The sequence below is a fragment of the Delphinus delphis genome, chromosome 15, assembly GCF_949987515.2.
Source record: "Delphinus delphis chromosome 15, mDelDel1.2, whole genome shotgun sequence".
NCBI classification, from domain to species: Eukaryota; Metazoa; Chordata; class Mammalia; order Artiodactyla; family Delphinidae; genus Delphinus; species Delphinus delphis.
In genome coordinates this window covers 43,900,565-44,041,479 of record NC_082697.1, presented here as the reverse complement: position 1 = coordinate 44,041,479, position 140,915 = coordinate 43,900,565, and the positions used below count along the sequence as shown (strand labels likewise).

General features: G+C 51.5%; 6 protein-coding genes across 11 annotated transcripts; 4 read left to right on the top strand and 2 right to left on the bottom strand.

The window, feature by feature from the left end:
* The first annotated feature begins 29,574 nt into the window (after positions 1-29,574).
* On the top strand, positions 29,575-32,571 carry NXT1 (nuclear transport factor 2 like export factor 1). 3 transcript variants are annotated; one of them, XM_060031285.1, is made up of 3 exons: positions 29,575-29,883; positions 30,258-30,538; positions 31,910-32,571. In XM_060031285.1, exon 3 carries the CDS (start codon positions 31,969-31,971, stop codon positions 32,389-32,391), a length of 423 nt encoding a protein of 140 aa, XP_059887268.1. In that variant the 5' UTR covers positions 29,575-29,883; positions 30,258-30,538; positions 31,910-31,968; the 3' UTR covers positions 32,392-32,571. The 3 variants fall into 3 exon arrangements, with proteins under 3 accessions (XP_059887268.1, XP_059887266.1, XP_059887267.1); XM_060031283.1 differs by lacking the exon at positions 30,258-30,538 and having other exon boundaries at positions 29,576-29,883; XM_060031284.1 differs by lacking the exon at positions 29,575-29,883 and having other exon boundaries at positions 29,897-30,538.
* An 8,867-nt stretch (positions 32,572-41,438) lies between these two features.
* GZF1 (GDNF inducible zinc finger protein 1) lies at positions 41,439-49,659 on the top strand. Of its 2 annotated transcripts, none has more exons than XM_060031280.1 (6): positions 41,439-41,648; positions 42,551-43,970; positions 45,119-45,213; positions 46,629-46,796; positions 47,231-47,388; positions 47,710-49,659. In XM_060031280.1, exons 2-6 carry the CDS (start codon positions 42,574-42,576, stop codon positions 48,043-48,045), a joined length of 2,154 nt encoding a protein of 717 aa, XP_059887263.1. In that variant the 5' UTR covers positions 41,439-41,648; positions 42,551-42,573; the 3' UTR covers positions 48,046-49,659. The 2 variants fall into 2 exon arrangements, with proteins under 2 accessions (XP_059887263.1, XP_059887264.1); XM_060031281.1 differs by lacking the exon at positions 41,439-41,648 and adding an exon at positions 41,929-42,049.
* Positions 49,660-51,015: 1,356 nt separating this feature from the next.
* NAPB (NSF attachment protein beta) lies at positions 51,016-91,919 on the bottom strand. Of its 3 annotated transcripts, XM_060031278.1 has the most exons (12): positions 90,869-91,919; positions 74,488-74,567; positions 69,607-69,723; positions 68,020-68,066; positions 67,851-67,928; positions 63,277-63,332; positions 63,021-63,105; positions 56,053-56,157; positions 55,286-55,354; positions 54,901-54,951; positions 53,875-53,981; positions 51,016-53,333 (listed from the first exon to the last, which is right to left on the bottom strand). In XM_060031278.1, exons 1-12 carry the CDS (start codon positions 90,964-90,966, stop codon positions 53,330-53,332), a joined length of 897 nt encoding a protein of 298 aa, XP_059887261.1. In that variant the 5' UTR covers positions 90,967-91,919; the 3' UTR covers positions 51,016-53,329. The 3 variants fall into 3 exon arrangements, with proteins under 3 accessions (XP_059887261.1, XP_059887260.1, XP_059887262.1); XM_060031277.1 differs by having other exon boundaries at positions 51,016-53,981; XM_060031279.1 differs by lacking the exon at positions 68,020-68,066 and having other exon boundaries at positions 51,016-53,981; positions 90,869-90,924.
* Positions 91,920-105,724: 13,805 nt separating this feature from the next.
* On the top strand, positions 105,725-108,976 carry CSTL1 (cystatin like 1). The gene is given in 3 exon segments (XM_060032931.1): positions 105,725-105,950; positions 108,133-108,238; positions 108,895-108,976. Coding segments are annotated over 3 exon segments (414 nt in total).
* Positions 108,977-113,631: 4,655 nt separating this feature from the next.
* Positions 113,632-116,213, bottom strand: CST11 (cystatin 11). Its single transcript, XM_060032930.1, has 3 exons — positions 115,986-116,213; positions 115,308-115,412; positions 113,632-113,715 (listed from the first exon to the last, which is right to left on the bottom strand). Exons 1-3 carry the CDS (start codon positions 116,211-116,213, stop codon positions 113,632-113,634), a joined length of 417 nt encoding a protein of 138 aa, XP_059888913.1.
* A 12,432-nt stretch (positions 116,214-128,645) lies between these two features.
* LOC132438666 (probable cystatin-15) lies at positions 128,646-132,603 on the top strand. Its single transcript, XM_060032929.1, has 3 exons — positions 128,646-128,871; positions 131,375-131,485; positions 132,425-132,603. Exons 1-3 carry the CDS (start codon positions 128,665-128,667, stop codon positions 132,569-132,571), a joined length of 465 nt encoding a protein of 154 aa, XP_059888912.1. The 5' UTR covers positions 128,646-128,664; the 3' UTR covers positions 132,572-132,603.
* The last annotated feature ends 8,312 nt before the right edge of the window (positions 132,604-140,915 follow it).

Here is a 140,915-nt window from a genome sequence, read left to right as displayed (position 1 = left end):
CGAAAAGCTGGCCCTGAGACGTGCCTGAGCTGAGGTCGTGCCGTCCAGGGCAAGGGACGACCCAGCACAGAGTGGACACTGGGAAGCCGAAGGGAAAAGCGCAAGGTCCTTGCCTCCCCAGAACTTATATTTCTGGAGGTGGGGGGACCATCTACAAGCAGACAGACAATAAACCACGAAAGCATCAGGGAGAGATGAGTAAGACACTGAACATGTACGTGGGGTTGGTGATGGGGCAGTGCCATGTGGGAGTAGGAGGTGTCTTCCCCACCGGAAGGTCCTTCTGAATCATAGCAACTGCACGGCCCCAGAACAGCCCCATCTCAGAGAGAGAACAGTGCTGCCCCGAGGGCCCGTCCCGCCTCACTCACACCCGTCACAGAGCCTGCCTGTGACTGCTCCCCCCAGGCCTGCTATAAAGGTACAAGACACAAAGAGGCCAGACTTGATGGCCTGGAGGGCAGGGTCCCCTGCTCAGGGGGACGGGTGAGGTGACCGGTGCTCACTAAGCACTGCTAACCCTGAGCGCTCTGGAAGCACTCAGGCGCTCCCGGCCCAGCCCCCGGTAGCATATGTGCAGGCACTGGGGCGGGGGGGACTCCTGATCTGGCCCCCACGGGGTCCCCAAGCACCGGTCAGCAGCCCGCACGCCTGACACCGTGAACAAGGGTCAGAACACCCATGAAGGGGCCACAGTGCGGTTACATTCCAAATCGATTTTACTTAAAATCTATTCTTAAATGTTTGTAAGAGAAAGAGGCCTGCTAAGAAAATGGTGTGTGTGAAAATAAAGTCAGGGGAAAGTGATTAGGAAAGTAATCCTCCAAGAGGGGCTGGGACGGAGCCCAGGGTCAGGGGCAGAGGTGCCTGAAGCTCTGGGGATGGGGGAGGGGTCGAGGGACCAGCGGGGAGGAGACCAGGTGATGGGCCTTGGGCAGGGGGAGGGCAGGCCTTGTGTGGCGCTAACTGGCCTGCCTTGGGGCCCCTCAGAGGCCGTGTTTGGAGTAAGAAAGCCATGTGTGTTTTCCGCCCTTGCTTTTCTCTTCCTCCTGAGGCAGATTGAGACAACATGTCCCCACTCTCCAGCTGAGGGGTAACTGTGGGGTTGAGAGAGGGTGGGAAGGAGGGCCACCGTGTATTCTGTGCCATTTCCAGGCTGCAGACCTTCTGCCAATACTGTCAAGAGATTTAGGAAAACAAAACACACCAACCGGGAAGCCTGGGATACAGAGCAGGGGTCCCGGGGCTCTGTCCTGAAGCCTGGCCCTGTTCCCGGATGTGTCCCACGCAGTGTGACACCGCTAGGAGAAGGGGCCCCGGAGAGAGTGGGCACCCAGGGGTTCATTCTCGGGTTTGCTTTGATATGACATGCTTCCCTGATATCAGGACTGAGCACCTTTATCAGCAGGAAAACATTTCTGCAACAACAGCAGGGTCGGGTGACATCATGTCTTCATTCCAGAGGCGTGAGGTGCTGGGCGACCTCCGCCCCCGCCCCCGGTGCCCTGGGACGTTCTTCCAGGCAGAGCAGCCAATCGAAGTCACTGATGGTGGTGCCCAGCTGTCAGCTCTGCCCGGACGTGGCGTCATCACCACGGGAGCATGAGGAAGGGTGCGGAGCAGGCCACCAAGAGGAGACACAACTGTCTCACTGGACCAACCTATCCCGGACGGAGAGATGGATTCAACAAGATACGGGGCTACACACTGGGAGTCAGGCTTTCTGCTTCTTCTGACCTGTTTCCTCCCTTCACAGATGTCTCATCTCTTAATCCCTAACACGAATCTCTCTCCCCAGCTACCAACTCAGTTTTTAATACATGAAGTGTCAGCAGTAAACCGAATGCGGCAGAGCTTTTCTTTGTGGAAGATTTGATTACAGACTCGATCATCTTACTATTTATACGTCTATTCAAATGTTCTGTGTCTTGGGTTCATGCCTGGTAGGTTTGTGTTTCCAGAGTTTGTCCATCTCATCTAGATTATCCAATTTGTTGATGTACAAATGTTCATAAAACTCTCTTATAATCCTTTCCATGCCTGTAGAATCAGTAGTAATGTCCCCACATTAACTTCGATTTTAGTAATTTGAGTCTTGTCTTTTTCTTAATCAATCCAGGTAAATGTTTGTCAATTTTGTTGACCTTTTCAAAGAACCATCTCTTGGTTTTGTTGATTTTCTCCATTGTTTTTCTTTTCTTTGCTTCATTTCTCTCTACTCTAATTTTTATCAGAACTGAGAGACAATACCTTTCTGTTGTTTGAGTCCCAGTCTGCGGTCTTTTGTTTCCACAGCCTCAGCAGACACACACTGATACATTTACTTCCAAGGAGAGTTACCCGGGCAGGGTAATGGGGAGTCGGGGTGTCGGCAAGGGCAGGGAGCAGCTGGCGGGTACCTGGTCTCATGAACCCAACAGCGGGGTGTGGATAATGAGCCTCCCGGACCCCACATGAGGGACCCAAGGCTTACAGAGGTTGGAAAGTCCCCAAGGTCGCAGATGGTCCAAGGTCACAGGGTGATGAGCAGAGTAATGTCTCAAACCTGCAGGGCAATTGCAGGGCTCGTGCTGAGCTGTGATAGGAACTTCTAAACATCCTCATCCCATCCAAACGTGCTTGCACGTTTCCAGCCGAAATGAAGAAAAAAAAAAAAGATGAGACGTTTCATTGAAGCTGGAGGAGGATCTGGAAATCTCCACTGCCCGTCCTCACCACTAGCAGAGATCCGGCGCTCACACATGCGGTCCCCTCTGAGGGCCTGTTGGGATTTTCGACGGACTCTTCTGGCATGACTGATCCAGGGTCCAATGCCTTAGGGAGTCTGAGTAAGATGCCCAAACTCCTATGGAGGTGAGCCCTCCAGAGGGGAGTAGTATGAGCACCTTAGGGAGGGCGGACAGGACAGAATGGGGAGGAGCCCCGCACACTGGGCGTGGTCCCGCTTCAGCTTACCCGCAGGGACTGCTCTCAGAGTTCCGAGCACTCAGCAACAGCACCGGCAACGGCACCGGATGCAGGGCAGGGCTGGGAACCAGGGAACAAAGTGAACCTGCAGACGGAGGTTCTGAGCAACAGGGCAGTGGGAGCCCAGGTTGAGGGAGGGGAGGGGGAGCCCTGGCTGGGGGAGGGGAGGGGGAACCCGGGCTGGGGGAGGGGAGGCCTCCAGGGGTCCCAGTGCTGCTCAGTCTCTTAGTTTGCACCCTTGTTCCAAAGGAGGAGTTTCTACTCCATCAAAAGACGGTGAATGGGGCCGGCTCCCCACCACTGCACCCAAGCCCCAGGTCAATAGGAGACAGCGACCCCCCAGCCAGGCTCAGCCCCAAAGCCCCAGCCAGAGAAGCCAGGACCGACAAGAGTCCCACCTGGTGTCCCAGAGCTGAGACCCCTGGCGGGACACCTCCGACTCACCCACGAACCCATCTTGCTGCCGACATGCCTCCACCCCTCCCAGTCTGGGGGTCCGTCCCTGGAAAGGCAGCTTGGCATAGAAGAAAGGGACCCACATTAATTATTCACCCCGCCAAGCGGCCTTTCTCTTACGAGCAAAATAGATAATTTCCCTACTTCACAGGGATGTGTGACTAAAGGAGATGGCACAGGTAAAGCACCTAGCCCACAGGAAACATCATGAATTCTAGGCCTTACCATCAATCCCCTGTCCTGGGAGAGAAAGCCCGGCAGGCCAGGCCTGGTACCAGTCACTGATGGACGGAGCCCCACCTGCCTTCCTCCATTCTTCTCCGGATCCCAGCACAACCTGCTGCAAACTGGTCCCCAGGCCCAGACCCCCTGCCGCTGCCTCCCTGCCAGACCCAGACCTCTGCCCTCTCCCCGCTCCCAGGCCCTCTGGCCTCTTCACACCCGACCCTCCTCAGCGAGAACTGATTCAGGTTATCCACCAGGCCTTGACAGCCCTCTGCTTTCTTGGTTCTGCTGCCTCTGATCAGGACCATTTTGTTGCCTTCACAGCCCTGGGCTGTCTCTCAACTTGCAACCAAAGAACAACCATGCTATCTGTGGAAAAGGAAGCTGAATGTCAGGGGCCTGTGGAACTGGGAGGGACGCTGGCCCCAGTAGGGTGGTTTCCATCAGTGTTAGGGGAGGACTAGGTTAAGGCACGAGGCAGAGACAAATGCCCCAGACCCCAGGGCCTCACACAGAGGACACTTACCTCCTGCTTCTCCTCCCACAGCCTTTCGGGTGGCGGTCCAGTGGTTAAGACTCCATGCTTCCACTGCAGGGGGTGCGGGTTCGATCCCTGGTCAGGGAACTAAGATCCTACATGCCACGTGGCACTGTCAACAAATAAAAATAAAATTAAAAAAAAAAGATGGGAGGGTGGAGCAGGCTTCAACAACCTGGGATGACTTGCCTCTACATCCACATGCTGTTACCAGAAGAAAAGGAGAATTGGCTGTCACACGATGAAACATTGCTTTCCCCCAAATTAACCTTTACATAGAACCCCAAACTGGGTGCTTCTCTGTTTTAAGGGGGAAGGGGGAGAGGCCTCTTGAAAGCCCACCCCTCCACGAAGGACCAGCCTCAGCCTCCTGTCCATGGAGCAGAGGGGGCAACCCGGTGACAGGGTCTACGTCCCACCCCCATTTGGCACATTCAGAAAAGACCAGCAAAGCCAGGGGTTCCTGGCCAACACACAGCTTGCCACTGGCGGGGAACCATCCCAGAGACTTCTTGCTTTCGGACTGACCAGACTGACCGACAGCACTTCTTAAAGGACAACACAGTGGATGAAGTCACCCCCAGCATGGACTTCAGACAAAATCCTACCCAGTGTAATTGCATAATCCTATTAAACCGTGATGCAGGCGAGGAAAGGGAATATTGCAACACACCCACATCCGGAGAAGACTTTGCAGTATCTGAGAAAGTTCAGAAATTCATCTGACCTTAGAAAATGTCAGAGGAAGGTGCCTGATAACAAAGGCCAGGGTGTTAAGTAAAGAGACAGGAATTAATCTCCATTCATTAATAGGAATCTAACGTGACCTTTAAATTAAATCGAAGTCGCATCATTGAGGAGCAGAAGTTCAGGCGAAGTTCCCTCCCACCCATGGCGCCAGCCCTCTCCTTTGCCGATGGAGCCTAACTGATGTCTTCCCTCTGCCTCCGTCCCTCCTCCAGCTAAGGACATGGTGCGTGTCCAGAGGAAGCCACGCATCTGTGCCAACTGGGTCACCCTCCACGGAGCCAGATCGAGACCCGCCCCCATCCTCTCAATGGTCTGCTTCCAGGAAAAGCACCGCGGCCCCCATGCACCTGTCTCTCCAACCCTGCCCTGCCCCTCCCGGCCCACCTGCTCTGCGCCTGCCCCTTGATCACACCTGTCCTGCCCCCTCCTCCCTGAGGTCTCGAGACCTGGACTGGCTGGGTTGCCCAGGAGCCTCCAACGTGGTCTCCCAGCCCCGGCCTCAACTTGCACACACAGCTGCTGCCGGGTCCGGTGCCCCCTCTCACTTCTGCAGCCCCGCGGCCCTGCCCACCCTTCCCGTTAGGCACCGCGCCTCAGGTTGTATTTTATGAGCATTCCTTCCACCCCGTTTTGTATCCTGGTAACTCCCTGGGCTCAGGGATTTGTCCTCATAATCCTGCCTCCTGCGGAGACGGTTGCTAAATACACACTCACACACATGCACGTATTATATATACGTACACGCAATACATACACAGGTGCGTGCACACACCCGCACACACAGGCATGTACCCACATATACGCGCACGCACAGAACCCCACCCCAGCACACCCCCTTGGCCCTCCATGTGGAGAAGCCCCTAGCAATGTGTTTCCAACCAGGAAAGAAGCTGAAAGCTGATGGGAGACTCGGCCAGCAGAGATGAGCCTCACATCATTGTGAAGTGTCCTCTCCAAGGCTGGGCTGTGCTGTCCAGCATGGTCCCCTGGACACACATTCTACCCGTAGTCGCTACTCCAGCATGAGATGTGCCTTCCTGTAGAGCACACGCCAGGTTTTGGGGACTGTGCTGGAGAAGGGTGTGAAATATCTCATTTTCAGTGACTACGTGTTGAAATGATAATACTCGAGATGTACTGGGTTAAGTAAACTACACTATTAGAATTAATTCCACTTCTTTCTTTTTGCTTTTAAAGTGCCTACTGAAAAGGGTACCATTACATGGGTGGCTCGTATTATCTTCCTACTGAATAGCACCTCCCTAGGAGCTGGAGACAGCAATGCAGCCACGACCGGAAGCCCCTTGCTGGACCACAGCCCTGGCCTCGCACTTGCTGCAGGTCTGAAGATGCATCACCCAGAGCGGAGCTGAGTCCTCGTGATGAGACCAGCAGCCTGCAAAGCCGAAAATACTGACTTCCAGCTTTGACTGACCAACCAGCTGAGGCTGGTCCGTCGTGGAGGGCGTGGGCTTTCAAGAGGCCTCTCCCCCTTCCCCCTTAAAACAGAGAAGCAAGAAACAGCTGACCTGCTCTACAGTTAGACAGTGGATGAGTGGGCTGTGCTGCTTGGGGGAACATAGCAAAACTTCATCTATCCGCCATCCACAAGGCTGCGACAAATTCAATCTAGTTAACCGAAAACTCTAGAAAATCTGGGTAAAATTTGTTAGAACTGCCCCAGTAATTCAAAAGTACATTTCTCAGAATTTGAAAAATAACGTGCGTGTGTGTACAACTGAATCACTGTGCTCCACACCAGAAACTAACACAACACTGTAAATCAACTATACTTCAATAAAAAACATACATAAAATAAAATAACTTTTTAAAGTACATTTCCCTGAGAAGTCAATTATTAAATACGATAATAATTCAATTATGGACTATCGTTGTTAGAAAGTGTGAGATCCCGGGTGGACTCCGCTTCTAACTTCGGGAGAATTTTGTTTCTGGCAGCGTTTTGGTGACTGACAAAGAGCGGGCACTGGCATTTCGTGGCACCTGCTGCAGGCTGGACCCTGAGCCAGGGGCTGGACAGATATTCTTTCTCTTCTTCGAATTCCTGGTTTTTGAAATCAAGTGGCTTCCACTTAGTCTCGGTTTCTGCTAATAGGGAGCGTAACTCCTTTGGGTCCTGTTATAGGCTCAGTGAGACCCCAGGACGGGCTGCACCTTGCGTAAGGAAGGCAGCGTGGGTCCTCCTCTCAGGAGAGACCCTGAAACCAGCCACAGGGTCCCCCCATCAAGGAGACCTAGTCACCCCCCGGCCAGAAGGTTCTTTGCTGAGTAGCTCCACGGACTGAGACCTGTCAGGTCTGTGCCCCCCTCAGGCTCCTCCCGGGCCGAAGGAGCACTGCAGGAACTTAGGGAAGGTGGGGACGGACCGTGGCGAGAGGGAGTGCCACCTGGCCGGCAGGGAGACCAGGGACCCTTGGCCTTACAGGTCACTCGCTTCCAGAAAGTCCTGGGCGAGAGACGGTGCCGCGTGCTGAACACTGCTGCAGGCTAGTGTTGAGCTGAGGAAACTCTCTCTTCCTGACTCTGGCCAACAAGTGCTGACATGAAAGTGAGACACAGCCGCCCCCAGTGTCAGGATGGCTGCAAACACCCACCTACCCAACCCCAGGTCCAGCCAGCCACTCGACCTCCTGTCTCCCAACTGTGGGAGGGGAAGCCTTGTCATGAAGCCACATCGCGTCTTCTGCACGTTTCTCCCCACCCTGCTCCCTGCCCCACAGAACACTTCCCAACCCACAGGGTTAGCTGTGACCCGCAAAAAAAAGAAAAGAAAAGAAAAAAGGAGAAGAAGTCTGTTCTTTGGCAAATGTCTAGGGAGCGTGGGGTGGGAGGGACACTCGTGTGTCCCAGAGGGACGCAGCCTGGGCAGTGTGCCCCAGCGTCCCCTCCGCCCCGTGGACACCTAATGCTGTGTTGGAAGCAAACAAGCTCCTTCTGCCCTGGCCTTCCCGGCCTCATCCCAGCCGCCACCACCGTCCCCGTTCCCCTTCAAAGCTGCTCCCACCCGGAGATGGCATCCTTGCTCCCATGAGATTTCTAATGTCCGATGGTCTCCAGGACCTCAGCCAGAAGGCTGCGGCCTCCAGGGCTGAGCGGATGGAAGGCAGCAGGATGTTCTCCAAACCACCAACAAATGACTTGACTTTCCCAAGAAGAGGAAGCTGACAAGTCCTGGAAAGGCCTCATCCTGGGCAGACTCCCAGCCTTTCCTAGGAAATGGTGAGGAGGGGCCATTCTGGCCGCAGCCAGACAGCTCACGTGGCCCAGCAGCCCTCGTGGAGTTGTTCTACTTCCCTTCAGTTCTGAACAGCCCAAAGGTGGACAAGCTGAGCGGGCACGCGGGCCTCCTCCTGCAGCCCATGGCCATCCTGCCCCTCCCAGAGCCCTTGCCGTGGCTGTGTGCCCACCGCCCTCTCACCCTCCCTGCATCACGGCCCAGGCTCAGGCTCCAGGCCTCTGTGTCCGCCCTCCCACCCCGGACAGCTCCCCCATGCCCCCTCTGCCCAGTGAGCTCTGCACGGCTTCCACCTGCCCCTCCGTGTCTGTGTCCCTGAGTGGCTCACACACGCCACGCCTACGTCCGTCTTTGTTGTCTGTCCCTCCTCCCTGCCTGCACTCAGATGTTAGCACCCAGCTCCACACCGGCAGACGGGGGCCAGGGACCAGTGTGGAGAGTCATTCCACAAGGCGTTTCCTCCCGGGTTCCTGCAGGAGCCCCCCTGCTAAGGGGTTCTGCCCCCGAGGAGCTGAGAGACACTAGGATTTTATGTACACCCCATAACTATGATTGAATGCCGCCCATTTTGTGTGTAAGGCACAGTGTCATGTGCTGCAAACACAAAAAAGGAAAGGAAAGGACTTCCTAAAGGTGCTCTGGTAGCCGCTTCCAGCAGGCATTTGAAAGGCCCAGCCTTCGTGTGGTTGGTTCACATCTTACGCCCAGAAAGGTGCATGTGAAAAAAAGTCATGTTTTTTTATTTTCATTTTAACTTTAATTGCATTGATCTTTTCATAGGTGATGCATTTATATGACAGAACATTCAAAAAGCTACACAGTGAAAATTCCCCCTCCAGCTCCCCAACACCCAGTTCCCTTCCTTGGAGACCACCCGTTTCCTGTCTGTCCTCCGAGGTATTTCTACTCATCTACAAACTAATACAGAGGCTTTATTTTCTCAAATATTTATAAATTTGACTCCAGCCCCCACGTCACTTAACCAGGCACAAAGTCCACTTCGATGGTACTAGGCTCACCGGCCACTCCAGAGTCACAGGAAAACCAGGTGGCTCGGGCTTCCCTGATGGCGCAGTGGTTAAGAATCTGCCTGCCAATGCAGGGGACACGGGTTCGAGCCCCTGTCTGGGAAGATCCCACATGCCGCGGAGCAACTAAGCCCGTGCGCCACAACTACTGAGCCTGCGCTCTACAACCTGGAAGCCACAACTACTAAACCCATTAGCCACAACAAGAGAAGCCACCGCAATGAGAAGCCTGCTCACCACAACAAAGAGTAGCCCCCGTTCGCCACAACTAAAGAAAACCCGTGCAGCAAGGAAGACCCAACACAGCCAAAAATAAATAAATAAATAAAAATAAAGTTCCCCTTAGAAAAACAAAACAAAACAGGTGGCTCACGCTAGGCCCAGAACACGAACCCGGGGGACCCTCATCTGCACCGTAGCCACGTCTCCCGGTCCTGGGACACCACGGCCACCGTTCTTCTCTGAGGCGCTCTTCCCAGCTGGGGAAGTGTGGAGAGTGGGGTGCTACTGACCAGTGCTGTCAGAGTCAGGCTGGGCCGAGGGTGCAACGTGGGAGGAGGCCCCTCTGTGGCGGTGCCGTTGCCCGGCCTGTGAGCTGTAGCTGTCCCAGCGGGCATGTGGAGGAACTTCATTGCGATTTAACTGCATTTCCCCAATGTCTGAGGAAAGCGAGTACCCCTTCACGTGCTTGTGGACCATTCCTGTAGTCTTTGGACAAAATTTTAAAGGACTCTGAAAAGGTTTGGGGCCTAAGCGCTCGCACCCAGGGGTTGTCTCCCAGGCCCTCCCACCTGGCCCTCCCTTTACCCCCTCATCCCACCCTCCCAGACTCCTTTCCCTTGCTGAGAAGTCTTAGAACCAGCAGACCCCCGGGCCTTGGGGAAGGGGACTAATATCTTGCACCCAATTCCAACGTGCGGGTTTCTTCCCAACACATCCCAGCGATTCTGTGATGTCAGCTGGCTGCCCTACAATTCAACTCCATTCTGACGCCATCTACCTGGAGACGGCATCAGATCCCACAGAGTAGGTCAGTCCCTCAAGGCACTGCCCACTCCCCACCGTCCGCCCCTGCTTCTACTTCAGGTCCTCACCTGTGCTTCTCACCAACCAGCTATAGATCAGAGGTTCCCACAACCGCCTCCAGTGTTTGAGTAATTTGTTGGAGTCGCTCACAGAGGTCAGGGAAGCATTTCACCTACCAGGTGACCAGTTTATTATAAGAGGGTGTAACTCAGGAACAGCCGGTGGACAAGATGCACAGGGCCGGGTGTTGGGAGGGGGTGCCGGGCCTCCGTGCCCCCTCCAGGCTCACCACCCTCCCCAAATCTCCACGTGTTCACCAACCCGGAAACTCTCTGAGCCCGTCCTTCTGGGTTTTTTGTGGAGGATTCAGTATGTAGTCATGATTGGTTAAGTCACTGGGCATCGGTGATGGATTCAACCTCCAGCCTGTCTTCCCTCCCTGAGGTCAGAGGTCAGGACCCAATCACGTGGTCGGGTCCCCATCCTTAGGTGTTTCCAAAAGTCGCCTCATTAACATGGCGAGACGCCTGTATCTTTCTCATCTCTTAGGAAATTCCAAGAGTTTAGGAGCTCTGGGCCAGGAGGGGGATGGAGAGCAAACGTGTATTTCTTATGATAAATCACAGTATCACAGGGACAGAGGTGGTTTCAGCCTTGATTCAAGCATTTCCTCAACAAAGAACATTCTCCCCTACAGGGACTCTGCTGCCAACCACGAGGACCCATTATGGCCACCGTGTCACGTGTGTCACATGAGAACTGCCTATGGCCTTCAGCAGGTACCTTCACTCCTCAGAGGAACCTGGTGAAACAGGATCTGAGAGCCCAAGTGCCCTTCCCAGGGGACCCCGGAGGACAAGGCAAGGTTCCCTGTTTCCAGGACAGGTTAGGGCTGGGCCTGCTCTCAGCCAGCTTCCCTTCCTGACTGTACATCCATCCAGCCCCGAATCCCACCAGCCCCCTGCTCCCTCCTGGGTGCTGCCTTCCGCCTTGGACCCTAAGCCAGCCTGGCCCAGCCCTAGCAGCGAGAGCAGTAGAACAGCTTCCCCACTGGGCTCTGCACCCAGGACAGCACCCCAGAAGCCACTCTACAAAACAAGAACTCTGTCACTTTCAATCCTTCTCCCAGAGCCTCCCTGCCAGCAAACTGGCAGACTTGGGGTGTTGCCTCCATCGCTGGAGCTGGACCTTTGGGCAACGATTCACCCACACAATGAAAGGAGCTGGACCAGGTGAGGAGAGGCCAGGCCTGGTCTCCGTGTGCCGCTAAGGGGCCACCCTGGGCAGGAAGGGCCCCACCGGGATGGGGAGGCCCCCTCGATCAGGGCCCAACTGGAGGAGTCAGGGCAGCCACAGGGGGTTGTCAGAGCCCCAGAGGAGGACCAGCAAGGAGGGGCCTGGAGGGGTCAGGTTTCCGGCCCCTGCACATCTTTTCGGATGGGTCATGTAGCCAGGAGACGGGCCCCAACCTGGGTGCCCATCCCTGAGGCTGTCCTGGGACGCTTGGCTTGAATCCTCCAGCAGCTATGCCCCTGAGTCTGATTGCCTCCATGAGGGGTCACCAAGGTTCTACCCGCTCCCTTCCCACCACCCCTCAGAGAAACTCCCCAGCAAAGAATCAGAGGGGCCAAGCCTGGGGCAGCTGTTGGCCTGGTGGACGAGGAAGCTGGGAGTGATGGCAGCCAGAGGAAAGGCTCTTTGTTCTGGGAGAGCTGGAGCTGGGCTGCGCCTGGGTGGGTGCCCACACACAGGCCTCAGCCCAGCCCTTCCACCCTGGGCTGCAGGGCACTAGAGACAGAAGGAAGGGGGGCCCCTGAGCCGTGCAGAGAGGATCCAAGTGTTGGGGCGCCAGTGCAGAGGGAGCTCTCTTGGGGGAGAGGGACATGGTGGTGACGGGGCTCAGAGGCCAGCCAGGCTCCGAGGAAATAATGATTTCTTCCTTCAGAAGCAGGTAGCTCTTGGAAGCATATACTGGGAAAAAAAAAGAAAATCTGTGATGAAACCCACTTTTTAAGTCCCTGAGAGATAAGGTGTGTTTGTTTGTTTGTTTGTTGCGGTACGTGGGCCTCTCACTGCTGTGGCCTCTCCCGTTGCGGAGCACAGGCTCCGGACGCGCAGGTTCAGCGGCCATGGCTCACGGGCCCAGCCGCTCCGCGGCATGTGGGATCCTCCCGGACCGGGGCACGAACCCGTGTCCCCTGCATCGGCAGGCGGACTCTCAACCACTGAGCCACCAGGGAAGCCCAAATATGAGGTGTGTTTAAGCTAACGCAGACCTGCAATGAGCCCCCAGTCAGATGTGGAGGGCGTGACCTCTGGACCACTTGTGCCCCGGGAGTCATGGAGGGCTGGGGATCGGAGCTTCCCCTGGCAGGTAGCATCTGAACAGGAACTTTCCAGAGTTCCACTCTCTTCCGTGGAAAAGGACCCCAGTGTCTGTCCAATGCGCCCCTCCGAATGATGCCTGAGTCCCTGGGGACCACTGGGAGGGTGGGGGAAGGAGCCCTCCGTTGTGCTTTACTCTGAGGGAAGCTGTGTAACCTGATTTCTCTGAATCAAAAATACCTGTCCGATTATGATTTCAAGTGGTTTCTGTCACTTTCTCTGACACATTTCCATAGCAAGAAGCCCGTCTTGGATGCCAGCTGCCTCTCATTCTAATCATGCAAAATGTGCATAACGTACCAAAGCATGCCTAAAACGTATTGAAATACGTGCTGCCGTCTGTAGGTCCAGCAGCCCAGCGTCCAGGGAGGGGAACCAGACCCCACCTCTCAGCGGAAAGAGCAGCAGAGCGTCCAGCCGTCCCTAATCAGCCACACGAGCTTTGCATGTTCTGTGCGTCTGTGCTGTGTCGTAAGTGTTGCTGTTGGCAGAAAACGACAGAAAGACAGCGAGGTCAGAGGAGACGGGAGGAATCCACTCCCACCACGAGGACAGGCTCTGCACACTTGGGACCTAAAAGGGGCCGGCCCCCAGGGGCACAGAGGGACAGCTATTTTAAGGGAAAGGTCCGGGGACATGAACTACGCTTGAAACTTGATGAGCTAAGATGCAGCCTCATGGAAACACTGTGAAACAGGAATGGGCCACGGAAGTGGTGGAAGAGCCAGAAACCCCTACAGTCTGGCCGCGTCCAGGGACCCTCACTAACAAGAGCTGCACCACCTCCAGGCGTGTCCAGGGATTCCGGTGTCTTGCTCAGTCCGTGTGTTTTGCACACCCTTCCCTTCATGAAAGACAACAGCGAGGTGGGCGCTCACCCACCTGCTCTGCCTGAACCGGCCCACCCTCATGGGGGCAGGGCTGCCACACTGGATCCTGCCTGTCTCAGAGCCAAGGTGCTGGTGTGACAATCAGCTGGCCAGAGCCTTCCCGGTGAGCTAAGACCACCATGACCCTGGGGCTCATCTTCCAACAGATGTTAAGGCCCTTCCTCCCAAGATTAGGGCTGGGGAGTCAGCACGCTCCAGGGAGCTGACCCACCCGGGCAGCAGAACCATGTTTGGACAAAATGCCTGGAGGACCTCTGATTCTTTACCCTACAGATGTTACCTTAAAAGAACAAAATAGCACAAATCATGTGGCGGATGACGGAGAGCTTGAAGGGAGAAGGAAGGAGGAGAGTTTTCCCCACAGGAAGTGGCAGCTAAGACCTCAGGGTCCCTGCAAAGACCATCTCCCAGGGGCCACGTCTGCAGTCCAACAGGGTGAGGAGAAGCCGTGTTTACGGCTCTGCTGAGAAGTAGGTTTGCAGAACTGCGGGGACCTCAAGGCGAGGCAGGGAAAGGGGTCCATGTCCCCAAGCCTCCCGCCTTTCACGGGTATCAGAGCCACGTTGCACAGGCCCCCTCAGTCCCATCTCCTCTACGGACAAGTTGCTCCCCAATCTTGGCATCTGCTTCCTGAGCTGACGCACGACCCATGTTCACCTTGAGCATCTCTAACTGCGGAAGCTCACAAGGAAGCCTGCTCTGCTCTGACGTGATGAAAAGAGCTCGCTTATCATCTGATTGCCGCGCTTGCAGAAAGCAGACGTCCTCACGGACGGTTCAGATGGAACCTTTAGTGGAGGGAGACGCATGTAGGGATAGGAAACAAACTAGGGCTGATGAGGCACCTGAGGCTCCCCCAACAAACCTGAAGCTCTTTACACCCTAAGCCTGAAGGGGGGACTGTGTTCCTGCAGCCCCATGGGACTGGAGCCACAAGGGTGCAGCCACTATGCAGCGTGGTACCAGGCAGGGAGGGGGCATGGGCTGCAGTCCTCTGGGCACTGGGCAGGACGGGGATGGACAGGAGGGGCGAGCAGAGAGAAGCATCCTCGCACCAAACTGCCGCGTCCCTTCCTTAGTGCCCACTTGTGGGTTCCCGGGCGTCTCCCTTGCTGCTGTTCTCATTCTGTATCCGACCCATGATTCCCCCAGTAGCTCCTCTCACGTTTCAGCCTAATACTCACTTTCACACTTTCCCCGCCGGCTCTGGGTTCACGCTCCAGGCCTCGTGATGACGCACAGGGGTCTCCACCTAACACACCCCACTCCTCGCCGGGGCCCCTCGTGCCATCAGCTGAAGCCAGACGGAGGGTGTGGCACCGACGGGGACCCTGAACTCATCTCCCTACACACACACTGTATCTTGAGTGGAAACCCCTGGCCGCCTGAAAACGTTTACCAAACCACAGAACCCTGTGGACTCTTGTTGACAGCCACTGATTTCAGAAGTCAGGGACCACCCGAGCCCGCCTCCTTCTACCGACTGTTTGTGGTTAAAACTAGTTTTCCAGCTGACCGTGGCCCTCCCCACGCCAAGCCTGCAGATCCCTGGCGACCACTGCACATCCACTCAATGCCTTGAAACCAGAGCCAGAGTCCAAGGAACTTTCACCATCACTGCGAAATATATTAAAAATATGAAAAATATCTGAAACATACAAAAGTCCCAATTTACTCAACAAATCCCGAGGGAGTCGGTTGCCTCGCTGTTGTATTTTATGCGGGGCAGCCATGTGACCCCTCAGGCCTGGGTTTTTATCGTCAGTAGCAGCTTCACTGATGGACTGATCCAAACGCGGTGCCCTATTTCTGTCACATAAAAGCCAAGGAGCTGTGATACAGGATAGAAAAAGGGACCTCCTTTATCAGCACGATGTCCCGGACTGTGTGACTCTTCCACGGGAGAATCTGGACTTAAAAGTACGGCAAGCTTTTTATTCTGAAAACTGTACAACCACTGCATTACAGAAAGTGTTGAAAAAGGACAAAAGGCTTTGCTTTTTAGTGGCATCCTCCGACAGGGCTTTTCCAGACATGCATTTGCTACAGAAGGAAAGAACACCCCAAATCAGCCATCTAACCCCACCCTGAGAGTGACATGGGTTTTCCAGGAGCCGAGGACCAGTGAGTGAAAACCCAAGTGTCTCCACCCCAGGCAACACATACCCCAACCTCCCATGGACCCTGCAGAGATGCATGCCCTCTCTCTCTCTCTCTCTCTCTCTCTCTCGGTCTCGCTCTCACTCTTTCTGTGTCTCTGTCTCTCTACCTCTTTCTGTCTCTCTTTCTCTCCCTCTCAATCTCTCTCCCCACCCCCAGGCTCACCCGTGGGAACGGCTGGCCATGCGGTGAGGCAGCCCAGGCCACACGGAGGCACCATGGGGCCCCTGCTGAGACCCAACAGCCCCTGGGGGCTTGTGGATGGGAGACTTCAGGTGACTCCAGTCTCTGGCCCTCACATCTCCCAGCTGAGGTCTCGTTCTGTAGCAAATATAAGCCGTCCTGCTGTGTCGAGTCTGAATTCCTGACTCGGGGATACCGTGGCAGACGGTAAAGCGTCGTTGCTGTTTCAAAGCCCAGGTTTGGGGGGATGTGTTATGTGGTAATGGACAACTTCCTGGGCAGAGGGCAGTCGGTCAGCAAGCATCTCAGAGCTCCAGCCCCACCCACCGCCCCTCCAGCCTCCTCCCCATGTCCCCTCACTGCCCCGCCCTACCCTGCCCCCTCTGCCAGAAGGCCACGCTTCCCAGGCCCAGCGCTGTCCCCCTCAGTCTGCAGGTCCGTGTGCAGCTGGTTATGTTGTTTCCAGACTCGGTGTCCCTGCAGCCGTGGTCCCACAGCCGGATGTGGTCCAGCATCCCAATTAGAGACAACATCTCGGATGGGAGGCCTGAGGGGGCCTCTGCCTCTGCACCCATCTCCCCGGGGGTAATTATGATGACAAGGAAGTGACTTCTAGAAAGAAGTCTCCCCCTGGGATGCTTTCCATGCCACAACTTCAGCTGCATCTGAGTCCAGTTCGGGGGCCCCAGCCTGGACGGCCACCCCCTCCTCCAGCTTAGTTGCTCCATCAGTTGGAGCTTCAGCCAGACGCCAGGTGCCCTTCAGCCTCCTCGCCTGGAACACTCTTTCTTACCCCTTGAAATTCCCACTATGGCCAATCTAGTCTACTTCTGTGAATGGGAATAACCCTGTTAACCATGAGAACTCAGGGCCGATTTCTCCCCCGACCTCCAGTTTTCACTGTCTGACTGCCTCGGGACCACCCACGTGGGTGCCCCGTGGACCTCACGCCCCAACCGGGCTCAGATGGGGCTCCCGCTTCCTCCAAAGCAGAGACTCTGAGACCTCCTTATCCTGGCCCATCAGGAAGTCCTGTCCGTATGATCCCCAAATGCACCTCACCCGTGGCCCCTTGTCCCCGTTTTCACTGCCACGGCCTCCCCCAGACACTGTGACCTCTTTCCTCAGCTACTTCAAACGTCTCCAAGTTGGGTCACCTGCCTTGGGTCAAGCTCTGAGCTCCAGCCTGAGAAACAGGAGTGACCAAGACACCCCCCTGCTCTCCAGGAACTTGCCTGTACATGGAGTTGGCATTGCCCGCAGGGTTGGCGAGGGCAACGAGGGTGGAGGCGGAGGGGAGGGCTTCAGAAAACTCCATCTGGGGTGGAGGTTCGTGACGTCAGGGTTGGGCGGATGGGGAATAGGGTTAAGTGGACCACCCGAGTCCTCTCGGCTCCAGGACTGGCATCTGCAGGAACCCTCGCCTCTGTCAGGGTCTCTCATCTTCTCTCTGCAGAGCACTCAGCAGAGACTCAGTCTTATTTGTTATGTCCCCTCTTCACAAGAACTTGGGGGGCACTTTCCTTCAGCACGGTCCCCCAAGCATCTGTGAGGAGGAACCCAGCCGGGACCCAGGGCAGGTGTGAGGGCACGAAGGTGAGGATGCCATCACCTCGCGGGTCCAAGAACCGAGCAGCCCTGGAGGCTAAGGCCTCCTTCACACAGAGTTTAGCGGGAACGCCAGGTGGTTGTTGGGTGAGTTTCTTTTCCACCTTTGTCCTTCCTCCTAAACTCCAGCCTACGGTACCTTCACAGGGAACACACTCCCAGGAGATGGAGAGGACATTCGGGGAGCGTGGCCCCCAAATCACAATAACCTTCGCATCATCATCACGTTTAGCAGATGTTCATAACCTCTTGAAAAACGATTTTAATGAGTGTGATAACTGTAGAATACGCAGTGGAGTCTTTTCTTAAAAAATTACTAAATATATAAAGCAGCGCCCAGATGTCATGATAGGTCACCCTTAAATACTTGGCATGAAGACATGTCAACAACTGATTCCGGTAAGAAATAAATTCTTCGTTGTCATCCTTGATTCAGAAAGAACATGTGAAAGGAACTGGATTTTTGGTCCAAAACTTTTAAGTTTAAAAAAACTAAAAACTATCGAGTGTTGCTATGGAGGGTGAATTTCACGAGTTGGATAATTTTGTGTAAAGGTGGACTGTGGCTTATTCACCTGTGATCGATATACAGCAGTTGATGCCACATTCAAAGTACAAAAAATGACCACATGGAACCCTCCAGCCTCTCTCCAGAAAGACAGTCAAGTGTGTATCTTTTTCTGCTGTGTAACAAACCAAGCCAGTACTTTGTGGCTTAAAATAACAGTGCTTTGGGCTTCCCTGGTGGCGCAGTGGTTGAGAGTCCGCCTGCCGATGCAGGGGACACGGGTTCGTGCTCCGATCCAGGAGGATCCCACATGCCACGGAGCAGCTGTGTCCGTGAGCCATGGCCTCTGAGCCTGCGCATCCGGAGCCTGTGCTCCGCAACGGGAGAGGCCACAACAGTGAGAGGCCCGCATACCGCAAAAAGAAAAAAAAAAAAATAACAGTGCTTTGCTATTTCTCCCAACGCGTGGGCTTACCTGCGAGGCTCCATCCAGCTGACACTGGACTGGTCGGCACGTGGTGTTGGCCGTCGGCCGGGGCAACTCAGCCTCCTCGACATGACCTCTCTGGACCAGGCGTCCTCCCACCCTGGAGGCCTCAGGGCTCCAGGAGAGCAACAGCCAGAGCTGTCAGGGTCCTTGAGGCTCCAGAACTTACCCAGTGTCCCGTCCTCCACGTTCTACTGGTCCAAGCAGATCAGAGCGACCCAGATTGAGGGGACAGAGAAACAGGCCCCTACCTTGGGGCAGGGGGAGCAGGGCCACATCCCAAAGGCGCGTGGACGCAAGGCGGCAACTCACCGAGATTCACTGGGCCCTCATCGTAACCACCTCTCTCGTGTCAAGCAGAACACAGAGCATGTGTGGCGCTCTGCTGGAGGTTTATAGGAAGGCAGATGTGCCCAGAGAGGGTTCCAGTGCCCAGGGGATGGGCCGCTACACCTTGGAGGAGAGCCTGGCCCAATGTCAAAGCCACCCCTTTGCCCCGCGTCTCGCAGGCGTGTTAGCGGCTCCTTCAAACTCCTGAGCAAAGGGCCAGAGGGGCACCTCCCGTGGCTTCGCCCAAGACTCCATAGCTCAGAAGTGCGCTTGCAAACGCATTGGTCCAGGAGACTCGGCGCAGCCAGGGGGTGTCAGCCCCCTGCCCAGTGAACGGGTCTATGAGAAAGCGTGCTTTCCTGGCCTGGCTCTGGGGTGAAGGTCAGGTCATTCCCTGCTATTCGGGGGGAGAATGGGGCCGCCCCAGGCGCCTGCGGACCCAGACTGATCCACTCAAACACGCTGTTCTTGGCGCACCAAAAACTCCTACCTCTGCAGATTGTTCTCTGGAGTGAGCGTTTTCACGCCCTGGTTCCAGGCTCGGTCCACGGGGGAGATTGCTCAAGACTCTTGAGCAGACTTGCAGAAGAGCCAGAGGTCTGACCAGCACAGACTCGCGCCTCCTGACAACTTGTGCCACCTGGCAAGGACGTGAGACGCAGCACCCATCGCCGCCTCTGAGCCCCAACCAGACAGTTCTACAGGATCGGGGACCTCGCCCCGCTTCCCAGGCAGGCTCGCCAAAGCCCACAGCACCCTGCGAGTCACAGACGGACTCCTCATTCACCGCGGTTCCCCGGCCGGACCTCTGCGCCGCCAGCCCCAGGTCCCACACCAGCCGAGCCCGCTGCTGCGTGTCCGCACATCCAACCCCGCGCACCCCCGCCCCCTGCAGGGCCCTCCCTGCCACTGGAAACAGTCAGGGGTCTGGTTTGCAAGCAACAGAATCTGAAGCCAGACAAATTAGGCAAAAGGGGAAATTTTGTGGAAGGCTACCAGAGCTCAAGGAACAGATGGGAAGGGAGAACGGTGGTCTCACGTGTTACTCTCAGTACCACCTGGTGGCTGAGAGGCTCAGGGAAGCTTCCCAGTTAACGATCCCAGAACCGAGACCTGAGGATGAACCCGAGTGGCCTGCCCACTAGCCCTGCCCACTAGTGCCCGCAAACTGGACTTTGTAACAAGAGAAAACTGGTATGCAGGCCTAAAATTGACTTCGGTGGCCTAGTTTGCTCTCATTGGGGGGTAGGGTGGACGGGGGTGCAGGGAAGAGCTCTCTTTGGGGTCAGGAGGTGGGGATTTTTGTCCGGATGCCCGGGAATGACACTGGGCCCCAGTTCCCTCCATGTAAGGGAGCAGCTCTTCCTGACGACTCTGAAGGTCCTGTCTTACGTCCTATTTGGCTGCAGAGAATCCAGGCTCTCCGAGCTCTGATGTCACCTTTGTAGGATCACGGCCAGGTTTTGCAGAGCAGTCGTCATGGCAGCTCCTTTTTCTTGAGCATTTACAAAGCCCGACTCCTGCCTAATGATCTCGACACTGAGGCTCTGAGTCCCCCAGCGATCACGAGCCAGCAGGCCCAGACTCCCTTAACCTGTCCCCAAAGTCTCTGGGCTTCAAAGCTCTCAGGGTACCAAAGTACCAATGGGCCAGCAGACAGCCCCACGTGGCCCACAGGCCGTGGGGCACAGGATCTGCCCACTATGCCCCTCGTCCCCTCTGGGGCTATTCCTGGTCTCCTTCTGCTGTTCACAAACCACGTGCCACTCGGGAAGAGCCCTGGCCAGCACCCACAGTCCACCCCAGGCCTCCCACACTATTTGGATGCCAGAGCAGCCCTGGGCGCCCGTGCTGTGAGGGGCCCCTCTCTCCAATCATATCCCACATGTGGTCACTTGGGCCCCGAAGCAGCTGGGCCTTTGCCCACGGTCCGTACAGGTTCCTCTCTTGAGGAGCATCCCTGGCCTCTGGCTTTGCTCAAGCCCGTCCACGGCACTGAGTTCAGATGCCACGCCCTTCTCTCTCAGGGCCCCAGGCCCAATCCAATCCCCTCTTCCTCCACTGGTAGAAAAACCAAAGCCCCAGGCAGAAGGGTTACGTGATCTGCTGGGTCCAGTGCAGGCTGAAAACCCGGGGTCCCCTGCTCAGAAGTTGTTAAGATTCCAAGACACAACCGCAAAGCATGGAACCAAGCTCGGGGCCCTTCTGAGCACAGGGCCCTATGTGACGGCCCAGGTCACACACCAGGAAGCTGACTGTAGCCCCAGCACCTGGATGGGCGTCCACTGGCGGTGAAGAGGCCACCCGGGCAGCGTCGGGTGCCACCCAGATGGGGAAACCAAGGCCCTACCTGTCTGTGCACCTGCCTGCTTTCTTCCACTCACCCCTCAAAAGTGCTCAGGAAGTAGACTTGACAGTTGAAGGAGGGAGGAGTCAACAGACAAAGAATCAGAACTGGGGCTGGGCTTCTCCAGCTCCTTCTGCATTTCCACTCTTCCCAAGGCAAAGCCGCATTGTGGGCGTTGTTTTCCCCAAGGAAAATGTTCCATGCTTATCATATAACGAGGTTGGAGGCACGCTCCTCTCCTAGCCTTACCAGGAGCTCGGGCCCCACCCTCTTGACTGACCTTCCCCAAATACTTTGCAAGTGTCCTCGGGTCCCCAGACCTCGCTGTGCTCGCTGGATGCCGGACAGGCCTGGGGCAGGTCTGGAGCAGAGCAGGCTGTCGGGGGCCAGGCCCTGCCTGCAAATGATGACCTAGAGCAAACCTGCATGTCTGTCCCTGCACCCCACCTGAACGGTGTCTCTGGACGGCCCGTGACGTCCCTACAGTGTTTCTGCTTGTGTTCCGAGCCCAGCGTGAAAACCCGCTCACATCACCTGCCCGAGCCTCCCTGGGAAGCCGCGAAAGCCCATCGCACAGGCTCCTGGCAGGGGCCACTCACAGTGGGCTTGTTCTGCAAACTGCTTGTATCTGAACTCACTCCACTCCCATCCTCTCCTCTCCTTCGACTACCCCATTCCTCTAAACGCACGACTCGTAAGCTAACAACGAGGGGGAGGATGGAACCAAAGGAGGTGCTTTATATTTTATATAAATTATAAATTTATTTAAATGTAAATAATATTCATATATTATTCAACCATAAAAAAAGAAGGATATCCTGCCGTTTTCCACAACATGGCTGAACCCTGAGAGCATTACGCTGTCGGGCAAAGACCAATACCGTATAATGCCACTTATATATGGGATTTCAAAAAGCCAAACTCACCTCTGTGGGAATAGAATCTAAAAAAGAGTGGATGTGTGTACATGGATAACTGATTCACTTTGCTGTACAGCAGAAACTAACACAACATTGTAAAGCAACTCTACTCCAATAAACATGAATTAAAAAATAAAGAAAATAAAAGAATTCAAAGACTTTTTAAAGAAAAATAAATAAATAAAAAGCCAAACTCACTGAAACAGAGTGAATGATGATGAACCAGAGGTTGGAGGTGGGGCAGGGATGGGGAGATGCTGGTCTAGGGCACCAGTTTCCAGTTATAAGTTGGATAAGTTCTGGGGATCTAATGTACAGCGTGGCGACTGTGGTTAATACTGTGCTGTGCCCTTGAAAGTTGCTAAGAGAGTAGCTCTTAAGTGGTGTCAGCCATCCCTCCACAAGTGGGAGAAATAGATTTCTGTTGTTTAAGTCCATCCAGTCCACGGTACTTTGTTACAGCGGCCAAGCTGACTGGTACCTCACCCTCCCAGCCTGCGTTTCCTCCTCTATGACATGGAAATAATCGTGAAACCTCCCTCATAGAATTGTTGTGGAGCTTTCTGGATAAAGCCGTACACAGATGGAAGTAGTTATTCTTTGGGACAGTAAAAACAGCTTCTTACTCAGAACCTTGAAAAACAGTTTTCGGTAAGGAGCATCGGTTTGCCTCCCCGCTCTACCCCTCCCACCTCCCCCGCACAAAATCTCTGCAATTTGGGAGCTGCTGCCAGTCATGACCCTGACAGTGAGTGATGATAAGTTTGCAATCCTTCTGCACAGCTCTTTAAAGTAAAGCATCATCTGATCTGACTTCCAAATTGCAAGGTTCGTTCCTAAGCAACGAGCACAGGTTTCAAGAAAAACTGACGAGAACAGAGAGAATCCCGGGCTGTGGGAAGATCTCTGGCACAGGGCTTGTGCCGGTGACAATAAGCTGTGGCCCAGTGTGCCGGCCACTGTCTACCATCAGGCCCTCTCCCTTGGGGACACCTTTTCCTCCTTCTCCCGGAGGCAGCGGACCCCAGCCCTGGTGGACCATTTGCTTGATCTCACCTCATGGGACCGGCTCTGCAGCTCCAGGAGCGCACAGGGCATCCTCTTTCCCAAAGGCTCCCAACACTTCTTCCCCGTAAAGAAAAACCCAAAGCCCCTCAGCACACCCACTGCCAAGCCACAAGAGATAGTCTTGGGCTTTGCCACATTTTCCCGGGTTTGATCTGGGAAAAACAGAGCTGCTTTGTCCTCGCAGCCCTGGAGCAGCTGAGCTGAGCAGACGTGCGTGCAGAAGCTCTTTCCAAAGTCTGGACCACACTCTCGTGGCCATTGCTTGAATAGCAGCTCAGAATCCAAGGGCAGGAAAGTTCAGACAGCGTCAAAGGTGGGGAAACCACGCACGTAGTCAGGTCTGAGCTAACTGCCAGAGGAATGGAAAGTAATGCCCGATTTAAGATGCTAAAATCACGAGGACCCCAGGGCTGGGCTGCGGGGTTACTTCCATCAGCAGAATCTAGGAAGCCTCTGCTTCAAGGGGCTTTTCTCCCAGCCTTCACCCTGCAGCACCTCGGAGCTCCATCCCTGGGCACTGTCCTCTGGTTCTCCCTGTGGTCCTGGACCAGCACTGGCGGCTCCAGCGAGCCCTGGGACTTAGTTAGAAATGCAACCCCAGGCCTCACTCGTCCTCCTGAGGCAGAAACCGAGGCAAAGGCTCCAGCCTCTGTGAGTTAACAAGCCCTCCAGAGGGTCCTGATGCTTGTGGTCTGTTAGGTATGTTTGGGTTTATTTCTGTTTATTGCCGTTGCTGCAACATACCTGGTAGCCAAGGTACTGACCCGGCAAGGTGCCTGGAGGACCCCCTGGAGACTCCCCAGGACATCTTACGTTGAGACAGTCTTGTCTTCTCTCTCACTGCTGAGCCTGGGTTCCCCCAGCAGTGACCCCAACAATCATTCCCGTGTGAGTGGGGCAATGGGGAGGTGGCCACAGGACGCACGTGCTGGGCGTGGGAATGCTGAGGGCAGCCCGGCTCCAAGGGCAACTGGGGACGGTGTGGGCATCCTCAGAGATGTCCCTGCTGGGGCTCAGGAGCTGGGCTATCTATCCTCCAGCCTCCATCTGTCACTGTTGAGGGCAGCTCTGGGGTGTTGACCCCCGGGGTGTCCTGCTCCGCCCTGGGTGAGGCCGGAGTCTGTGGCCAGAGGACCCTCATCCAGGAAGGAGAGCATGGAGACCCCTACTGTCGGCCCTACGCAGCTTCCCCAGGCTGCCGGGGGGAGGAAAGTTCTAAGACTCTGGTTCCTTATTCATTTCCTCGGCATTGGTCCCGTCTTCCCTGGACACCTCGGCCTCTCCAGGTGGAGCGCTGCCTCTCTAGACACACGTCTCCACGGACTCTGGGCCATGCTGTGGGTGTGGGTGTGAAGTGGGGCCCCAGGGGACAGGCAGTTTTATGAGGCCACCTCTCCCTGAGGACCTCACGCTGACGGTCAGCTCACTGAATGCAGGGACCAGGAAACACTCTGCTCTTCCCAGGGTGGTCAGCTCGGAGCAGCCATGGCTTAAGGAGGGACACAGCGCACTCGGCTGGGTGTCTGGGGGCGGTAACACTGGCACCAGTCACCTCACAGGTCCACCCCGTGCCCACAAGGGGTGGCCTGTGAAGGACACTGGGCATGGGGTCCCCACCCCTTACAACGCCTGCCTTAGGCCATGGTACCAGGAAATGACGCCCTCCCCTCAGCCCTTGACCCTCAGGAGTTGGGTGCCGACACCTCAGCTCTATCCCCCTCTCTGGCCTCCAGGTGGGATTGTTACCTGAAAAACTGGGTCCACCTCTTGGTGGGTATCAGGCCAAAAGACACAACCAAGCCAAAGAGCGGGAGATAGGGGGATGTATTACTTGCAGGAAGTAAAGAGAACATGAAGATCTTTCCCAAAGGAGTGTCTTCCCAGCAGCAAGACTGGGGAAGTGTTAAGCTAAGGGTATATGCATGTTCATGAAGGGGCTTGGGCAGGAGACCTTAGCATAGAATTAGGGCAAAGGTGGAAAGACTCCAAGCTTTAGTTGATTGAGGTCACAAGGGTCAGAAAAGGTCAACATTATCATCCCTGAGGTTCACTGAAGTGGGGGTCTTCACAACTGTCGTCCGACAGTTCAACACAATTCTATCTACCTGGAGATGGTGTCGGATCCCCCAGGATGAGGGCTCAGTCCCACAAGATCCCCCCACTTCAGATGCCAGGTCCAGGTCACAAGTCCAGGTCGTCACCTGGGCTTCTAGCCAACTGGCTGGAGATCAGATGTTCCCATGACCCCCTCCTCAGGTTAGATTCACTGGAGCGGCTCACAGAATTCAGGGAAGCACTTTACTTACTAGATCACGGGTTTGTTATAAAAGGTTGTAACTCAGGAACAGTGAGATGGAAGAGATGCACAGGGCAGGGTGTGGAGAAAGGGCGTGGAGCTTCTATGCCCCCTCCAGGATCATCACCCTCCCAGCCTCCTCCTTCTGGGTGTTCTGCAACCCAGAAGCTCTCAGAACCCCGTCCTTTTGGGTTGTTTTTCTTTTTAAAAATTAATTTATTTTTACACAGTAGGTTCTTGTTAGTTATCTATTTTATACATATTAGTGTATATATGTCAATCCCAATCTCCCAATTCATCCCACCACCACCACGCTGCCTTTCCCCCCTTGGTGTCCATACGTTTGTTCTCTACATCTGTGTCTCTATTTCTGCCTTGCAAACCGGTTCATCTGTACCATTTATCTAGGTTCCACGTACATGCGTTACCTTTTGGGTTTTTAGGGAGGCTTCATTACACAGGTACAATTGGTTAATCTTTGGTCATTGGTGATTGAACTCAACCTCCAAGCCCCTCACCTCCTCAGAGATCCAGGCATGGGTCTGAAAGTTCTACCCTTTAATCCTCTCATCACCAGGTGGGTTCTTCTGCAAACAAGCCCCACCCTTAGGTGAGGGCCCCAAAGTCACCTCATTAACACAACAAAAGACAACTTTATTGCTCTTATCACTGAGGAAATTCCAAGGGTTTTCAGAGTTCTATGCCAGGAAGGGGATGAAGACCAAATCTGTACCTTTTATTGTAAATCACAGTATCACACCCGCCCTGTCTCAACGGCCCGCTTCCCCAGCGGTGCTCCCACACCTCCCAAATCTACAATCCGCACTGAATCCCTGCTCTGGATCTGCCACGCCAGCAATTCATACGCAACATTCAGGGATGCTGCCGAGAAGCAGAGAAATCAGATGGCCCTGAGAGTTCAGTCAGCGAGGCACCGACTGGAGCAGACAGGGGCCACGTCACCCTTAAGAGAAACGAGGCTCGGGCCAGCCCGGCTATGATCTATCAGCCAAGTGGGAAACACTGAAGCAGGGTGGGAAAGCTCACAGGGCAAATGTGGGTGGTGCTGCTGGAAGGAGCTGTGCTCACGGGACTCTGTCTGGTCCCCCTGGTGACACTTTCCCTGCTGGGAACGCAGACCCTTGGGATCATATCGTCCACTGCCTCTCCTTGTTCTGGTCACTGCTCCAGAGCCGGCGCACCCCACCCACACCGTCCGCATTGCTGTGGCTCCCACCTCCCCTGCTCCCACAAGAACGTTCTAGTCTCAAAGCGGGGAGGGGTGTTCCAGCCCCCGGGACCCTGGCTCTGGCTGCAGATGAACAAACCTCCCTCTCAGGGCTTGATTTTAGAGATGAGGAGGGAGCCGTGCGAGCAGTTCCTCGAGGCCGTGTCCCAGTGGAAGACCTGGTGGGGTCTTCAGGGTCCCTTTAACAGCAAGTGGCCCACCCAGGTCATACAGGTGTAAGTTAAAAAGGGAGATCCTGGGCTGGAGGCTCTCCTGGGGCCTCAGGACAGGGCCTCAGCGGGGCTCCGAGGGTGCTGCACAACTGACCACGGGAGCCTCGGTGCATAACCAGGCGACGCCCAGTTATTTGCTCTGGAATCTGAGATCCATCGGGGCAGGGCTTGGCAGGGAGGCCCATTTCTGCCCTGAGCCACACCAGCACTGGCAGCCCGACCAGGACTGGAGGGTCTATTTCCAAGGCAGCCCCCTGCCCCACTGCTGGCTACCGGGGAAGCTCAGCTGCTTCCTCTCTGGGGTGTGTGTACGTGCGTGTGTGAGTGTGTGTGTGTGTGAGTGTGTAGGTGTGTGCACACGTACCTCACTCCAGCTGCCCTTCTCCGTCCCTCCCTCTCTCTTGCTCACATCTCCCCTCTGGGCTCCGGCCACAGCTCAGCTTCTAAGCTAACGAGCCTCCATTCTCCCTGCCTTCCCAGAATCTCCCTAAAAGTCTCGTCCCAAGTGACCTTCCAGACATGCAGCCCCAGCTCACCCTGGTCCAGCAGCAGCTCAGATGATTCCTCTAGGGCAGGGGAAAAACAACACGATTGTTTTGGAGGCAACGTGTTGGAGGGACAACTGCCCAGCCATCACCGTAGACCCCCGGAGATCAGCTCCAAGTCACACAGCCTCTCGCAGCAAACAAACGTCATCAGATGCTGCACCAGAGAACTACGCTGACAACTCGGAAAGCTCGGCCCTGTGTTTACAGACCCAAAGATCCCAGTCTTCAGAGCTGCCAGCAGCTCAGTGTGTCTGATCAGCGGTGTCCTTCCTCCCTGGAGAGACTCCACGAGGCAAATGGGCCATTGGTTCCACAGCTGCTCAAACCAGGCTCATCTTCCAGAAGGCGCCCATGTGGTTTGGTGACAAATCCTACCAATTTGTCAGTACACTTGTCCCAAGTTTAAAAGCCAGGTGTTGGAAGGATTGTTGGCAAATAAGGAAGCTGCTGTCGATGCAAAATGTCAAAATACACCAGCGTTTCCTGGATGCTTGCTTTGTGCTCGGCCCTGGGCTAAGGGCTGACCACAGCCTCCTCCGTTAGCTCCTCACATCAACCGGAGGAAATGACGGCATTACCATCCCTCTTCTACAGGTGAGGCACTGAGCCTCAGGTAGGTTAACTCACTTGCACAATCACTCTGCTAGTACACTAATTAACTTACAAATACGTTTGTTTATGCCCAATTTTTAATAGTATTAAAAAATAAAGGGAATTTACTGGCTCTTGAAATTAGAAAGTCTAAACTTGATTTGGTTGATTTGGTTGATTTGGTTGAGTTGATTTGGTTCCCAACAGTCATCAAACTCTTGATTTCTCCCCATCTCTCCGGTCTGCCTCATGGTACAAGGGCGCCCCGCTCAGCGTGGCAAGATGCCTGCAGCAGCACACATCACATGTCCAGGAGAAAGACAAACATCATCTTTTCCAAAATCCCCTGGCAAACTCCTCTAGGCTCAGTGGCCCTAACCAGGCATCCCACCACTCCAGAATTGTGCCCTTGGAGCCAGCGGTGTCTCTAACCTCCCAAACTCAAGAACCACAGGGGGAGTAAAAAACAGGCTTGCTTCCAAGAGCAATGGATTAAATGTTAGAGAGGAGTCATCACAACTAGAATGTTGTGGAGCAATGAATTGAACCCAGCCCTGTCTGTTCATTCAAACAGTACTTATCGCGCCCTTGCTGTGGGTCAGGCACAATTTAGATGCTGGAGACACAAATCTGAAAGCTTCCTGCCCTCCCATCCTCCCGCTGCTGGCTCTGCTGCCTCTCAGGCTTAAAGCCTTGTGTTTTCACCAGAACTTAGCGCTGGATTAATGTCCTCCTAACCAGCTTTTCTAGGACTGAAGTGGCTCTGTGACTCCAGGCTGTCATCTAATTTCTGTCTCTCGGCCTTCTCGTCTATAAAATCAGGAATAATGATACCTCCCCCGAAGCTATGAGAATGAAATGACAAGGGCTTACATGGGAAACATAAGGAAACTTAAAAGCAGTGCGACATCCAACCCAGTGGACATGCAGGTCAACTCTCATTTTCATTCTAGAGATTCGGAGTTTTGTACATTAAACTCCAATTTCACTGGCTCGGGCTTTGTAAAGTGTGAATACGTCTCCAAAGATGCGAGTTCAATTCACCTTTCTACTTAGCCTGCAACTTATTTGTTTATAATCCACACTTTTCATTGGGGGCGGAGGGGTCGCCTATATGGAAGAGCCCACCCAGTTTCTAAACTTGTCCTGAACACTGAGAGCAAGCTTTCCCTTAGGAAAGCAGACAAAGGTGCGCCCTAGCGTAGCCAAGTTGGGGTGAACGCACACACCCTGAAAACGCGACGGCATCAATAAACTTCTCATGCCCGGCGGCTTTCGCGCAGCCTCGAGACAGCCCCGCCCCGAGAGCCGGGGACGGGACTTGAGAAGCTTCGTCCAATCAGAGGCCCTACCTAACGTCGGGCCGGAGGCTGTGACCCAGATTGACCAATGAAGACTCGAGCGTGGATTTTCCGTGGTCTTCTGGGAAAGCGTCTCTCCCGGAAGCCGCCTCGTCTCTGCCACATATGGGCGGGGCTAGCCTGCGGTCCGCCGTCCCACTGGCTGGCACAGCTGCCCGTCACGGGGCGGGGGCGGAGGCCGGGCATTCGCGTCTGCGCGGACTGGGGGGCCGCGCGCGGGAGCCTGCGGAGGCGCCGACCGGACCAGGCGGTTGCTGGGAGGAAGGGGTTCGTTGGAGGCGGCTCTTCCTGGGCCGCTTCGGGCGAGCAGCGGAGGAGCGCGGAGCTTCGGCGGGCCCGGCCCAAAAGTCCGTTGTGCCGCGGCCCGCGTGACCGGAGCCGCCCACGCCGACCTGCGCCGACCCGGGTCGTTTCGCCCACGCCTACCCGGCTGACTGAGGCCCACGCTGTCCGGTGCTGACTAGGGCCGCCGCCCCGCTGTCACTCCCGCGCAGGTAGGTGCCCCACGCAGGTCGGTGCCCCCCACTCAGGTAGGTGACCCCCCACCCAGCGCAGGTAGGTGCCCTTCGGGCAGGTAGGTAACCCCGTGCAGGTGAGTGCCCCATGCTCAAGTAGGTGACCCCCGCGCATATGGCTGACCCCCGCTTAGGTAGGTGACCCCCGCAGGTAGGTGCCCCCGACTCAGTTAAGTGATCCCCTCCCAGCGCAGGTAGGTGATCTCTGCTCAGGTAGGTGACCCCGTGCAGGTAAGTACCCCCTGCTTAAGTAGGTGACCCCCGCGTAGGTCGGTACCCCCCAGCGCAGGTAGGTGGCCCCTGCGTGGTGGGGATGCCGGCTGGTCCCGCAGCGGGTCTTGGGCCGGTCGCAGCCCCGCAGGAACGACCTCCCTCCCTGCGGACGCCCGGGCGGGCAGCTGGTTGAGCTGCGTTCGGGAGGCGGAGGCCCGAGGTGCTGGGGAATCGCGTGGACGCCGGTTGATGGGGAGTCCAGCGAGGGAGACGGGCCCACAGCGGGAAATGACAAACTGGCTATCCCGGAACCTTGAGCCCCAGACTGGACCCCAGAAGGGCAGGAGCCAGTGAGAGGACCGCGTCGTACCGGCAACAAGTTCTTGTAGTGACAAATCAGGGGTGTGACCTCCATCCACACGTAAGTTTTCTTTTCTCATTAGCGAAGTTGTTATAGTAACACCCTCATCCGTTCTCGGTGACCATTAAAGGACGTGGTGTACGAATGTAAAACACTGGGAAATAGGAGCTTGGAGTGAGTGTTTGGGAGGCTGGACTTGAGGTCCCCGAGGGGGTGACAGGACCCCGCATCAGCGCTCGGCACCCAGCGCTGCTTTCTAGATGGGAGCTCCGGCCCAGCCTGGCTAGTTCTCTCCTGGAGGCTCAGGCCTACACCTTCCTCCGCCCTTAAGAGTGCCTGACTCCTTCCCAACCCTGCCTGGGATCTTTTATCTCTTTCATAAGATGATTTTTTTTTTAAGTTTGTTGAAATTAAAAGAAATATTCAGTATTTAAGTTTGTAAATCTAAACCCATCCACTATATTAGTAATGTCCTCTGTTGGATTTTTGTTTAGTGAAATATTTTAATCGTGCAAAAAGGAATACAGCTATAATAGTTGTACCATACCCTGAAAAAAGGTAATAATAATTTTTCTTTGTGCTTTTGGACCTTTCTTTAAGGAAATGTGACATTGCGCCTACAGTTGAAATTCTAACTTGCTGCCACCACCCCGCACCCTGTAGAATTTCTTCCATCTGGCCTGTCTTTCCTCGGCTCACGGGGCTCCCCTGTGCTCTCAGGAGCTTGGCACCAGCTTAGCTTCTTAGAGCCCGTCATGAGGACTGTAGCCACCATGTTGGTCCCGTCCTGTCCTCATGGCATTTGCTCTCTTACCCTCTTAGGAAACCTACCTCCTCCTTCACAGACCCTGTGGGTGAGCTGAGGGCCACCGTTCCCTTCCCCAGGGTGCAGCGTCTTTACCCGCTTCTCTAATTTTTTTTTGGCTGCACCGCGTGGCATGTGAGATTTTAGTTCCCCGACCAGGGATTGAACCCGTGCCCCCTGCATTGGAAGCTTGGAGCCCTTACCAATGGACCGCCAGGAAAGTCCCTTTACCCGCTTCTCTAGGGCAGTCACAGCTGTTCCATGCTTCCAGAAAAAAGCGGCCTTCCACTGTCAGTTGTACTACAGCTTATAAAACGAAACCGTTAAAATTCATAGTAATAGCTACCACTGCAGACCATGTGGGTCTCAGGCTTTTTAACTAAGCACGTGGTGTACACAGCTTCTTTTCATCCAACACTGCAGTTGTGAACAGCTGGGGATGGTCCCGTTTAAAGTGAGTGAACTGAGGCCTAGTCAGACCAGGTGTCAGCACCAGTGTGCGCCTAGAATCATCTCTCCACCATGTGTAGCTGTTCTGCCGCCACCAGAGGAGGAGGATATTCATTTGTCCGGCAGGATGGGCAATGGCATTCACACAGGGTCTCTTTCACCTTCCTGCCCCACAGCCCGGCTCCCCCAGGTACAGGAAGCACCTGGGTGGAGGCCTTCCTCAGCGGGGCCAGAGATGGCGTCCGTGGACTTCAAGACCTATGTGGACCAAGCCTGCCGTGCCGCTGAGGAGTTCGTGAACGTGTACTACACCACCATGGACAAGAGGCGGCGGCTGCTGTCCCGCCTGTACATGGGCACGGCCACCTTGGTGTGGAACGGCAACGCCGTTTCGGGACAAGAGTCCTTGAGTGAGTTTTTTGAGATGCTGCCTTCCAGTGAGTTCCAAATCAACGTGGTAGACTGCCAGCCCGTTCATGATGAAGCCACCCCAAGCCAGACCACGGTCCTCGTGGTGATCTGTGGGACAGTGAAGTTTGAGGGCAACAAACAGCGGGACTTCAACCAGAACTTCATCCTGACAGCCCAGGCCTCGCCCAGCAACACGGTGTGGAAGATTGCCAGTGACTGCTTCCGGTTCCAGGACTGGGCCTGCTAGTGGCGTGGGGAGACACCCCCAGACTGAACCCTGCGCTCCCTCGAGTCCCAGGGGCGCTTTTCTCGGCGTACACTTGTTTGTCATAGCTGCCTTTTCAAAGTAGTAAAATTCTCTATTTTTCTACTTGCCCAGTAGAGACCCTGTCTCTGGAAATTCTGACGAATAAAATGATAATACGAACGTTGCTTCTTTTCCCCTCGCCTGATGTGTTTGGTAGGTTTTGGGGAGGGGGAGCAAGAGAAGGAGGGTTAAAGGCAACAAGCTCAGCAGAAGGCACAGCAGAAGGCACTGTAGAGGCTGAGGTCCAGGGCCGAGCACCTGCCCCAGGCACAGGTGTGCACACAGGTGTACAGGAGCCGGGCTCCCAGCCTGCACACACAGGAATCCGTTGGGACACTTTGAAAAATCACCAGGCTGCACATCCCGGACCAAATACTTGTGAATATCTGAGGGTGGGGCTGGCGTTGGCATTTTACAAAAACAACCTAGCTGTCCATTAAGACACTTTAGAGCACATTAGAATCCCCTAAAGAGGTGCTGGGCCCTCCCTTAGCACCTGCGCTGGGAGTCACATGGATGAGAACAGGTAAGATACCTGGAGTTAGCTAATAATTGCTTGTAAGTGAAGCAGCTACATTGACTACTCCCTTACAAAGAGAAGGAGGAGAACTGCTTTCAAGAGGAAGAAGTACTGAGGTGGGACTGGGGGGCATCAGAATTGGATGCTGGTTTTATTGACCCTGAGGACCAACCCTAACTGCATTTCTCCAAAGTAAAGAAAGAGAAGAAAACTAGAAGTTTCCATCATCCTTTGATTAATAGATGAGATCTTGTGGACACATGGCTTCCCCGGGTAAATCTGTGACAAAAGGTTGGGCTAGGGGTGTGGGTTAGGATTAAGAATGGGGGAATTTGCACAGATAGCAGGGACCTCTACCCTGGGGCTGTGGCGTCCGCTGGGGATGGTTGGGCAAGGTGGACATTGCTGCTGTGTCGAGAAGGATCTCACTCCCCTCTGATAGAGCAAAGGGCCCTGACCCTGGGGATTGGACTGAGAGCTGGTGGGACAGGAACAGGGCAGGAGGCAGGACAGAGGCTGCTGTACGGGGGGCAGCTTGTACTTCAGGGCAAGCCCTGGTCAGTTTCCCTGGCTGAGATGCGGGCCTGAGCCCGGAGCCCTGCCTGGGGATTGTCTCAGGCGCTGGGTGATTGGGCCCCTGGGAGAGGCTAAGAGGAAGGCGGACATGGTCCTCAGGGTTCATAGAGTTGCTAGGGGAGCAAGAACCCCCCCAGAGCAGGAGGTCCATCCTCCAAGGCCAGATCTCAGCAGTGTTGGGGGCCTCAGAAAACCCACTCAAGTGCCCCAGGAGAGAAAAGATCCCAGGTTCAGTGACAGCCAACTCCTCTTACAGAATGCTCCCTTCCAAAGGCTAATGACTGAGAAACTCAGGGGTGATGGAGGTGGGCACAGGGGGCCAGAGGGGCTCCAGCCCGGCTGTGGGGGTCCAGGTGCAGAGCCTTCTAACACTTGAGGCTTCGGGGGTATTTAGGTTAATGCAGGACTGTCTTATCTACAAGTGAGCACGTGTCATCAGGGTGTCCCCACCGAAGGGCATGAACTGCCCTCTGACCCCATCCCACTGAGAGCTCGGTCAGACATCACTTACTCTGTGGGTGGACCGAGCACCCTGCTTTGCCCAGGACTGGGGCTTCCCAGATGAGGCCGTCAATGCTATGATCAAGAAAGTCCCAGGAAAACCGGAACTAGCTGGTTACCCTACCCTCAGCCCAATTTCTGCCACAGACTAGTAAACTCTAAACAGTATGGTGGCTTCTAGAAATAGGCGAGGAGCGGAGTGGGGTGGGCCCATTAGTGCTGGGAGCAGGAGGGCATCAGGCTGTCCCACTGGGCCTGGTGAGCGGACATGTCCCCCAGCCACTTGAAGTGTGGCTCGTGTGACTGGGGCACTGGGTTTATACTTTATTCTAGTTAATTTCAACTTGAATAGCCATGGTGCTTGGTCCCTACTGTACTGGTGCAGAGATAAAGAGGAATGCTGGTCTGGAGACAGGTGGCTGGGAACCCGGAAATGAGTGTGGCCGGGGCCTAGGCGCAGGCCCAGGCGACAGAGGGGACACATGCCCCTTCTTAGCCGGAATGGGCCTCAGAACTGACCAGGTTGACATGAAGCACAGATCCCCGCTGCCGTCTCCTAAGGAGAGAATTTTGTCCTGCCCATCAGGAGGCGAGGCCAGAAAGACCTTGTTCCTCGATTTCCCAAGCACATCAGTGTTACTGAACTCAGCTCCAGATGCTCAATGCTTGAAAATCAATACTCGAGAGGGAAGTGTTGGTAGAAATGGAATTTTTTTTTTTTTTTGCGGTACGCGGGCCTCTCACTGTTGTGGCCTCGCCTGTTGCGGAGCACAGGCTCTGGACGCGCAGGCTCAGAGGCCATGGCTCATGTGGGATCCTCCCGGACCAGGGCACGAACCCGTGTCCCCTGCATCGGCAGGCGGACTCTCAACCACTGCACCACCAGGGAAGCCCCGGAAAATGTTGTTTTGATCAGAAAGATGGCAATCTGGAGAGAAGGCAGACTCGTGTCCTGGAAATCCACCTCTAAAGATGCTGCTCTGCCATGAAAGGTTTTTTTTTTTAAATTCTTCTTTTTAAATTAATTTATTTTTTATTTACTTATTTTTTTGCTGTGTTGGGTCTTCGTTGCTGTGCGTGGGCTTTCTCTAGTTGCAGCGAGCGGGGGCTACTCTTCGATGCGGTGCACAGGCTTCTCATCACAGTGGCTTCTCTTTTTGTGGAGCACGGGCTCTAGGTGCATGGGCTTCAGTAGTTGTGGCACGTGGGCTCAGTAGTTGTATCACGCCAGCTCTAGAGCGCAGGCTCAGTAGTTGTGGCACATGGGCTTAGTTGCTCTGCGGCATGTGGGATCTTCCTGGACCAGGGATCAAACCCGTGTCCCCTGCATTGGCAGGCGGATTCTTAACCACTGCACCACCAGGGAAGTCCCTGCCATGAAAGTTTTAAAGAGAAAAGGGGACGTAATGTCAGTTAATCATGGAGCTAGGGTATCAGACTCGTAGCCATCTCCCACAGTGTGCAGGCTTGTCAACTCCCATGATCTTTATTTTTTATTTTAAAAAATTTTTTGGCCACACCATGCATCTGGCAGGATCTTAGCTCCTCGATCAGGGATGTAACCCAGGCCCCGGCAGTGAAAGTGCCAAGTCCTAACCACTGGACCACCAGGAGATTCCCAGCGTGATCTTTTCTTTAGATGCTGTCTTGTTCACAGTTTATTTATGCCATTACTGAGGGGAAGTTAGGGAATAGATCTGCACACCTGTTAATTATTCTTCTTTTTTATTTCTTTGATCTACGGAAAGAACCAACAGGTTAGGCAAGGTACTGTGTGATCAGAATTCGATAGGTGTGCTAGGGCAGGAGATGAGTAGAACATGGGGGCGCCTAGTTTAAGGTTAGTGACAATATAGCTTTGCTAAAGTGACAAGACAAAAGGGTCCCCTTCGGAGAGCTCTTTCCTGCCAAAAGCTGCTTACATCAGGATCTCACCTGCTTCCTCCTTGAAATGAGGCATAAGATGGGCTTGAAACTTCTCCGGGAAAACCACCCTAAAGTAAATATAGATGCAACTTGGATCCAGACATGAAGACACTCCCTGCCTGTCCTCTGCCACCGTCCTGCTTGCGGTCTTGCAATTACTGTTGAGTTGTGGCCTCCCGGTTCGGAGAGGCAGGTGTGACAGGGGATGGGTCAGTCGGCTTATCTACCGTGACTTGTATGAAGTGTGAACATTGCCTTCTAACTAAGGCCAGGTGGGAGGGGAAAGGACAAGGCTTTAACCTGAATCTCCTGCTTTAGCCTGAAGATGAGCTATTTCACGGTCTCTCTGAGGAATGGTGTGCACGTATGTGTGTGTGCACGCCTGCTGCAGCTCTTCTTGCGCTCCTCTCCTGCAGACCCAGCCAAGGCAACTGGGCCCTCCCCTCCCACCAGGTGTCCCCTCCCTCAAACACTCCCCCAGCCAACCCCAAACACACAAGCCTGTTGTAGTTTTATTCAGAATTTCAGAACCGGGACCTTCTATAGCGCAAAGAAAGATCGTTAAAAGCTAGCATTCAGGCCTGCACTTCAGCACAGCAGGGGCTCGCAGCCCCTCAGAAGGGGGCTTGAAAAGAAGAGGCAGACCTGTCCGTGATACGAATATGAAACAACCTCTGAGTTTCTTTGGTAGTCAGAAAGCGAAGTTCAAACACTTTGTGGAATATTGACAACAGTTGTCACAGGCAGCGAGAACAACATCCCAAGAACTGCTCAAGGTACTTCGCACCATTTTCAACCTCATTTTACAGATGAGGAAACTGCTTTGTGTTTTTGTTTTTAAAGATTCCATATAGGCTTGCTCTGTTTGCACGGAGCTTCTGGAAGGATTGGCAAAAACGTAAGGACAGCTGCCCTTAGGGATTGGGTTCTAGGGTTTTAACGTGGAGACAAGGCATTTGCTGCCGCATGTCCTTGGACTTCATTTTTTATACAGTGCGCCCATCTTGTTTTTTAAATTAAAAGCTCACTTAAGAATCAGGACTCTGTTTTCGCTGCCAGAAGTAAGGGGTATTCAAGTTGTGGGCACCTCGAGGAGTGGCCTTTCCCCTACAGAGTGGCCAACCTGTGCCTGACCTGACCAGTGAAGTCTCCAAGTAGATGCTGCTTTGAAACATCCTGAGTTCTCGCAAAAATGGATGTTTTTAAACATTTAAAAATCACCACCTAGGCTTGTGAGAAGTTAGTGTAAAGTCCGGATATTTTGCCCAACTTGAAGGCAGGTGAAGACGTGCCCGAACTCAGACTCTTGATGGAGCCCCAGCTGCCCTAATACGCTTGGCCTGACCCACCGGAACCTGACCTCCCAGTGCACCGCACAGCCGAGACCGCGCAAGAAAACCTCGCCCGCCCTGCCGCCGCGACGCCGCCCAGAGGGTTGGAGGGAAGGCCGGGCTGACCCACCCAAATCGTGCGACCATCAGCCCGAGGCCTGGACGTAAGAGCCGCCTCCGTGCATCCGCTGGCCACTAAGGCGCGCTTCCGCGCGCACGCAAGGCGGCTGACATCATCATCAGGCGACGGCCCAGGACCAATCGGAAGATTGACTGTGACAATCTGAGATTATGACAGCCGGTGGGCGTTGAGTGCCTCGGAATCTGAGGCCCCAGCCCCGCCCCTCCGCAGCGTCGGGTGGGCGGGGCACAGCTTCTCCACCCCTCCTTGGGCAGCTTAGAATTTGATGTGGCGAGTTCTTTCCGGTCTGGTTCTATAGATTTGCTTTTAAATCAGATCATTTCCTGGGTAAAATAGCGTACCTTCTTTATTCATTATAATATAGTGAGCATTGCATCAAACAATTCAACATTTTTCCAGCTTTAAGTATAATTGACAAATTGTCCATCTTTAAAGTGTACATGATGATTTGATAAACATATACATTGTGGAATGATTACCACAAGTTCCATTAAACATTTTTTAAAATGTGCATGGATATATTATAAATTATTCAGTTGTCTCCTTTTGGGCGAGTAGATGGTTTCCAAATTTTCACTAACATAATTACCTGAAAGTTGTTCACTCCACTTCCTCAGGATGGCTACAGGGCATTACTTGGAGATAAACATCTATTCCAGCTGCTCCTGAGACTGCATTTCCCATGCAAACTTCTGCAACATCACAGGTTATGTTTAACTTCGGGTCAATTTGTTGTATTCATTGGTTTATCACTGCTTTTTATAGTATTCTCTTGTCTCTGCCATGTGTACACGTATGTGAGTTGTCTTTGTTCTTTGTTAGTTTTGCATTGGGCGGTTGGTGGTTTTTTTTCTTGTTTTCCAAAGCTTCTTTGAATAGCCTGATGTACTTCCTACCTTGGAACCTGATCAGGTAGCATTTCTAAAGGGAACTGAAGATAAAACTTAAAATAATCATATCCAGTTTCTTCACTTGGTCAATCACTAAAGCTATTATGACCCTAAATAAAGAAGTCCTTTCAGCACTGAACGCTAACTAACTTGGGCAGAACACAGAATCCTGGCTGCTCTTTTCCACATATGCTGCTTCTACGTCTACTTGGACTTCTAGCACATTCTAAATACTTCGTGTGCTCTTTTAAACACTTAGGATCCTTGTTAGTGACAAAGTAAGACTGCAGTGGTGTTACGTTTTATATGAAATTGTCCTATAAAAAGCGGTGCATCACCTATTTTGACATTCTGTGTTGAAGCAAAGTTGATTTCAAAGCATTTGTGGCCAGATTAAGTTTATCCAAATGTGATGCTCATGATAAGAGGATATATGGTTTTTTTGTTTTGTTTTTGCGGTACACGGGCCTCTCACTGTTGTGGCCTCTCCCGTTGCGGAGCACAGGCTCCGGACGCGCAGGCTCAGTGGCCATGGCTCACGGGCCCAGCCGCTCCGCGGCATGTGGGATCTTCCCAGACCAGGGCATGAACCCGTGTCCCCTGCATCAGCAGGCGGACTCTCAACCACTGCGCCACCAGGGAACCCATAGATCCCTGGGCTTTTGTGATAAGTCCTCCCATGTCCCCCCAGCATCTTAGAAACCACAACTTCTCGGTGTTCACTTTTGCACTCATGCAAACCAGACATGGAATTTCTAGGATGCTATATAATCACACCCTCTGTAGTTCCCTTTTGACGTTTACTTGATCTGACAGGAGACAGCTCTATTTTGCTGTAGCTGGGGAGGCATGTGGTCTGCGCAGAGCTGAGCTGTGGAGGTTGTACCCTGGCTCTGTCTTGCTCTCTGTGTGATCTTGGGTAAGTTGGCTAACCTCCCTGTGCCTCAGTCTCCTCATCTGTATAATGGGGGTAATAATACTACCCCCCCCCCACACAGAGTTTTGTGAGAAGTGACTAATACTAGTAATTGGGGGTGGGTAGTAGTGACCCACCTTCTGTAACCATCAAGCACATTCTGTTCTTATTATCCTGAGACTTGGGACCAGTTTGGGGGAAGTTGCAGGGAGGAGATCCTTTTGCAGGAGGAAGTCGGGGCCCCAAGTGCGGGAGGGCAGGAGAGTCCTAGGCTGGAGAAAGACTAAATTCAGCGTGTGCACCTGGGGCTGAGCCCAGCGTCCAGGAACTGAGGTGGCTTCTGGAAATCCTCCTGAGATGGGGAGTGACAGCAGGATCCACTTCTGGGTGCACCTAGAGGTAGGAAGAGCCCATAGGTGTGTGAGGAGGGCAGGGCTGTTCTGGAACCAGCAGAGTCCTGCCGTGTTTTTTAGCTGCAGCAGAAAGTAGAGATTGTATGCGTTTGTACAAATCAGAAGCTAGAAAGTAGGGCAGGAAAGATGGTAGAACTGCTTTGTCCTGTTTGGGCTCCACTGTGAATAGCGGCCGACCCACTTCCCCAAGGTCTGGCTTGTGTGCTGACTACACCCAGGGAGGTCAGGTGGGCACAGTGCCAGGTATCACCATAGGTGGCAGGGAGGGCGGGTGGCATGTGCCCTGCATCGAGGAGGAGCCAGGCCCAGGCAAGCTGAGCACCATCTTCTGCCACGCGGCCTCCAGGCTTCCTGGCCCCGGGCTCCTTCTACCAGTGACACTGGGTCCATCAGGGCAAGGCCTCCCACTCTGTGGAAGCGCTTATAGCCCTAAACACAGACGCTGAAGGATGGTAAGTACAGTTATTTTCAAATGCTCCCTTTCCTTCCCCCCTGACAGCATTGAAAAGAGGCTGCTGTCCGAGACCTTCTTGCCTGGACCCTCTCACCCCGGCCCTGCTCCCCGTGTCCACACTGCATTCCAGCCGCTTCAGGCAGATGCTTTACAGGCTATGACTGAGACAGTAAGAGAGGGGTTGTTCTAGATCAGGGGTCCCTAACCCCTGGGCCGTGGACCACTACCGGTCCACGGCCTGTTAGGAACCTGGCCGCACAGCAAGAGGTGAGCGGCGGGCAAAGCTTCATATGCAGCTCCCCATCGCTCACGTTACTGCCTGAACCGTCACCCCACCACCAAAACCTGTCTTCCACGAAACCGGTCCCTGGTGCCAAAAGGGTTGGGGGCCGCTGTTCCAGATGATGGCTGCGCAGAGGATCTGTCTCATTTCTGGACGTTGTCTACACTGCATAACCTGAACCAGATCGGCCCAGGGTCCGCTGGGCGTTTGGGAGAAATGAGGACAAACGGAGGCTCGGAGTAGCGACGTGAAGCCTCTGGGACGCGAGGGCCCGTACCCTGGGGTCGCCGGCGAACGGCCGACGGCTTGCACACACCCGGGAGCGGCGGCCGGAGCCCGAGGCTCGGAGGCTCTCGGAGCACAGACGGCCTCCGGTTCAGTTCCTGACTGCCTGCCTGCCTGCCGCGTGCCCAGAACGAACACAGCCGCCGACTCTGCAAGGCGCCGCTGAGTATCCAACAACCGCTTCTTGCGGCACGTGGAGGCGCCGAGCCCTCTCCCCGAGCCGCGCCCTCTGCTGCAACCCCCTCCCGCAACCTCGTCCCGCCGCCCCGCCCCTCCACCTCCCTGCCCTCTCTCTCCGCCCCGCTCCTCCAGGGGCTCCACCCAATCCGGCGACCCGCCCACCTGCTGTACAGCCCGTGGGCTGGAGCCGGGGCGGGACCCACGTGAGACGGTGTGCGTGCCCCGCAGGTCACGTGATTTTCGGGGTGGGCCGGCCCTGCCCCCTCCGCGTAGCGAGAAGCGCAGAGCCGCCGGCACAGTGCTCTGCGCAGGCGCAGACCGTGGTTCGCGGTGGGTGACGCAATCCTGCGCAGCCGGCCAGGCGTACGGCGGCAGCGTGTGTCGGATCACGTAACTTCCCCGAATGGCCTCCGCAGTGGGACGTGCATGCGCAGGTCCTCCCCTACCCGCGAGGGACGGGGCCAGGCCCACCGCGGCCAATCGGCGTCGCCTTCGCCGGCGCCGCGCCCCGCCTCCCCACCCGTCGGGCAGGCTGTCCGTTCCGGGGCCTAGTCCTCGGAAGCTCGGCGGCGGCGGCGGCGGCGGCCGGGCGGTGTGTGCGCGGCCCGCGAGGAAGAGGGCGCTAGGCCTGGGTTCCGAGTCGGGGTCAGGGGCCACGCGCGGGCCGGGAGGCCGCCGGGGAGTCGGGGCTGGCCTAGCTGTCGGCGGGCGAGGGCAGAAGCAGCCACCTGCGGCCATTGCCCCGCCGACCGGCGGGCGCTGAGGAGCTGGACCGGGCAGGTGAGGCCGGCTTCAGGGACCCGGCCGAGCCTGGAGGCGGGCGGCAGATGCGGGAGCTAAAGGCGGGTGCGCCGGGGGGAGCGTTCGCGCCGGGTCCGGGAGGACGGATTCCCGGGCGGTCCGGGCTTGGCGGCGGGAAGGTGGTGCGCGGGGAGGCCCGAGTCCGGCCCGGCCGCCCTGTGACCTTGTCAGGGCCTCCCCCGTGACGCCTGCTCGAGGGTCGCCGGGACGGCCGGCGCGGCTGCAGCCCTCATGACGGCCTGTCAGCCTCCAGCACGGGAGCCACTGCGGCTCGGAGGTGTTGAGGGCCCTGCTCGGCGTAGCGCAGCTGTGCCCCCGGCGCAGTGCCCCGCATCGCTTCGCTGCAGTGACGGTGACTCCAGTAGGAGGGATTTAACGAGGTTGGAGAATGACTGTGAATTGTGGGCTACTTTCCATGAAATTTTCTTCATATAAAGTAGTTTAATTGGTTGTTTTCAAAGGTAGACAAGGTTTGCTTTCATCCGTGGCCGCCATGTATTATATTTTATTTGGTTTCCTGATCAAAGTAGTAGACGTTATTTATTGTTGCTATAAATTCTGTTAGTTTGGGGGTCTGGGTCTGTATGTAAATTACAAAATGACCTAGAGAAGCCAATTACTGCTTTAATGTATTTCATTAGTCATCACTTTATCTTTAGGGCAGTCTTAGTCTGTTTTCATGCAAATATCTCATGAAGGTGCATCAGGGCTTCAGAAAAATGCTAAGAAGTGATGCGTGACTTGAATCTGTACATGAGAAAAGTTAGGTTTAGGTCGTTAATCAGCTTATATCCTCTAAAGAACTGATATAATCCTCGTAATTTTTAATCCTTCTACTTCAGAGGTTGCTCATGCATGAATAATTCTTGGTTTGTTTTCAGAGCTGTTCCTGGGAAGAAGAAACATGGAGAGTGGTGCAGTTCTGCTGGAATCCAAGTCCTCCCCGCTTAACCTTCTGCATGAAATGCACCAGCTCCGGCTGCTGGGTCACCTGTGCGACGTGACTGTCAGCGTGGAGTACCAGGGCGTCCGGGAGGAATTCATGGCCCACAAGGCGGTGCTGGCAGCCACCAGCAAGTTTTTTAAGGAGGTGTTTCTTAACGAGAAGACTGCGGACGGCTCGAGGACTAACGTCTACTTAGACGAAGTGCAGGTGGCTGACTTCGCTTCTTTTCTTGAGTTTGTCTACACTGCAAAGGTCCAGGTGGAGGAAGATCGGGTGCAGCGAATGCTGGAAATGGCAGAAAAGCTGAAATGTTTGGACTTATCTGAAACTTGTTTCCAGTTGAAGAAACAGATGTTAGAGTCGGTACTCTTGGAGTTGCAGAATTTCTCGGAGTCTCAGGAGGCAGAAGGGAGCAGTGGCTCCCAGGTCTCTGCTGCTGTCTCCCCTGATGCTCAGGCAGGTGTGGCTGTGGACAGCCCTCTGGCCAACGGCGTCGCGGGTTCCTTGGATCCCCCAGCAGCAAGAATCGGCAACAGCCTGTTGCCAGATCTGCCCTCGAGAAAGTCCAGGGAGAAGCCAGACAAGAGAAAAGAGATCGCTAAGTCCCCCTACCCCAAGCTCAGAAGGGCTAGCGGGAGGCTGGCTGGGAGGAAGGTGTTCGTGGAAATCCCTAAAAAGAAGTACACTCGACGACTCCGAGAGCAGCAGAAGAGTGCCGAGCAGGACGCCGGGGACCGCGGGGGCCCCCGTGAGCCCAGCCCAGACGCCGGGGGAACGGTGAAGGAGCTGGTCACAGTCACGAAAGACGAGGAGGACGGCGGGGCTGGGGCTGAGGCGGAAGCAGTGCTGCCGAAGGCGGGGCAGGGGCAGGGGGAGGAGGACGAGGACGAGGATGAGGACGAGGAGGGGGAGGAGGGCGCGGGGAGGCGGAGGAGCAGCTTCCGGTGCACGCGCTGCGAGAAGGCCTTTCTGTACGAGAAGAGCTTCCTGAAGCACGTGCGGCACCACCACGGCGTGGCCACCGAGGTGGTCCACCGCTGCGACACCTGCGGCCAGACCTTTGCCAACCGCTGCAACCTGAAGGGCCACCAGCGCCACGTGCACAGCAGCGAGCGCCACTTCCCGTGCGAGTTGTGCGGCAAGAAGTTCAAGAGGAAGAAGGACGTGAAGCGGCACGTGGTGCAGGTGCACGAGGGCGGCGGCGAGCGGCACCAGTGCCAGCAGTGCGGCAAGGGCCTGAGCTCCAAAACGGCGCTGCGGCTGCACGAGCGCACGCACACGGGCCACAAGCCCTACGGCTGCACCGAGTGCCCGGCCACCTTCTCGCAGCCCTCGGCCCTCAAGACCCACCTGAGGTAGGCACGGACCGCCTCGAACCCCAGAACGCACGTGGAGACGTGGGGGGCGTGCAGGAGGCAGCCGGTGTGGCTGCCTCGCGGGATGGGTCACTTTTCAGTTCGCTCCCTCTCAAAGTCGGGGGCTGTGTTGAGCCTCCGCGTTCTCTCTCGAGGCAGAGATGCGGGCATGGCGCTCCCTGGGCGCGGGCCCGGCTGATGGGGACCCGCGCCTCCCGCTCAGGCGCGGGGGCCTCTCCCGCTCCTGGTGCTGAGGCCTCCTGCCACCCTTGCCGAGTGGGGCCAACGACCCCGTCCCCCTTCCTGACCCTTCATTTGGGACTCAGTCCTGTGACCGGCTGGGTGGCGAGTCCCACTGAAGACCTCAGCAGGGCGACACTTTTTTGGGCTTGGAGAGTGCCTGTCGCCAATCTAAGCTCCAGGATTAGGACGGACAGGGACTCCAGTTACTGATTTTTGAAGTGTAGGTGGGTGACATTCAGTTTTTAAATAAATTCCCTTGCAGTGCTCAGTACTTATGCTTGAAATCCAGACAAAGCAGTTTTCTACTCTCCCCTAGATCTGCCATCATCCTGGGCCAGTCCAGGGGTGGGAGCTGGGTGTTTCTTGTCCTTTTATTGTCATTTATAGCCCGGCTCAGGAAAGGCTCAGTAAACATGGTGACAGCCACTCCATCCTCGCCCTGAAGTGCAGTGCTTACGCACGCACCCCAGGGACCGGCTGGCTTCGTGTGTTGATAACAGTTCTTTCTAGACTGTTACGTCAAACTAGGAAAGGATGGTAAACATTTTGATCACGGGGTACTTTTGTCAGCCATGGTTCCTAAGGTGTCTGTGGGTGACTCTTCTCAACGAGGGAGCTTTATAAATACCACACGGTGCTGTTTGGTGTTGCAAACAGCCTGCAGAGGCACAGCCTGTGCCTGCACCTGGGGGCAGCACGCGGGGGGACTTGGCGTCTGGCGGGGATGTGGCGGTCTTGACTCGGGCAGAGACTGATTTGGGGGTGAGAGTCCTGGGCCTCGCCGCCTTTCAGTCCTTCGCATTCGGGCTCCTGGAGCAAAGCGTCTCCCCAGGTGAGGGAGGAGATGGTAATGCAGAGTGAGCTTTGACACATCCTGAGTTACCCTCTGAATGTTGTGCTTTCAGAATTCACACAGGGGAAAAACCTTTTGTCTGTGATGAATGTGGTGCAAGATTCACTCAGAACCACATGCTGATTTATCATAAAAGGTGTCACACAGGTAAATACTCCATCGTGATTGAATGTCCTTCCTGGCTGTAGGAGGAAAACTGCAGTTTTCTTCATTTAGAAGTTGGCATCTGCCAAGTGGTTTAGGTTAAAACCCTGACACGCTCTTCCGTCTCGTGAGTGAGCATAAGTAAATGAGTAAAATCCGCCCGCTGCCTCCAGGGCTGTGTGCTTGTGGCCATGTCCTGAAAGAAATTGCTCAGAGTATGGGAAAAGCTGTATGCTGTTATCCCGCTTCTTGCCATCTCTAGGAACAGAGCATTAGAAGAAACCTGACTGTCCAACCCCAGGGAAGTGGTTCAGTAAATGGGTAAATCCACCCTGTCCCGTCCCAGGCCTTTCTGACTAAGGTCTCTGAATATTACGAAAAACACCTGTGTTTGGCTGTTGACTTGAAAAATGCACAACTGAGCATACAGTGAATCCCAGCTTTATTGAAAACCTGCAGAAATAAAAGTAGTTACATGCTGTGTTAAGGTGGGGGAATCATGAGGTTTTCAGAACTTCTGTGGTACGATTTCATCAGGTGAGGGAGAACATTTAAGCTCTTTATTCTGATTTTGTGCAGTGCTCCTGGGGTTCAGAGCCCTGGGGCGTGTGGAGTCTAGCTGTCGGGTACTGGGCTTATCACGCTAACCCAGTTCTGCTCCCATTTAAAAATGTTTACTTCTTTGACTGTCCTATGAGCCTCAAGTTCAAATGGTGAGATAGATGAGCCACTTAATGACATGAATTAATAGACTAAAATGAGCAGAATTGGTGTCTGATGGAAGACTGGGGTCGGGGGAGGTCAGGCCACCCCAAAGGATTAAGTTAGAATCGGTCATTTGATGAACATGCTAACATATTTGGATTTTATTAAAGCCAGTAGTTTTGTTTTGATGTTTGAGAAATTGGGGCACGCCTGACAGAGAAGTCTGGTTTGTGGGCCCTCAGGGCCCCAACTGCACAGCGTGAAGGGTGGACGCCCTCCTTGCCCTGACCCCACCCCCGGCGGCTGGGAGCTGCTCCAGGACAGCCCCGTGTGTCCACCGCACACTCCTCTCCCTTCAAGAGGGGCTTCTGTTCTGATAGAGACCCACAGAAGCCCTGTGAAAAAGTCCAGCTGTTCCACCAGACCAGTTGTCGAACTGTTTTTCTTGTTTGGGATGACTGAATTTCCAAAACGTGAGCTGGCTGAATGCGCTCTTTAATTCTCATCTACTGGGATCTTTCCTGAGATTTCCAGGGACATTTTACACCAGCTTTCAGCAGGTAGCAAGCACTGGACACAAAGAGATATTTTATGACAGTTTTAACTAGAAAAGAACGCACTGCCTGCCAGGGCACTTGGGAGGGTGGACCCCATACTCCGCGTGTTCTAGCGCCCGTGTCTCTTCTAACTTCGTGTCTCATGTCTTCATGTAGGTGAGAGGCCTTTCATGTGTGAAACGTGTGGCAAGAGTTTCGCTTCCAAGGAGTATTTAAAACATCACAACAGGATCCACACTGGGTCCAAACCCTTTAAATGTGAAGTTTGTTTCAGGACTTTTGCTCAGCGGAATTCGCTTTACCAGCATATCAAAGTCCACACAGGTATGGCCGGAATGTTGCCAGAGAAGGGAGGTCAGTGTGGCAAGAAAATATCCCGAAGGTTTTAGATTTTCTGGAAAATTATTTGGAATTTGGCTTTAAGTCATGCGTCCTAATAGCATTTAAACATTTTTTGAGTGTCTAGTTTCTGGCTCTGACAAACTGGAAAGGTGTGAATGTGTGAACATGGATGTGGACGTGTGAACCCTTGAACACCTTGAGATTAGAATTAGGGGTGATGATCTGCACGTGCTGGTGAACACTCACACCCGCGCAGGGTCACTTACGACTGGAAAGCTGTGGGTGAGGCCACGGACCCCTGGGGCTCCTGCACGGTCGGCTGCTCGTGCCCGTGTCGCCCTCCCCATGGCAGCTCGGGATGCCGGGCGGCCCAGAGCAGCCGGTAGCTCTCGTGTCCTCCGTCCCTTCCCTCCCAGGGGAGCGGCCCTACTGTTGTGACCAGTGTGGCAAGCAGTTCACGCAGCTCAACGCGCTCCAGCGCCACCATCGGATCCACACGGGGGAGAAGCCATTCATGTGCAATGCGTGCGGGCGGACATTCACCGACAAGTCCACGCTCCGGCGGCACACCTCGGTGAGCGGCCAGGCTGGCCCCCACGGACAGCTGCCGGACAGCAGAGCCACCCGCCCCCCTTCCCTGAGGCCCTCAGTCTGTAAGGGGGTCCCAGGGGAAGGCGGGGCTCTCCCTCCCCTGCAGCGAGGGCGGCCAAGGCGGGGGTGAAGCAGGGCCCGGGGCATGCTGAGTTCTTTCTGGCAGGGACCACGGTGGCAGACACGTGTCTGACGGTTGGAGAAGGCTGTTGTACTTGGTAACGAGTGGCTGTGAATTGGGGGCTCTGCAGATCCTGGTTAGGGACACAGTGGGTGACCTTTCTGTTCTGCGTTTGGTCCGCAGATCCATGATAAGACAACTCCATGGAAGTCTTTCCTCGTCATCGTGGACAGCTCTCCCAAGGATGGCGATGGGCACAAGACTGAGCAGCCCGATGAAGAGTACACGCCATCCAAACTCTCTGATAAATTGCTGTCTTTTGCAGAAAATGGCCATTTTCACAACCTGGCCACTGTGCAGGGCAGCATGCCTGCCGTGCACGATGACAGTCCTGCGGACCCGGCCTGTAAGTCGGACGGCCCTGTGGGGTCCCAGGACACGCTGCTGGCCACCACCATCAACGAGCTTAGCGAGCTGACGCCGCAAACGGACGCGGGCCCACACAGCTCCACTCTCTGACTCACACGGACTAGAGCACGGGGTCACCTGCCCCGCGGTCCCAGCCTTGCACCTGCACGCATAAGGGCTGGACGCGAGCATTCGTCAGGGGTCAAGAAGAACTGTGGGCAAAGAAGTGGGCAAGGATGGCTTCCGCAGTTTCTTGAATTTCTGCTAACTTGCACGTCTCTATCAAACCATTTCTCATGCTTTCCCTTAGAAATCCTGATCTGCATGGTCTCAGCCACACTTTATCAGCAAACAAGGCAGTTAACATAACCTCACCTAATTCTGGTGGAATTATCCTAATGCTTGATGACCTTGACATTCCTGAGGCTGGGGTTACTGCTCAGCTTCTTCGTGGAAGTTTATTTCTGATACTTTAAAGCTATTTTTCTACCAACCTGAAGTAAAACTGGGACCATATATTTATTTTCAGCTGTTTCTTTCCTGTTGAAGCCAGTCAGGTGCTCTGGGACACTGGAATGGGGCTAAAGAGACAGATGACTGCACTTGTCCCCCTCTGCCCCCGTTTGTAGGCACTAAACTGAACACTTGTAAAGCAGCTGCTCACGGCACACATGCAACTAGGAAGTCTGTCTAAAATGACCTGAGAAGTGGCTACAGGTTTCATTTCTAAAAATCCAATTTTAAAAAGCTGTCCTACCAAAGACTAGCAGAAAACAGCATAGTAGTTTTTGCAAAGAGGTGTGAAAAATTAAGCCAGGGGCTTGAGAACACTTGAAACATAGTGTAGTTATTTTATCCACGAGTAGCACTGAGGTGGTGGTAGCCAATCTCAGAACACAGAATACTAGTAGTCTTGCTAGGTTCTTTTGACAATTTCTGTGATTTTCAGAAACCCAGCATTTCTCATTAACATGTCAAGACGCTGACACAGGCAAGTCACTGGTGCACACGTTCCCCCGGGAGCATGAGTGAATTTAGCAAAAGGGACCAAAAGCCTCCGTACACTCCTCTTTGATTAGCCTTAAGAGTGCACCATGGAACCGCCAACCTTGTTTTAAATGCACCTCTGTCTCATGCTGGCCTTTGGTAATTCCGCTGGCCTTACCCAGCCTGGTTCTTGATCCAGTGGTGAGGGCGGGTCGCCGTGCGCACAGTGCTTTGACTCACACGTGACCCAGGTAAAAAGAGAAGGGGAATTGTCACTAGTTGCTCTTTTTCTTACATTTAATTTATTACACTTGCTGTTTCCTCGTTTTCTAAGAGGAAGGGTACTTTATGCAAGTCCGGGAAGAAGACACAGCTGCACGAAATGCCAGAAAAAGACCGAGGACGCTTTCTTCCCCATGAGACGGTGACGTCAACACCGAAGGTGCCGAAGGTGTCGAAGGCGTCCCAGGTGCTGACACGGGCTGCAGGTGGCAGTAGTGATTCCACCTCCAGCTGTGACAGCGTGACCCACTTGTGTTCACAGATCAAAACAGTGACTCTCACACACAATTTACTCTCGAAAGGAGAATGAACCTGCCCGGCTAAGGAACTGTTTCTTGGGGTAAAGTCATCTTAATGAGAAGAAATTTAAATAATAGATTATTTTGTTACCTATCGGAATAATTTTTGTCTTGAATTTGTTTCTTTAGAAATTCTACAGAAAACTTTAATGTGTTAATAAATGTTTTGTAAAAATAGTTTCGCAAGTCTAAGTTTATTTCCATTATTAGAATTTAGGTTCTACAGAAATAAGATTCCTGATTCATACAGGTAGCTTAATTCCCTGGTCCTTGGAGTCTCTCCACCTCCGTGCACTGCACGTGTGTTCCTGACACGGGACGGGACAGGCCTGGCCCCGCACGCGCTCGGCCTCGGTAGCTGGTGCCAGGCGGCGGGGAGGGGCCCAGCCTCATTGCAGCCACGGTGACTCTGTGCCTCAGAGGCTCCTCCATCTACGGTCACTTCTCTGCTTCCCGGGAGGGGACAAGAGGGCTGCCGCCCCAAACCCTGCCGAAGATGCATCTCACCTCAGGGATTTGTGGGGCGTCTCCGTTTCTCCCCATCCAGGTGCTCTGTTGCCACGTGACTGTCAGCCCCAGACGATCAGGTCAGGCCACACCAAGGCGGCGATTTCATGCCTTCCAACCATCGTGTGGGAGACGCTCTCAGCCCAGACTCCAAAGCTCCCCTGCCTCTGCTTTTAACCAAAATTTGTTGTACAGTTTGAAAACAAAATTGGCCAAGTGGTGGGGTAAAGCCTTTATTAAAGGTGATCTTCACAGAAATGTGGTTTTGCCAAAGGTGATCATCTAAACTGACCAATTTGAGTGTAAGTTATCATTTAATTCTAACCTGTTGTGTATCTTGCCAGAGCAGGGACATTTTTTGAGACCAAGCAAGTGCCTGTCCCCTTAACTGAACTTGATGGTGTTCCTGTCACTCTAAGTAACATTATTTCAGGCGAAAGTCCATTTGTCCACAGGCACCAAGACGGGCAGATGGATGCGGGCACAGGGCCGCCTGGCACATCCGTCACCCCCCAGCTGAGCCCCGGGAACTGCCCACTTCCCTCCACCAGTTTGCACGGGCCTCTGGGACCCTCACCGAGGCTGGCAAAACCCACCACGGGAGCTTCTGTTAGGAAACAGAAGAGACATTTGAATGAGAAAGTAACCCTGAATATCAACAACCTGGCAGAATTCCTAGATGGGACAGCGTGTTCGACCATTCATTTTGAATTTGCCTCAAATGATCTTTGAGGGACCTGAACAAGGCCCGCTGACAGCACCAAGTCAGCGTAGCTCCACCAAGGGAGATGGGGCTTCGGGCCCCCGGCCTCCCGCTCTGAGGTCTCCTAGGGGCCACTCCTCCTTCAAGCCTGCCAGTGAGATCCCTGACCAGGCAGCAGGAGGGAAGGGAACGGGGAGCCTGCAGAGCCTGGACGGCTGCTGCCCACTGCCCTGAACCCCGGGGGACACCTTCCAGGACAGGAAGCCACTCCCGACCTGTGCAAACCAACCAGGAAACTCACCATACCGTTCACAACTTCGACTTTATTTACTGTACAGGTTCACATGAAACACACAGGCTCTTTGCGAAGGTGGATTTATCATCACAGGATGAGTTCTCATAATACAACCTCCCCGACAGCGCGGGGGAGGAGAGGCCGCGCCAGGCTGGGGCCCCGGGAGGCAGGCTGCGTGCCACAGGCCCTGAGAAAGCCACGGGGGTTGCCTCTGGGCATCTTAACTGCACAGTATCAGAGGAAACAATAAAGGTTTACAGGGGCATCGTCACACATGGCCGCGACTACAAGAATACTGTTTTCAAATCATTAAATAAAAAAGGAATTCACATAAGCTATAAAAACGTTGCCACAAAAAGCAAAGCTTTCCTGTAAGAAATTTTAACTCATTCTGACAATGCACTAAACACGATCTGCTAAAACACAAGGACTGTAACATAAATAGTCATTATACTTTGTTCATAAATAACGATCTATAAGTCCTGGAAACCTGACCCGGGCACTGAGTCACAGCACTGCCCACTTTGACGGAACACTTCAAGGGAGAAAGTCTGGATACTGTTAATGGGACTTTTTTCTGCTCATTTTCCTGTTACGTTCTGGCAGGTCTGCTCTAGCCATTACAATTATATTTTACTCTTTTTCACATGAAATATTAAAAACAAAAACATCTTAACCCAGGCACTGATCCCAGTGTTCATTTCAACACAAGCAACTCTAACTGATGTGACAAAATGCTGCCAATACTATTTCCCAAAACCACAGGTCTTCTGTCAGGGGTGCAGGATGAAAAGCTAATAAACTGCCTTAAAAGACATCATTTGCTTTTTACTTTACATGGTCAGACCAGGTTCCTTTAACAAGTGGGAACAAAGCTTCCAGACTAACGACAGAGCGCACATGCTGGCGGCGAGGGTTACAGCCCCTCGGGTGGGACAGATCTGCAGCCGGAGGACACAGGCCCCACACCCTTCTCACCCAAGTGCTTCTGGCCGGTTGGCACTGGATTAGGTAGAGCAACAAAACCCCACTTTCTCTCCAAGCGTTTTCCATAGTTCCAACAGGAAGTGGAGAAGTACCAAGCGGCTCCATCCCCAAATGTACCGTAACTGACAGCCAGCTTTCTTTTAAGAGTCCCAGACCTCTGAAGGAAGGAAGGAATCCTCATTGGATGCCAGGGCCCAAGGTCAGAGCGCCTGCGTCTCCTGGTCTGTTCCTGCTGCCCTCAGCCAACACTGTGACATGACTGCCCTGCCTCTCCACCAGCCAGCCCAGCCTGCACAAGTGACCCCGCAACTACGGCCACCGAATCCTCACGGCTGCCCACAGGGCTTGCTCCATGACCGGGTCCCAGCTGGCCCTTCTTAGCCTCCTTTCCTGCCACTTTCTGCTTCATCCCAGACGGACCTGTTCCCCATCCCCAAGCCTTCCTCCCCGCTCAGCCCTCAGCTTAGGCACACCCTCTATTTCTGCCCAACAGCAGCTACCAATCCCAGTCGAGGACCGTCCAAAAATGCAAACACCATTCAAATACCAGCTAACGTTGACAGGGCACAGGAAATTCCAGTTATCTGTCAACACTGTCATTACCTGGCAATTAACACACATCAAACATAAATCATTTATGCCTAAAAATATGGACACAGGAGATTCAGGAAACAAGACCACGTCTAAAGTACGATGTCAGCACATAACATAATGCACAGGGATCAAGTTCATTATGTTCATAACATAATGCACAGGGTCAACAGAGCACATATATAAGCCAAAATAATAGGACAGAACTCAAACACACAAGCTAGAACAACTCCATCAGCTAAGCGCAGGTGCCCTCAGAAGCTAGTTGGGGATCTTTTCCTGACTCAGCACAGCAAACCTCTGTACCGTACTCAACCTACCTAGCCCATCACATCCAGTTAATGGATAAAATGAACATGACACACAATTAAAAATTAAAATTAATGACACACAAGCTCCGACTGAGGTAACCTCCCAGCCCTGGTGAGCACGTATGTGAGAGGGCACACGAGGCGCCCTCTCAGCGTGGAGAAGTGTGTGAACACAGAAGTAAAGGGATGTGCCCGTTCAAACACCTTCCTGTGAAGATGAAGCAAGGGTCCCGCCCCAACTAAAAGTGGACGCCATCTGCAGGAAAGGAAAACGCCCAAGTCTTCTAGATCTTATATGTGTGTGCACTTGTATGTAAGATCAGGCCCACCTCCACACGCGTCCACACACATAACCAGGCAGTGCCAGGAAGCTCCCTCTTTTCCCACTGTAAGCGGCTGGCAGGCCCGGCTGATCTGAATTCTCACACGCACATTACCTACGGAACGATATAGAAAGCAAAGAAACTGGTCACTAGCACCATCAAAAGAATCACAAGACAACAAAAAGGATAAATAATTTCTCACGAGGAAAGTCATAAACGCGCTCCTAACAACGATCCTACACTAAACACACACGTTTAGAGAATCCATCCAGGTGCAAGTTCACGGAGAACATGCAAAGCGTCTATTAGAACTGGGCTGGGTACTCAAGTCCAGGAAAAAGGACATAAAAATATGTGGCAAAATTAAACAGGAGCTCTGCATGTTATCAAAATAACAGGAGTAAGATTCGGAAGCAGTTCTCGGAAAACTCTGGGGACTGACAAGCGGGAAACAGCCTGTCACACTCGCAATACACACAGGAGCCGCCCACCCATCCACTGCACGGTGACACACATGGCGGCTTAAACACACACACATCATCAGGCTCATGTGCAACAAAATGAAGCCACTGAATGGGCATCCCATAAGGATCACTGGCCCTAACACGAAACTACAGAGGACTCGGCGGCATGCCACAGAGACACAGCGCTTCACTTGAGGTCTCCATCTCCTTCCCCGTCGCCCTGGATGGACTTCTTGATGCGCAGCAGCATGGTGGTGAGCCACTGGTCCAGGCGGGATATCGAGTCAAATTCCTTCACCTGGTTTAAGGGAAGAGGAACAGGAATCAGTCCATGGAAATACAATCAAACACAGAACTACACTGCCCCACACTGCTTAAACATTAACTTTCTTCATTTAAAATCATTCGTTCAAGCTTGCAACTTTCTTCATTAAAAACTTTTTTTATATTGCTCTTATGCTAACGTGTGATGGCAAAGCTCCATAACCGCCTACTGGACGAAGAGCACATTTAGCGTGACAAAGGACATGAGACCCTGCACAAGAACAAGGGGACATGGAAAAGTAATGTGGCTCCAGTATCCACTGAACACAAACAAACGCATTTGCAGCAAGGGAACATGTGGAAGCAGAATTCCTTTAACTCATTTCCACAAGTTCCTGAAGAACAGACTTTCATAGGATGAAGAGGGTTTGGCAGCAAAAGTTAAAGGGGAAACCTCGCCTTCCCACTATTGCTTCAAAGCCAGGATGAATGACTTAATGAAGGACACTAAGAAATTCACTTGATTATGAACATAAGATGGAAAAAGATGGGAAAACAGGAAACTGATGAATGTAAAACTAATTTTCCCATTTACTTTATGCCATGAATATAACAAACTCTCATTGCTTTGTTTTTGTTTAAAATTTAAGTGATTAGATTTCACTGATTTTACTTGCCATTTATTTATGGAGCAGATTATTTTCCATAGAGAACATCCAAACAAGTCATAACATTATGTGATGTATATTTGCCTCACAGCTAAATTCAGCACAGCTCATAGAACTGTCTGACTGTGAAGGCTGGTGGGATCTAAAAACATGCCTTTTGGAAAACACAACGTAGGTATAGTGCAATAATGTCCAAATAAATGTTCAGCGTTTATACGATGAAAAGGAGTTGTTTCTGTAACGTAAACTTTCAGAGAACATGCTAAATCCCAAAAGTGAACGTACTGCTTCCGTGTAAGCTTCACTGTTCTGCTCTTCATGAGCTTCTAGAAGTTTCTGGGAACATAAATACAGAAAAATTAGTTTGGTAGGCTAAAAAGTTCCGTCTATGAATGGATACTTTAAATACAAAATAGCCTTCATATCACACTAACTGATGTTGCCAAATGACTTACAAAACTGGGGAAAATTCCAAATACAAGTCAAGAGTTACCCCGAGTCAGGGATCCAGCCTTGTGCTAACGTGCCTGACCCGCCAGGTTAAGGGCAGTGCGCGCCTGACCCTAACGGCACCTGAGGCCTAGTGTGCAAGAGCAGGAAGGCACGGGGCTACCCAGTGAGCGGATTCACAGGAGGAAAACGTCACTGTATCCCAGCCCCACCTACTTACTTTCAATAACTTGCATTCTCTCGAATCAGTGAACGCCGGAAACATTTCCTCATATTTCTCCAGAGCAAGCTGGGAAAGAAAACCACTCGTTAACACCTGAGTCACTGAACCAGGAAACGAAGCTTTGACATTCTACTAACCTCAGTACGATTTATTTACGTCCTACTTAATTATCAGACTCAACATCAAAATCAACCTGTGTTGATCAAACCTGTTGATTGTGAATTTCAATTTCAGTTAAGAATAAACTTCTAAACCAGTTTTTCCGAATGAGGTTGCTGTGGGGAAGACCACGTGAGCCAGATCCAATGTTCGGACCTCCCAGGGCAGGTGTCTATTTTCACGCGCTGGAGGAGGCTCTGCCCGGAGCCCGGGGCCCTAACCCCGACCCCGAGGACACCAAGGCGGCCCTGTCCCTGCCTCCACCTCCAGCTCTCTCTTTGCTTTTCTCCCAACCCCTCACCCCAACTCCATTTCTGAGTTTAAAAAAAATTCTGCTTTTACTGTCTCCCCTCAGCCCCTAATTTCTTTAAACCAAAGCTACTGAAGGAAGTGTGGCCCCCAGGGGGCGTTCACTTAAGAGAAGAGCCTCAGCAGCTGTCACTCCAGCTGCGGTAGTACAGCCAGGACAGGGTCAGAGTATCACCCTCCATGTTGCCTTTCATGTACGCAGCACAGTCTTCCTCCGAGCTGGTATCACAGACAACGGCTGAGCACCTGTGCTTAGGCGTGAAGCGCATCAGAACCCACACCGCAGGGCCCCTCACCTTGGCATTCAGCTCATCCACTATGAAGTGACAGAGGGCAGCTTTAAAGAAGTAATCCTTTGCACTGTACTTCAACAAAGGGTTATCCATGGTGTTGGCCCCAATCTAGGCAGAGAAAGTGGAGTCAGAGTGAAAAGGTTTGCCCTCCTACACTAGGCATGCTGACCCTCATCTACTCTTTAGCAAGTACGCCGCATCTTACGTTAGTTAAGCTATGAAATCCATTCTTTTAACCCAAAGCCATGTACCAGAAATGTTACTAGACAAAAAAACAATATTTAAGACATAAAGTGCTGACCTGTTAAAAACGACTCAGCAGAATTCCACATCCAGGAGGATGGAACAGACATGCTGTCCTCTGTCCCTCCTGCTAAGTACAACTAAAAGCCCTGGATCTTTTATATGAAACTAACACAGGGAGACTGAAAGGTGGAGAGAAGAGCAGAGAAGCCAGGGACGCAGGGCAAACACGGCAGGGAGTTCCCTGGTTTTTCTTTTTCTTGCATAAATCCCGGACTTGGAACAGAAAAAGCCAGCAACCCATAAATGCCGGTGGGTGCAGCAAAAGAAAGAGAGAGAATAGATGAAAGCCTGCTTTCTCCAGCCAGAGGACCAGGAGAGGGGCAGCTAGCAAGACAGAAAATGTTTAGATGACACCTGCTTTGATCCATGCCACTCACAGCAGCAAAAGCCAAAGAGGAAGACAAGACGCCCATCCTCCTGGGAGAGCCCCACTCTCCTGCCAAGGAGGCCAGAGCAGGAGCCAGCCTGCGCCCCCATCACAGAGGCACTGGAGACCACGTGGGGACTGCGTCACCTCCTCCCAGTGAGAAAGAGGCCCCGTCATCTCCCAGCGGGCATGGATTCACCTTTACCTGATGGTAACCAGGCGGTCAGGTGGGGAGCTTGAACCCTACCTCCACCTGGCAGGAGCGAGGCCACACCCCTTCAGTGCCAAAGAAAACCAGCTGAGAGTGGAGTTAAAACAAGACCCTGTCTTATAACACAATATACGAATATCCAGTTTTTAATTAAAACTCACTTGCAATACCAAGAAAAGGGAACATCTCAAGTTGAATGAAAAAAAGACAACTAATCAGAGTGAAATAAGTTAGAAAAACAAATATCGTATATTAATGCATATATGTGGAACCTAGAAAAATGGTACAGATGAACCGGTTTTCAGGGCAGAAATTGAGACACAGATGTAGAGAACAAACGTATGGACACCAAGGGGGGAAAGTGGTGGGGTAGTGGTGGAGGTGTGATGAATTGGGAGATTGGGATTGACATGTATACACTGACGTGGATAAAATGGATGACTAATAAGAAACTGCTGTATAAAAAAATAAATAAAATTAAATTAAAAAAAAGACAACTAATAAACAACAGCTCTCACATAGCAGAGATGTGAGACTTATCTAACAGATTTTAAAGGGGCCTTTCTAAAATGCTTCCACAAGCCATTAGAAAATTGCTTGAGACCAGAGGAAAACCAAAGCATCAATGAAGAAAAATTCTCAGTAAGAAACCCCAGAAGATACAAAGAAGAAATGAGTGGAAACTTCAGAACTGAAATACACAATAACTGACATAAAAAGTGGATGGGTTTTCAACAGCAGATCCCATGGAACACAGGAAGGACTCAGTGAACTGATGGTAGAACATTAGAAATTACTCAGTCTTAACAACAGAGAGCAGACAGACCCAGAAAAGAGGAGCAGAGCATCGGGACATATAGGATGATAAAACAAGGCATAACATCTGGGCTGTCTGAGCCACAGAAGGGGAGAGAAAGAGGGAGTGGCTAAAAAAGCACTTGAAGAAATAACGGCTGAAAACTTCCTAAATTTGGCAAGAAACAAACATAAACCTACAGATTTCAGAAGTTTACTGAAATCCAAACAGCATAAAAGCAAAGATACCCATGCTAAGCCACATAAACTTCTGAAAACTGAAGACAAAGGAAAAACGTTTTGAAAGTAGCAGAAAGAAACACCACCTCACCTACAGGGAAAACAGCTTGAATGAGAGCAAACTTCTCATTAGAAACCACGCTGGTTGTCAGGGCACATTTTTCAAGCACTGAAAAGAAAAGAGCTGTCAACCCAGAACTGTACACCCAGGGAAGATACGCTTTAGGAATGAAGGGGAAATCAAAACATTCCCAGATGAAGGAACACCAAGAGAATGTTTAGCCAGCAGACCTACCCTAAAAGAATAGCAAAAGGTTGTTCTCTAAGTAGAACAAAATACAGGAAGGAATCCTGGAACATCAGGAAGAAAGAACACATTAAGCAAAATATGGGAAAATACAATGGGCTTTTCTCCTCCTCCTGAGTTTTCTAAATTAAGTTGGATGATTGAAGTAAAAATTGTAACAGTGACTGATGTGTTTCTAAAAGTGTGTAGAGGAAATATTAAAGACAGTTATATATTGAATGGGGGAGGATAAAAGAACAGAAAGTAAGGTAAGATTTCTGTATTTCACTGGAACTGAAAAAATGATGACATCATTAGCCTGTGATACTTTATGTAAATATAATACCTATAGCAATCACTACAAAAGCTATTTAAAGAGATACACCCAAAAACACTACAGGTAATCAAAAACCCCCTGGAAGGTAGGAAAAAGGAAACAGAAAAACAGAAAACAGAGGATAAACAGAAAACAAAAAAATAAAATGGCAGACTTCAGTTCTAATACGTCAATAATTACATTAAATGTGAATGGTCTAAACATACCAATTAAAAGACAGAAACTGGCAAAGTAGATTAAAAATATGACCTAACTCTGTGCTGTTTACAACAAACACACTTCAATTATAACAATATAGGCAGGCTGAAAGAAAAAGGATGCATAAAGATATATCATGTAAACATTAATCAAAAGAAAGCAGGAGAGGCTATATTAGTATCAGATAGACTTCAGAGCAAAGAAAATTACCAGAGACAGAGAGGGACACTATATAATGATAAAAGGGTCAGCCCAACAAGAAGACACAGCAATCCTAAATATGTATGCACCAAACAGAGCTGCAAAATATTGTGAAGCAAAGACTGACAGAAATGAGAGATAATCAAATCCACAGTGATAGTTAGAGACTGTAACACTCCACTCTCAACAACAGAAGTAGAAAATCAGCAAGTATACAGAAGAACTCAACAACGCCATTAACCAAGAGGAGCTAATCAACATTTATAGAACATACCACCCAGCAACAGCAGAACCACAGAATATATGCCAAGACCATATTCTGGGCCATAAAACAAACTTCTAAGAATTGAAATCACACAGAGTGTATTTTCCAGCCGCAACAGAATCAAACTAGAAATCAACAACAGAAAGATAACAGGAACACCTCCAAACACTTGGGAATTAAACAAAACACTGATAAATAATCCATGAAAATTAATAAATAAAATAAATAAAACAATGTAACAGAACTGTGAGACACAGTCAAAGCAGCACTTAGAGGGAAATTGAGAGCACTAAACATGCCCACACAATAAAGAGGAAAATCAATTAGCTAAGCTTGTACCCTCAGTACCCTAAAAAAGAAGAGCAAAATAAATCTGAAGAAAATAGGATAGAAATCAGGATAACAATAGGAATCAATGAAACTGAAAACAGAACGCAGAGCAAAATCACTGAATTCTACCAAATGTCTAAAGAATTAACACCAATCCTTTACAAACTCTTCCAGAAAAGGAAGAGGAGGGAACACTTTCTAACTCATTCTGAGGCCAGTATTACCTGGCTACCAAAGCCAGACAGAGACATTACAAGAGAAAATTAAAGGTCAATATCCCTTATGAATACAGATGCAAAATCCTGAACAAAACACTAGCAAACTAATTCTAGCAACTTACAAAAAGGATTACACACCATAACTATGTAGTAAAGGATTAATTTTGTCCAAAGTGTCTTTGCCCATGATTCCTGGTAGATAATCTCTAAGCCCCTGGAATGTCCTGCCTGAAAGAGTGTTTTTGTTTACCCAGGGGTCTTAGACCATGTAGTTTAGCTCAACCTATGGAGGGACTGCAGAATAAGGCCTACCATGTTCAGGTGAGTTTCTTCCCCTGTGGCAATACCCTACACATGCTTTCACACATCACTGTTGGGAGAAGTCAGTGCTGTCTGCACAGTTCCACAGTTCCACAGTCCCAGTCTGGGCAGGACAACAGGAAGCTCACACTCGGGGCTCGCCTGACCTCCTCTCTGTGCCTCTTCCTTTGGCTGATGTGGGTCAGCATCCTTCTGCTATAATAAACCATAACTGTGATATAGCAGCTTTCATTGAGTTTCGTGAGTCCTTCCAGAGAATTATCAAACCTGAAGGTGCTCTTGGAGACCCTGAAACTTTTCAACAACCAAGCAGGTTCTATCCCAAGGATGGAAGGTTGGGCCAACAGATAAAAATCAACCAATGAAAGACACCATGTTAACAGAGCAAAGGACAAAAACCACATGATCATCTCAAAAGATGCAGAAAAAGCACCTGACAAAAACAAATACGCTTTGATGATAAAAACAACAAACTGGGAGGAGAAGGGAACTTCCTCAAACTGATAAAAGGCATCTGCAAAAACCCACAGCTGACATACACTCAATGGTGGAAGACTGAATGTGTTCCTTCTAAGACAGAAACAAAACAAGGATGTCTGCTCTTACTACTTCTACTGATCATCGTTCTGGAGGATCAAGCCAGAGCAAATGACAGGAAAATGAAGTAAAAGGCACACAGATCAGAGAAATAGAACTATCGCTACTTGCAGAGGACATGATTTTGTATAAAGAAAATCTTAAGGAATCCATAAAAACTCATTAGAGCTAGTAAACAAGTTCAGCAAATTTGCAGTATATAAAATTAGCAATTAAAATCAGAAAAGAAAATTGAGAAAACAATTTCATTTACATAGCATCAAAAAGAATAAAATACTTAGAGTACATTTAACCACAGAAATGCCAGACTTGCACACTACAAAACTCTAAAACGTTGAACAAAATTAAAGATGATCTAAATAAATGCAAAAGCACCCTGAGTTCACAGATTATAAGACTTAATGTCAAAATGACAATACTTTCATCAAAATCTCAGCTGACTTTTTAGCAGAGATTGACAAGCTGATCCTAAAATTCATGTGGAAATGCAAGGGACCCCAAGTAGCCAAAACAATCTTGAAAAAGAAGGACCAAGTTGAGGACTCACATTTCCTGATTTTAAAACTTACCACACAAAGCCACAGTAATTAAAACAGTGTGGTACTGGCATAAAGACAGAAAACCAGTAGAATAGAATAGAAAGCACAGAAATAAACCCTTACTTATATGGCCACATGACTTTCAACAAGGGTGCCAAGACCCTTCAATGGCAAAAGGACAGTGTATTCAACAAACAGTGCTGGGAAAACTGGACATGCACACGCAAAAGAATGAAGTTGGACCTTTTACCTTCACCACATACAAAAATTAACTCAAAATGGATGAAAAACATAAACCTAAGAACTAAAACTATAAAACTCTTAAAAAGAAACATGAGGAAACGCTTCAGGACATTGGGTTTGGTAATGATTTCTTGGATCTGACATGAAAAACACAGGCAACAAAAGAAAAAGACAAATTGGACTTCATCAAGACTTAAAACTTTATGCATCAAGCGACACTAATAACAGAGTAAAAAGACAACCCACAGAATGGGAGAAAGTATTTGCAAATCACGTATCTAATAAGAAATTAATATCCAGAATATATGAAGAACTTCTAAAACTCAACAGAAAAAAAACAACCCAATTCAAAAAGGGACAAAGAGGGACTTCCCTGGTGGCACAGTAGTTAAGAATCCATCTGCCGATGCAGGGGACACGGGTTCGAGCCCTGGTCCAGAAGATCCCACATGCCGCGGAGCAGCTGAGCCCGTGCGCCACAACTACTGAAGCCTGCGTGCCTAGAGCCCGTGCTCCGCTACAAGAGAAGCCACCGCAATCAGAAGCCCGCGCACCACAACGAAGAGCAGCCCCTGCTCGCTGCAACTAGAGAAAGCCTGAGTGCAGCAATGAAGACCCAACACAGCCAAAAATAAATAAATAAAAAAAATTATATATAAAAAAAAAGACAAAGAAACTCAATAAATATTTCTACAATGAAGGTATACAAATGACCAATAAGCACATGAAAAGATTCCCAACATCACTAATCACTAGGGAAATGGATATCGAAAACACAATGGGATATCACTTCACACATTAGGGTAGATATTGTTACAACAGAAAACAAGTGAAGCATGGAGAGCTGGACCATGTGCGCTGACAGAGGGAATGTAAGATGGGGCAATTTGGCAGTTCCCCAGATAGTTAGAAAGGGACTTGACGCGTGACCCAACAATCCCAATTCTCGATATATAAACTAGAGAACCGCAAACATGCCCCCCAAACCTGAACACGAATATTCTTAGCTGCATTATTCATAACACCCCCAAATGCAAACAGCCCAGATGTCCATTAATTGATAAACGGTTAAACAAACTGTGGAGTATTACAGTCACCCCTCGGTATCCAGTTTGGAGTCACCCCTCCAAACTGTGGAGTATTACAGTCACCCCACGATATACAAGGGGGACTGGTTCCAGGACCACTGAGATACCAGTGTCCATCGATGCTCAAACCCCACAGTCGGCCCCCCATATCCGAGGTTCCACGTCCACGGACTCACACTCCACGGGACTGGGAGGAGGGGAGGATGGGATTTCTTTGTGCGATGATGGAAATATTCTAGAACTAGGCAGTGGTGCTGATTACACAACTCTGTGAATATATGCAAACTCACTGATGCGCACTCTTTCAGAGGCTGAGTTACATGATACGTGAATTAGATCTCAATAAAAATCATTACTAAATAAAAAGTTGAATTTAAAAAGAAGATTCAGGATGCCTTCTGCCGGAAGCTGCGCAGACAGCAGCCTCACCTGCTCGAAGATCTCGATGGCCTTCTGGTACTGCTCCAGCTGGGCGGCGTACGCGGCCACTTTCAGCAGACATTTGTTAGCCGAGCTGAAACCGAGAACCAGAGCAGAGAGAAAACACTCCCAAAGAGAAATGACAAGACATCTCAGTGCACCTTCACGTGGTATGATGCAAGGGGCTCCCAGAGCAGAGTGAAGGTCTGTCTTTTATTACATGTAACAAAACCCACTGAATTACATCAAGAAAAATAATACTTGCCTGTTGGATTCTTCCCCTTTGTAATAATCAGCTGACTGTTCGTAATGGGCGATAGCCTGCAAACACACACACATTTTATTTAAACTATTTGTTTGAAGAGTTGCATTTAAAAACTACATTTGCACAGATATTTTTCCTATAAATAAACCTTTTCCAGCAGCAAATCTTTCACAACCCGGCCTGCTTTATTTTGGGAACAGAAGAGAGCACGCGCTTCCAGCAGATGGCTTGCTGTCCATCAAAATCTCTTCTTCCCTACCTCCCACCCAACAAACGCCCTGCCACCCCGTCTCCCCAGGCCTGCTGCAGTTAGGGGCAGCCAGGTGACCTGTCCTTCCCAATGGGCTGTAAGCAGACACGCTGTGGGCCACCTCCAGATGTGACCCACACATCTGACTCTGCAGCCTTCTCCAGGCCTGTCCCCTCCCCGTGAGCTGGAAGGCAAGGGCCACGTCTAGTGATGCCGGAAGCCGCAAACTGAAGATGGCAGCCCTTCTGTCAGCCTGGTTCCCAAGTGATGTCCCCACGACCGCCAAACCCCAAGCAGTGACAGTGGACTGTTATTTCAGAGACGTGTGACGCCCTATTCCATTCAGATCTGTGGCCTGCTGCAGCAGCACAGACGTCCCTCACGGATACCTAAGGGTCATCCAGAGTAAAGGTGTTGCCTTCCACCTAAGATGAGGGAGCCGTGAACAATCAAGTGGAGAGGAAACAGGCTGCAGCCTGGAAAGCTAGAAGCCCTCGTCATGCTGCGGCTTAAGACTTAGTGAAATCAAGCACCTGACAGCTCAGAAAGCAGGACCCCGCCTGCTGGAGCAGTGACCCCATGGTTAAACATAATGGGCTACCGGGCTAAGACGAAGAATAATGATGCAAAGCACCAGTACGGAAGCTCTTCATGAAGCAGTAAATAAAAACAGCCAGAAAAGAGTATATACAGATACACAAACACGTGGAGGAAACACCTGGAATCCACCCTTTTGGAGCACCGTCAGAGCCCTCACACACACACACACACACACACGCGCGCGCGCGCACGCATGCTTTACTCTCCCACTACACCATTAGCTCTGAGGGCAGGCAGGCCCACGTGGCTTTGCTCCCAAGCCCAGCGCGACGCCTGTCACACAGCAGGTGCTCAGCAAACAGGTGCTGAGGGGACGTGGGCAGCTGCATTTCACAGGTGGTCCGGATTACACTACCAGTACCATCATGACTCATGGGAATGCCTATCAAAGAAAGGTTTCCCATGAATTTCTGATTAGTCAAACATTGTCTCTGAACTGTCCTCATTCTCTGAAGTACTTTGCACCCTTTCCCATCCTAATAATGGGGTTAAGTATGGGAAACAACACCAAATCACTGTGTAAAGAGTACCAGGCTGTATAACCTCTTCCCAGGGAGGGAGCGTACCTACTACTCACCTTCCTGGCTCTTACCGCCCAGAACTCAGGGAACAGTGCTGGGCTGAACCATGTGGAACTGCTGTTTTGGAGGGTAAAAAAAAAGGCCAAATGCAGATGATATGGTGTAACCTGACACGCAGTAAATAATGACACTGGTTCATCAAGACATTATAGCTCTAAACTACAGCTAGAGTTATCATAGTAAAAGAAAAAATCTGTTTGGTTTTTAATAATTAATAATGCTAATTAAACCACTAATCAAATTTCATGGTATTCCCAAGTTTTGACAGAAAATAGTTGGAAAAAAACTTACCTAGCGCTTAACAGAGAAGTTTCAAAGAAAAGAGGTTGGGCACGGGTTATCTTTGGATGTTCAAACTAGTGTGGAATTTTAACACATAGTGACATTAATCAGGCACAAGTCAACCCTTACACGTTAGAATTCAGCCCAGAGTATCTTACAATTTCAAGGATGATAATAAATATCAAAAGTAGAGGGCTTCCCTGGTGGCGCAGTGGTTGGGAGTCTGCCTGCCGATGCAGGGGACACGGGTTCGTGCCCTGGTCCGGGAAGATCCCACATGCCGCGGAGCGGCTGGGCCCGTGAGCCGTGGCCGCTGAGCCTGCGTGTCCGGAGCCTGTGCTCCGCAACAGGAGAGGCCACAACAGTGAGAGGCCCGAGTACCGCAAAAAAAAAAAAAAAAAAAAAAGTAGAACACAGCCGCCAATAACAACAGCACATGTAACAATAAATCCAGACACAAAAAGCAGTTATTATCCTGTAATTTGGATAGCGTGCCAAAGGAATCACAATACTCCTCCTTGGGGAGTCTGGTAGGCGTCACGGTGCTGGAGAACACTGGGCCCTGAAGGCAGAGACCGGACTCTAGGACTGCGCTCACCAGCGGAGTCTTAAGGCAAACGCAACAGCTGAGGGTCAAGCTCAAGAGTCCACTTTGTAGGTGAAACAGCCTTAAACAGCCTTCAGATGGGATCATCCTTTCAGAACCTACGCCCTGAGAACCTGCCATAGACACTTACCCTACACTGTAACAGACAACACGAAATCACGTTCTCCAGGGGCTGAGACGGACACGAGCCAGAGCTCCTCTGGGTCACTGAATATTACTGATTATTATTATATTAATGTTTTACCTGGAAGTCAAAGGAGTATCGTGAGTTTATGGAACTTCACGTTTCCTTGTTCACCAGCTAAAATCTGAGTGAACCAGGGAACACATCGCGGCCACATTAACAGGGAAGAAACATAATGAATCAGACATAAGATGCCTCAGTGTAACTGATTTTTCAAAGCAACATCACGCGCCACCAACACAACCTGGAGAGTCCCGCCAGGGAGGCGAGGGTGAGGACGCTTCTAGACACAGGAGCCCAACGTGAGGCAGCAAGACGAGCTGAGCCCCACGCGTGTGCTGAGTGATGCGGTTCTTACGACGCACCGTGACATGCCCCACATAAGCGCCAGGAGGTGCTGCCCACGGGCACCCTGCAGAATGGCAGGAACACCGCGGGCGACAGGCTGCAGAAGCTCCTGTGCGTGACAAACTGTCAACTTTGTTCAAGAAGAAGGAAAACAAGAGTTCGCCACAGGTCGTTTATCCACCCTGAATCTTCTGGAGACGCATGTCGTAAAGAGGCTGCCCAAGACCACCCCGGAAGACAGAGGACTGACCACCGAGGACAGGAGCGGACGCAGCGGCCTCGGCGGGAGAAACGCTCTGCCCAGCGGCGCTCATCCCCGCAAGGTGGTTCAGCTCAGTACAGATGTGGAGCCACCCCAGCCACCGGACTCGGCTCCTCCTGCTCTGCCACCGACTCTGCGCCTGGGGCTCATCACCTCCTCCTGGGTCTGCAGAAAAGCTCCCCACAGAGACGGGGAGTACGGCCCTGATGTAGTCAAGGTCTAAGGGCAGCCTCAGAAAAGCGTGGCACAGTATGACAAAAACGGCTCAAAGCCAAGTCCATGAAACGAGCCAGAGAGTTCTGAGCTGTGTGACCACAAGGGGCGTCAGCATGAAGTCAAAGGGCGACGTTAACAAGGCCTGTCTGACTGCAGTACCGAGAGGGCCTCCCCGCCCGAGACTCCGTCTGCTCTGGCGGGTGCAGTGTGACAGTGAGGGCATCCTCTGCTCACTCATCAGAGCCTGGGCTCTCGGACACACCAGTAAACCACAGGAAGGTTCGGGCTGACGTGGGGCACCCACTCCAGTGGTGGGAGCCGGCAACACAGGGACGGTGAGCAGGCCATCAGAGTGACTGTAAGGGGGCCACTGAGGTGGGAGGGCGTCTGGGTGTGTCCCCGCGAGGGCTGAGGTCCCAGTTTTAACTAGGTGGCTGTGATACTTCTCATCACAGTTACAAATGAGCAAAGCTCTGAAGGACAACTGACGTGTGGGAGAAGAGCTCAGGGCAAAGGGACAAGCAGCGCAAAGACCCTGAGGCAGAGAACACCTGTGCGAGGGTCAGCAGAGGTCAGGGTGGCTGCTGCAGGGGGAGCAGGAGAGCAAGGGGGGACGAGGAAGAGGGGAGCCTGAAAGGTGCTGGGTGAGGGGCCAATCCGTGGGGCGCAGGAGGCCACCTGCAAGGTTGGAAACAGTGGAGAAACAACCTGATCTCCTGCGAACGAGGATGGCGAGTTGCCAGCATACACGGGACACTTCAAGCTGCGACGCTGCGTGAGCACAGACAGGAGCACGGGAGCGGGCACAGTGAGAGCGGACGAGGACCCAGCCCCAAAGGGAGAGAGGAGGAACCTGCCAAGGGTGGGGGGCAGAGAACCAAGCGGGAGCCGTGCTCCAGAAGCCAAGGGAAGAGGTGAAACAGGAGAGGAAGAGAGACAAGAGTGACAACGGTCCAGCGCGAGCAGCAGGCACGGGGTGAAGGGTGACCTCTGAGAGCTCAGCGTCCGCCCCAGACAGTGCAAGCCGTCGCTCCCTGACTCGCGCCTGCTTCCCACGGCGCTCGGTTTTACATCAACGCCGTCCCCAGTTGGAGGGAGGCAGCCTGGGGAGCTGGCAGGGCTCTCCCTCCTGCCCCAGCCCGAGGTCTCCACATGACCCTGTCTGCGCGCGCATCCCTCTGCCCTCATGAGCCCACTGCAGGGGCGCCTGGGGTCCCTGCCCGCCGCCTCCCCCGTCCACACACCTTCTCGATGTCCACCAGCTCCGTCTCGTAGATCTCCGCGATGGTGATGTGGTGCTTGGCCGCGATCGTGAACCTTCCCTGGGGAGGAAACAAAGCAGTCACATCCCGGTTAACTGTGAGCTATCTCGAGGGTTCCACCCCACGGCCGCTCAAGCAAGGCATGTCTTACCATGTCTGTGTAAATGTCGATGGCTGCATTTAAGCAGTTGATAGCCTCTGAAGCGAAGGCATTCAAGAAAGACAATGAAAAATCCATTCAGTCAGAGGGTTCGCTGAGCCTGTCTTCCTGGCTGCTTCTACATGGCTAAGGGGCCCCGCTGGGGCGGGGCGGGGGCAGGGTGGTTGGCAAAAAGCAAACACACGTCCAGCCCCTTGCGGAACCTGTCCACGGAAGTGTCATCAACACCTGCCAATCTATCCACTAAAACCTTAAGTGCAGTGCACTCCTCACTGGTATCACGTGTATGTATTAATTTTGAAAGACAGTACTTTTTGTACAGTGTTAAAAGACGCTAACTTTCGGTGTACTAACAAATACCAATAGGAAGAAAAAATCTAATAAACGAGAGTGCTAATGACACTCATTTTCTGAAACAGTGAGCCAACAGTTTCCCACCACACGGTGGCGTTTACAACGCTGGCAAGCGGTTGGCGGCTCCAAGTTTACTGCTTTTGCTCTAAAGAGGCAGCAGAGCAAAAAGGCCTGACCGAAGGATCAGAAAGACAAGTAGATTAGTGAAAATAAAAGCAATTTCCCCCTAAGCTGCATAAGAAATGTGGATTGTTATGCCGCTAAAAATACAGAAAAATAGAAAAGCTACCCACAAAACCCGCTCAAACCCCCGGCTAGGAATTTGATGCCCTTTTCCTCCCTGTGTTTTCTGGATGCGTTTCTATGAGCACTGACGTATTGTGAATTTCAGATTTCGGCTCTCCACGGTTCCTCAGCTGCCGTGAGAACATTTCCCAGGTCAGTGAGACACCCTGACGCCAGGGGCTCAGTGCCTGCAACACACTCTGAAATACTGACGTGAGGTGATTCTACTGTGCACTTAGGCTGTGCCCAGTTTTTCCCCTTTGGAAACTAAACTGTGGCTAATCCTTATACCACAGCCCTTGAAATAGCTTGTTTCAGTGTGATGTATTCACAAGAGCTGGGATTTCTGTGTTCAAACGGGCTGCTGAAACAAGGAGGGAGGTTCCACAGCCACCAGTGCACGTGTGGAGGGAGGAGATGAGGCCTTCAATCGCTAAGTGTGCGCTCCTCTAACTCAAAAAGAAAGAACGTCTGCAAAACTTCACCTCTTCAAATACCCAAGATCATTCTTTCCTCAAAACCTAAAGTGTTTGAAAAACACTTTTTAAAGAAGTCACATGAATGCTGTGTGAATAAGCTGTTTTCAACTATAGGATTTTACGACCTCCCATTAACTGGATCTCCACACACACTATTCGGGAGCGAGGGAACACTCGTTTCCTTTAGTGAGCGATGTACACACTCACACAATTAAGGTAAGACTTGGATAAAATTAACGCTAATTTCCAAAAAACTGTCCATAACGCAACTCCACAATGGAGTTCAAGAAAATGGTGTGGAGCACTAAGCTGGATAAATTTAATAGATTTCGCCTCATAAAAGCTTCAGCTGATTGCAGTTAAAAATCCCCAAATCTCCACCGTCCTGAAGCACGAGCATCTCGCTCTAGCAGCACAACCTGCGTGAGGTCCAGGGGGCACGGGACAGAGCGCGGCTCACCTTGGGGGTCTGCCTTCTTGTAGGCGTTCCCAGCATCCACAAAGCTGGTGGCGGAGTCGTGTTTGCTCTGCAGCTGCATATGGAGCTTGGCTGCCTGACAAAACGCATTTCCTGCAGCTGAAGAAGATAAATGACTCAGTTAGCACAGAGGAGCAAGCACCCTGCAGAGCGGCCCTGCTCCAGGAGCCCGGCCCACGCCCACCTGGGGAAGGCCCCATCCCTGACAGCAGCACACGTGCCTGTGATCCAGTGCACCTTGGGTGGTCACGAAGACGCCCAGGACCCAGGGGGACAGCAACAAGGGCTCCTCTCAGCCCCAGGCCTCCTTCCACACTGACCGCCTGGCGGCGGGTGTTCAGCTCTGTCCCCGGCACAGGCCCCGCACCAACAGGGTGTCTCCGCGGAGGCATGAGGCCAGGAGGGCCCACAGGCGAGGATGAGCACCGCCCATCTCTCTGCGTCCACTGGCTCACCTGGCATCACCGGAGAAACAGCGACAAAGGCTCCCAGAGCAGGCTCTCAAGGAATGAAGATGAGGCCCACAATTTCTAAAGTCAAAGCTCTTTCCTAAGTTTATGACAAAGTCTGACAGAGACCCATGGGGTTGAACTGTGCATGTCCCACTTGGTGTGGAACTGGCACACCTCCCTGTAGTCACACGGGTGCTGTCCGGGGGCACAGCGTGAGAGGTTCATGCACTCAGCTCTTCCAGAAAAGGTTCTGGATCAGGAAATGTGGCTTCTGGTGGGGCTGAAATGGAGGAATGAAGGAGGAAGGACCGGGCTGGGGCGGAAGAGGTCAGGCCCGCCCAGGAGGCTGTGAAGGTCAGCATGGGACCTGGACGAGGATGAACCCACTTCACCACTAGGTCCTCAAGCGCAGGGGAGAACCAGGACTGGGGGTGGCTGATGCGGGTCTGGAGTCGGAAGTCAGGACCAGCAGGGATGGAGGAAGAGCTCGCCCCATTAGGAAAGGCACGACCAAGAGTATCACAAAACCTCCTGGTACTTAAAAAAATTTTTCAGTCATAAACGTTTCAAAGACATTCAGAAAAGTATAAAAAACAGTGACAGATGCCTAAGAACCCTGATGGTATTAAACATTTAGTTTAAATTTCTTTTCAGAAACAGAACAGTCAATTCCACTGAAGCTTCAGTGGCTCTCCGTGTCCCAACCACACTCCCAGAGGAAACTACGTAATTCCCACTGTGGTTTCTGGACCTCCACCCAAGGGAGAAGAGGCAGCACAAGCCCCTGAGCCAGCCTGCCCAGATTCAAGTCTTGCTCTGTGCAAGACAAAAGAGCGCCCAGGCACTTCTGAAAATATTTACCCACCAGCATGGCCTGGGCCCTGCCAGTCCAAGCAGACACTGGCCTGCGGCTGCAGCTGGGACTGCAGAAGCCTGCCCGCCAGGCCTTGACCCCTACCTTGGTGGACCGTGAACCCAGAGGCCCAGAGGAGGGGCCAAGCCACTGCCAGGGTGGTGGGCAGGCACCCAGGTCCTACGGGCAGCTGTGAACTTCCCGGTGGCAGTTCAGGAACGTAGCGGCCAAAGAGTGGTTCTGATGGGCTCGGCCTCAGAAGCGTGTAGCCATCACTTGGACCTTCTAGGCAAAACACTCAGAACAGCCTGGCCCCAGGCACTTGCACGCATGTTGGCCATTGTCATTATCACACGTAAATGTCCTTAGAGAACACCTGTGCTTTGCTGTGTTTAAGTGTCATCGTTTCTTTTACAACCGAATCCTCCCCCTCCCACCAATAATTTAGTTTTTGACAGTTTGTGCTGGCCGTCCCAGAACCAATCGTGGTCCATCCTTCCCTGGCTGAGGATAACAGCACGGCATCCAGGCTCTGCCGTGTTGGCTCCACTTCCCCGGATGATCTATTTTCTTTTAATAAATTGATTGATTGATTTTTTTGGCTGCGTCGGGTCTTTGTTGCTGTGCGTGGGCTTTTCTCTAGTTGCGGTGAGCAAGGGCTACTCTTCGTTGCGGTGCGCGGGCTTCTAATTGTGGTGGCCTCTCTTTGTTGTGGAGCACGGGCTCTAGGCATGTAAGCTTCAGTAGCTGTGGCACGCAGGCTCAGGAGTTGTGGCACACGGGCTTAGCTGCTCCGTGGCATGTGGGATCTTCCTGGACCAGGGCTCGAATCTGTGTCCCCTGCACTGGCAGGAGCATTCTTAACCACTGCGCCACCAGGGAAGTCCTCCCCAGACAATATTAAGAGCTTTGATTTTACAATTTCACACTCCCACCTTCCAAAACTAGGTGCTGGCTCACTTTTTCAGTCTGCACACTTACTCCAAACACCGCTAAAAATGCCAGCTCCATCTCTCCAAACTTGGAAGTGGTTTAACACATGCTCCTTCAAAGACAAAGTTACACACTTTCACAGGCCCAATTTCCTCAACTGTAAACATCTAATACCTGCCAGGATGACCTCTCAAAATTGGAGTAGCAGATGAATTACTTTATAAAAGAACTTCTAAAACTATAAACAAATGCAGTGGTGCCATGATCACCAACCACTAGGACATGGAAGTCATTTCAAAGAACCTGATTTTTTTTCAGTTTCTTATTTCATTTTTTAACCATTTTTTAAATTGAAGTAGAGCTGATTTACAATGCTGTGTTAGTTTCAGGTGTACAGCAAAGTGTTTCAGTTATATATATATATATCTATTCATTTCCAGATTCTTTTCCATTATACGTTATTACAAAAGATTGAGTATAGTTTCCTGTGCTATACAATAGGTCCTTGTTTATCTATTTTATGTATAGTGGTGTGTATCTGTTAATCCCAAATTCAAAGAACCTAATACTTATTAATTCACTACACAAATATGCTGAGTATCTATCGTGTTGCACATACTGGTCCAGGGCCTGTAGGTAGAGCAGAGATAAAGGCCAGAAACACCTTGGCTTTCTAAGGTTTATGTTCTAGCAAGGAACAGCACATAATAAAAGCACAGACAATACAAATGAACAAATGTACTTCATTTATTTTTGCTAGATGGTGGTAAGGGCATCGGAGAAAAGGGAACGGGGTTTCCCAGAAGAGAGGACTGCTATCTTTAAAAGCGACGGCCAGGAAAGACCTAAGACGACGATGACATTTGTAGAAGGACCTGGAAAAAACAGGGACTGGCCACGCCCTACTGTAGGGAAGAGAGTGCCAGAGGGACGGCACAGCACAGGCAGAGCCTCAGAGGAAAGAGCCAGGGAAGGAGTGGGTGGGCAGGAGAAGTGTCCAGAGTCGGGAGGGGATGGGAGATTGAGTAGATCCTGAAGGGCACCGTGAAGGACTGTAGTTCTGATTTGAAATAACATGACCTGACTTAAGATTTAATGGGATTACTTTGTTTTCTTCATTAAAACACACTAGGGGGCTTCCCTGGTGGCGCAGTGGTTGGGAGTCCGCCTGCCGATGCAGGGGACACGGGTTCGTGCCCTGGTCCGGGAGGATCCCACATGCCGCGGACCGGCTGGGCCCGTGAGCCATGGCCGCTGAGCCTGTGCGTCCGGAGCCTGTGCTCCGCAACGGGAGAGGCCACAGCAGTGAGAGGCCCACGTACCACAAAAAAAAAAAAAAAAAAAAAAAAAAAACACACTAGGAAAGTAAAGAAGCAGGGAGGTAACAGTCCAGGCAAGAGATCACTGGGGTCAGGGTGGGGAGAGCACACACGTCCCCCTCGGTTACATAACCGGTAATGTCCTGCTGAAAGGCATTTCCAAAGTTTAGAACATCTGGTCACCAAATAAATAAAGGGTCTTTTTAGATAAGATCACTTTTTACGTATGATTACAGGACCTGAACCAAACAAAAGATGTGAATGCTAATACTCTTTTCTCCTCCATTTTAAAATACATTATAATTCAGGTATAAATGCACTTTGGAAACAGAACATACCTTTTTAACCTACAACTAAACCTATAAAAATAATTTTACAGCCAGAAAAGACCTTTTAGGGTCATCCAGTTCAACAGCATTTTCTTCACTGAAATGATTTTAAAGTGTCAGCCTTAGAAGCAAGGGGGGAAATCGTCACACCGCACACCTCACGCTTACATGATGCAATGTGTCACTGACATCTCGATCAAGCTGGGAAAGCACACGGGGAGACACACTTAGAGAGGGCAAGACCCTGCCTCAGGTCATCCGCAGGTGTGAGGGGCCTGGAGACCCACGTCCTGCCCTGTCAAAGGCTGTCTCCACCTGCACTACAGAAAAGCCCCAGCACAGAACTTCTTTCTCCAGGGGTAGAGGATAAATTTGTTTCTCAAATCAGTGTTAGAAAAAGCCATCCCCTCTCAGAACAACGAAAAGAATTCTGATTTTATTTTGTGTAATTTCCCCCAGTAGAAAACATTATGTTAGAAACTGACGAGTCTGTCAGGGTTTATAGAAATAACACCTCCCACTGCTGCATTTCTCAGTGGATTACAACCAGTTACCAGAGTAAGGAATGGTTAGAAATTCTCCACCAAGGTTTAGGTAAACAAACACAGACTCTCCTGTTTATCCTACTTGTTTTCAATAAGTTTTACTACAACTTTCATTCCTTGCGGTACTGAATTTATTTAAGCACATTAATAAGAAGCAAAGATTACTATTCTTAAATCCAAGTAACTTTTAAGTCTTTTTAATCACCACATGCCCACTGTATGAAATGGTTTACAGACACTAAAACAGACACGGCCTCTATGCTTAAACTTCAGCCAGGATTTCAAGCTTTGTTCCCTTGGATCAAGGCCCCCCCGCCTCCCGGTCCACAGCCAGCAGTTTTTCTAAGGGGAAGGCAGACAGTCATTTCCTCCTTCAAAGTGATTTTAAAGTTATTTGCCTAAAAAGCAAACAAACAAAAACTTTATACATACCACTCCAATTCTTAGCCATCTTGAACATATTTGCAGCTCTGGTATACATTTCACAAGCTTCTTCTATTCTTGTGTTTCCTCTGAGAAAAATTAAAAAATGAGGTTAAGTTTTACTATAACAACCATCCACATCCCTAATCCTCCCCTCCTCCCTCAAACAATAAACATTTAATGAGCACTTACTATATGCCAGACCAGCTTTAGAGAACCTTAACAGCTGTTCAAAGGAGTTACTCTAATTATCCCTGCTGTCCAGATGAGGAAACTGAAGCATAAGAAAGTAGCCACACAGCAAGGATGCCACAGAACTGAGACTCAAATACAGATGTGGCAGGACTCAGGGCTTACACCCTCAACCAGAGTCTTTTCCATGCTTGAAAACTGAAGTTTTACTCATTCTGAGAAATGAGAAGTATATTTTTCAAAGGAAATTAGGATAAAGACATCTTGACACTTTTAACATCCAAGAGTTCAGCACTATGTTTATTCAGACTTAAAAGTAAAAACAAAACCCAGGGCTTCCCTGGTGGCCCAGTGGTTAAGAATCCGCCTGCCGATGCAGGGGACACAGGCTCGAGCCCTGGTCCGGGAAGATCCCACATGCCGCAGAACAACTAAGCCCGTGCGCCACAACTACTGAGCCTGCGCTCTAGAGCCCATGCTCCACAACAAGAGAAGCCACCGCAATGAGAAGCCTGTGCACCACAACGAAGAGTAGCCCCCGCTCGCCGCAACTAGAGAAAGCCAGCACATGGCAACGAAGACTCAACGCAGCCAAAAATATGAATGAATGAATGAATGATACTCAACATCATTAGCCATGAGAGAAATGCAAATCAAACCACAAACGAGCTATCGCTTCACTCCCACTACGCTGGCTAGAATCAAAAGACAGATCTAACAAATGTCAGGGAGGATGTACGGAAACTGGAACCCTCACATACTCCGGTGCAGGCGGCAAATTGTATAAAAAGCCACTTTGGATAACAGTTTGGCAGCTGCTCAAAGGGTTAAACATAGTTACTATGTGACCTAGAAATCCTACTCCCAGGTACATACCCAAGGGAAATGAAAACAACAGTCCACACAAAAACCTGTACACAAATGTTCACAGCAGCGTTACTCATGACAGACAAAAATGGACACAACCCAAACGTCCATCAAATGATAAAGGAGGTACACACACAATGGAGGAGATCAGACAATAAAAAGGAATGAAGTACTGATCATACTACAACGTAGACGAGCCTTCAAAAAACATAATGTGCAGTGAAGAGCCAGTCCCAGAGGAGCACACCATTCACATGAAAGGTCTACAACAGGCCGGTCTACAAAGACAGAAAGCAGACTGGTGGTTGCCTAGAGCTGGAAGTGCTAGAGAAAAATGAGGGGGGAGGGTACAGAGTTTCTTTCTGGGGTGATGAAAATGTTCTAAAGCTGCTTGTTGTGATTGTTGCAAAACTTGGTGAATATGCTTAAAACTACTCAACTGGACACTTTAAACAGGTGAATTGTATGGTATGTGAATTATATCTCAATAAAGCTGCTCCTCTCCCCTCTAAAAAAAACCCCTTTGGAAGCTATGTCACACAACCAATGATAGGATGGCAACAAACCACACCAAAAATGAAGCGTCAGAATAGGCAAAGCCTTCTCTCACTCACACCTTCATGTTTCTTTTTCTCTACTTCAGAGCTACATTTAAAAGAAAAAAAGAGAAAAAAAAAAAGCTAATTATCCCAATGGAAAATTCCCAACTTGAGAAAGCCTTCAAACTTAGCCACAGCTCCTTGGAGCTAACAAAGGCTTGCCACTTTCTGTGTCTTATTTTTCTAACATGTACCAGGAATCTTGAATTGTAATTATAGTGCAATCATTCTTTTTTTTTTAATTTATTTTTGGCTGCGTTGGGTCTTCATTGCTACTCGCAGGCTTTCTCTAGTTGTGGCGAGCAGGGGCTACTCTTCATTGTGGTGCGCGGGCTTCTCATTGCGGTGGCTTCTCTTGTTGCAGAGCACGGGCTCTAGGCGCGTGGGCTGCAGTAGTTGTGGCACATGGGATCAGTAGTTGTGGCTCACGGGCTCTAGGGCGCAGGCTCAGTAGTTGTGGCTCATGGGCTTAGTTGCTCCGCAGCACGTGGGATCTTCCCAGAACAGGGCTCGAACCCGTGTCCCCTGCACTGGCAGGCGGATTCTTAACCACGATGCCACCAGGGAAGTCCAGTGCAATTGTTCTTATTAAAGGTTTCCAAATAAAACTAGCTTAATTAAAATATATTTTATCCTATTATTTTCAGAAGCAGGTTCAGCTAGGAATAATAGACCACCTACATTATGCTAGGTTTTATGCTGCATATTTCCACATGCCTTACGTCATCTTCATTATTACAACGACCACAAAAGATCTCCATGTTACAGAAAACTGTACCTGGAGGTCAATGGCTTGCCCAAGGTCATCCAGCCAAGGTCAGTGGTGGAGCTGACACCTGATAACAGGTTCAGTGATGTTTATAAAAATAATGAATGAACCCTGCCTCACCTCTCCTAAAACAGAATCACCAGAAAATTTCTCATGTTAAAAGCACCAGAGAACTCATGTGTCATAAACAGACATAACTTAAAGAATTCATGAAAAAAATATACTTTCAAGTCACTCCAAATGCCTACTGTGTTCTACACCCATGAACGCTGATCTTTATAAGTTTTAAGGACAAATATTCAGAATTCACATTCAAATAATTCAACTGATCATTACCCAGAGCCCCCATAAGTGAGGTAGCTCCTCAAAAACAGAAACAAGTTTCACTGAGGGAGTCTACATTATAAAGTGATATAGTACAGTACATGGCACCGACCTGCCAGAAATCACTAAGAAAACAAAGTCCTTACCCAGGAGGAGGTCAGAATGCCAAGAAGAGTATTTAACTTCAGGGCTGGAGAAGTCTGAGAGTGTCTAACATCCCCACCCCAGGTTCCAAGGAGATGGGGTGAGAGTCACACGCCTCCCCCAGCCCCCAGGAGCAGCAGAGCTGGGCCCGAGCCTGCCTGCAAGCCCCTGCCTCTCTTAACTACCTTCCCCGGCCCCCACCTGTTCTCATTTTAATGTTTAGGAGGAAAAAAAATCAGCCTGGGAAAAATCACAGCCCATTATTCCAAAGAGCTCCAATGACATCTACACGCAGACCAGCCTATTAATCCTCCACTCATCCAAAGTCTTGCATTTTCCTCATGGTGAGTGAGAGCTATCTGGGAGCAGCGGGAAACTGCAACTGAGCACGTGCGCAGGTGGGGGCCAGAGACACCAAATCAAGAGCCGTGGGGACCAACGACACACACCAAGAGATATGCCCCAGAGAAGTGGGGCAACTGCTGAGGCGGAAAGAACGCTGCTCTTAACCCTCGAGACCTGGCGCAGAAGTGTCCTACCGCGTGACAATCACTGAGCTGTGATGATGCCAAAGCAGGACTAGAGACAGAATTCAGCTTCATCATCAGAACACCCTGAAGGGCTGTCAAACCGTGTGGAAGACTGAACACAGGGATCACTCTGAGTTTCCCAGGGCTAGGAGGGGCTCCTCCTGCTCGTTCACCAGTGACACCACTCCAGCCACCAGGCCGATGCCGGGACAGGGTGCAGCACAGGGCCTGGCTCACAGGCCTCAATCACGAGGCTGAAGACCCAGCGTCTGCATGGAAGAAACAGCCCACATCACAGATTTGCAAGTTCTCCCACGTGTCCCTCAAAACAAGCAAATACAGAAAGCTTCCCGAAAAGAAGTGAAAAATTCAAAGTCTGTTTAAAATACCTCTATCATTAAAGGAAACAGTTTCTCTATTCACAACACTTCTGACACCAAACGTGGGTTTTCTATGCTAAGCAACTCTCCAATTCCCTGCGGCCACCAGCGGGATGTCCTGAAGTGCGGGTTGAGCAACCGGACTTCAGGTGCCCGTTGCAAGTGCTGGGTCCTCCGTTCTTCTGACTGACCGGCTACAAATCAGTAGTTCCCACAACCTCCTCCTCAAATTCGATAATTTGCTGGAAGGTTTCACAGAACTCAGAGAAACACATTCCTATCACTGGTTTCTTATCAAGGACACAGCTGAGAAACAGCAAAACGGGAGACAGGCACAGGGCAGGCGTGTCAGGAGGGCACCCGGAGCCCCCCTCTCTCCGGGAGCCCCCCTCTCCCGGGGAGCCCCACTCTCCCCAGGAGCATCCTCTCCCTGGGAGCAGCACCTCCATGTGTCTCCAACCCGGAAGCTCTCTGAGCCCCATCGTGTAGGGTTTTTACAAGGTTCATGGCAGAGGAACTGACTACCCTGGTGACTGACTCAATCCCCTCGGGGGTGGGACTGAAAGTTCCAGCCCTCTAATCACTGGCTGCTTCCTCTGACAACCAGCCCCTATCCTGAAGCCATCAGGACCCACCTTGAGTCACCTCATTAGCATAACCCAGGTAGGGTTGAAAGGGGCTTATTATGAATAACAAGACTCCCCTCTCACCCTCACCACTCAGGGTCTTACAAGCCTTTACCAGCTCCGTGCCAGGAACCCAGGGTGGAGAACAAATATATATATTTCATATATCACAACATCACAGCCATATACAACTATTTATTCTACTTTTTACCCTCCAACAAGCAATTTACTTTCATCTGATACTTTATATCTGTAATCTCCACAGATTCTAAAACTTGGGAGTTTTCCTAGATAAACTTAACCCTTTCAGGGTTATTTTAGTTCTGGGTTTAATATGTCTGTAAACAGTCCAGCTTCCTCCACCTGATGACGAAGCAGAGCGCCTGCAGCAGGTGGAATGCAGAGGCCCCAGGGAGATACTTTTCTTAGTGCTCACTTGAATTCTTATACCAAATGCCTGTAACTGCTTGACTGAAGTCCTCTGCTTTTTCACAAACCAGTAACAGGAGGAGTAGTGCAAGCACGCAGGCCTTGGAGTTGGACTGCCTACCACAAACGTAGGCATCTGTCTACTCCCCTCCCTCCCCGCCCCCCAAGAGCAGACACAGCTCCACGCCCCAGAGCACCGCCCCCAGAGCAGCTGGCAGGAGACAAGCAGGGGCCTCATACTTGACAGGTGGCCTCAGTGCTTTGCCCTGGACCCTGGGATTCCATCTTCTGAGAACATCTCACTTTATTTCCATTTATGTAAGAAAAAATAATCACAGATTCTCAGACACAGGAAACAATCTGAGACATTTAAAGACTGTCTGACAAAAGTATCTGCATTTAAGCATAACTTGCTGAAATAAAGTTACAAGAACAGGTGCAGCAAAGAAAGCTACTTGGACTTTATTTGTAATAGTCCCAATGCCTTGACTTGACATGGGGAGTCACCTCTCTTGAAGAGGAGAGATATGTATAGATTGGACCTTTTAGTAAAACAAACCAAGATTCTTAAATATTACAAGGAAGCCAAAAATAGGAATTACTGGATAAACTCAGAAATGACACACATAACATGACTTGCCAAGAGAAGTTTTTATATTTAATTTCAATCTTTATAAAAATTCAAGTTTTAAACTGAACTTAATCTTTCAGACTTGCGATTCCCATAGGACAACGATGGCTGCCTAAATACAAGCGCGTCCTCACATCCTTGAGAACCACACAGATCGACAAGGAGCAGATACAACCACCCGTAATACACCCACGGCAGAACTAGCGGACAGAATTCAACAAGACTTCATTTAAATAAAGACCCTGAACTAGCAGAGACAGGGACACAGCCCCTGCTAGAAATCAGGAGGGGACGCCTGGACACAAGACGGGGTGCGGCAGGGTCCCAGCAACAGCAGCTCACAGACAAGACCCCAGCAAGGAGGGGCCGCAGAGTGGGGTCAAGGAGGCAGGTATGAGACCTGGAGCACCTGGGGGGCTGGAAGGGTGGCCTGGCTAGAGGCGGCAGACTCCAGAAGACGTGCTTCTGCGGGAGGGAGGGGGAGAGGAGGCTTGGCAGTGAAGGGAAAGAAAGCGAGGTGGAAATAAACTCAGGGTCTTAGGAAACGGGAGGAGGCAGAACTGGAGTGGCAGCAAGTCCCAGCCCACCCCCATGACCCTAGTCCTCAAAGAAGCCGCACTAACTACTGCTAGAAGGCGGAGCGCTCAGGAGGAACCAGGCTTCCCATTTTGATCCTTCCCCAAGTTAGGGATACGCAGCAGACCCTCTCTTGTGATGGGTCTGGCAGGGACACCAGCTGCGCTCGCAGTCAGCCATGTGATCACTGACACACTCACAACCATTCTGGACCCAGATGCCCGCTCTGCTTTTCACTTGCAGTACCTATTCAACGAACAGCAAGAGACATTCAACACTATTATAAAATAGGCTTTGTGCGAGATTGTTTTGCCCAGCTGTAGGCTAATGGAAGTGTTCTGAGCATGTTTAAGGAAGGCCAGGCTAAGCTATCATGTTCGGTAGGTTAGGGGTATGAAATACATTTTCAACTTACGAGGGGTTTATCAGGACATAACCCCACTGTAAGCGGAGCAAGAATAACTGAACCTCTCCGATACACACACACCCTGGATAGAGGGGCAAGTAGAACACCCTCTCTGAGTGGCACATAGGTAGGTAATGGATTTTTCCCAGGGCAGACAAAATACTAGATCCTAAGTAAGAAAACCGAGCGAAGGGTATTAAAAAAGATTCATGGCATAAAGGTAGCCAGTAAAATAAAATTATGAAATTTCCTAAATAAAAAGCAAAGAAAAGAGATCACATGAAGAAAAACTGCAAATAAAACACAATACGGTTGACCCTGGAACAATGCGGGGTGTTGGTGCGCTGACCCTGGTGCAGCCAGCCCTCCAAACACGCAGTCCCCCGCCCGCACCCTCGCGTTCCACAGATCGGGCAGCACTGCAGTACCTACTACTGAAAAAAACCTGCGTGTAAGTGGACCCACGCAGTTCCAACCCATGTTGTTCAAGGGTCAGCTGTACATAACAAATATAACAAAATGACAGAATTAAAAATCAACCATATGCTAGTCATACCAATAATGTAAATGTGCTGAAGATGTTTAGATTTGCTCACAAATCTAAACAAACAAAGCCCAACTCTGTGCTCAATATGACAGACACAACTAAAATAAAGCTATTCTGAAAGCCTCAAGATAAAGAGCTGGTCGGGAGTTTGCCAAATATGTCAACCTGCGTTTGTTAGATTTGTTGCAACAAGAAATATCCCCAAGTCTTCCCAAAGCTTCTCTCTCTCTCTCTCACTCTACCTTGTGCTGGTTGTGACTCTGCTGGCTCTTTCTCCGTGGGTCTTCTCTCTGATCTGGAATGCGGCCCCCATCGGGTGTACTCCTCTCATGACGGAAGCACAGATGACCCCTGCAGCTTCTGCTCTCACTTCCTACTTCAAAGTCAGTCCCGGCCACCTTGCCTGGCACTGCGCCTGGACTCAACGGGGAGGGGAGGTGCCCTCTCCCTGGGGCGAGGCAGCACAGGCCACATGGCAACAGGCATCAGGTATAATCCTCTTACCTAACACAGCTCTAAAACAGGCAAATGCAAGTAACAAGAAAGCAGGGATTGCTGGCATCAGACAAGGTAGAATTTGGGCTCAGAAGTATCAAATGAAATAAAGAAATTCACTTCATAATGCTAAAGATACAATTCAAATGAAATTATATTAATTGTGAATATCTATGTACCAAAACCTGGCAGCCACCTTTCTACAGCAGAAATTACAGGAATCCTAAATGCCAAAATAATCTTGAAAAGGAAGAACAAAACTGGAGGGCTCATACTTCCTGATTTCAAAACTTACTACAAAGCTACAGTAATCAAAACAATGTGATACAGGCATACAAAAAGACATACAGACCAACGAACTAGAATAGAGAACGCATGAATAAATCTTTGCATATATGGGCAAATGATTTTTGACAAGGGTGCCAAAATATTCAACAGGGAAAAGACAGTCTTTACAACAAACAGTGCTGGGAAAACCGGATACTGACTTGCAAAAGAATAAAGTTGGACCCTTACCTATCACCTTATACAAAAATTAACTCAAAATGGATCAAGGACCTAAATGTGATACTTAAAAAAAAAAATCTTAGAAGAAAACAGCAAAATCTTCATGACACTGGATTTGCCAATGATATCTTGGATATGACACTAAAGGCACAGGTTAGAAAAGAAAAATAGACAAATTGCATTTCATGAAAATTAAAAAAAATTTATGCATCACAGACACTATTCACAGAGTAAAAAGACACCATACAGAATGGGAGAAAAGACCTGCAAATCACATACCTGATAAGAGATTAATATCCAGAATATAAAGAGAACTCCTAAAACTCAACAATAACAGAAAAAACAAACCAATTCAAAAATGTGCAAAGGACTTGAATAGACATTTCTCCAAAGAAGATATATGAATGGCCAATAGGCACATGAAAAGATGCTCAACATCACTAATCATTAGGGAAATGCAAATCAAAGCCACAATGAGATATCATCTCACACCTGTTAGAAGGGCCATTATTAAAAAAAAAAAAACAAACAGAAAATAACAAATGCTGGCAAGCATGTTCAGAAATTAGAACCTGTGTGCACTGTTGGTGGGAATGTAAAATGGTACAGCTACTGTGGAAAAACAGTATAGCAGTTCCTCAAAAAATTAAAAGTAGAATTACCACATAATCCAGCAATTTCATTTTGGGGTATATACCCAAGAGAATGAAAGGCAGGGTCTTGAAGAGATATTTGTACAATCATGTTCATAGCAGCATTATTCACAATAGCTAAAATGTGGAGGCAACCCTAGTGTCCATTAATGAATGAATGGATTAGCAAAATGTGGTATATACATACGATAGATTATTCAGCCTTACAAAGGAAAGAAATTCTGAAATATGCTACAATATGGATGAATCTTGAGGACATTATGCTAGGTGAAATAAGCCAATCACAAAAACACAAATACTGTATGATTCCACTTATATGAAGTACTCAGCATAGCTGAAATCATGAAGAAAGTATACAGTGGTTTCCAGGGGCTGGGGGAGCAGAGAATGGGTAGTTATTAATGGGTATAGAGTTTCAGTTTTACAAGATGACAAGAGGTATGGGATGGTGGTGGTGGCTGCACAACAATATGAATGTACTTTAATACTACTGAACTCTACACTTAAAAATGGTTAAGATGGTGAATGTTATGTGTATTTTACAATAAAAAAAGAATTAAAAAAATTACAATAGATCCAAGAAGACAGAAATACACTCATAAAAGGAGATATTAATATAACCTTTTAGTCCAAAACAGGTCAAGTGGACAAAAAATATAGACATGAAAGACCTAGACAACATAATCAGTAACCAGATCTCAGGGATCTCTAGCAAGTCACACACTCTGAAAAGAGAAAACCCACTTCTTCTTAAGGGCACATGGACCACTAATGAACACCAATCACATATTAGGTGGCAAAGAAAACCTCAGTATGTTCTCTGACCATAATGAAATAAAGCTAGAAATTAATAAGATATAAAAAAGGCCCTTCTACCTGGTACAAAACCCTCAAAGAACTCCTGGGTCAAAGATGAAACAAATTAAAATAAAAACACTATATATCAGTATCTATGGGATGCAATTAAAACAGTAATACAGTTATAAAGGAAAATTCATCCATGAATATTTGGATCCATATAAATAAAATAGAAATAATGAATTAAATACCACCCCTCACCCCCCAAAAAAGCCAAGGGAAAAAAACAAAAGAAAGTAATAAAGGCGAAAGAGAAATTAATAAGGTAGAAAACAGGAAACTAGTAAAACTCATAAGTCAAAATATCAGTTGTTTAAAGAAAAAGAATCAAGACAAAACGGGGACAAGCCCTAACACATAAGTAAGAAGTAAAAAGAGGGAAATAACTGCTGCAATAACATTTTAAAAGTCATAAAAGACTACTTTGCACAACTCTGCAAATAAATTTTAAAACTTAGATGAAATGAATAATTTCCTTGTAAAATACAATTTACCAAAACTGACCTCAGCAGAGATAGAAAGTTTAAACATTATAAATTCCAGAGGGAAAAAAGAGAAAGTTATCAAAGAAATACCCACCAAAAAGCCCAAGATGATTTCACTGTAAGAGGATTCTATTTAAAAATCCAAAGACCAGAGCATGGGAAAAAAGAAAAACTTACAAATTCTTTTTATGAGTGTACCTGTGACATGCGTGCCTGTGACATCAATACTTCAATCTGAGAAAGACTATACACAAAAGAATTGTAAATAAAAGAATTTGAAGTAAAATATTTAAAAACAGAATCCCATAGTAAAAATAATACATTGCAATCCAGAGGGGTTATTCAAGGGATGCGAGCAGAGTTCAATATGAGGCTATCCATTAGTTAATATACGAATAACTAAGAAAAAAGTCACGCTTACCTGACAGCTATTGAAAAGGCCCTCATTCAATCCCTAATGAAAACACCCATTAAAACCGAATTGGGGGGCTTCCCTGGTGGCACAGAGGTTGAGAATCTGCCTGCTAATGCAGGGGTGACGGGTTTGAGCCCTGGTCTGGGAGGATCCCACATGCCGCGGAGCAGCTGGGCCCGTGAGCCACAACTACTGAGCCTGCGCGTCTGGAGCCTGTGCTCTGCAACAAGAAAGGCCGCGATAGTGAGAGGCCTGCGCACCGCGATGAAGAGTGGCCCCCGCTTGCCACAACTAGGGAAAGCCCTCGCACAGAAACGAAGACCCAACACAGCAAAAAAATAAAACATAAATAAATAAAAAGGCTGTGCTGAACTGTATGGAGGAGTTCGGGCTTTCTGAGCGTTGGCTGTCCTGGACTCCTTGGATGGCGCCTCACAATAAACGCTGCCCTTTCGGTCCTAAGCTAATGAAAAAAGAAAAAAAAACGAACTGGAAGATACTTCCTTACGGTGAAAAACATATTTTAACCCAAGAAAGAACTGATCTATTACTTTGTTAGATTTTAATTAAATTACCATTACTTACGATAAGCTCTATTCAAATACAGACGTGATTAACACTCTGAGATTCTATTTTCAAAGTCTCCTTACTGTGCACTCACAAGCATCACTAACTGAAAATTCTTAAGGTACGGAAGTTTCACCCGTTTTATCATCTAATCAAATGAATGTAAAGTGAAAGCATAAAAACAGATTATAGAGCCGCCTTTAACTAGGATGATCCTCCGTCCTGGTTGCGGGGACACTCCTAGGTTATACCCGTTTTCTTGGCAACTCAAAAATATCCCAGTTTGGACATGATACTCACAGCCACTCTATAACTCACAGAAATAGGGAAATATCTGAAAAATTTTTAAAGTAGAATTATAAATTTAAATGTTACTTACATATAAAAGATAATATTTGGAGATTGAGAATTAACTAAAATCAAGAGGTGAAGGAGAAAATGCACTGCCACATAAGCTATGTGGCAGGGTCGACAAGTATTATCTAAAATTAATCAATCTGGTAGTAGAAGTATTCTAAAATTACTTAGACTTATGGCAATAACCATCAAAAGAATCAAAATGAAAGTTAAATGGTTACTTCTGCTGAGTAAGATTTAGGAGAGTGAGGACTCAGGGAAAATTTTACTTTTCAACTGAAACCCTTCTGTACTCCTTGCATTTCCCTACCATATATGGATTTATTACAAACACATATTTAGGAAAACAGAAGAAAGTGACATGAACTCCCCTGCTCTTTGTTACCTTTGCTCTTGAAACTAGACAAAAGTGTACAAGAAAACAAATCAACATCTGTATCCGCATTCACCATAGTCCACGCGTGCCTGCCACAGCCACGTGCTGCGGGAGGTGCTGGGCCAAAGCCACCAACTAAGGCAGACGCCCCAGGACCTTACATCCTAGAGCCACAGGCCACCACAGTCCTCCCTACTTCTTGTAAAGGACTCTACACCTCGCAGGGCTCACAAGAATGAGAAAATATATGGTGGACACTGCAAAAATGCAGACAGAAAAAGGCCAACCTTGTGAGAGTTTATCACTTGATATACAAACTGTAACCTGACATTGACACTCAAATTAGGAAACCAAATGATTATAAGTAGCAGTAATATAGCTCCGTGCAGCTTAATAAGCATTCTGACACCTCATTCAATCCTTACAACTCTGACAAGTAAATTCTTTCCCTCTGCCCATTCATTCAAAAGCCGAAAAAACAGAAGCTGCGAATATTATTTACTTGGCCAGGGTCACCAAGCTAGTAAACTAGAATCTATATTTGGTCTTCTTACATATAATAGTATGTATTATTATGCTTCATACATAATATACCTTATATAATATATAATTGTTCAATATATAGGTTATTCTATTTTTTCTTTTTTTGGGGCTGTGTTGGGTCTTTGTTGCTGCGCGCAGGCTTTCTCTAATTGCGGCAAGCGGGGGCTACTCTTCGTTGCATGTGTGGGCTTCTCATTGTGGTGGTTTCTCTTGTTGCAGAGCATGGGCTCTAGGTGCGTGGGCTTCAGTAGCTGTGGTGTGCGGGCTCAGTAGTTGTGGCTTGAGGGCCCTAGAGCACAGCATAGGCTCAGTAGTTGTGGCACATGGGCTTAGTTGCTCAGCAGCATGTGGGATCTTCCCAGACCAGGGCTCGAACCCGTGTCCCCTGCATTGGCAGGCGGATTCTTCACCACTGTGCCACCAGGGAAGTCCTCTATTTCTTATTACATAGAAAATAAAGAGTAAATATACATATATATTTCTTATACTATACTACCTGTCTCTGAGTAAATCTGAGCTTAATGCTTTTTTTAAAAGTTTAATCTGCATTTGAATATCTACTGTAACTGAGGCAGACCTAAATACTTTATAAATGCTTTCACATGCCCCCACCATATTTTGGCAAAATTTAAACACAATCTTTGACAAAATAAAGCTAAGTGAAGAATACTGATAATGGCCTATAATGCTTAAGAAATATTCCCAATTTTTACAACTAGCTAAGAAATTATAAACTTATAGTTATTTCAAGATAACCCTACAGGGCCTTTCAATAAATTTACTTCAACACTGCCAGATTTACAGCTCCTTATAAGCTTTGAGACTGGGGAACGTTCAAGAGCACGAGAAGGAAGCATTAACCATCCAGAACATCTTCCCAGGGTCTGTCTTAAGCCACTTTCTCCATGTGCGCTGGGCAGTGTACCCAGTGTGGTCTCCTATAACAAGAGAGATGCAAAGCTATCTTGCTGTCAGACCCAGGTCAGCTAACCATCATACCAGTAGTTAAGATGCTAAATTAAAATTTGAAATTAACTACAAAGTTCAATAGCTCATCTCTGGAAACAAATGAAACCGAAACACAACTCTTCCGGTGGTAATTTTGCTATACTAAGCTCGGTCAGCAAAGAATAAGTTTTAATTTCATTCCACAACTACAAAAACACATCACTGTTTAACTGGCAGCCAAACAGAAAGACAGACCACCACGATAGTGGCTTCTTGTGATGGCTGCATCCCTCAGCAGCTCCTTTCCTGCAGGGGGACGCGGGGAAGGAACACTGACATCTTGCAGACAAGCCTAGACTTGTGCCTTACACACAGAAGAACGCATGACTGACTTTTTCTCGGGAATACACAATGCATATTTTCATCTAATTTTACTGAAAGCAACAAAAAAGGAAGAGCTACAGAACAGTAGTGAGAATACAGTATTGCCACAAAACTAGCGTGGGTGGTGGATCAGCACTGAGTGAAGGGGACCAACTTCTAACAGGTTTTAACCTGCAGCTGGGTTAATGAGTCCGTGGTGTGAAACATCTGCAGTGAAGTACACTGAGCACCTTGTGATGGCTGCCCCAGCCCCAAACAGCATCACGTGCCCCCTTTAAAGCACTGTTAGCTCTTAAACAGATGGGCTCGGTGATACTGGTGATACTCATGCAGGTATGTTTTGTTAATTAAGGAGCCTGACATGAAGATAGATTACACTGTGGTTTAAATAAAGGAAAACAAGTAGATGGGAAAATTCTCAGGCTAAGGGAGTGGGGGTAGGGTGGAGGAACATATATCCCAGCTTATAAGGGTGATGACAGGGGCAAGTGATGCTAGATGTAACATCAGATTCTGAACAACTGAAACTGATACAGAATCTGTCTTCCCACTGTCACTGAGAGAGAAACTAGGCCTGGTTTTCGGCTTCAAAGAATTATGTAATGCTATTAAACCTCACAGAACTCTGAGTACCCTCTTCCCCAAGTTTTTCTGGAGCCAAGTATTACTAAAAACACAGTCTTCCATAGTATAAACAACCCTTACATGGTGCAAAGCTCTTTCAAATACTTTATTTCATTAAAAGACCAATGATACAGTCCAAAAGGTCTCTGGCTCCGAAATCCTGGCAAAGTCACTTGATCTGTCTGGCTGCTTCCTTGATAAATCACTGGGCCTGAAAATTTTGATGAAGATACTAATTAATATTTCATAATCCCCATCTTCAATGACTAAATGTTTTACAAGCATATACTCACAAAACCCTCACTCACTATGAGATATACCTTTCTTACCCTCACTTCATAGCCCAGGAAACTGAGGCACAGAGGGGCTAAGGAACTTGCCCGAGGTCCCAAAGCGAGGATAATAAACTGACCTGCTGGATCCAGGTCAGACCTAGGATGCAATGACTTTCAAGCAAACTGAGTGTGAATGGTGAGGATGAAGTCTTCCTACACAGCCTGCCAATGAAACAGGTGATCAAAGGCCAAGGAGAAAAAAGACAAGAGGCCTTTTTAAAATCCCTTAAGGATTACTGATTCAAGATCTGGCATACTTCCACGAAAACAATAATGCAACACCTCTTCACAGAAAGGAGCACGCCCCTGAGAAGCATCAAGTGCTCTCCGGCTTTTTTCCTCTGCCGATTACAGATTCCCTTCCAGGGAAGCACATCTGGACTTGAAATGCTGGGCCTTTACGATCACCTCCCAGTGTGAGGTGCTATGACATTAAATTTTACATAAATAAACTGTAATTGTTTTGTGAACAACCAGAGAAAGGAGCTATTGTTTGGTGTTAGCATCGAGTATTAGGCAGCGCTCCTTATGTCTTGCCATAACTTTCAAAGGGGAACAAATTTATAATTCACTGCTACAATGCAGACCACACATCACATGAGAAATTTAGAAATCAGCTGGGATAAATGCCCCGAGAGATTTTTGAGGACAGGAACCCTTACCTTTCTGCATCTTTGCACCCTGCACTACGTGCACTGCATGAAACCTGCATATGAGCATTTCCTGGAGATTATCAACAACGGTAAAGTATTACCAAAAGAACGAAGGTGCCAAGACTAGCAGATTCCAAACCGATTTTGTACAGAAATAAAACTGCGTCTAATCATGCAACAGTTAAATACGGACCCCCGGTCCTTCTCAGAATAAAAACATGCTCTGGGTGTTGGCCGAGGACCTTTCACTTCCAAAAGGAAAAAGAGTAAACCACCACGAACTTTCTGCCTCTCTCATCCTAAACAGCTGAATCATTCACATATTCAACCGCCCAGAATTCTTCCAAGGACTGTCAATGCAGGCTCTGCTTCTTGGGAAATCCGAATTTAAGACCTTCCCTAGGAGAGCACAGAAGAATTATAGGAAATGAACGGGATTCCCAAATGACGCAGACTTAGAGGAGTTGCGTTATCCCTAATCCAACAGGAGGCCCTGGATATCACATCAATCTCCAGTGAAGGAAAGACACCAGTTTGAGAAAACGTACTCATTCCTCCCACGGATATTTATTAAACCTGTACTTGGCGCAAGGCGCACGGGCACCGGGTGGTGGAATGCGGCTGCCGCGGCCCCACCGCCAGCCTGACGCCCCCAAAAGACCGCGGGCCAGGCGCTGGGGCTGGGGGTCCGGCACCCGGCGCCTCACGCCCACACGGGTCTCCCGAGCTGCGTGGGTTCACTCGTGGCGAAATAACAAACCGGTGTGGCCGCCGCGGCGAGGGTCACGCACACCCGCGCGGCCCGTGGGACACCGCACCCGCGCTGGGGGGGGGGCCCTCCGGGGGTCATAGGGAATCCCTGGAGGGCGCATGGGGGCCCCTGGAGCGCCGTGGGGTTCCAGGGGGTGCGTTGGGAGGGCTACATGGGTTCCAGGGTATCTCTGGAGGGCAGGTGGGGGACTCCGGGGGTCCTAGGAGGTCCCTGGAGCGTGGGGGGGCCAGGGGCGTTCTGGGGATTTCAGGGGGCGCCAAGGGGCCCTAGGGGAATCTCTGGAGGGCGTGTGAGGGTTGAGGGCCCCTGGGGCGTTCTGGGGGCCCCCAAGGAAAGTGGGGGGGCCGCCGGCCAGGGACGGAGACCCCCGATCAGGGCACGCGCGGTCCGGCGCTCACCCAAAGAGCCCTCGGAGGAAGGAATGGGAGGCCTTGACTCGCTTCTCGGCCTCCGCCATCAGTTGCACCGCCTCTCGCTCCTTCCCCGCGTTGTCCATGTCGCCAGCCGAGACCGCCGCCACAACCTCCTCTACGAGTCGGACGCGCCTCCCGCGCCTCCCGCGCCTCCCGCGCCTCTCGCAGCAGCGGGCCGCGCAGCCTGTCGGGAGTTGCAGTCCAGGCCGCGCCCGGACCGTCCTCTAGCAGCTGCGGGGCGCGGAGGCGCAGCGTGCAACCTATCGGGAGTTGTAGTCCAGGCCGCACTGTGCGGCGGGAGCGAGCGAGGCGTCCACTACCATACCCAGAAGGCCGCAGAGTCCGCGGGCGTCGGGGGCCTCGAGGCGGGGGTCCTGACCCTCTGTAGGGCCCTCTGCGAAGGGGAACGTTAATCTTTTAAGGATGTGGGGAACGGAAAGGAGCCCGTGTCTTCCAGAGAAGACCGCCTCAAACTCAAGCATCACGTTGGATCAGGAGTCTGCCCAGCACGACCGTGGCCGGGGGATGGACGGGGACGCGGGGACAACGGGGTGGATGAGGACACGGCGGGTGGCAGGCTGGAAAGCTTTACTGCACGCGAATTCCGCGAGCGTGTAAGGCGGCCAGGGACGCAGCTGCAATAACCTTGCGATGCCCCGCCCACCCACCCTCCAGCTCCAGCAGGAGGAGGAACCACGTTTATCTTCAGAGCAAGGCATTTAAGAGGGAAACCGTTGCCCCAATATAAATTCAGAGTTGGGGCTTCCCTGGTGGCGCAGTGGTTAAGAATCTGCCAACCAATGCAGGGGACACGGGTTCAAGCCCTGGTCTGGGAAGATCCCACATGCTGTGGAGCATCTAAACCTGTGGACCACAACTACTGAGCCTGTGCTCTCGAGCCCGCGAGCCACAACTACTGGAGCCCCCGCGCCTAGAGCCCATGCTCCGCAACAAGAGAAGCCACCGCAATAAGAAGCCCGTGCACCACAAGGAAGAGTAGCCCCCACTAGCCGCAACTAGAGAAAGCCCGCGCGGCGCAAAGAAGACCCAACGCAGCCAAAAATAAATAAATAAATTTATTTTTTAAAAAATTCAGAGTTGTTTTTCAGTCTCTGCATATTGTAACATTCTGTCGGTCCTCCTCCTTGGTTAAAGAAGACTTGCATATATGGGATATGTGCATAGTCCTCTGTTTTTACTGACTGAATTCTTTTCAATGGATGTGAGCCATTGAGCTCTCTTATTCTTTACATAATGCTGGCCATAGTGTGGAGTGGGTCTCCTGGGACACAGTTCTGCCTGCCAGGAACTTATAATCTCCTAGGAGAAGTATCCGTAGATAGACGCTACCCTGTGCCAACGATTTCCAGGCCTGTCCTGGAAGGACAGGGGGAGTTATTTTTTAATGCAAAGTCTAGGCCATTTACATTTGGTAATGCTAAAGCAGAGGTGGTGAAGCAAATATGAAAATCGCTGCGAAATGAGAACTTGTGACAGTTTCAAACTATTAATAAATACACTGTGGGCACTGGCACACAAAATACATCTAAGCAAATGAAGCCTGAACTGAGAGAGCAAGGTAAGAAGGGCGAAACTCCTAAAAAGAAAGGTCACTAAAGCGTATGTCACAGAGTCCCTACAGTGCAGCCACTCTAGAGACGGAAGGAAGCCTCAGATCCTCAGGCAGAGTTTATTAACTTTTACTACATGCGTTATTCTAATTTCAAAAAGCTAATCTGGAGCAGTATTGGTGAAGAAGGAAGCAGGAAACTAGAGGAAGTAAACGCAGGAGTAAAGAGAAAAACTGCGAAAAGTGGACACGAGCAGTCGAGGAGCAGAGCAGTCTGTGGGGATTTGGTGAAGAGTCCAACTCGAAAACTCCAAGTGCAGCGTGAGTGTGTTGATTAAAGCAGTTCCCAAAGGATGTTCAAGAAATACTGATCCCTGAGCTCCTCGCTCTTTGTTTTGGCATCTCGTGGAGCTGGAGTCTAGGAAGTGTGCATTTAAGGAAGAACACCACTATTCTGAAGCATGCAATTCTAGATTCTCAAATCTGTAGTCAGCGGAGAAGGAGGCAGGATGGACTGCCTTCTCTAAACCAGAACTTGCAGTGATGGGTGGCAGGGGGACATCTGGACAGTTTTGATGTTTCTGGGTATTTCGCTCAGTCTCTTCTCTCTCACGGGCACTCCCAGCCTTCCCCGCCAGACCACACCCCTGTGGGAAAAAACGTCAAGCCTTCATTGTTGTGTCAAGTGCGTGTTTTCTTCTCCTGGTGGCTGGGTGAGGGGAGGTAGCAGGGCAGAGGGACAGACCTCTCAGAATAAGCACTGACCAGAGGGATGGAGGAGGGATCCTCAAAGCAGGAGGGAGGAGCTGTAGTGGACCAGGGAGGGGGTGAGGCCCTGGAGTAGATCCGAAGGAGCCGTGGCCCACACCTGTGCCAGCCAGGATGGTGGCCACTTAAATTTAGATCAGATAATATGAAATGAAATGTAAATTTCACCCCTCAGTCACGCCGCGTTTCAACCGCTGGGCAGCCACATGTAGCTAGTGGCTGCCGTTTTATCACTGTACAGAGTTCTAGTGGACAGCACTGGCCTGTGCATACCTTGCGTTTTAGCAGCTCCGGACACTTTGAAGAAAAGAGGAAGACGGCTTCAGAGCTTCTGAGAAGATGGAGCTGGGAAAGAGGAGCCTCACCCCGAACGAGACGGAACCAGGCAAAAGCTGCAGGCCTATGCCTGTGAGCAGGTCAGGTGACGGACACACAGGAGTAGATGGAATGTCGTTTCCACCCACCCACCTGAGAGGTGGCCTGCAAAGGCAGACACAGGCCCTGTGACAGCTGCAGCTCTAGGAAAGGCGGGTCAGGACGCGACCCACGTGGGAATCTAGGTGTGGTGTCTGCATGTGCTCGCAGAGGGGCTGCAGCATGGGGGTCCCGTGTGGAGCCGGTACCTGCGGGGGCAGCGGGCGCCCTTGCGGCCTGCCTCAGGGTGCCTCTGACTGCTCAGTGGCCAGGCGGCAGCTGCCAGGTACAGCTCACCTAGTGTCACCCTCTGGTTCCAAAGTCAGTAGGAAACTTCTGACGGTGACTAGCACTTAATCTTCCTGTCCCTGCTGCTCCCGACTGCCACCACCTGCAATTCTCCTGACGGTTCTCTCTGGCCTTCCAGCCTGCTCTGATTGGATGCTGCGGGAGGCAAGGGGGAGGTAATTAACCTCATGAACAGGGGAATTCATGCCCCTTTGCCTCCTGGGAGCAGCCCTCAATCAATGACTGTTAGAAGTTGGAGGATAAATACCCCTCTGGTCGGACAGCTGAGGAATGTTCTACACTCTCCCCCGAGGTGCTCAGTGGGAATGAGCCCCCGTTGCCAAAAGGAGAAGGTAGCTTGTTCGGTGCCCTGCATTGGCTTCCTTCCCCGCCCTGTCCCCACACCCCTACTGGCGCTGCCTAGTGGTGTCACCTCCCCACAAACTGCTCTCACTAGAATCCTTGTCTCGAGGTCTGCTTCTGGGAGGACACCAGCCTGGACAGGGAGAGTGTGCGCTGAGGACCAGTAGGTGCGTTCCGGCTCCCATGCTCATTGCAAGTTCATCAGCCGAGCTTCTCACCTGTGGGTCACTGCAGACGCAGGGCTCTGGTTCCCACTTCCAACGTGGTATAAAACCACAACAGCCATTTGTCACTGGCATCCCCCGTGGTCGAGGCGCTGCCTGGGATGCCTGGCGTCTCACTCAGGGTCTCTCAGTGAGGGTGTAGCTGGAGCTGGGGTTGACTCTTCCCACTCTCCTGGTGCCGGGGGTGGGAAGACTCATGTGGCCCCTCGCAGGCTCTCTCTGGACTCACGTGGCGGCCAAAGAACCAAAGGTGCTGGGGGCCGGCACCCAGGCAGCAGCCCCGTCACCTTTAACCTAGTCTCCAAAGTTTCCAGGCATCACTTACGTTTCCCGGAAGGAAATCACTCACCTGTGTTCAAGGGGAGGGTCTCAAAGGCTTTGCAGACATGTTGAAACCTCCACAGTTAGGTTCCAGGGAGCCAGTCCCCACCCTGGTCCACTCTGGTTGTGCTGACAAAGCTGGGAACCAGGAGCCCCCAAGCTGGGAGCCACCCTTTCCTCCAAGGGCCCTGGAGCCCTGAGAGGCTCTGCCCCGTCTTCAGCTGCCTCCTCCAAGGACATCTCGGCCTCGCTTCCATCTGCAGCATGAGTGGCTCAGAGGCAGCCAGTCAAAGCCAGGCCCCATCCACTGCTCCCCTTTAGAAAGAGGGAAAAAGGAAGCCATTCCAGAAGGCCCTTCATCCAAAAGCATCAAAGTAACGAATTCAGGACAAGGAATATTCTCCATTCTTGTTGATGAGGTTGGGCTTCTGTACTTTTTGCAGCATTAAGGACAGAATTTAATTACTTTATTTCCAGTGGTTCTTTTCATTTTCCTCAAGGACTTGCAAAACGCAAGAGCAATTGAATGGGGAGCTTCAGAGGAATCATTGGATCTGTGTTTTTTATTACAATTGTTTTTACTTTTCGAAACAACATTTGGGTATGTGTATGTTTGAGACATTTCACACCGTGTCAGAATTTCTAGAAATATTCCCAAAGGCAGCTTTGTTAATATTATTTAACATTTCCTTAAGAAATTATTTTATAAAATTTAGAACAAAGCATTAGAAAAGGTAAAATTAATTTAATACACAATATCTGTTATAGGAAACATAGAAAATCTTAAGGTAAAATAAATACTCATGAAAAAATAGTATTGTTGTTAATGTTATTCTTCTAATTAATCTATTTGAAACTCTAAAACGTGTTTCGAAATTAACTTGACGCATTTAAATATGGCAAATGGGCATAAAAACAAAGATGACACAATTTTTATTCATATGATATGTTCAAAGACCTCTCTTTTCTCTCGGCTTCTTTTCAAAGTTATGGTTCTGAGCTACAGGGAAAAACTAGTTTATTTCCTGGACTGTTCTGATATCCTTTCACATTATTTTTTAGATGGAATTTGTTTATTTTAATATTTATTTATTTATTTATTTATTTGGCTGCACTGAGTCTTAGTTCCCTGACCAGGGATTGAACCCGTGACCCCTGCGTTGGGAGTGCAGTCTTAACCACTGGACCACCAGGGAAGTCCCTCCTTTCACATTATCATTTAATGCTACAATAAAGGAAATTTTAGGAAAAAAATGTTCACCCATATTTCTACCTACCTGAGACTTCCTTTTTCACAAATATGTTTTCCTATCAAATCTTTATCTTTTACACTGCTGTATTTAAAATGGATGACCAACAAGGACCTACCGTATAGCACAGGGACCTCTGTTCGATATTATGTAACAACCTAAATGGGAAAATATATAACTAAGTCACTTTGCTGTACCCCTGAAACTATCACAACATTATTACTCAACTATACTCTAATATAAGAGTTAAAATAAAATAAATATTTAAAATCTTTATCTTTTAAACCTACAAATATGCAGGAATTATTAGGGTATATATTTGTATTTTGTTTAGGAAAGAAGTATTTTGTACGTTGCTACAAGTCTTTGTAATTGATTGCTCATGGGTAATAGTTCACTGCACTGAATTTAACATATCCGTTCCCCATTGTGTCCTATTTGGGTTTTGTCCCATTTGGCTATTACCAAAACGCTCAGGGCCATCCCAAAATGCAAGAAGGGTTTTCCCAGCAGCGGTCACATGGACTCAGCTTCTCTAGGGTGTAGTGCCGACCGCTCTTCACACTCCGCCCCTCTGTACTGGTGACATCGGGAAACACTGGTGATGTTTGTTGTCCACGGATTCTGTGCCTGCAACTGTGCCTATTCCCTAACATTTACTTGTAACCAAAATCAACACCCAGGGCACTTTTGCGGTCATTTGCAGACGTGTGCAGAGCAGGAGATATTGGCGTGCTCGATGCACACGAGGATGAGTCCACACGCTGGTCTCATGTTGTAAATGACTGTCCTTCTCGTAGTCTATTTAGTGCCACGTTTTTCACATTTTGTACTTTCTGTTGGCGATTTTGCTATTTAAACCGGCCCCCGAGCATGGCGCTGAAGTGCTATCTAGCGTCCTCAGGGGAGAAGGCGGGCCATGCCCTCCAGAGGAAACACGTCTGTTGGATAAGCTTTGTTGAGGCACGAGTTACAGGGCTGTTGGCTGTGAGTCCCTGTTAATGCGTCAACGAGATGTCAAATAAAACGATATATTTCATATACAAGATGGTGACATACTGATGGGTGACCAGACACTCACGGGAAGCAAACCTGTGTTACCCTGGGATGGCGATGGTTCGGTCTTTGTTAATTTAGGGATTTGTGCTGACTTTACAGAACGGAACTACCTCGAATGTTGAGAATCGACTACATTAGGAGGGTATCTGGTAAAGACAATGAAATGAAGTCAGATCAGGGAATCTCTCTTTCCCACTCCTTAAAAGAAATGGATAAAGTAAAAATCTAGCAACTCTTCCTGAGAATTAAGACAGAGAAATCTCCCCGTGTCAGATCACATTGCCCCCAGCTCCACTCACCACCCATCTATGAGATGTCTGTCCTGTGGTGCTGACCTGTACGGACTCCATCAATGGGGCCCTGACCTCTGACTTCCTGTTGTATCTGGCCAAAAATGTGCCCAACCTGTGGTAGAGGGCAGAAGGTAAGGGACACCCCCTGACCAGGTGGCCAGCTGAGGCTCCCCTCATCCCGTAGCAAATGATGGCCCTATGCCCTGGGCTCCCTTGCCCCTGCAGCATTGTAGATAACCCCATAAATAAGCCCTCCTATTGCTAGTGTATCCTATTTACTACCGGGACCCTGACAGACACACTCCCCAGCTCATTGTCTGAAGACGGTGAAACCTTGAAACCCAGACCAGAAAAGGTCAGTGTGAGAAAGGACAATTTTAGGCCAGTCTCACTTAGGAACATGAACACAAAAATTTTAAACAAACATTAGCTAACACACCATGCAAAAAAAATCTTGATGGTTATGGACGTAAATGTGAAATGCTAAACTTTAAAACTTTAAGAAGTTTTAAGTGGAAATACAGGAAAGAAGCTTTATGACCTTGATTTCCTAGATAGACATCAAAACTGCAAACCGTAAGAGAAAAGATCGATACATTCACTCCCTTAAGATTAACGATTTATTTTCACCAACTTTGACTCCAACGAAAAGACAAAACCACAACCCAGAAAAAGATATCTGCAGCACATTTGCCCTCAGATAATTATTATTAAGGGTAAAGAAATTCTACAAATCAATGGAAGACCAACAACCAAATAGAAAACATGGGCAAAGGACTTGAAGGACTGAAGGTTGCAGCAAAGTCTGGGTCCTCTTCAGCTCTTGCTGCTCATTGCCTCAGGACAGTGGTTTGTTCACAGAAAACCAGAAAGACAGCAGGGAAGCAGCCAGAGGCCTGCAGGGCCTGGGTGCCTTTTCTTTGCTTTCAGGACGGGGCCTGATGGCTGTTTAAGTGGAGTAGCCTGTTAGGAACTGGTAAACCAACATTGCAGGATTATGGACACCGTCTGCAGAAAAGCAACGTGACAAAGGACAACGGCGTGTGACAAACCCACCACCCTCGGTCCCCACGTAGAAGTCCCATGGAGACAGAATGCCAGCCCCTGTGACCTTCTGAGTCCCATGGTTTCTCAGGCGTCCTAGTCTGGAAAAAGCAGACGTCCGCTGGGCCTTTGGAGGTGGTGTGAGCTCCAAGCCATCTGGAGCTCCGCCTCGTCACGGCTGGCTTTCTGCTGCTGGCCTGCTCCCCGGGACCAGCAGGGCTCCCCAGCCAGGGTCAGCCACGTCCTTCTGCTACAGCGCAGGGATCAGGGCTGCCGCTGGCGGCTGGCAGTGTCCCCTGCAGCCTCCGCCGGGGGCGTGCGGGGCAGCCACCCCTCCATCCCGGGGCTGCTCCTTGCTGGGCTCTCTTTGAAGGGTTTCTGGTGGCAGGGTGAGCCTCAAATAGATTGGCATCCTGCCTGGGTTACATCCAGGTCAGCAGCCAGGCCGGATCAGGACTATTTAGGGGAAAAGGAGGAGCTTATCAAACACAAACACAAACAAAACAAAACGGAAAGACAGTGGAGAGAAGAGCCCAGAGGAAGCCAGCCTGCGGTTTGCAAGGGCTCAGTTGTTCCCGCAGATAGAGGAGAAGAGGCTTGGGAGCAGACGCAGGTCCCTAAGAGAGCGTGACACTGTCCCGTGTCCCAGGCCCAGGCCGGCAGTGGCAGAGGGATGGAGGGAGGGAATGGCCGGAAGCCCAGGGCCAGTCCACCTGCCTCACCTCCTCCTTCTTATTAAAACAGCTGAAGCCCTGCCCCAGGCACTTCTGTACCTTTTATCATTTAACTTTCACAGTCAGCTTCCTATGACACCGATTTTACAGGCCCGGAAAGAGACTCAGGAGGTAAAGCAATGGCCGAGCCACAGTGGCGAGGCTGCCCCACCTCGGCCCCTGCTGGGCAGCGGCCCCCTTCACAGCAGCCCAGGACACACAGTGAGACCAGACTGACCACTGACCAGCCCGGATGTCTGGACCCAGCCTGGCTGGGCAGGGGATGCTCTACCTGGCTACCTGTCCTGGAGCATGCCGGCCACCCTAGGGCATGGGTTCCCACCTGCTACATGACCTCCAGGTCCCCCCACACTTTGGGGAGCAATGCCACCCCACTTCAGATGTCTAGTCAGAGCATAACATGACGAGCAGAGGTTTGGACCAGGGTGATCTGTGCAGGCCATGGGAACTTCATGGGACGAGGGCAGCAGGGGTGGGGGACACAGCAATGACCAAGGTAGGACCAGGGAGTGGGTTAAAAGCCACAGCCAGGAAACTCCTGTCTCCAGACCCCAGCCTCACAAGCAGAGCCTTTCTGCTGAGTGCTAAGGCAGTTTCATTTCCTGCTTATTTGCCCCTGGGAGCAGCTGATAAAGAAATCCCAAGCCTGGTTGGCAACAGCAAAACCAGGAAGTTGTGCAGCTCACAGAGGGGCCCCCCTTGGATCCCTGCTACCTGACCCACACACAACCAGCCAAGGGCTCACCTGAGATGAATCCCATCCTCTTGCCCCCGTGACTGGTGCAGCCATGGCTCTGCTACCAGGTTCAGCCTGTGAGTCAGGAGGTCAGGTTTGTTGGACTCTGGGGAAAGATGCTTCCTCTTTCTTAAGAACCAACTATTGTCTTCCTCTGGGTGGCGTGGCAGCAGACGAGAAGGTAGCCTGGGTCCAGGCAGGTGGAAGGGGCCAAGGTGCAGACCTCACTCTTCTCATCCTTGCCCCCGCAAGGCTCTGCAGGGGCAGCCCTTTTCCACTCAGTGGCCCGGGTACCAGTCAGGAAAAGGGGTGGTGGCAGGAGGGGGACTCCAGTCTGAGTGTCTGTTCCACAGGGAGCTCTGTGCTTATTCCTGCACACCCTTCATCCATCTATCCATCCACCTGTCCACTCACTCATTCATCCATCCATCCATCCATTCATCCATCCATCCCTCCATCCACCCAACTGTCCATCCATCCTACTATCCATCCATCTGTCCATTCATCCACCTGTCCTTCCATCCACCTGTCCACTTACTCATTCATGCATTTGTCCATGCATCCGTCCATCCATCTGTTCATCCATCCATCTGTCCTTCCATCCACCTCTCCACCCACCCACTCATCCGTCCATCCAAACTGCTCTTTTGAGGTATAATTGACATACAATGAACTCACATAGTTAAACTCACACTTTGATGAGCTTTGACATACGACTCTCCCATGAGATCGTCTGTACAATCCATAAAAATCTACCCCCCCAAAGATTCCTCATGCCCCTTTGCGTTCCCTCCTTCCCACCCCTTGTTCCATGGACATACACAGGCCCCATATTTGCTATGGTTCCATGCTATAACCAGGCCATATTTTCCCCTTCTTCTATTGACAAGAACAGGGTTCCCATTTTTCACTTTTCATGAACATACCCAACAAGTGTACCCTTATTCCATGGAAATAGTCAGGCTCCCTATTTTCCTCTTACCCCTTGGCTGTAACCAAGCAGCATATTTTCCTATTATTCCATGGAAATAAATACGTCCTCTATTTTCCCCTTGTTCTGTGGACATGATTGGGCCAGATACGGAGCCAGGGCCTCTAGCGCCCTGTTAGTTATTTCATGGACATAACCAAGTTCCCTATTGTGGGATAATAGAAAATATACATACTGGTGTCTGCCCCTGGTTCCTGGCACAGGGCTCCTTGAACCCGTAACTTCCTGGGTGACGGGGGTGTCTTCTGTTCTAACGATGTGACTCTGGGTGGTTTCTGGATGGAAGCTGGTCACCAGAAAGATCAGGCCATGACTGGAAGCTTGGGATTTTTAGCCCTACCTCTGCTTTCTTTTGAGAAGGGAGAAGGGCTGAGGAGTTCGGTCATGCCTACATGACGAAGCTGCCATGAAATCCCGGAAGTATGGGATACAGACACTATCGGGGTTGGTGCACACAAGGAGGTGCTGGGACAGTGGCGCCCGGGCGGGGCGTGGAAGCTCCGTGCCCCTCTGCACACACCTGCCCTACGTGTCTCTTGCATCTGGATGGTGTCTGTATCCTTTAACATATCCTTTTATAATAAACTGGTAAACCTACGTAAATGGTTCCCTGAGCTCTGTAAGCCTCACTAGCAAATTAATCAAACCCGAGGAGGGGGTCATGGTGACCTCCGATCTCCAGCCGGTCGGTCAGAAGCACAGGTGACGACCTGGACTTGCGGTTGTCCTAGAAGTGTGGGGCGGGAGGCATCTTGCAGGCCTGAACCCTTACCCTGTGGGGTCTGATGCCGTCTCCAGGTAGATGGTGTCGGAATGGAGTTGAATTGCAGGACATCCAGCCAGTGTCACAGGGAGTTGCTTATTGTGGGGAAAACACCCACCTATTTGGGAACCAGAAGTGTCAGAAGGTGTGTTTAGTGGGAGTAATAAAGGAGGTTCATGGGAAACAAAGACATAGTCGGGGAGAAATGGGTTTCTCCTACACAGGTGGAAAGCTGAGTTTTTCCTTTATACCGTTTTTCCCCTTTCCCGTAGAAACGCCCAGAGACCCTCCTTTTCCTAACCCCATGGGTATGCCCAGGTTCCCTGTTTGCCCTGTTGATGGATGTGATCAGGCCACTTCCTCTGACTTCATGGACTTGCCCAGGCCGTGGGTTCCCCCGTATTCCCCGGACATAGCCGTGTCTTCTCTTTTCTTCTCACTGCTGGACACCAAGGGCTCCACTGTCCCATGACTCCACGAAGCAATCAGGCCTCATACTCTCCCTTTCTATGGATTTTATCAGTCTCAATATTTTTCTCTTAATTTGTGGACAGAGGCCCCTATTCCCACCGTGTTTCATGGACATGACAGGTCCACGGTTTCCCTTTATTTTATGGACATTAAGTTGCTGCCTTCCCCTGCAGCGTGTTCTAGCTATTTCCCCTTATTCCATGATCTTAACCAAGCCCCTGTTTCCCCTTCTACCGTGGACATGACCAAGGCCCCAGTCTCCCCCTCAACTATGGAAACACTCCGTCCTCTGTATTTTCCCTCTGATTCATGGACGCGGCACTGCTGCCGGATTCATCTTTGCCCCATGGATGTCATCCAGCCGCTGTTCTTCCCTTTCCACGGACGGGACCAGGATGCCATTTCCCCCTTAGTCCGTGATCATGCCCTGCTGCCTCCTTACTCCTGGGGAGAACCGTAGCCCTGCTTTTTCCTCATTCCACAGGCATGACTGGGACTCCTACTTCTCCCTTAGGTATAGAACTGATGGGGCGTCCTATTTCCTCCCATTTCCTCCTGTTTCCTCGGATGTGTTCATTCCCCTTCTCCCTTTCCTGGGACGTGACCAGGGCCCCTGTCCTCCCCTTGTTCCATGGATATAAGCAGCCTCCGATTTTCCCCTAGTCATAGTGTGATAGGCTAAATAACGTCCCTCCACAAGATATTCACATCCTAACCCCAGGAACCTGTGAACATAATCTTAAATGGTAAAGAAGGACTTTGCAGAAGCGATGAAGTTCCAGATCTTGAGGTAGGCAGACATCCTGGATTCTCCAGTCAGGCTCTGAGTATCTCCCCTCTATCCTCACTAAGAGGGAGGCAGACAGGAGCAGGGAGGCCACGTGACCACAGGGGCAGAGATGTGCGTGATGAGGCCACGAGCCAAGGACGCTGGCAGCCCCCAGAAGCTGGAGGAGCCAGGGAACAGATTCTCCCCTGAAGCCTCTGGGGGAGGACAGGCCCCGCCGGCACCTTGATTCTGGTCCAGTGAAAATGACTTCAAACTTCTGGCCTCCAGAACTGCAAGAGAATACACTTCTATAGTTTTTTTGGTGTTGTTGTTTCTATTTTTTATTTTCTTTGCGGTACGCGGGCCTCTAACCGCCGCGGCCTCTCCCGTTGCGGAGCACAGGCTCCGGACGCGCAGGCCAGCGGCCATGGCTCACGGGCCTAGCCGCTCTGCGGCACGTGGGATCCTCCCGGACCGGGGCACGAACCCGCATCCCCTGCATCGGCAGGCGGACCCCCAACCACTGCGCCACCAGGGAAGCCCAATAATTTTAAGGCATCAAGTTGGTGGCGCTGTGTTATAGTAGGCACAGAAACGAATACACATGACCCTGTGCTCTCAATTTTCTTCTTATACCATGGGCGCTTCAGTGGGTAGAAGTGTGTTACCCCCCAAATATATGGCCATGTCCTGACCCCTAATACCTGTGAACGGGAACTGACTTGGATACAGAGTCTTTACAGATCTAATGAAGTGAAGGATGTTAAGATGAGATTATATAAGACTGATGTTCTTTTTTTAATATATATAAAATTTATTTATTTATTTATGGCTGCATTGGGTCTTCATTGCTGCGTGGGCTTTCTCTAGTTGTGGCGAGCGGGGGCTACCCTTCGTTGCGGTGCGTGAGCTTCTCATTGCAGTGGCTTCTCTCATTGCGGAGCACAGGCTCCAGGTGCGTGGGCTTCAGTAGTTGTGGCAGGCAGGCTCAGTCGTTGTGGCTCACGGGCTCTAGAGCGCGGGCTCCGTAGTTGTGGCACGCAGGCTTGGTTGCTCCGTGGCAGGTGGGATCTTCCCGGACCAAGGCTCGAACCTGTGTCCCCTGCATTGGCAGGTGGATTCTTAACCACTGTGCCACCAGGGAAGTCCCAAGACTGATGTTCTTATAGGAGAAAGATGAGACAGATTTGAGACCAAGGGAGGCAGGGGAAGCCATGTGAAGAGGGAGGCACGGATTGGAGTGACACTGCCACGAGCCCAAGGACTCCGGGAGTGACACGACAAGGCTTCTTTTAGTTTTATTCTACAGACATAGCCAGGGTCTATATTTTCCTCTCATTCCATGGAAATCACCAGAGTCCCATTTTCTCTTATTATGCTATTAATCTACAGACTTTATCCACGTTTCATCAATTGTCCCACTAATGTTCTTTTTCTGGAGCAGAACCCCATTCAGGATCCCACCTTAATGAGTGTCTTAAAAATAGGGAGCTCTTACAGACTTCTGGGTGCAGGTGATGGGGTTCAGGACATGCTACCCCCAAATATGGCACCTTGGCTTATGGACCGTCTTAAGCTGGAGGAGTCTGAAAAAGTGGCAGAAGCAGGAAGGTCACTCTGACCTCCCACTGACCCTCCTCCCTGAAGCAGGAGATAAATGTCCCAAGTGAAAGGTCCCCTCTCTGCACAGGAAGATGGAGGATGTCCTGGTAACCAGAGACGGGAAGGCAGGGCCAAGGAGGCTGCTTAAACTAACTTGTTACCCCTTCACCACTGGGCACCCCGAGCCCAACCCCTTTGTCTCGGCAACTCCACAGATTTATTGTGTCCCTGTCTACAAAGTATGAAAGCTCCCTGTTCTGGTCACTTCTCTGGGTCTTCATTCTCTTGTGAAGTCTCCCACGTACATGTCAAAGCCAGTCAAGTTTGTATACTTGTCTCCTGTTCATCTGCCTTCTGTCAGTTTAAGTCTTAGGCTCAGCCAGAGACCCAAAGAGGGGAGAGGACATTTCCCTTCCCTATATGGGCAACACCTAACCTTCAGGGATCTGCAGGATTCTTCTCTGAATAAGGCTCACAGCTCATTCTTCCCTCACAGAGAGGCTGGGGTTACCTCACAAAGCTCCGCTGGGGTCACACCAAGATGGTAAGAGCTAGTGCTGGGGTGCAGGCACGGTGGGATCCAGCAGGCTGAACTCTGTGGCGAGTGGGTGGCAGAGATCCAGTGTCTAGAGGAAGTACAGAATAGTGGATGGCCGGGCTGGACGGCTGGAACCCACTGTAGGTAATGTGGAATGTATCCTGTTCAGTGTCCCTGATTCCTTGCAGCCCAGTTCAAACATTACCTTCTCCATGGCCTTCCCCGAGTCCCACAAATGGGCCTTCTCTGTCTGATACACAAGCTCTTCTTGCCTGTGGGGTCTGTTCTGGGGGCTTTTGTCCTCACTGGGTGTGAAGGTAATGAGAGGGTCTTGCCAGCCTTGGTGGGTGTTTAGAAATCACACTTGCCTCAATCACTGAAGAACCCAAGGGGCAAGAAAGGTGAACGAGCTGACGGCAGGTTGGGCAGCTGCGCGGGAAGACTTCCCCGGCGGGTCCTCCGGTCAAGTCATGGGCAGGACCTGAAGGAAGGGGTTGGGGCCTCAGTCTCTGTTTTATGGCAGGCGGGCATCTCCTGGGGAAGCCTGCGTGGCGACGGCTGCGGGGAGAGAGGGTGAGTGGACGAGGCTGGCACCTTTCTACCTGGAAGGCCCGGTGGAGAGGAGGCTTCTGAGGCCACAGAGATGGGAGCTGGACCCTGGGGGAACCCTCTGCTGCTGCTGGCGGCCCTGGCCCTGGTGGCCAGGCTGGGTCAATTGCAACAGTGGAGCGGCTTCCAGGAGTCCACGAGCCCAAAGAACGTGAACTCCACCGTCGCCTTCTTCATGGAGACGTACAACAACAACAGCGATGACTCCTACCTGTTCCGCGTGGACCAGCTTCTCCGAAGCCAGGTGCAGGTGAGAGCGGGTGAGCAGGGCCTCGTGGGCACAGGTGTGCCTCCCAGAGAGGACCAGGGGGCGCCTTCCTGGAGCAGGGTCGTTCAGACCCAGAGCCGCCTGAGCACCGAGGTTACTTTCATTTGAACGGAAATGTCCCCGAGCTCCTCAGCTGCTCTTCCGAGGGAAGAATCGCTTTCATTCAGAAATTTGCCAGAAGGACAGCAAAGGAGGATGGTCTCGTCTCCTTTATTATTCCTCTCGTTTGGCAAAACTTAAGTGTTCTCTGTATGTTCCCCTCAGCGATAGTTTTTCCATGTCCAGGGTTGTAAACTCTGAGTCTCGATGTTCTAGCGTGTCCTTCAGGAAGCTGGAATGACACAGAGGACCTCTAGCAGGGTCCTATAGGAACCTGGAGGTACACGTCCTCTCTCATTTTGTTTTACATATAAAGTTTCTCTGAAATACATCAATTGAAGGATAACAGAGGAAAGAAAAGTTGTTGAAAAAACACTTTTGTTGGTCCAACCTGCCCTCAAGGTTAGATAGTAAACTATATGAGTTAGGAAAGAGGCGATAATGCATCTTTGTTCAATTAACTGGATTTGGAAAAAAAAACTGACTAGGAGAAAAGGGTTCTGGCCAGAGAGAGGGACGACAGGAACACAGAAACCAGCCACGGTGGGGCAGGGTAGGCGGGCAGTGCTAGTGTGACACTAAGGGGTCTCACAGGGCGTGGACAGCAGTCTGTCTGCCTGAGTCACACACTCTTGCTGCAAGACGGCGGCTCGCGGCGCCAAGGACATTGAGGTGACATGGCCACAAGGTGGCGGCCATCCACCAAATTCTGCCCAAGTTGGCATTTTCTCCCCCATCAGTCTTTGGGGTGAAGCTGGAACCCAAGGAGGCCAGTCATGTGGAGTTGGTCCGTTGTCACTAACAGTTAACAGAAATCATTGTTTATAAGCAAACTTTTGATGTCATACAGCTGGATCAGTGGACAGAGCGAGTGCACCCCTGGGTAGCTGGGTGACGATCGCCTGCTGCCACGTGATTGTGTCTGTCTGTACCTCACAGAGGGCAGGGAGGGGATGCGGTGGCCGTCTCTGCTGGGCTCCTGGTCCCCCTTCTGGGTTTGACACCCAGCTCCTCCTGATCGTGGAGTCTTGGTCAAGCACCATCCATACTCTCCAGGCCTCAGTTTCCTGACCTGCAAAGTGGGCAGAATAAGAGTGAAGCGGCACCTGTGAGAACATTTGTATCATCATGATTATTCCTATTATTATTTAACTAACGAGCCTAAGACTGAATAAGAAAACACTGTGCACTCTGAAATGTTAGTTAACTTTGCCACCAGTGTTTTAATTTCTTCACGCATGCGGGGTGTGCTGAGGGTCAGTGTGAAACCTCTGGGCACCAGCCCTGCAAGCTGGATACAGCCGTCCTTCGATGGAGAGCCAGAAGCCCTGCATCCTGAGGTCCTTCCAGTGGCTGCTGGGACCAGGGCGGTGGTCCTGCCCCAGGCCCCCTCCCCTGCTGCTCTGCCCTGAGGTTTTCTGGGGGGCTGTCCTCCCGGGGGCCACCCCAGAGAGTGCCCAGCCTTCTCACTGGTTTGACCACTGACTTTGGGACAAGGCAGCGGGGAGGGAGGAAGAGGACAGAGGCAGAGCCCAGGGAACTAATGAGGCTCCATCCATGCATTTTGAGGACCCTTCTGCAGACTAGGGGGTACGATGGGGCCAAGCTGCCTCCCTGGTCCCAAGGATGCGAGGGAGACAGGTGAGAAGCCACCTGTGGCTGCAGCAGTGGAGCCGGTGCAGAGCAGGGACCGGGCTCTGCACATGCTGGGCGCTGACCGGGGACCACTGAGCATCCTCCAGCAAGGAGAGGAGGGAATGGGGACAGAGGCTCCTGGGACTTCACTCTACAACCCAGCTCCTCCTGGGGAGCATCAGCAATGCTTGGAGTCAAAACTAACAGCCCTTTGGGACTTCCCTGGTTGTCGGTAGGTAAGACTCTGCGCTCCCAATGCAGGGGTCCCAGGTTCAATCCCTGGTCAGGGAACTAGATCCCGTGTGCATACCGCAACTGAGTCCACATGACACAACTAAAGATCCCATCTGCCACAACTAAGACCTGGCGCAGCCAAAATAAATATTTCAAAAACAAACAAACAAATCTAATAGCCTTTGTTTCTTGGTACCTGACGACAGGCGTGGAATACCTAGTCACCGTGAAAATTAGCCGGACCAAGTGCAAGAGGAACAGCACGAACAACTCCTGGTGACCCATTCAGAGCAAGAAGAAGCTGCAGAAGGCGTGTGCCGGAAGCTGTCTGAGAAGGCGCTCCGGTCAAGGGGGGAATAAACGTTTTACAAGGAAACATGGACAGGATGTCAGAAGCTCTGGCAGCCGTGTGGCTGGGACAGAGTGAGGACGCAGCCCCAGGGCTGCCTGATGCCACCGGTGGTGCCTGGGGCTGGGAGAGGGGGAAGGGAAGCCCTCTGACTGGGTGTCTCCCCACCCTGCACTGGCACAGCCCTGGCACCAGGCCTCACGGCTGCTGGACACCTCACCAACCTGACACACTCCCAGACCCTTAGATGGAAGCGGCTTTACCTTCCTCAGGGACCTTGTTCTGTCTGGGCTGCACCGCTGGGTCCATGTGGGTTGTCCAGTCACCTCCTTGCCTTCCAACGTATGTCCTCCTTCTGGTCCCTCCTAGCAGCACCTCCTGCAAGCTGGCAGGTGCAGGAGGACTGGGCGGGGGGGCCCAGGGTGACATTCCTGTGCCGGCTTGGCTGACCCTCTCACCCCCAGCATGTGCCAGTGAGTAGATCTGGCCTTGCCCACGTGTCAGCCCGGGTCCAGACTCCCCAGGCAGGGGCTGGTGGTGGAGGCAGGAATTTTTGTTGCCTTCAAAAAAAATATTTCCCTGAAAGCTGATTGTCCGTTTTCTTTCTCCTTCCACAGAGTTTCATTTGTGATTTTCTGGTATATACTGTGCCCTGGATGAACCATTACCAGCTGTGGAACAACTCCTGTCTGGATGCCTAGGTGCATATGTGCAAAGGTCCTTGAAGAAACGCTGGACGGTCGTGCTGTGTGCTTTGCATTGTAGAATCTGAAAGGCCCTTGAATCCCTCATCAGGATCTCGGAACACGCTCACACGTGCATGCACACTCACAGCCACCCAAACCTCACACGTGTGCACTCACACACTCATGCCCACAGTCAATGGTCTTTAGGCAGCCGATGTGGTTGGAGCAGAAGGTTGTTAGTCCTTTGGGGGAAGCTCATCACTTAGTTTCTACCTCCAGCCCACATCTCTGAGGCTTTTCACGAGTCAGGTACATCTTGACTCTGGCCTGAGCTTGGAGAGCCCAGGTTCTGTCCCACGCACGTACAACTCTGTGACTGACACCTGTCTTTGTGAGTGTGTCAGGGGTCCCCACGCCCACCCTCTGGCTCAGGAACTCACTAGGAGGATTCCCAGGACCTGGCAGGTGTACAGTCGTACTCAGGGCTGTGAATTTTACAGTGAAGGATACAGGACCAAATTAGCCAAGGGAAGAGGCTCGTGGGGAGAAGTCCCTGAAACCAGGGTCCCCTCCGGGGGCAGCCACACAGGACATGCCTCATTCCTCCAGGAATTAGACAAAGTGTGTGCCGGGGAAACTCCCCAGGGACTCAGTGCCCCAGGATTTCACTGGAGCTGCTCACATAGGCAGCCTCTGCCCTGCATGTACCGAAATTTCAGATTTCTGGAAAGAAAGCAGGTGCCAGCATAAATCCCATTGTTTGTATAAACATTGCAGACCTAGTGAGGCCCTCTTATCACTTAGGGCAAGTTTTATATCGGGAATGGTTTACCGTCCTAGTTCCCAGACTCCAGCCAAGGCCGCCTTTGCAAGCAGGCCTTTCCGAGGACCCTGTGTCTTGGGCTGGCCGTGGGATGGTCTTCCTGACAGAGCTCTCCAGCCGCTCACGGGCTCACTGCTGGTGGAGTGGGGCCCACGGTGTCTTCCGTCATGTGACTCACAGTCAAGCAGAGAAGGTGTGGCCTGGACCACACCCAGGGAGTGGCTGTGGGCTGAGATGTGCCCCCAGACCAGCTGGCCTCCTCCCCAGGGAGCAGTCCCACCATCAGTCACACTGGCAACTCGAGAGAGTGTTTCCTGAGGGGGAAGAGTAAACACACAAACCAGAAACTCACATTTGCCAGAGGGGCCTGAGGCAGAGCGGAGGATGGAGGTGAAGGGTTAAAGGTGGTAAAATTCTTGTGCAAAAACGAGGGAAGCTGGAAGCATCTGGTTTTGCAAATCTGACGTCACTGAGGGCTGCCCGGGGGCCTGGTGCTGCCTGCTGCCCTCACTACCTCACTTGACAACCCTATAAAGGGGCAGCTTATCTCCACGTCACAGGCCAGGAGCCTCCAAAGGAAACTCTGTCCAGATCCTAACATCCCAGCCGAGGCTGGCCTGTTGGCTGAACTTCTAGAAATGGAATGTAAAGGAAGGTAAACTTTCTCTCAAACTGGTAGAATACTGACACGAGTAGACCAAATTATATATACATAACGTAATATCTAGGCAACCACTAAAAAGGCTATGCAGAGATACACTCAAAAACAGTATAGATTCGTGCAAGGGGAATTCTTAAAAAAGTGTTCAAGAAACTCACAGGAAGAATAAAGAAAACACAAATAAAAAGCAGAGGGCTTCCCTGATGGCACAGTGGTTGAGAGTCCACCTGCCGATGCAGGGGACGCGGGTTCGTGCCCCGGTCCGGGAGGATCCCACGTGCCGCTGAGCGGCTGGGCCTGTGAGCCGTGGCCACTGAGCCTGCGCGTCCGGAGCCTGTGCTCCGCAACGGGAGAGGCCACAACAGTGAGAGGCCCACGTACCGCAAAAAAAAAAAAAAAAAAAAGCAGAGAGAACGGAGAACAGATAGTAAAATAGACGTAAGCCCTGACATGTTAATAATGTCATGCATGGTATGTACAAACCACATGTAAATTGTCTAAACAAGCCACTTAAAAGACAGATAGTGATAGAGTGGATTAAAAAAGTGACCCAACTGTGTGCTGTCTACAAGAAACTTACTTTAGATATAACAATACAGGTAGGTTGGAAGTAAAAAAGTGAAGGTTATATTATGCGAACATTAATTGAAAGCAGGAGAGCCTATATTAATATCAGATGAAGTTGACCTCAGGGCAAAGACTATCACCAGGGATAGAGGCGAACATTACGATACATCTACTCTGAAGAAGTTTGACAGTTTCTTTAAAAAAAAATCCTAAAATATACTTTAGCGTACAAGTCAGCAATTGCATTCCTGGGCATTTAACCTAGAGAAACGAAAACTTAGGTCCACACGTGAACCTTCCAGGCTTGTACGTAGAAGCTTCATTTGTAATAGCCCCAAACTTGAAAACCACTAACACACCTACAGTGGGTAAATAGGTAACTGTGGTACTGAGGATGGCGTGGAATGCCACTAAGCAATTAAAAGGCACACACTACTGATGCATGAAACAACTTGGATAGATCCCAAGGGCATTGTGACCAGTCTCCAAAGGGCACACACCGTATGATTCTATTTACACAACATGTTTGAATTGCCACAGTAATAAAGATGGAGAAGTGAGTGGTTGCTGGGAGTTTGAGATGGTGAAGGAAAGGTGTGGCTACAGAGGGCTTAGTGCAGAATGTCTTCGTGGTGGCGGACACACAAATCAACACATATGACAAAATGACACACATACACACTGTACGGCATCTGTTTCCTGCTTGTGATATTTTTCTGTAATTACAAAAGATGTAACCATGGCGGGAAGCTAGATGAAGGGTACAAGAGCCCGCTCTGTACGCTTTGTAACTTCCTGTGAATCTGCATTTCAAAATAAAAAAAAAGTTTCAAAAACCCACTGGGCTGAGAAATCCAAAATCAATGAGCACAAATGTCCTACCTTTCCTTTATTCTCCCCTCCCACCCTCACCTCCAGACATGGCAACCAAAGTGCCGGAAGAGAGCTGCATGGCTGGTTAATATTAAATTATACTGCTGGTGCCCGTATTCTTACGAATCCCTGTCTGTTTGAATATCTGCTTTGTGTTAGGCATTGTGTTAAGCAACTTACAAGCATTATCATCATTAATCTTTGCAACTCTTCCAAGAAATAGGTACTGTCATTCTCGTTTAAAGATGAAGAAATTGTAGGTTAGCATTTTCCCAGACAGTTGGCGGAGGGAACTCTCACCTGGGTCCCACCTGAAATGGGGTCCTGAGGACTCCGGAACTTTCATAGGGAGAGTAGAAGTTGAAAAACATTGTTCTTTCAAAGCTCCAGCCTTCTCCAGCTGGTGGGGACGTGGGTGGCCGCTGTCAGCTCACGATTCACCTGTCCCTTTGGTGTTCTGCCCGTGTCCTCTCACATCTCATCCTTCTGTGCACACCAGCTCCAGATTCCAGCACCTGTGCCCTGTCACCTCTGGCTGTTTGCTCTGCCCTCGAGCCACCCCAGGCCAGAGGCTCCAGGGAATTAATGCCCCACAGGAGCTGTCCTGCAGCCAGTGACTGGGGATAAATGTCCCAGCTCCCTCTCTCTGCCGGTCGATGGATGCTGTGTGTGCTTGTGTGTTTTCCACAGAGTCCCTGGGATTCCCCTGCGATATTAAACCCCAAGGCTTTTGCCCGAACTCTTGTGGATGGGCTCGTCCTTTCCCTACTTGATGTGAAAGAGGGCAGATGTGACCCAGTGAACTGCTAGCACCGTCTTGAGACCACATGGAGGAAGTCGAGGGGAGAGCTGAGCCTGATGACATTATTTGAAACACTGAATCAAGCTGGTGGGTGAAGGATGCTTATTCCTCACTGCTAATGTGACATCCATGAAAAGGACACCACTTTAATGCAGCATTCCTGGTTTCACTCTGCCCTCGATCATTCCCCTCCTGCAGGAATTCATCAGATGGGTCTGTTTGGGAAGAATAAACGGGGCGTTATACCCACGTCCTCCTCCTCTCACAGGCACCCACATTTTCCGTGCCAATTCTGGGAGAGGAATCTCTCTGGGAAGAGACCAGCTCTGGTCCAATGTTGCTGATGCTGGAGGTGTGAGTCTAATTCTGGAGTCTGGTATCAGAAAGTGCACGTGCCTGCAAAAATAAGGCACATCTCCCAACCTAGTTCTTACCAGCAACAAAGGCCCTCCTATTTTCAATTACTTGCATTATTTCTCCTTGTTTCCCCTTGTTTCACACTTTAGGCAAGGAAGATTCACTGGGTCCCTCAGAGATGTCATCACAGGCATTCTTGCCAATATCTCTTAGCTGTTCATTTAAGTAATTAGAGCATCCTCCCTCGTTCTCCTTCTCCCTTTTCACATCTCCTTATTTTAAAATCTAAAGAATCCTACTTGATATAAGGATGAGGCTGAAGGTCTGCTATCCTGCAGGTAGAGGCTATAAGACCAAAAATTATACATGTCACCTCATCTGGACCCCCAAACTGCCCTAGCCCAGAAGACCTTCAGATCATATTATTATGAGTTGAAGAATTTTGGGGAAAAAAGGAGTGGAAACATAAACATTCAAAGCATTAAGAGCATAGGCTGACCAACATTTATTTTCTATGTTGAGAACTCGTGTTTAATGCAGGGTTCTTTTTCACACAGTGACTCCGTGTGGGCTGCACTCTGGGACACCTAGCCATCCGTGCAGTTTCGGGCCAGAACTTTATACTTTTCAAACCAGGGAATAACAAATACTGAGAAGAAGCAATCGATTTTCTGAAAAAGACAAGAAAACAAAATATAAAAAAGATCAACATGGAAAGAGGAAGGTGTAAGACAAGCAGATGGGGAAAATGACCCTGCCTCACCTGTCTCCAGTCCACAGGCGGGCCCATCTTTATTTTGATTTCAATGACTTGAGAGTGTTACTGCTGAAACCACCCCACAAAATGTCCTTCTGCTTGTGGTTAGAATTGGAGACTGGAAATCAAGTGTCCACCCGCACACATCACCATGGTAACGACTGATGTTTCCTCTTCTTTTCTGCTCATGTGCTGTTCATACAGTGAACACACTTACCCTCACTTGGCTCCCTTTCTCTTTCCCTCCACCCACTCTCCCACCTCATCCCTCCTGCTTCCTTTCGCCTTCCTTCCACCCAACCCATCCCCTCTCCTTCCCTCCTGCTGTCCTTCCTTCCTTCCTTCATCCATCCGTCCGCCCATCATCACATCCTCTCCTCTCCCTTCCCTGTTCTATCTCAAGATCCCCTTTCTTCTCCACCTCCCTCTTCTCCCACAAGGAAAGATCAATCAATGTATTTTGCATATTATTTTCATTTCGTAGTGCGATTTTGCTTTCCTGCTCTCCGCTGGGAAGCCAGGGTGGGGATGAGGTGATGTGGCAGGCATAAAAGTTGACATTTCTCCTAAAGTAGAATTCAGAATATTAACCCCACAACTTAATCTCTCACAGTGATGAGACTCTCTAAGTTTACCTTACTGTTATCGTCAACTAGTCTTTTCATAGATTTCATGATCTTCTCCAGGGAAGAAGAAAAACGTCTAACTTGCTAGATTTTGAAGACTTCTCCATGGAGGGGGGGGCCCGTGGATGGACATGTGTTTGTCTTGAGAAACCTAAGCCATTAGAACTAGGGTGACCATGGAATCTATGAACCAAACCGGGACATGTTGTAGACAACTGGGGATGCTGTTAACAGTGACACTAAGAAGCTGGGCACAATCAGGACTGTTGTAGGCAAGGTGGGTCATGTGATCACCGTCACGTTAGTTCCTTTGGGTAAAGAGCAGAGATTTGCAGGGCCTGTAGGACTTGGGACCTTCAAGGCCCCTGAGCACGTGGGCCCACCTGACGCGTGTGCGTGTGATGGTCCACCACTTGCAGTGATGACGGCCCAGCCGGCTTCCCCGATGTGACAACACTGGGTGGGGACAAAGCCACTGTTGGGAGGTGGGCCTGCATCGGGCCACTTGCCTGCAGGCTTGTCCCCTCTCTGACCCATCCCACAACCAGTTGAACTATTTCTGAACGCATTTTCCCACCTCTTTCTCCTCCTCTTTGCCTAAACACTGCTGGATGAAAGAAACAGAGGCTGCAGCCCAGCGACCATGTCTTACGTCAGCCTGAGGTTCAGATATTCAGTGGGTGCACCAACAAGGTCCCCCGGCTGCTAAAATATTATCATAATCAGCTACTTCTCTCGGGCCCAGAGTGTCCCCCCACTCCCCCGCAGCTCAGCCACCTTGGCTTCTCCCTCTGGACCCCCCAACTGCTTCATCATTCTTCCAACGACAAAGGAGCAGAGCACTGAGAAATAAGCTCTTTCTGGGTGACGTGACCAGTACCTTGTAGAGCTCGCCTTCCTGGAAGGAGCAGTTGTTCTCCTCCATCTTGAGGCAGATGGTGCGCCGCATCTCCAGGTTTATGCGATATTCCATGTGGTCAGTCACCTGTCGGAGGTAAGGACAGGGGGATAAAGGACCTCCTCTCCTTTGTCTGTAGCTTCCGGGGCTGGGGACTCCTAGTGTGGCGCCCCAGGTCGAGGGCCTGCACTGGACAGACCCGTGGGCTCCCCCCACCCCCTGTCTGCCTCCCGTGCCCCTTTCTGCCATTTGAGCAGAATTCCCCAGAAGCCACTCCATGGGCAAAGTCGCCCTTGGGTGACCCACGTGATGCTCACGGTTAGTAAAGGGCAGAGAGCAGCAGCCTAGACTCTGAGGGCCAGCCCGGCTCAGCTGTGGGTCCTGGCGCTGCCGCCCCACGTGGAAACAGCCCCCGACGTGCACACATGTGGTGCGCCTGGCACCCTGGAGACCCCTCACGCGGGGCCACAGGCGGCTCGGGCCCTCAGGCCGGGGTGTGTAGCCCTGGTCCTGGGTATCAGTTAAGCAGCTCCACTTCATCCACTCCAGGGGATTTCTGCTTCTCTTAAAACCTCCACTTTGGACTAAACAAGGCTGAGTTCACTTGCGCGGCCACCCCGAGCCTGCGGTGGCCTGGCGCGATGGGAGGGGGACACTAACCCTCTTCAGGACCTTGAGGACACGCACAATCCGGAAGTTGTACGGGTCCTCGCTCTTCTTGTTGAAGTCCTTGGTCACGAAGTCCAGGGTGGTCACCACGACAGGATCTGACGCGGGCACCTCGCTGACACTTAGGAAGGTTTTCCTCCTTGTTTGGTAGGTGAGGGCCACCAGGGCCCCCATGATGGCCAGCAGCAGCCTGGGGCCCTGCTGGGTTCTGGCCATCATGGCTCACCCTGCCAAGGCTGCTCTGCACAGATGGATTTAAGGCAGCCGGGGGACGCCCATGCGTGTCCTCCCTCGTTATCCGTAGCCGAGGCTGCGGGGAGATCAGGGCAGACTCGTGTTCTCCTCACAGGCCTCCGCATCTCACAGGCACACACACACCGAACTCCCCTCTCTCTATGGGGGGCTGCTGTCTCAGCAGCACAGACCCTCCTGTTGCCCCAGCATCTCTGGGTGGGAGCCAGGCCGGGGGTTTCTGTCTGCTGAGCTTGGCCCAGCCAGGCCGTGGGAGGCCTGAGCGGCAGGCAGGAAGCGATAAGCACTTGGGGGCGCTGGATCCCAGGGCGGTGGAGCGAGACGGAGCCCTGAACACCTCGTCCTCCTGTCCCTGTGATCTTCCTCAGACTTTCCTCTGGTCGTCCCCTCCCCACTCCCCGGGCTGGCTGGGATGCAAGCTCGCCCACAAGCCCAAACCTTGGCATCTTCCTCCTGCTAATATTTCTTAGCCTTGGGAGGTAACTGGGCCTCCCTGGAGAAGCTGCTACTCCCCAGAAAACGGAGGGTGTGCCCCGTATGGGAAGCTTGCGGGTGTGGCCACAGCGCGGCTCTGTGCTCATGTCCTGCTGTCCCTGTGGATGCATCAGCCATGCTATCCATCCCTGCGACCCTCTGTGGTACTCGTACAACACACGCACCCTTGCTCCAGTACCAAGGGGCCAGGGTCTTCAGATGCCCAGAGCTTAGAAGGCACTTGGAGCTGCCCTTCTCCATTCTGGAGGCCTGCCCGGAGAGGGAGAGATGGTTTCTGTCATTCTCCTCTGCCCTCTGTCTGCCCTGCCTCCCGTCTCACCACCCACGGGTCCTGGACCTTCCTGGTCTGGATGAGGCAAGGAAGGGGAGGGACTGGGAAGCTCCAGCTGCGGGGCTCCCGCCCCGGCGGGATTCTGGAGCTGACTGCCAAGCAGGTCCCTTCCCTGTTCTCCCCCAGCCTCCATAGCAGTGACCTCTGCTCTCCTGGCACCTGGCTAGTGTCCTGTGGCTGTGGTGACAAGTGACCACCAACAGTGGCTTAAGACGACACACACTTATTATCTCACAGTTTTGGAGATTGCAGGTCCTAAAATTACGGTGTGCACAGGGCTGCACTGCTTCCAGAGGTGTTAGGGAAGAACATTCTCTTTGCCTCTTCCAGCTTCCAGAGGCATTGCTCAGCCTGGGCCCCCTTCCTCCATCCTCCCAAACAAAAATATGAACATTCCCTATAGGATGTAAGTAAGATATAGTCTCATAACACAATTTTCAAATGTCCCGGATACAATCCAAGATTATTCAGCATATGAAGAACCAAGAAAATTTCTCTCTGTTAAAGAATTCCTGGGCTTCCCTGGTGGCGCAGTGGTTGAGAGTCCGCCTGCCGATGCAGGGTACACGGGTTCGTGCCCCGGTCCGGGAGGATCCCATATGCCACGGAGCGGCTGGGCCCGTGAGCCATGCCCGCGTACCGCAAAAAAAAAAAAAAAAAAAAAAAAAAAAAGAATTCTCTTAGCCCTTCTTTTATAGCAGGTCTGCTGGCAATGAAATACTTTAACCTTTCCTCATCTGGTAACATCTTTATACCACCATTATATTTTCCCTAAATATAGAATTCAGGTTTGGCCGTTCTTGTCTTTCAGAATTCAAAATCGTATTCTACTTCCTTCTAGCCTCTGTGTTCCTGGTGAGAAATCTGCAGTCCTTCAAATCTTTGTTCTTCTGTAAATTATGTCTTTTCTCTAATGGCTCTCAGGTTTTTTCCCTTTGTCTTTAGTTTTCAGTAGTTTGAGTATGATGTGCTCTGATGTGGATTTCCTGGAATTTACTTGTTTCGGGGTTCTCCGAGCTTCTTAAATCTGTGTTTTCGACAAATTTGGGAAAGTCTCAGCCATTATCTCTTCCCCTTCTTCTCCGTCTTCTCCTTCCTCCTTCTCCCCTCCCTCTCCCCCCTTCTCTTCCTCTTCCTCTTTCTTCTTCTTCCGGCACAACACTTTCTCCTCTCCCTCTGGGAGTCCAATGACATGAAAGACTTTCTGATATTGTCCCATAGGCTTCCGAAGCTCTAGTCATGCTTTTTAATGTTTTCTTCCTCCTTAGTGTTCATAGCGGATAATTTCTATTGATCTATCTTCAAGTCCACAGGCCCTTTTCTCTGACATCTTCAGTCTGCTCTTGAGTTCATCCAATGAGATTTTTATTTTGGTTTTTGTATTTTTGCAGGATATCGGTAAAATATCCATCAGGTTTGTACAGATATCTTCTATTTCTTACGAATAGTTCCTACCTTTCCAATCTTTGAAGAGTGTTTACCCTTACTAGGAACCTTTTGATAACAGCTGCTTTAAAGTCTTTGTCAGATATTTGCAACATCTGAGTTATCTCAGCATCAGCATCTGTTGATTGTCTTTTTCCGGGAGAGCTGAGATTTTCCTGATTCTTCATATGCTAAGTAATCTTGGGTTGTATCCTGGGTGTTTTGAAAACTGTGTTATGAGACTCTGTATCTTATTTATGTTCTTTGGGGAATGTTGGTATTTTTGTTTCCGCAAGTGATTCAACCAGCTGCATTCAGGGTGCAAATTCTGCTCAGCCTTCTGGGAGCTGTGATTTCACCGTCAGGTCAGCTCTGTGTCAACCCTCTGCAGGGCTCTTTGGGTCTGTGCACGTGTGTCTTCCAGAGGCTAGGCTGGCTGGGTGGTGGTCTGTCCCTTCCTTCAGTTCACATCTTTCATGTGCCATTAGGGTTATACCCACACTTGTGCTGTTCAGGGTTCACTTTCCTGAGCTCCTATGATCCCTCTGGTCCTTTCTGGTTCCCTGGATCTTCCTCACGTTGCTCAGCTTTGCAGGCCCACATCTAAACCCAATTCTGGGGCCACAGCGCAGGAGGACAGAGATGGGAAAAAGCAGTGGAGGTTTACCCCACCCTCTTAGAACCACAGCTGCTCTGATCAAAGAGGGAGGCTGCGCCCCCACCAATGTTTATGTGGCTGCAGTATCTGCCGTCCCTGTTCTGCTGTCAGGGCTACTGCCATGGATCGCGCAGGGGCTGGGGCAGGAGAGGACTAAGGAGACAAAAGACAGGACTTCTCCCACTGTCCCTGTGCTTGCGAGCTCCCCATCCTGCTCCTAGAGGGCTTCTCCCAGAGCTGTCTGTCGGCTCAGCCCCAGCTACACACACGGGGATGGGCACGCCTGCTCCACCCCCGGTAATAATGGGGCATCAGGAGGTATGTGCCAGCCCTCCCCAGAGCACTTCCAGAAAGCCCCCATTCTCCCCATTCTCCCCTCACAGGGGCTGGAGCAAGGACCTGAGTCTGGACCAGAGCAGCCCTCCTGGCCCAGGGCATTGCCAGGAGGGGGACAGGGCCTCCCCCAGGGGACAGAGCAGCAGAGGGCCCCGACGTGCCTCCCAGCAGAACCGGGCCTCCTACCATGTTCCCTGTGCTTTGCCTGAGGCTTCTCTGGCTGCGGGCACGTGTGCCCACGGGTGGGCACAGGCCAAAGCGGCAGGCGGTGGGAGCAGCCTCTATACAAGACAGACAGGAGCTGGAGACTCGATACCCACCTCAGGTGGGCCCCTTCGAGGCACACACTCTGTATTGTCTCCCAGGAGCCCTAGAGGAACAGAGCCAGTGTCACCTACTCGCCAGTAGCCCCGCACTGGCTTCCCTCCACCGCTCTCACTGTGCGCCCTGAGCGCCACCAGCACCATGGGGCCTCCACCTGCCTGAGGAAGGCGGGCCTGAAGCTCTGCTTAGGGCCCCCTCTGATGGCCTGGGGACTTCAGCCAGAAACGCTCCCACGGAGTCTGCTCCCCTCCTCGTGGAGGTGGCGCTGGTCTGTGTTTAAGTCACCTCCAGCTGCAACAACGTGGGATTCCGTGTCAGAAGCAGCAAGGTGTGTTCCCGTTGCTAGATCAGGGGTGGTGGTCCCAGGACTGCCCAGGCACACCCTCCGTTGCAGTTGGTGTCCCCCAGTGCGGGGACAGCCCCATCCTGCTGGGCTCGCCTCCCCTCTTCTGACCCATAACCACATACTGAGGGGATCGCTGTGTCTCAGTCCTGCTGTGTTTTCAAAAGTAGGTTTCATTTTTAAAAGAATCTCAAACCCCCCAAAATCCTTAAGAGAGTTATTTAGGGGGAGGGGAAATGAACCCTCTGGAAGAAAAGTTATGTTGAGGGAATGATGCCCAGCAGAAGGGTAGGTATGTTGCTAAGTCCAAGTGAATAGCAAATGTGTAAGGCAACAATCATATTGTTCTATGGACTTTCAAATATGACAATAACACACAAGGCAGAAGTGGGGTTAAGAGCAATAGTGTTCCCGCCATCCTTGAAATGGTAAAGGTACTAATTTACAGTAGATTCAACTAAGTCAGTGGTGCTCATTACAATTGCTTGAGTTACCACTGAGAGAAGAGAAATAAGGGCAAATAAAGCCATTGGGAGGAAGAAATGGAACAATGAAAAGACCATGAATAATGCAAGAGAACACAAGAAAGTAGAAAAGAAGGAACAGAGACAACCAATATGAAGAGAAAACACACAGTAATATGGTAGATTTGAACCTGAATATACTGATAATGATCAGTAATAGGAGTTATCGCAAATGGGATTAAATCACCCAAATAAAAGAATGTTAGACTGATTTAAAAACCTACATGCTGTTTACAAAGACACATGTTTTTTTTTTTTTTTGCGGTACACGGGCCTCTCACTGTTGTGGCCTCTCCCGTTGTGGAGCACAGGCTCCGGACGCGCAGGCTCAGCGGCCATGCCTCACGGGCCCAGTCGCTCCGCGGCATGTGGGATCTTCCCTGACTGGGGCACGAGCCCGTGTCCCCTGCATCGGCAGGCGGACTCTCAACCACTGCGCCACCAGGGAAGCCCCACACAGACACATCTTAATTATTAAGGTACCATCTTCGAGTAAAGAGATGGATAAAGATACATAATGGAAACGCTAATGAGAACGTTGCTGATGTGGCTACTCTGATGTCAGACAAAGCTGATTCTAGAGCAACAGCATCACTGGGATGCAAAGATGTGACTGATGAGGATAAAATGGCCTAACAGTTCTGTTTGTACAATCACTTAATGACAGAGTCTCAAATATATACAGCAAGAATTATGAGAAAAGAAGACCAGACAAATCTACAATCATAATCACAGTGAGAGACTTTAATGCATCTCTCAGAAACGGACAGAACAACAGACCAAAACCCAAACCCAAACCAAAGGAAACTCAATAAAACAAAGCAAAGTGAAGAAGTCAATATGTGGAGGGTTTGGTCACATGGGCGACCTGAGTTATGTCAATACCTAACTCTGCACCTGAAAAATGCAGAACATACAGTCTTTTCAAGAACCTGTGGGGACTTCCCTGGTGGTCCAGTGGCTAAGACTTCGCCTTCCAATGCGGGGAGTGTGGGTTCAATCCCTGGTCAGGGAGCTAAGATCCCATGTGCCTTGCTGCCAAAAAAACAAAACCTAAAACAGAAGCGGTATTGTAATAAATACACTGAAGACTTTAAAAATGGTCTACATCAAAAAAAAAAAAAAGAAAAGAAAAGAAACTGTGGAATATTGGCCATAAAACAAATCTCAACAAATTTCAGAGAAGAGACATAATAGAAAGAACATTCTCTGATGTTGTAGTTTATCTTATGACAGGGCCGAAAGTAAGCTCATGACACGAGATGAATTGTGCCGAAGCCCAGCAGTAGAGGGCTGCCGCTCGCTCAGGCAATACAGCGCCGTCTGTCCTGCTGTGGTAGCTTTTATTGAAGCATTATCTATGTTTACGTTTTAAGACTTGTTTTCTTAACATTCCAGAAATGCCAAAGCAGCAACATATGCTTTTATTGATTATACAAGCAACAGTGGGCTTTCCTGAAGACATGCCGTGCTTCGTCCTTGAGCGCCAAAGCAGCACAAGGACATTGCCTTGTGTTTCCATTATTCTGATTATACTGAAGTAGCACAAGGACATTTCCTTGTGTTCCCACCGTTCTGATTATACTGAGGACGTCTCACGGATCAGTGCCCAAAGCACTCAATGCTTATTCGCACACCCCCGGTTTGCCAGGGGGGCTCAAAGCAATCAGGACTGTTTGCAGTTCTGGCTTATTCGCCAGCCCCTAGTTTGCTGGGGGGGTGGGGCTCATGGGTCACATCTCCTTTCCATGTCCTCAGTTATTCTACTACACTCTGACTGTAGTGGACTTGAGCTGGAAGTCGATAAAAGAAAAGACAATTAGGAAATCAACTATGGTTAGTAATTCCTATCAGGGCAGTGATGAGGACAACTCCTCCTAGACACCTCCACAGCTGGCTGCACACCCCGTACTCCCCTGTGCCCAGCTGGTGGTGTTGGCTCCAGCCAAGGTCATAGGCAGGCTTGGCTTCCTGGAGCTCCCAGGAAATCACAGGACTTTGGCAGTCCCTGCCTGCACAGTCCCCAGGGCAAGCAGCGGGGATGCAGGGCCCTGCGGAGTGGGACCCTGTCAGGATGAAGCTCTGAAAGCAAGGGGGACAGAGCCTGCTCCATGCGTGTCCCTGCATCCAGGCTTTCTGTGATGAGACAGGGATGTAGCCCCCTGCTCTGCCTCTTTAGTGCCGGCAGGAGGGACAGGCAGGGGATGCAGAGGAGGAGGTGGGCACAGGCATATTCAAAGCGGGAGGCCAGCGCGCAGGGCTGCATGGGCTGTGGGCTGCGGAGGGCCGCCCCCCCCCACCCTGCCCCCAATCACCTGTCTTTCGTGCTGACTCTGGACAGCATGTTCCCAAAGGCAGCTCTGCTTCTGGGGCTCCCTGTTGTGGGCATTCACGTCTGGATCATTCAAAAGGAACCTGTAGACATTAGTAAGGACCACAATTATTTTGCGGTGTCTGTGGAGTTCGCCGTGGCTTTGTTCAACAGTGACCATGAGGAAGAGCATGCCGACAGGCTGCTGGATGTCAGGCAGCCCAGCAAAAGGTGAATGACAGTCGTGGGCCCAGGCTGCCGGATGGCCAGCTCCGAGCCGGCCCAGGTCAGCGGGGCTCTGATGTGAGGGTCCGCCGCTGCACACACTCCTGAAGGGACTGGAGGCTGGCCCCCTCCCTGCACAGACGGCCCTGGCTTCCCTCAAGGGCTCTCATTTCCTGACCGGCTGGCCCTCTTCTGGGCTGCGTCGCAGCCCTGGACCTGGGGAGGCTGAGGGCCCCTCGAGCATCACTGCAGACTCAGCTGCCCCCAACCCTCGCCAGGCCCTAAGCCCGTCTTCGCCCAGGGTCCAGCGGCAGTGCAAGGGGCTGGGCATATGTGTGTGTGTGTGTGTGTGTGTGTGTGTGTGTGTGTGTGTGTGTGTGTGTGTGTGTGTGTGGCTGGTGGCATCAGCTGCAGGCATTCCTGAGCCCCTAAGGAAGCCAGCTTTCTAGACAATTCCAGGTCAGGGCCGTGCTCCTCCCTATGGAAGTTTCCGGTTACATTCCTCTCCGTGTTGGAGTTCTTCCGAGTTTTCCGACCTCTCTGTAGGGGATGAAACCCTGTCTTGTGTTAACCTCTTAGAGAAGCTGATGAACACACAGAGCAGCACCCGGTTCACAAACATCCACCTGGATGAAGGTTTACAAGGTGAGCCCTTTGGTGCTGCAGCTGCCCCAGGAGAGACAGAGCATCCAGCCCCCAGCCCCCTGTCCTGCTCTGGATGCTGCCCCCGAGGGACAGGGCAGCTCTGAGGGCGGCTCGGTGGACAAGCACCCCCATCCGCCTCCCTAGAAGGAGCCGTGCGATGCCCTCCGTGTGTCTGGCGGATGCGATCGAGAGCTGGGTCTCGTGTCAGGTGTGCTGTGCATGTGCTCTCAGCGCCGGGACCCTACCTCCCGTGACCACCCCCCTCCCCCACCGCCATGTACTGGTGATGTGGCTCCCGGGTAGCGCCATCAGGAGGGCGGCAGGGAAGGGTCCAGGGCTGCCGGAGCTGCACTCAGGGACATCTTTTCTACTGGATTCTTTGCCTTTCTGTTTTCTAATTTCTCCTTGACAGAACCGGACAATGATATATTTAATGGACCTGGAGCTGGGCCGCACAATTTGTAAAAAACACGACGAAGACATTGACCACTGACCCTTGCAAGAAGGCCCAGAAGAGAAAAAGGTTTGAGAGTAAAATCAACCCAAAGCATCACCAATCTGAGAAGGAAGAATCATATCAAGGGGGGTGGTATGAAGAAAACACATAGTTCCCGCGCATCTCCTTTATTCCCTACGCTGAACACCTCACTACTGACCCTTCTGGTCACCAGATGTGTGGGGTTTTTCCCCCACCAAACAATTCTCGGGGACACCAGTTACCTACCTGGAGGGGGCATCACGTCTCACAGGTTAAGGGCTCAGGCCCACGAGACACCCCAACCCATTCAAATGCCAGTCGCAGGGAGTAGGTCCCCAGGCTGCCCACAACTTCTGTCCAACTGACCACAGATCGGAGGTTCCCATCTCCCCCTCTTCAGGTTTGATGAATTTGCTAGAGTGGCTCACAGAACTCAGGGAAATACTTACGTTTCCCATCTTATTAAAAGATATGGTAAAGGATACAGATGAACAGCCAGATGCGGAGATACACAAGGTGAGGTGGAGGAGGGTTCTGAGCACAGGCGCTTCTGAGGATCGAGGGGTATCACCCCTCCCCCCAATGTGTGGATGTGCTCACCCACAGGGATGCTCTGAACGCCACACCATCAGGATTCTAGGGAGGCTTCCGCACGTAGGCAAGACTATCCCGAGCCCCATCATTGGTCATCACTGGACTTTCTGCTGACCAGCCCCCAGCCAGGGGCCCACCCAGAGTCACCGCAATAGAACAAAACATGCTCCTGGTGTTCTTATCGCTTAGAAATTTACAAGGGATCCAGGTGCTCTGTGCCAGGAATACAGGCAGAGACCAATATACATATTATCTTAATCTCACAGCATGCCGAGGGGAGGGTGCATAGGGAAGGCCTCAGGGGTGACCCTGGGGCAGAATGACAGGCCCTGGCCCCTCCCCGCCAGGTCCCAGGGCTCCCCCTGCACAGAGATGCTCCCAGCACAGCACCAAGCTGGGCCCTGTGCTCACAGCCCGGCTGACCCCCCAGAGAACCCCACAGACCCCCATGGGCCCTTCCCTCTTGGATGGAGCCTCGCCAGGCCCCAGCCTCCAGCTTCCTGAGAACTCGGGTCCAGGAGGACGCTGTTCTCCCTGTGGGCCTCTTTCCTTTGCTCCGATTCTTCCGGACAGGAGGACGGTTTAGTTTGCTGGTCGCCCCACCCCTCCCTCTTGTCTCCTGGGCGGCAAGGAGGAGTCCCGGTCAGTCAGACCATTTGTCATCACCCTATGAACGGACATCTGGTCCGTTGAACTGAAACCTTGGGGATGGGCCTCAGTCAGGGTGATGCCCTCAGTGGGGCTGGGGTCTCCCCGGACCCCAGCCTTGGGGTAGCCTCTCCTTGGGGTGGGTTTGCAGCTGCAGCTGATGGCGGGGTGGGCACCATCTGGGCCATCTCCTGGGCAGTCTGCTGGCTCCCCCAAGAGCTCACGGGGCAGAGACCCTTCAGGCAGCATCACGTGCCCTGGGTGGGGGGGGACCCTGAAGGGCAGGTGATGGCCCCACCAGGCACCCTCTCAGGAGCGCCTGCCTTGATGGTGGAGACTAGAGCTCTGGAGCCCAGCCCCAGGCCACTGTTTGATTCTGCTTTTCTTTCCCCTTTAGTTCTTAATGCACCTTGAGCTCCTGCTAAGTCCTTCCTGCTAAGCGCTCTCATTGTTACATTGTTCTGATTTGATGTCTTACATAAAATTACTTTTTTCAGGTGAGCTGCACTTTCATTGTGGACTCACGCCCATGGTTTACCCAGTTCACCCTCCTGAACAGCACCTGCCAGGAGAAATGGGGGGAGGAGCTCCCAGCTCCCACAGCAACTCCTTTCCTCCTGAAGAATGAGAGTCTGCAGTCCTAGGTCTGCGTGGCACCAGAGCAATTAAAGGCATCTCAGAGCACATCCTGGGTCCCTGTCAGTTTTGCATTCTCCCTGTTGGTTTATTTCCATGGACGTTGCTGCCAGTGACAAGCGATGGAGAATTTACCATTGTTCTCACCTTGGCTGTGGGCGCAGGGTGCTGAGTCAATCCAATTCCTCAGCTCATGGGAGGGTGCCCTTCCTGGTTCTTGCAGGGTCCTCATGGTTGGTGTGTATACTCAGTCGTTCATTCTTTCATGTATTCTCCATTTGTCCATCATCTGTCCATCCATGCATGCATGCATCCATCCATCCATCCATCCATACATCTATTCTTCCATTCCTTTGTTCACCATCCTCCAATCTCTCCAGGCCCCCATCCATTCCACTCAAAAGGAATCCAGACAGTTTTGCCAGGCGACAGACACCTGTGTCCCTTCTGTGTCCATCTCTGAGGCCAGATTCACAGTGAGTGGCCCTTCTGCGGTGGTGGTGTTGGGTTGATGCCCAGGCACAGAGGTGGGAGGTGGGTGACAAGGATGACAGAAGGCTCTGTCCTCTGTGGATCGCCATCGGGGCGTCTGCCCTGGAGCTGCCTGACCGACAAGAAATCTTCTCAGGGCGTCTGGGGTCAGCTCAGAAGATGGCAGCTCCAGTCACACCTCCTCTCATGCTCCCTGACCCCTGCGCCCCCCATCGGCACCCAGCCTGGCCTCCATGGCCGTCAACACTGATCACCAGCCCTGCGACAGGCCCTGAGTTGACAGAACCCCCGTGAGCACCTCTCTCTTCCCGGGTCCTGGTGGGGGCAACCCTGGAGGGGCCGAGGGATGGGGGCCTGGGGCTCTAAGTGGGACAGAGAGGCCATGGGACACTGTCTGGAGGAGGACTTCAAAGGGAGGGGCTGAGGGGTCTTCCCTCCACCTTTTGAGTTCGGGGATCTGATTTGTGTGTCCTGTGGTTGGCAGGCTGTCCCTTTCCTGACTGACCTATTGCCGTGATGTGGCCATAAGCACTGGTGAAACAGGCGTCCCCCTCCCCCGCCCCAGCTCCGGGCAGCTCCATGAGCACAGCTGGCGTGAGCCAGCTTTGGTCTTTTAGTACCTGTGTTTGGGATTTCTAACATCTCCCCACAATCTGATAGGTGCAAGTACAAACTGATAAGCGTGGCTGTGTGGTCAGCCAAGCTTCCTTTGAGGGCACTTGGGTTCAGAAGGATGGAGCCATTATTCCTGGGCCCCATGCCGGCCAAGGCCAGACAGAACCCCCTGAGCAACAGTGGCCACCTTCACCTCAGCTCCTGTTTCCCGTCGGAAGGTCTGTGTCCTGCTCTTTTCAATTCTTCTGTGGTCTGACCTCAGATGCATTTTAACTACACCGGGGGGCTTTGCACATGTCCCTCAGCATTCAGACCCAGTCATGGGGTGATTTTAAACCCACTACGAGCCTCCCGTGGGGCACCAGGGTACCAATGCAGGTGCCAGAGGCTGAGTGCAGCCCCAGTCCTGTCCTACAACCTGTCCCCATGGTGATGGCCCAGGCCCCGCATCCTTTCTGGGATCATCATTAACATACAGGAGTCCGTCTCCCCCATGTCCAGTGTGGAGCATCCTCACGTCCACAGGCAGCACATCCCACTTTCCCGGCCCGCTTGATCCCACGGCCTGGTGTGCACCCCAGGCAGCGCACATCAGTAACACGGTTCCCGTGAGAAGAGCCTGACACGGCCACACGGCAGAGGCCACAGCGCCACAGATGGCAGCTCTGCGTGAGAATGCACATTGGCTGGGGCAAGGCAGGGCCTGACCTTCCCCAGCCCTGGAAGCCCTCCTGCCCGTGGCTGCCGCTCACATCCATTCCAGCAGAGCCCCTGCCTTGGCTGGCTTACCCCTTGTCCCCTGCCCACTGCCAAGCATGGCCAGGCCTCCTGTCATGTAGGTCAGCAGGTGCCAGTGGTGGTGGAGAGGATGGTGCCCCGGCCCCATGCTGTCCCTCACTGGACCTTCCCGTTGTGCCCTGAGGTCATCGGCTGCAGCCAAGGTCAGAGGTAGATCTGGTTTTCTCCTCGGCTCCGGGGACTCAGGACCCACCAGCATTCCTAAGTGCCCGTGACTCTGCCAGCCCAGGGAGGCACTGCCATGAGGGCAAAGCCTAGTGGGCTTGAGACCCTCACCAAGGCCCTACCGAAGCTGGGCTGGGGACGCCCTGGAGATGAGGGGGAACAGAGCCTGCATGTCCTTGGGCTCAAGGTTTATGTGATGAGGGGTGGAAATTGGGACACTCCCCCGCCACCGCCTCCCGTCGGGTGATGACGGGAGGGACAGAGAGGAGGAGCTGGGCAGAGGGCCAGGCCAGCAGCACAGGGCTGTGCAGGGCAGGGCGGCGCTGGCTGGGGAGCTGGGGAGGGCGGCCCACAGTACTGCTGGCCTCCAGGCCAATGCCGGACAGCATGTTCCTGAAGCTGTCTCTGCTCCTGGGGCTTCTTGCTCTGGGGCCTCATGTCTGCAGCTGGAAGTTTGAGGACATCAGTAAGAGTACGCAAAGCTTCCGCTTGTGTGTGGAGTTTGCTGTGTTTCACTTCAATGAACAGGAGCCAGATGAGTACGCTTACAAGCTGCTTTGGGTGGGGCGGAGCCAGCGCAAGGTGAGGCGGATGGGAGTGGGGGATGGGGGTGGGAGATGGGGGATGCGGCTGGGAATGGGGGAATGGTGGATGGGGGTGGCAGTGGGGGATGGGGGTGGGAGATGGGAGTGGGGGATGGGGTGGGAGATGAGGGATGCGGCTGGGAGTGGGGGAATGGTGGATGGGTGTGGGAGTGGGGGGTGGGGGTGGGGAGTGGGGGCCAGAGGGTGAGGGAGGCTCCCTGTCTGCGGCTCCACCTTCTTCCTGAAGCTGGGCCCGGGGTCGGGGGAAGGGGCCGTCCGCTGTCTGCAGGAAAAGGTAAGGGATGTTTCATTTGGTCAAGAATATTTAAAAATACAAGGTACCAGAATAGAAGGGCTCCAAGTTTCTGATGTGTTAGCTTAGCGCTTGGAACAGGGAGAGAAGGAGAGGGAGGCAGAGGGCAGGTGAGGAGGGAGACAGACGGAGCGGAGGCAGCGCCCCGACATCAAAGCCCAGGAAGGGCCGGCAGCGCAGAGCGGAGCCGATCGCAGGCCTCAGCTGCCAGGATCACTGCCTGGATGTTGGGCTGAGGCCCGTCGTGGAGTGAGCCGGCCTTGACCACGTGGCCGCCGTGGGTCAGGCCTGGCCGGAGGCAGCAGAGGCAGACAGGGCGTGACCTCGCAGGGCTGTTACACTGGTGATGAGAAGCACACAGGCCCTAAGTTTTCAGGTGAGATAGTGGAAGACCTGGACAAGAGCGGTCAGTGTAGGACCGCAGGGCTGAGGGGAGGGGGGGTGGGGGGTGGGGAAGCGCTCTTCATGATGGGCACTCCTGGAAGGACCCGGCCAAGTGCAGGTTTGGGGACAAGAAGGGCGGGCAGCCCCGGAGAGGGTCCTGGACCAGGGTGAGCTGCCAGTGCCCGGCGGGGCCAGCCTGAGGGCTGTGGGCCAGTGTCTCAGGGAAGGAGGTTCAGAGAGGTGGGCGTGCAGGGTGGGTGTGTGCCAGGGCTGGGTCAGGATGTTATCCTCAGAGGAGCAGGGACTCATGGAAGGAGGTCGCTCAGCTTTGTCCAGCATCTCTCTGGACCCCGTGGGGGTAGTGGGCTCCACAGCTTGGGGGCAAGTTGAGACCAGGGTGCAGGAGCTGGGCCCTGGACGACAGGAGGCAGAGGAAAACCGGCTTCTGAGTCGGCTTGGAGGTTGACGTGGCAGGTAGTGGGGCGGGGATCAGGCACAGACCCCAGGTCTTTGTCCTGAGCAGGTGGGCAGAGAGCAGAGTGAGGGGCGGGGGAGAGAGGAAGATGGCCGGGCCGAGTCCGTCACAGTCAGTGTTCCCGAGGCAGTTCTGGGAAAGAAGGTCATAGGTTACAGAGCATCAGGGTGGGGAAGAGGGGGCACCTGATGGGAGTGTGGGTGCCCTTAGCACCTGGCTGTGCAGCGCTTTCCCACCGATGCTCATACCTCCCCCGCCCCAGGTACTTTGTCTGGATTAGTTGTTGTCCAACAGTCTTGAGCCCAGACCGATTACTGGCCCCAGATGGTTAGCCCCAAGGTGGCCCGGGTCAGCGGGGCTCTGATGTGAAGGTCCCCCGCTGCACACACTCCTCATGGGACTGGAGGCTGTCCCCCTCCCTGCGCAGACGGCCCTGGCTTCCCTCAAGGGCCCTCATTTGCTGACCGGCTGGCCCTTCGCTGGGCTGCACCCAGCCCTGGACCTGTGGAGGCTGAGGGCCCCTCGAGCATCACTGTGGACTGAGCTGCCACCCCCCACCCCCACTGCCCTAAGCCTAACCTCGCCCAGGGTCCAGCGGCAGTGCAAGGGGCTGGGGGTGTGTGTGTGTGTGTGTGTGTGTGTGTGTGTGTGTGTGTGTGTGTGTGTGTGTGTGTGTGTGGCTGGTGGCATCGGCTGCAGGCATTCCTGAGCCCCTAAGGAAGCCAGCTTTCTAGACAATTCCAGGTCAGGGCCGTGCTCCTCCCTATGGAAGTTTCTGGCTACATTCCTCTCCGTGTTGGAGTTCTTCCGAGTTTTCATGACCTCTCTGTAGGGGAGGGGATGAAATCCTATCTGTGTTAACCCCGAGGGACAGGGCAGCTCTGAGGGTGGCTCGGTGGACAAGCACCCCCATCCGCCTCCCGAGAAGGAGCCGTGCGATGCCCTCCGTGTGTCTGGAGGATTGAGAGCTGGGTTTCATGTCAGGTGTGCTGTGCGTGTGCTCTCAGCGCTGGGGCCCTACCTCCCGTGACCACCGCCATGTACTCATGACACGGCTCCTGGGTACCAGCTATCAGGAGGGTGGCAGGGAAGAATCCAGGGCTGGAGCTGCACTGAGGGACATCTTTTTGTAGGAAGAGTAGAGAATTAAAATGAAAAAGTAAAATAATACATAAATTAAAAATAAGAAAAATGCACCTAGGTTTGTCCCAATTTATACACATGTGCACATTCATACCTATTTGCCCATTTTCTACTTGGTTGTCTGTGTTTTTCTCATTACTGCAAAGTAAGTATTTCACAGAAGTTTCTATAATCTCTCCTTGACAGATGTATACTTGGATATATTTAATGGACCTGGAGCTGGGCCGCACAATTTGTAAAAAACACGACGAAGACATTGACAACTGCCCCTTGCAAGAAGGCCCAGAACAGAAAAAGGTTTGAGGATAAAATCAACCAAAAGCATCACAAATCTTCAGAGAATGAAAAATAATGTCAAGAAGGGTCTATGAGAGGAGCCTTGGAAGGCCTCAGGGATGACCCTGGGGCAGAATGACAGGCCCTGGCCCCTCCCCGCCAGGTCCCAGGGCTTCCCCTGTACAGAGATGCTCCCAGCACAGCACCAAGCTGGGCCCTGTGCTCACAGCCCGGCTGGCCCCCCAGAGAACCCCACAGACCCCCATGGGCCCTTCCCTCTTGGATGGAGCCTCGCCGGGCCCCAGCCTCCAGCTTCCTGAGAACTCGGGTCCAGGAGGACGCTGTTCTCCCTGTGGGCCTCTTTCCTTTGCTCTGATTCCTCTGGACAGGAGGACAGTTTAGTTTGCTGGTCGCCCCACCCCTCCCTCTTGTCTCCTGGGCGGCAAGGAGGAGTCCCGGTCAGTCAGACCGTTTGTCATCACCCTATGAACGGACATCTGGTCCGTTGAACTGAAACCTTGGGGATGGGCCTCAGTCAGGGTGATGCCCTCAGTGGGGCTGGGGTCTCCCCGGACCCCAGCCTTGGGGTAGCCTCTCCTTGGGGTGGGTTTGCAGCTGCAGCTGATGGCGGGGTGGGCACCATCTGGGTCATCTCCTGGGCAGTCTGCTGGCTCCCCCAAGAGCTCACGGGGCAGAGACCCTTCAGGCAGCATCACGTGCCCTGGGTGGGGGGGACCCTGAAGGGCAGGTGATGGCCCCACCAGGCACCCTCTCAGGAGCGCCTGCCTTGATGGTGGAGACTAGAGCTCTGGAGCCCAGCCCCAGGCCACTGTTTGATTCTGCTTTTCTTTCCCCTTTAGTTCTTAATGCACCTTGAGCTCCTGCTAAGTCCTTCCTGCTAAGCGCTCTCATTGTTACATTGTTCTGATTTGATGTCTTACATAAAATTACTTTTTTCAGGTGAGCTGCACTTTCATTGTGGACTCACGCCCATGGTTTACCCAGTTCACCCTCCTGAACAGCACCTGCCAGGAGAAATGGGGGGAGGAGCTCCCAGCTCCCACAGCAACTCCTTTCCTCCTGAAGAATGAGAGTCTGCAGTCCTAGGTCTGCGTGGCACCAGAGCAATTAAAGGCATCTCAGAGCACATCCTGGGTCCCTGTCAGTTTTGCATTCTCCCTGTTGGTTTATTTCCATGGACGTTGCTGCCAGTGACAAGCGATGGAGAATTTACCATTGTTCTCACCTTGGCTGTGGGCGCAGGGTGCTGAGTCAATCCAATTCCTCAGCTCATGGGAGGGTGCCCTTCCTGGTTCTTGCAGGGTCCTCATGGTTGGTGTGTATACTCAGTCGTTCATTCTTTCATATATTCTCCATTTGTCCATCATCTGTCCATCCATGCATGCATGCATGCATCCATCCATCCTTCCATCATCCGTCCATCCATCCGTCCATCCATGTCCACTCAAAAGGAATCCAGACAGTTTTTCCAGATGACAGTCACCTGTGTCCCTTCTGTGTCCATCTCTGAGGCCAGATTCACAGTGAGTGGCCCTTCTGCGGTGGTGGTGGTGGGTTGATGCCCAGGCACACGGGTGGGAGGTGGGTGACAAGGATGACAGAAGGCTCTGTCCTCTGTGGATTGCCATTGGGGCGTCTGCCCTGGAGCTGCCTGAACGACGAGAAATCTTCTCAGGGCGTCTGGGGTCAGCTCAGAAGATGGCAGCTCCAGTCACACCTCCTCTCATGCTCCCTGACCCCTGCGCCCCCCATCGGCACCCAGCCTGGCCTCCATGGCCGTCAACACTGATCACTAGCCCTGGGACAGGCCTTGAGTTGACAGATCCCCCCATGAGCACCTCTCTCTTCCCGGGTCCTGGTGGGAGCAGCCCTGGAGGGGCCGAGGGATGGGGACCTGGGGCTCTAAGTGGGACAGAGAGGCCATGGGACGCTGTCTGGAGGAGGACTTCAGAGGGAGGGGCTGAGGGGTCTTCCCTATGCCTTTTCAGTTCAGGGATCTGATTTGTGTGTCCAGGGTAGATAGTCTATCCTTTCCTGGCCAGTTGGTTCCCTTGACGTGGTCATCAGTGCTGATGGGACAGCATTTCCCAGGACCACTGAGGACAGCTCCCCTGGGCAGGTCACAAAGACAGCGGCCTGGGTCAGCTTTGGCTCCTTGTCCAGCCTGTGCGTAGAGTCTGTAACATCGTCACGCCCTGCTAGGGGCGTGTATACACTGACGGGGTGAGTCTTAGGGTCAGCAAAGCCAGCCTGTTGCCCACCCTTGCCTTAGAGCTGTTAGTTCTGAGGGTCGTTGCTCTGGGCCACACACGCTGACCCAGGAACAACAGCCCTGCCCTGAGGGCCAGCGGGCTCTGCTCACAGGTCAGCATCTTCAGCCCAACCCCCATTCCCCTGGGGAAGGCCTGCCATCTGCTCTGTTTCATTATAAGTCAGTCGTTTTCTACTTTGGAAACCCCAGTGGCTTCATTTCACTCATCTCATAGAGACCCACTCCCCCCATCTCTGCTACCTGATGTCAGAAACACACAAAGTCCCCAGGTGGTTGGCACTTGTGCCCAAGATTGGGAAATGCTTTCTAAGGAAGCCCAGTATTTCGAGGTGTGTGAACCGCAGTGAGGATAGTTTGTTTGTGGCCCATATCTTGCCTCTGGCTCCCGCTGTCTGGGAATATGTGGTTAAAACCATGGCCCATTCACCGAGCTGAGGCTCAGGGTCCTGGGCCGTGTGAGGGTCTTGGTGGGGCTGGTGAATTTCATGCCTGCCATTGTTGTCATTGGCGAACCCATGTTAGCAGGTTGGGGATGACGCCCCACTCCCTAAGGCCAGTCACAACCAGGGGTGGCCTGTCCTGTGTCACCGTGTCCTGGAGGAACCCCTCCATATTTAGCCTAGTCACTAGTCATCCCAAATCAGTAGGGAGTGAAAATATACACAGTAGAAGCACACAATAGAAAAATGGACACTAGTTTAGAAATTCTTGATTTCCACAAAACCCAGAATGTTTTCTGGGATTACCTGGTTTGGAGAAGCAGGGCCCTTTGGGACACACATGCTGAGACCCCTCCTTAATCCAAGTCTCAGCACTGGGGAATGCGTGCAGAGGCAGCAGGAAAGGATGAGAAGGTAAGGGAGAGAAATGTCGGGTGATTTAAGGATAGAAGTTGAAGTACAAACATCTGTAGAACTGCGAACCTAGGAACACCGAAGGAAGAGAAAAGGAAAAAGATAGAAATATTTGAAGAAATAATGGAGATACATTTTCCAAAATTAAAGGAAGACACAATGCAAAGATTTTGTGTCCATTAGCTCTTGCTCCATAAGAAGCAGCCTCAGAAAATCGGCGACACATAGCAGTGAGCGTTACTCCTTCCTGACGGGCACGCAGGGTAGGGGGAGTATTATGTTCAGAGCTGCCCAGAATTAAACTTCTCTAGGTAATATCAACGTGCTGATGGTGTGTGTGTGTGTTTGCACATGCTTGTGAAGTTCAAAGGCTTATGAGAGTGTTAGGGGCATAATATTTGGTTCTTTTACAAAATCAACAACAGTAACCACATATTTCTACAAAATATCCAAACCCTAGAAGTATCGCTTCAGTGTGGTGAATTTTGGTGCACCGATCAGCTCTTGGCACAGAAAAGCTGCACTACAAACCCCCCTTGACCTCAACAGTGCATCACAGCAAGAGTCCATTATCAAGTCATGGGTCTGAGGCTGACCCAGAGGCGTGGCTGCGTGGCTTCCCTTCAGATCAGCACAGCTGGGCTCACCCTGGAGTGGGGACAGGTCTGTTCCACCTGTTCTGGGGCCCCGACTAGGTGTTTCCAAATAGCTAGACCTTTAATAGTTCCTAGGCCAGGTTGCCGGACGCTAGGAGCTGCCACACCACGTGTTCTCAGGCTAGGTGCCCCCAGGACACCCCTCACCTTGAGTGACCACCCGAGAGTAGGAGGAATCTTCACACCTCATCCTGATGCTGTCAACTCCGCCTCCACGGCACAGGTGGAAACCAGCCATGTGCCAGGCCCAACGCGGTGGGAGGCTGGGAAATCAGGGCAAAGTGTGCAGATGGGCTGGTCTTAACCAGGGAGGGCTTGAGGACCACAGGGATGCTTCCGTGTGCAACAGTTGGTACCATGACCTTGAGCGGACAGCCCAGGTCCCAGGGCTTCATGTGCCATGATGGATACTCACCTTTTCCCAAAGTACAAAACCCAGTAGAACTGGACATGTCGGGGTTGCGGACACTGGTGATGAAGCTCTGAGTAAAGGCAGGGATGAGAAGTACAGCCTCCAGAGTGGGGTCACAGGGCGGCTGAGGAGTACGTGTCAGAGACTGAGAACATTCCAGCTCTCGGCTTGGGTGAAGGATTCACGGGTGTCCCCTGCGTCACACAGCTATGCGTGGACCAATGCCAGGAGTGCCACAAACCAAGACAGATGATGCTTAAGCTGACTTTGGGCAACTAGGCTTCATCAGAAAAAAAAAGGCGAGCACACAAAAACCTCAAATGCACCCTAGAGTCAGACAAAAGTCCAGCAGGTGCTTTGAACTTGGTAGTTCATGGGGAAAGGGCTGAGGGGCAGCTGGTGGGGTTGCTCCATCAGCCCAGCCTTGGAGGACAGGGGGGTAGGGGACTCCATGCACTGATGACCCTCGAAGCGGGCTCTGCATCTGCCAGGTTGGGTCTTGGGGTTTGCCCTCCATGACACCCCGGCCTGAGGGGCCCAGTAGGGCCTTGGGTGCCTGCCAGCCTGCACGGGCTCCCCTCCCGAGGGCCCTCCCTCACCCCTATGTCACTGGGTTGTGGGAACCACTGAGCGTAGGAGAAGGCCTGTCTGCTTTACATTCTCGGCCATGACAGCACTGGGACCAGGTGCCCCGATCCCAGGAGGCATGTGGAGGCCCAAGGAAGAGGCCACTGTGGGCTCTGGAGCTTAATCTGCCCCCAAAGCGGGGTCTCCCCTGGGTCAGACCTTGTGCTATGGTGCCTGAGGCCTCCTGATCCCAGGGGCAGAGGGGCATGTGTGGCCAAATCCCTAGAGGTGACAAATTGTCAGCCCTCAGGCCCAGTTCCTCTTCGATCTTCTGCCATGAGCACAGGAACTGCCCTTTGCTCTAACCCTGTTTTTGTTTACACACCATCATACCTTTGCTAAGGTTATTTTCCTTTTTTTCTAATGATTGAAGTAATGCTTGAAACAATATAAAGAAAAGTCAGAAATGAATGTTTTTTTCATCAAAGCAAAAGCATTTCTCACTCAGTCCACAAATATTGACATGTCCTCTCTGTGTTCAGCCTGGCTCCAGGCTCTGGGGGCGTCATGATGCATGACAGGAAGGATTCCCTACCCTTAGAAAGTCCGTTTTATTTCTCGTGGGGAAAGACAGGCAATAAAGATATTCACCAGTATTTAGTGTTTTGCATCCTGCGCATCACTTCTTTTAATAAGCATTTTCCAACATGGCTGAGAGTTCTTTAGTTTTTAAGTCAACGTCATAGGCTTCTTCTATTCATATCATAGTGCATTTGTATATTTACTAAAGGTGGGAACCTCTTAAACTTCCCTGGTGCTTTTAATATGCAGCAAAATTCAAAAATCATGAATACATTAGAGTTGACCTCAGAACAACACGGACTTGAACTGGGCGGGTCCACTTATATATAAATGGATTGTTTTCAATAAATACATATATGGACTGTAAATGAATTTCCTCTTTTTCATGATTTTCTTAATAACATTTTCTTTTCTCTGGCTTACTTTACTGCAAGAATACATTATATGATACATCGAATATGAAAAACATGTGTCAATCACCTGTTTAGATTATTGGTAAGGCTTCTGGTCAAACGTAGGCTATTAGCATTTAAGTTTCGGGGGAGTCAAATGTTACACGTGGATTTTCGACTGCACTGGGGCTCGGCGCCCCTCACCCCTGCGTTGTTCAAGAGTCAACTGTACTAGTAAGTGACCGGCAATCGGCCATTTATACTAAATATAAATTCATGTTAAGTTTTTGCATCAATTCTCTCTCTGCCTTTTATTATACAGAAATACTTGCATAATTTTTCAAAGATATCAGAAAAGTGTTGTCCACTACAGCACTGTTTGTAGCAGCTGAAAATGAGAAACAACCAAACCTCCGACAGTTTAAGTACAACATGGAGGAAGGGTTCCCACCCAGCAATGGTTCCAGCAGCCAGATGTATGCAGCGGTTTCCCATACATAGCCCAGTGTCAGAAGCCCATGAACCTTAACATCCTGGGACCAATGCCCACCTCTCTGTCCCTCCAGGAACGTCCAAGAGCCCAGGGGTGCCCACGCCCCCTCCCACTAAGGTGCACGCCTGAGCCGCAGGGTGGGCTGTGGCCGCTGCTCCCCGGAGGACGGGTCAGCAGAGGGCAGTGCTGGGGCTCCAGAGGAGGGAGTCAGAGGCCAGGCACTTAGGAAGCCAGGATCACGGTGTGGGTGGGCCCTCTGCCCCGAGGGCAGAAGCAGGAGGGGCGTGCCTGCTGTGTGAGCTGCCAGGACCACGGGCCAGTGGCCAGCAGGGGAGAGGTACCCGCACCAAGATACGGTCACTGGTGTGGGACTACATCACAACGTGGGACCTCCCTGCAGGGCATGGACTCAGAAGGTGACCACACACCAGGGCTCAGGAACGAGGAGGCCCCAGAGCAGGGCTTAGATGCAGCTGAAAGTGCTGGGTTTGTGGGAGAGCCCCGGGCTGGGGCACCCAACTCCACAGGAGGGGGAGCAGACTGGAAACAGGGCCAGGGCAGGAGACCTCAGGGCAGCCACACCCTTCACAGCCACATCTTACAGGCCTGAGACACAGAGACCGGAGTGGGAGGAGAGGCTCACAGGGTAGGTGCGGGCCTGCCAGCTCTAAGCGCTCTGCCTGGAGCCACAGAGACACCCAGGAGGAGAAGAGTAGGATGCTGGGGGGAGGGGGGCACTCCTGAACTGGCTTCTCGTGGGCAGGGTTCCTTGGAAGACAGGGGGAGCCCCACCAGGTGACCCTGACAGTTCTGTCTTCATCCAGCTGGGCTGATGTTCTCAGGGTAAGATCTCTGGACCTGTAGTGGCATCCGCGGTCACCCCACCCTACCCACAGCTCCAGCCCTGGGAGGACGAGGACGTTCACTTGTGCCCCCGGAAGAAGGGACCATGACCAGACTCTGGGGGTCCTGGTGGATAGCACATTCCTATCCAAGAACACAGGCAAGGTGTTGAGGGAATTGACCATCAGCACCTCAAGTGGCAACGTGAAGCAGTGTCTGTGGTTCGCTGTGCAGGATACAATAAGGAGAGCAAGGAGAAATCCTCTTCCAGGTGGTCAAGGTGCTGCAGGTCCAGCTGCAGGTAAGGGTGCTTCCTCCCAATTTGCATATTTGTTCCCATCAGCACAGATTGAAGCCAGGCTGAGAGAGAGGGTGTGTAAACATCACTGGGACCCAGCGGTTCTGGACACTCGAGCGCCGGACTCCACGCCCAGTGTCTTTTCTCCACGTGCTGCGACCTCTGTCCGAGGGGCCCCAACCTGTGAACTCAGTTAATTCCCAAACTGCAAATCACACGTCTGTGATCCGTGTTTGCTAAGGCTGGGAGACAAGTTGAGCGCCATGAATATTTTGTAATAATACGGCCCCAGGCAACATTCAATCTATCCACATCCCGTGGAATGTGAATTGATATCGAATAGATAGGCTTATATAGTGCCTCCTCCCAGATTCCTTCATTTTGTCAGTCCTACATTTCTTTAGTGTCAGTGGAGACATTCTGTCCACAGAACCCCTCCTCGCAGGGCCTCAGGTGGCCCAAGGCTGGGAGACCTTGCTCGCTTGATTCCCATGTGGGTGATACTCCACACGGCCCCGCCTGCCGAGTCCAAGAAGAAGCCCTCGGCATTGAAATTCCGCTGACTTCCAGCCTCAGTCGGGTGGTTGGGGCATAATTGCACAGGAGGCTTACAGGGATGAGTTGTAAAGAGAGTCGGCAGGCAGGCCATTGAGAAAGACTTACCCCAGGTGCTGGACTCCACACTGCCTCCGTTGGCAGGAGAGGGGCCAGTCTACACGTGACCCCACCTCCCGGCACAAGTGAGCCATCCACACGGTGTTCCCAGCGCACGAGGCTGATGGCTGCATACTCCGTCAGGGGCAGCCCTGCCGCCCTTTGAAGTTAAGGCTCCCGGGTCCTGTAACTTCCACACCCCCTTCACAGTTCTCCCCTTTGGTACCCATGCGTCACGGGCATGCAGCCCTTCCGTGCCAGCCGCTCTAGGTGGGGCTGAGATGGACACAGGTGATCACAGCCTTTAGGGAGCCAGGGGATCAATTAGAAGACAAACCGCTAAGCCAGACCTGAGAGCTGGGATGCTGTCTGTGGCGTGGTGCTCGGGGCCAGGCGTCCGTGGGCTTCCTTAGACAGCTGGTGAGTCCCCTCCTGCACTGGCCGCACCCTCACCAATTAAGTGAGGATCCCTGTGTGGGACCTGGGTCCCCTACACAATCATGGTTGCGCACCACCTCCCCAGGGACAGATGAAAGTGCAGCCCGAGGGCAGATGGGCTACAGGGGAAGGAGGCTGGTGGGCAGTGGTTCTTGGGGGCGTCCCCAGAAGCAGACCCTAGTGTTAGTGTTCCAGTGAAGTGGTTTATTTGAGAGGCCATCCAGGAAGCAGCAGGCAGCCTGGAGAGGATTGAGAGGGGGCAGGGAAGGGACCAGTGCAGGGGAGCCACTAAGCAGGTGATCACCAAGGGCATCTGGGCTCAGGGTCCCTGGGGCCTTGGGGAGAGGGGGCAGCACTGCAGAGCTGGGCCACCTGCAGGAGAGGAGCTGGGTTCCTCATCCACAAACTCTCAGGCTAAGAGCTGCTCCAGGAGCCCTTGGCTTCTGCTGGCAACAGAGAGCCCCGGGAAGTGACAGTGTGGGTCGGTGCCTGGGGCCCCACCCATAACATCTGCTGCAGGAGGGGAGTGGGGAGGGTTTAGAGGTGTGGGGGAGGGGAAGAAGGAGTGTGGCCCATTTCAGGCACCCTAAGGAGCCAGTGTGAGCAGCCAGACAGGTGGGCAGTGACCAGGCCAAGCCAGGCCTCGTAGGCTGTGGGCAAGACTTTCAGGCCTTCTTAGGAGGATGAAAAGCCAGAGAAACATTAGATCATGCAGTTCTTGGGATCCATGCGATCAGATACGGGCTTTGAATCTGTCACTCTGGTTAACCCACCTCCAGAAAGGGATGTGAGTTCTCAGGTTCCCGTTTCCCTGGAATCAGCACACAGCCATCCTCTTCCTTCCCGTGGCCGGATGAGCAGAGAGTCCGGGACCTCTGGGAGGTAGGAGGAGTGGGGACGGCTGTTAGGGGTGCGCGTTCTAGTGCCCGACGCCCCCGTCTCAGCCCTGGGTCGGCCGCCAGCTGGCTA

Excerpts from the sequence above, each read along its gene's own strand:
- LOC132438666 (XM_060032929.1), top strand. The coding sequence starts at position 128,665 with ATGCCGGACAGCATGTTCCTGAAGCTGTCTCTGCTCCTGGGGCTTCTT. Across the intron at positions 128,872-131,374 it reads TGGGGCGGAGCCAGCGCAAG|ATGTATACTTGGATATATTT; the intron begins GTGAGGCGGATG and ends TCTCCTTGACAG. Across the intron at positions 131,486-132,424 it reads AAGGCCCAGAACAGAAAAAG|GTGAGCTGCACTTTCATTGT; the intron begins GTTTGAGGATAA and ends TACTTTTTTCAG.
- NXT1 (XM_060031285.1), top strand. The coding sequence starts at position 31,969 with ATGGCGTCCGTGGACTTCAAGACCTATGTGGACCAAGCCTGCCGTGCC.
- GZF1 (XM_060031280.1), top strand. The coding sequence starts at position 42,574 with ATGGAGAGTGGTGCAGTTCTGCTGGAATCCAAGTCCTCCCCGCTTAAC. Across the intron at positions 46,797-47,230 it reads GCATATCAAAGTCCACACAG|GGGAGCGGCCCTACTGTTGT; the intron begins GTATGGCCGGAA and ends CTTCCCTCCCAG. Across the intron at positions 47,389-47,709 it reads CGCTCCGGCGGCACACCTCG|ATCCATGATAAGACAACTCC; the intron begins GTGAGCGGCCAG and ends TTTGGTCCGCAG.
- CST11 (XM_060032930.1), bottom strand. The coding sequence starts at position 116,213 with ATGATGGCCAGAACCCAGCAGGGCCCCAGGCTGCTGCTGGCCATCATG. Across the intron at positions 115,413-115,985 it reads TCCTCAAGGTCCTGAAGAGG|GTGACTGACCACATGGAATA; the intron begins GTTAGTGTCCCC and ends TACCTCCGACAG. Across the intron at positions 113,716-115,307 it reads AGGAAGGCGAGCTCTACAAG|AAAATCGATTGCTTCTTCTC; the intron begins GTACTGGTCACG and ends TGTCTTTTTCAG.
- NAPB (XM_060031277.1), bottom strand. The coding sequence starts at position 90,966 with ATGGACAACGCGGGGAAGGAGCGAGAGGCGGTGCAACTGATGGCGGAG. Across the intron at positions 74,568-90,868 it reads TTCCTCCGAGGGCTCTTTGG|AGGAAACACAAGAATAGAAG; the intron begins GTGAGCGCCGGA and ends AATTTTTCTCAG. Across the intron at positions 54,952-55,285 it reads GAGAATGCAAGTTATTGAAA|AAACTTCTAGAAGCTCATGA; the intron begins GTAAGTAGGTGG and ends TTATGTTCCCAG.